Source organism: Chroicocephalus ridibundus, chromosome Z (genome assembly GCF_963924245.1).
Source record: "Chroicocephalus ridibundus chromosome Z, bChrRid1.1, whole genome shotgun sequence".
Taxonomy (NCBI): domain Eukaryota; kingdom Metazoa; phylum Chordata; class Aves; order Charadriiformes; family Laridae; genus Chroicocephalus; species Chroicocephalus ridibundus.
Window position 1 is genome coordinate 66793545 of NC_086316.1, and position 124392 is coordinate 66917936.

General features: G+C 42.6%; 1 protein-coding gene and 1 long non-coding RNA gene across 3 annotated transcripts; both read left to right on the forward strand.

Annotated features, from left to right (window-relative positions):
• The first annotated feature begins 10474 nt into the window (after nucleotides 1-10474).
• LOC134508584 (uncharacterized) lies at nucleotides 10475-47417 on the forward strand. The gene is made up of 4 exons (XR_010069092.1): nucleotides 10475-10623; nucleotides 28779-28836; nucleotides 45656-45762; nucleotides 45844-47417. It is a non-coding gene; the product is annotated as an uncharacterized LOC134508584 (long non-coding RNA).
• A 17698-nt stretch (nucleotides 47418-65115) lies between these two features.
• Nucleotides 65116-114683, forward strand: ANKRD55 (ankyrin repeat domain 55). 2 transcript variants are annotated; one of them, XM_063321005.1, is made up of 11 exons: nucleotides 65116-65506; nucleotides 71727-71849; nucleotides 73686-73816; nucleotides 75849-75958; nucleotides 79386-79446; nucleotides 83066-83194; nucleotides 95016-95200; nucleotides 97486-97653; nucleotides 99097-99761; nucleotides 104939-105040; nucleotides 113999-114683. In XM_063321005.1, exons 1-11 carry the CDS (start codon nucleotides 65467-65469, stop codon nucleotides 114265-114267), a joined length of 1983 nt encoding a protein of 660 aa, XP_063177075.1. In that variant the 5' UTR covers nucleotides 65116-65466; the 3' UTR covers nucleotides 114268-114683. The 2 variants fall into 2 exon arrangements, with proteins under 2 accessions (XP_063177075.1, XP_063177076.1); XM_063321006.1 differs by lacking the exons at nucleotides 65116-65506; nucleotides 75849-75958 and having other exon boundaries at nucleotides 71731-71849.
• Nucleotides 114684-124392: the final 9709 nt, after the last annotated feature.

Here is a 124392-nt window from a genome sequence, read left to right on the forward strand (position 1 = left end):
ATCACACTGGAGGTCTGTAGTGGGAACGGATTCGTACCCCCAGCTTTTCTCTCACCATTTTACCACCAGACCATCCTTTTATTGTTTGCTCTCAGTCTAGAAGCAATGCTTTGGGGAAGTCTTTTTTTTTTCGTTTTTTCTGTTCCCAAAAATACAGTTGCTACATGTGATTTAATGCTGAGTTTTGAAAACAGGCTTGCACTGCTGTCCTGTTAAAACACTTTCCTTGCATGCTTTGGATTCTTGTATGCTTGTGCCTGTCACCTTTTATATAAAATGTGCACAAATTTCAAACATGATGTGAAGAGTTCAGCTGCAGCCTCTGGAGAGATCTCTGCAGAGATCACGCTGACCCTGAGATAGTGCTCTGATTAGTTTGATTGCCTAGAGGCCTCCATCAACCTACAGGGAACAGGCCACAGCAGGGCTTTTTTTTCCTCTCTAAATAGCAGTTTGAACTCCATAGAACCAAAATAATTAGGTTGGAAGTAACTATTAGTAAAGAAGCATCATTTTAATTTAGAAAAGCAAAATTTTAAAGGAAAGCTCATAAAGTGGTATTTAGTGCATTTATTGGAAGAGATAGATAACCCCTCTCCCTTTTCCACATGAAAGTTATCTTCAAAAAGCCATGATATTTTCCTCACAAATGAGGAAGTATGTGTTTTCATTTGTGTAGTTATAGCACAGCTGTGGGCTGTACTCTATTTTGTGAATCGGGTCCCTTGCTTTTACAAATGTGTGATCTAGTGGCTTGAAAAGTCATTAAGAGATTCACGTTTGGCACTAAAAATTTTACGGTCTTTGATAACCAGGATGTAAAAAGTTTATCAGATTACATATGGATTGACAGCTCTTGGGATTTTATTCATGAGTCCCAATATGAATTTTTTTTCAGAAAGTCCGTGATGCCAAATCTTGTCAATTGATAAAGGTCGCAGTTTTCATTACAAAGAAAAAATAAGTTTCTCCCTTATGGCTGTGGAGGGGACAAAAGGCAGAAGACATTTCCTTACTTGGTTTTAGTGGTATCTACAATGTAAATAAAAAAATCCCATAGCTTTGAATTTTGTTTTTAAGACAATCTACTAATGTACTGAAAACCGACTCCCAGCTTTAAACTGACTGTGGTTAGCAACTCTGCAATCCATTTATGCTACAAATGCACAAAAACAATGACAAAACAGAAAAACTTGGAGAAAATGTGCAGCTTTCCCCAGTTGGTGCCCTGAGAAGCTTCTATTCTTGTCAAAGTGTCATGTGCTTGTAGGCCTGGCAGTGGTAACGTGTTTGAACCTTTTGACTTGACTTTGGGATGGCTTCCCTTTCTCAGCTAGCAAGGTACGGTCCTTGTGGGCTGAGCTCGCATCCAGCCTTCCTCCCTCCTCCTTGCCCAGTGAGTCAGGTACGTGAGGAAGCATAAATTATTTGCAGGCTTCACAGTGGGCTAAGAATGCTGAGGACCACTGCACTGAAGATGCTCATGGTCATTCATTGATCCGATCCATATGGTGTTCTGTGTCCAGCGTCAGGAAACGTGTCCTGGTTTGCTGCTGCCTCCCATTTAACACAGGCAGAAATAAGCTCCGCAGTATGCACCTTTCATTTAGCTTCTCCTTAGTCTTTCACAGAGGATCCATAAAAACCATTACCGTGTCCTTTTGGGGAACGATTATCACCTTTAACTCTGTCACTGGTGGTTGCAGGTTGCTTTTGAATGAGCCGTTCTAACTCTGCCAGGTCAAAATCCTCATGGTTCGCATTCCTTGTTCTCATTGACGGAGTTTGGAAAGGTTATGCCCAAGAGTATTGTGCCATTGCCCATACATGTGCACTGTCTACATAGCAACAATTTGCAAAAAAAATTGCACCATTTAAGTGTGTTGTGTGATTAGGGCAAGTGGGGATCTGGTCCTGCGTGCTGTTTCTGTGTTGTTGTGCTCATCGTTTCTGAGATCCATAGCACCAGAGAATATGATACCACAAGTCTGTAATTTTCAAACTTAAACAAAGTATTTCCTTAGATTGGTGACCAAACTAATTTTTATGACATGTCATTTCAGCAAGGACATTGCTTTATTTCGCAGAAGGGTTTCCCATAGATAATGGTTGTTAGTTGGCTGAGTTGGAATCTGACAGGATTAAGGAAATCTAAACTGACAGCTGGTTTTGTGCAAGGAAGCATAATGTGGCTGTTGTTACAAGAGGCAATGTGGGATGTTTGTGCACAAATGCATGACAAGAGGGCTTGCTCTTAGCTGTATATGTAAGTGCAGCTTAGCAGTTCAAGCAGCACATCAGGGCTAAATGCCTTGCAGAGAAAACTCCATGTGCCTTTTTCATCGTGCACAGCTTGTGGCTATGAGTATGATTATGTTTTTACTTTCACTATAGTTGTTAGGAACAGATGTTTGAATTCTGGTCAAAATAAAAAGGAGCCATATTGCCCTTTACCTTAAAGAGAAGCCACATCGGCTCACCACTAAAGCGAGAAGATCCATAGCTAGAAGAATAGATTGCCTTTCCAGACAACAACGCAGCTCGTAGATATTCACGACTGATACTGCAGAAGCAGTCTGTCCTGTCAGAAACGGCACCTCAGATGATCACGTCTCACTTCCCAGCTCCTGGGTTTTGTTTTCTCCAAGCAAACTGCCCAGCAACTGCTAAGCAGGGGCATTCGAAAACAAACGCAGTTTCGATGGCAGCGCGCAGCTCAGCGCTCGGGGGCACCACTGCTGCTTCTGCTGAACTCAACAGGCGCTGAGGCAGCTACCAGCGGTGAAGGTGCCCGTCTGGAAACGTAAAGCATTTCTTGAGGATTTTTTTAGCCAGGAGAGATTTTACCACACCAGTTGAGCTCACAGCAGAAAAATCTTAGAAATTGCTTTATTCCAGCTCTGTGTAAAGTCACAGGCTGCACTTTGGCATGTTTTGCATGGGTTTTACACCACTGCAACTCTGATTAATAATCCAAAGTAACATTTAATTTCCATGAGTGTCAGCGAGGACTTAGCTGAGACCAGGATTTACAAAGTGCTCAGCACAACGCTAATGATGTTTTGGTGGCACTGACATGATTGAGGCATAAATGTACTCACACGGGACAGACACTTGTCAGTATTGGCTAAAATAAAAATAGGAAAAGTGTTCGGAACAGGTGACAGCAGAGAGAGAGGATAAAGGCACGATGGTGATACATGCTGAAAGCACAAGAGCTGGTGACTGGCATAAAACATATTGCTGTGGAGCAGGGCAGAGGGCAGAGAGAGCATCAGGTGTTCCTTTGCCCATGAATGCTGCTGTGCACCTTGCCCCTATCCTGGCACGTGGAGGACGCAGCTACCTGGCCAGGTGAGCAAAGCTGAAGAAGAGCATCCAGAGCATTCCAGGCAGACTGAAGCCCAGGTGGCCTTAGGGGTGTAATTTGGACTTCTGCAGCTCCCAAGCCCCAGGCCAGGCTGCCCTGGAAACGAAGCTATTCCTGAGCATGGAGTGTCAGGTACACAACGCTGGGCTTGTGCAAGTGAAGGCCAGAGAGCTGCTGTCATGAAATCTGAGATTGCCCTTCCTGTGCAAATGAGAGAGAAGAAATTGCTGCAGTTACGTGCAGGAGAACCCCAACACACCCTCCTAAACCAAAGTCAGAGGTGCCCACAGAGATGCTGTCCCAGGAAATTTAATCTGAGGACTTCCACATTTGGCCCTGCTTCCAGGATGGGAAAACTGCGGGAATGCATCCTGCTTTGTCCTGCAGCCCCGGGGTTGGAGGTGACTCTAATTCCCCTCAGCCATGCCCTGCAACAATTCTGTGGATGGATGAGACACCTTGACTGTGACATTTTGCGTTTATGCTGCTGTTTGGGATAGAGATATAACACTGATTACTTTCATACTAGCTAACACCAATTTAGAAGTAAAGGAGATTGAAGAAAAATAAGTCCAAAAACCAAGAGGCAAATCTGTTTGATATGAATGTCTCAGTATCATGCAGGTCCCTCAGAGTCATGTTTTCTTCCTTAGCAGTTTGTGGATCCCTTATTTAGAATACAACATACTTCTTGTGTTGAGTTTGCTGGAAAACAAGTTCTGGTCTTTTCCTGTGGAAATAGCCTCCTTCCAAACTTCTGCACTTCCATGTTAAAACTACCTGTTCAGTCCCATTAACTCCAGTCTGCATCTCACCACAATTAATACAGCTGTTACACACACACAGAAAAAAACCCTAACCAGTTTATCTTGTTTTTCTTAAAATTTTGATAGTAAAATGTGCATAGATTAATAATACATGAATATGTTCTCCTTTCACCAAAGTAAGGGGCAAAACAGCAAATCTCTGACCTTAACATTTAACTATGAATGCAGAAAGTGTGCTAAAAGCTTATTTAAATCATACAACTAATGACGAAGTGTAATTGTACTTGTTATTTTCAAAACAAAATCTTACCGATATTTTCACAGCTAAGCCTTTGCAAAGCATTTTTGAGCATGGGTCACTGAAAATTGTAGAGCTGCCTTTTGCTTTCTAATGAAGTTGAGAAACCATCCAGACTTGCCACAAATGTAAACAAGCACCAGGAATTCATGTAGAATCTGGAAGGTCCCATCATCCAGTTTCATTTCCTGAATAAACAGGCTGTGTGAGAACCAGGATATAATTTTAGGGATGGCAGCCATCCTCCGCTCCATGGGCCTGACTGAACACATTTTAATGAGAAAATGCCAGTTCACTGGAACTGATTAATTCCACATGTTTTCTTGTTTCCTGCTCATCATGTTCACCTCCGGGGGTTCCCACTCAGACTTCGGCTGGGAACAGAGATGCAGCCTGGGCTCATGTGGCATCCAAAGGCCAACATTGGTCCACCACAATGGGTGTCACAGCACCTGGCTGCCCCTCGAGGACTTGCGGAGGCATTTTGCAAACTGCTTGCTTTCCTCCTGCATCCCTTGATGTGCTGTTCCAATAGGCAGATACTTCTGATTTTACAAACATCCACTAGTTTCCAGTTTCTCTGGATTCACCTTTGAATCATTAGGCTGTTTCCCTCTTTACTTGATTGCAGATCCCACTGCATTCAAATATTTTCTCTCACTGCAGTCAATTATAGACCAGGATCAAGTTCCCTCTCTGCTTTCTCTGCAACGTACAAAAGCTATATAGGACTTTCTAAGGTTATATGGCTCTATCTCAGCCTGAGTGTGAAAAACATGCATTTAAATAACTTTATTCTCGGGTACATTAAGGATTTAAAATATGAAAAATGCAGAAAAATGAAGAAACTACTTCTCTTTAAGACTCTCATTTGCAACTCATGTGAGTGTATTCTACAGATACCTAGGAAGAGGGCACAGCTATTACAGGGTGCAATCTATATAACTGGATATGTATTTATTTTATGATCTATTTTATAAGTACATGTAAATGAGTACTCAGTAAAATTGCAACAGGAAAGAAAGTTCTATAAATTATCTATTATTTGCCTAAGAATCAAACCAAAAAAAATTAGGAACAAACAAACTTCAAACACTGGAAAAGCTGCTTACATTAGACGGGCTAACCTAAACTTTAAAGCAGGAAACTGACCTAAAGTCAGAACAGATATAGCTTAGCAATAACTTGAAGTTTAAGATGTTTCAGTATTGCAAGGAGTATCTTAAAACATGAGATGATTCAGGGCAAGGGTATTCTTTCCATGTTGAAAACAGCTTCCCAGTATATTGTTGGATTTAATTTAAATGAGTATAACATTCCTTGACTCAGGAATGATTGTTCCCCTCTGTTCTGTGCACTGCATAACTAAATGAAGTGAGAGATTTTGCAGCAAACAGCTGTCCAGTGTAAGGAAGGCAGCAACGAGGGAATATTCCTGAACAGCAAGCGGGTTGTAGGAAGGAGGAAAAGTGCAATAGTGTTGGATTTTTGATGAAATTAAGTTTGAAGTAGAGGCTTGTCTACCTAAAATTAGTGAGGATTCTCAGTACTGTCAGCTAAATCTAGCATTATCAGAGGATTAACCCCCGAAGCTTTCTGATTCCCTCAGATACACAAAAGAACAGGGTGGTTTCCCCAACGTGTTGTCAGAGGAGGTGACATCCTGCTAACAACCTACTGGATGACACTGAAAAAGTCACTCCATCTTCCTCTCTCCCTTATCAAGCAAGATGTTGGAGGCTCCCCTTGGCAGAGCGTGCCACCGTTCTCATGAGTTCAGCTGAGGTCCCCAGGGACCCTTTGGCACGAAATACAGCAGTAACCCCTTCTCAGCCCCCAGGAAGGACAGAGAAGTCCCAGAACAGGCGGTAGCCGCATCCCCTGGTGCCGTGCTTTGGCGGATGAAGTAGCTTTGGCCCCCAAATCGCCTTCTCGCAGGGTCTCCGGCCGCTGCCCGCAGAGCCTCCCCGCGACGGGGCGCCGGGTGCGCGGCGAGAGGCTGCGCTGGGAGGCCCTGACCTCTTGTGGTCAAGAAAGAGTCCGTATCGCTCCTCCGGGACGGGAAGGGAAAAAAAAAAAAATATGGAGGAAAAAAGGAAAGGGTGTGTTAACCCTGGTGCAGTTCTGGCTGAATTCTGGCTGCTTGCCTAATCCCTTCCTACTTTCCCAGGGGAATGTCGTGTTGGGCACTGAAACAGATGTGTGGTGCTTCCATGGGCATCCAGCCGCTTCTGTTGTTGCTTTTCCATGGATTAACTATTTCAGATGCATGATTTGGCAGCACTCATCCTACAAGAGGCATCCCTTTTCTGTTGCAGAGAGTTTTGTCAAACTTCCAATGTTGGGCTGAAATTTTCCATGCTATGGACTTTACCTCATCCTGGACCACTTTTACATTTGTAAGTGTCTCCCTGAGGAAAACTGTTTTGAGTGTATTCAAAAATCATTGTGCTATGACTGAAATAGGAAGCACATCACTTGAATTTTTGCTGAGGTAACGCAACAATGCTTTGCATAAAGTCTTACTTTTTGGCAAAGCTATAGACATTTCAAATATACAGTTTGCACAGGCTTTGTAGCTCCTTGTGTGTCTCAGCGCCTTTTCTACTGAAGATTTTGCCCACTACCATGCACGGTCTAGCTTGAAGCTCTGCAGGCTTTTCCTTGTGGTCTTAGCCCTGACTTCCCTGGGTAAGATCAGGTCTCTAAGGCCCACCGTGGGAGCTGGGTGACAAAATTAAAGGCTGGATACAGAAATTGGCTAGATGAGGGAAGAAGGTTGAAGACAAGTGAAGAGTGACAACAGAGAAGAGTCACACTGGGAAGAAACAGTGTGAGCTCATGTCCCTTCTCCTCGAGGGCCAGAGCCAGAATCGGAACTCCCCACACTCCCACAGCTTAGGGTCAGCCCTGGGCGAGGCATTGCTGGTCAGAGGCTCTCCTCCAGAACCTGTTCTATACCAAGCAGCCAAGGATGAAAAATTGTCTCTGTAAATTTGAACTGGCCTAGCTCCAGTGAAAATGCTCTACACACCGAAAATAGATCCCAGCATCGAGGCAGGGAGTGATAACCAGTACTGCTGGCCAGTACTGCAGCACCTCATATGTCAGAGGCCAGGGCTATGAGACTTCTATTACCTACCCTGGCCATAATGCCACACTGTATGATAGTATTGCTGTATATATTTTTTTCTTCCAGTTTGTTTTCCCAGAACCCTGTGAACTTTTACACACAGAGTTACATTAGAAGAGTGGGTTAAATACCTAGAAACTGAGAAGCCCAGACAGTCTATGAAACCTTAACTCCTTCCCAAACGTCACCTCAACACAGGATAGAGCTCTCACTTACTGATCACACACAGTTTCCCCACAGGACACCTGCCCAGTTGAGGTCAGCTCTGCAATCACTCTGGAAAAACAGATTTTCCTTCTCTCCGCTGTAGAGTCAAATAGCTTTAGTGTAACACCTTCCAGATGGTCTGATTTTCAGTGCCTGGCTTGAGACTTTCAGGCCCAATTGAAATAAATGCTGAGTGTTCACAGCTGCATTGACATCACTGCTGCTTTTAGCACTGTGTAAAGCCGAACACAAGGAGAAGGCACATCCTCAGTGCCTCAAAACTGGGACTCCACAGTAGTGGTCAATATTCATTCCGACTTGTGAGTATTACACCTGCAACCTTCTTCCTCTTTCGACACTTGGAAAAGACACTTCATTTCTGCAAGTCAAGAAGGAATTGTATGTTATGGAGCTGTAAAATGACAATGTCTTTGTACTTTATTTAAGAATGGAGATCCAGCAAAGATATCGGCTTGGCTTTTAGTTCTGCTGCAATATGTTATGGATTTGAGATCAATGGAAAATAATCTGTGATAAAATTTCTGTTGAGATAAACAAAGGAACGCACAGTTTGTTCTGACCTCCTTCAGCATGAAAGAATCCATATCTAGCTGAACACCACTTTTTTTGTGGTAGATGGCGTGAATAGCCCAAAATATACATGAGATATAAGTACTAAGTTCAGATTTAAGAAAAGAGTAGTGTAATGAGAATTGCCCATACATAGAGATCAAAGTTAATATATTGGACAAAAGGATAAAGGAAATGATTCCTATCTTGTGTTCAGCCAAGCCACTAGATTCAAGTGTGCTATTGTGTCAGTAGTGCTTGGTCTGAAAGACTTCATTATTAAGAAGTTAATGCTCAACATCAGTAGATACTGGTACAACTAATCGTGCTACTTTCCAAAGTCTACATCCTACAAGCCTTCTGGAAGTTACTTGTGTTCCTAAATTATCCTTTAGGGACCTAAACAAAGCCAACAAATCAAAACCAGACCACAACCAGGCTCACAAGAAGAAATTATTTCTAGATTAAAATAAGCACCTTCCTGTACAGTAGTGGTGCACAGTGTGCATGCATCTGTACGCATTGCAGTGTGAGATGCATGCTCAGGTGGTACATGAAGAAAGACGGACACTAAAATATTTTAAAGAAGTGATTGACTGTATACCCCCAAACTAACAATCTGGCTGAATTTTCTTTATGGAAATGCCCCTAGACTTAGGTGGATATATTTTATTGTGTAAAAGACATAAACCAGCTTCCTGAGGAATTTGTGCTTGCCTTGTGTTGATCACGGAACAGAAGAGCTAATTGTTCCATAGGGCCAATACAAAAGTATATATTCAGAAACTTCTCTGCTTGCAGAAGCCCAGTTACCATGTTTGCTTATACAAATACGCACACTGTTGACCAAACACCTGCACTTATCAAAAATTTAATCAGCAATTGTTCATGCAAAGTCGTAACCCATTCCATGTTGTCATGAGTAAGTTTGACCTGTCCTTCATGAATCTCTGCCTTTCATGTTGAAAATGTAGCCAATAGTGTCCTTCAGATATGGTGCTTAAATTCTAAATAAGGAAGCAGAATTGAGCCCTTGACATTATCTGGCTCATAAGAGGGGTTGAATGTAAGGAGAAAACTTTGTAATGTCTTACTGCATATGGATAATGCTTAGAGTCAGTTGAGGGCTATGTGTGACATGATTCCCATCAATTAAATACCCCTGAGAGAAGGTTACAATTAATCATCAACTTTTGTGTTACCACCCAGTAAGATTTTTATTTTTTCATGCTGAGAGACTAAAGAGAGAAAAAACAGAGCTTGAAAAGACTGTGTCCAGACACACTTGCTTAATTTGGCTTTGAATTTGCTCGTGCTTCAAAAATTATTCTGAACATCTGGCTTCTTTGTTAATCAGAGAGAGCGTGTTTTATTCCCTTGACTTTTTGGTAAGAAAAAATGAATGTATTGTAGTCCGCCATATGATGAGAATCCACTGTAACAGTAACAGCTTGCAGGAACTGAACATGACATCATGATACTCGTGATATGCCTCTGTATGTGCGTGTGTGTGGTGCTCACAATAGCAATTATTTTCCCAAAGGATTTGAAATGACACGCAGGAACCCCACCACCATGGGCAGCCAGGACCACAGCACCTGCTTAGCACCATGACTGCCAACTCAACCCAGCCAGGGACTTAGTGGTAGAAAGAGAGATTTACCCAGGTAAGAAATAGTTCTTCTATTTCATAATGTTCAAGAGAGCTTAAAGATCAGAGGTGATCAAGACTTTGCTTCCCAAGGCATCAGTCTCTGCTCCTTTCCTATCCAAACAGTCATCCTCAGGTTTGGGTCCCTTGATTTCCTCCCCATGGTATATACAGCCATCTGTTACAGCGGAGGGACGAGTTTGAAGCCCCATGGAGACTTTAAGCCAGTTCAACTGTCTAGTAAACAGTTCACCTCCTGGCATGCAGAGGGATCAGAGGCTTCTCTGTGCTCCCTTCGTACTCTTCAGAGATGTCTCCATCACCACCTCTTGGGTCATGGCCACATTTCAGAAGAAGGAGAACAAAATGTAGCTGTCTCTTGTGACATCCAGCTGGAGCAGTGGCTCCTGGTAAGTGATGTCAGACAACAAGAGACAGAGCAAAGTCAGGACCTTTCACTTCACTTTACCAGCCCCAGTGTCAGATCGGGGAGTTGCTGCTTCTCCCTTTCAGATCAGGGTGGAGAACAGCTTCATCAGACCACACACTGTAGATCATCAGCACCATTGTGGTGAGGGAAGCAAACCGTGATACAAGGGCCCTCGGTGCATCACAATCCATCTGCAGGTAAGGGTTTGGGCATTGGCTTTTAATGAGTTTTATTAAATACATATTAAAATGCAGTAACAGGGGACATTAAATATTTTCTGTTTAACCAAAATGGTGGGAACCAAACTTCATCAAAAAACCCTCTCACTCGTTACTTTCTCATAGAATCTAAATAAATTTTAATAGCAGGTAAGGTAGCTAGTCTAAAATAGAGACTAAAGTGGTTTGTGGAACAACACTTCAGAAATATATCTATTTTGTGATCAGTAATACCTATAGGAAAAGACTTTAGATAGGGATGTTTCGATTTTATGCCATAAGCATAAGAGCAGTGAGCTGACAGACTTGCAGAACAACGCGAAACAGCCCTTGAGGAACAGAGATGCTGTGGCTGCTGCTCCCACTGCCTGGGATGGAGAGAGGGCAGGGGGGAGAGGGGAGGGAGAAAGGGCAAAGTAGGGCTGACACTATCAGAAAAAGGCTGCGAGATCACACAACAAGCTCCCTGTCGGGCTGTCGTTGCAATGCTCTCAGGTCTTCCACGCTGTTCCTGCTCGGTTTCAATTTTTTTACTATTTTTTTTTACCTTTTAAATCCTCGATTTCACCAACCTCATGGTCATTTACATGCAATTCAGGTTTCATATACATGCATAGGCACACACAAGCACATGTATGACCTGCCTCGCTTCTTCTGCATGGGTCGTTCATGGGAAATGCTCAGATGATACCACCTACCCAGCACAAGGACCAAGGAGCCTGCAAACGGCTGTGGAGAAGGAGGGAATTTCCTCCACCAGGACACCCAAGCTTCCCCAACCAAAGTGTCTCTCTCTGGACCAAAATGACTTTCCAAATGCACGCTGACTAAAAGAGCCACTGGTACAAACAGAGGCTACGTTGTCACCGTGTGCCAAATGTGCCAGCGAGGCTTGGTGCCAAGCTGGGCTGTATGAATGGCAGCCCTTCCTCTCAGCTCCCAGCACTTGCACCGGGCTCCTGTCACCCCCACCCATGGCCACTCCACGTGGGCCACTGCCTGGCCACCCGCCAAGGGCTGCAGTGGTTGCCGGCAGACTCCTGCAGCCAATGGGTTGCAGAGAGGAGATGCCCCACGCAACCAAGGGGCTGCTGCTGGTTTCCAGGAGCCCATAGAGGAGCCATTTACAATTCTCTTTTTCCCCTGCTGTAAGCATCAGCTGCACAGGTCTGACAGTTGACCTGGGTGGATCTCAGTGGACCTCAGCAACTTCCTCCAGCAATCTCTGCTAACAAAAGGCCTCTGTAAAGCCATCTAAAGCAGAGAACTGGCATTGCAGCATGCTTGTATGTTACTACCATGGATTTAGCACAATGAGAAAATTTTTTCGGCACCAAACTGTGGCAATGTCTGGGACAGCAAGACAGACATCCACTTCTACCTGTGCAAAGCTCTTCTGATATTCACAGGCAATCTCTGCCTCCTCCTTTCTTCCATGCAAAACTTGGTCATGGGAGGCAGGGAGGGGGTGCAGTCAATATAGGTATAAGTAAAAATATTTGCTAATGATCTTTATACTCCAGCACTTGCAATAGTCCTGAAAATAAAGAGTTAGCCTCACTGGATTTAGGATGTAGTAAAATTTTAAACGGGCATGCACTTTTCTGGCATAAACTGGTGTATAAGTTACCCAAAATTATATCACTTGAGCCACAGTTCTAAATTTTACTCTTCTGGATTTTTTTGTACAATAAAATTAGATGAAGTCTTGAATGCTGATAAGAATGACTGTGAGACCAGACAAGAAAGGACACCACTGGTTTTGCAGTCTTGTCAAAACTCTGGCTGAGTCGTCAGACTTTAGTCAAACAATGAGTTTTGAGTTATACACAACGGCAACTCAGAAGCTCAATCTATTTTTAAATGGTTGTATTTCAAAATTTACTCTGCTTTTAAATCAAAAGGCAACCTAACCGATTTCCAGACATTTTTGTGATTAATTTCTCAGCAACAACATCTAACTGTATTAATGCAGCTGTCAGAAGGGGCTTGCTTAATAAAATGTAGCCGTTGTCAAAGGAGAAGAAAAGAAAATTTTATTAGTTTGTTGACCAGGGCATTTATACAGATTGAGTCTGCTTCTCTGGTTTATGTCGTTGCTCAGATCTGACTCTTGTCACTGTACCATTTGTCTAGTTTAATTTCTGTAACATGAGCATCTGAAGCGATTATGGAGAGATATTAAACTGGAAGCATATATGAAAGATCTTATTAAACAGCGTTCCTGCATTATCTAAAACAGATGTAGTATTGTAAAACAAAAAAAGCATTTATTAAGCCTCAAAAGCTGTCTTCGTCCATCTGTGTAAATTGGCAGGTTGCATGAAGACCTTTTTGTTATTTATAAATAGAGTCATGCCCAAAATATAACTGCACATCCAAACAGCCCCTAATTTAGGAAGGGTTAAAATCCTGGGTCTTGATATCCATTTTGCAGCTAAAGCTGTCATTATTATCAGGGGTTTTACTGCTTGCTTCCACTGGTTCTTGTTGTTGGGTGGGTTTTTTTTTTTACAAGACAGCCTCCAGTTAACCCTGACTCTTTCTTTCATGTCATCAGCATCTTGCATGTGTTGTACCAGATAATCGTAGACATCATCATCAGCCTATGAAATACATATGCTCAAAGACCCCTAAGGCTACACCATTAGCCTTTACCTCCCCAGCACTTGGCCCTCCATTGTTTTTTGCTTATAAAATACAATATACTGGTCATTATACTTTATTGGCTTCAGCAATTGCCTTGTAAATCCAGAGCAAGAAGGCATCAAATGACCCTATGCTGTCTCCTGCTTGGGTGCCCAATACCTGCACAATACCACAAGGTCCTCCTTGTAATCACCATTTGGGAGACAAAATCCCTCTGGGTGAACCCTGCACCTAGGTCGGGTGGATTGGGTGGATGCTCTGATGGCAGGTCTTTTCCCTCTGGTAAGTCCAAAAGCAGCAGCCCTACACAGAAGAAGTCCACATAAACGCATACCAAAACCTCAACAAAGCCTACAGGGTTCTGCTCAGTGCTTGCCTGTTGGCAGTGAACAGCATGGGGGATGGATGGCTGCCCTTGGGTACCTGGTCCCCGCCTGCACCCACCGCACCGGCTCCACTCATGCTGCCGCTCCAGGACCCCACCACCCAAGGAAGCCATGCCATGTCTCAAAAGGCAGGTGTCTCAAAACAGGGACTTAAGGGCCCAGTGTAAGGCCAAAAGTAAGAGTTTTTACAGGTTTTCAGAAACTATAAAATTAAAAGGAATGTAGCCCAGTTCAGTCAAGATTTCCTATAGTTGCAGGTGAAACTTTTTTTTTCCCCACTTGCTGAGTCATTTGTAAAAACTGAGCCCTTGTTCAGTGACTGTGAGTCCTTTCCCCGTGGTAAATTCAAGGGGGCTTCTCCTTGTTTCCCTGTGTAATGCAGACACTTCAGCTCCCCGCACACTTGCAGGAGGATGACAGCACACGCATGCACCCTCCCTGCTGAGAAGCAGAGACTCATGATCCTGTGGTAATTTCTTTGTATGTCGAAGCCTGAAAGAATTTTTCTTTAAAAAGTACTTTCTTCTCATAAAATACTGTGTGAGGCAGTCACTAGCCTGATTTTAGTATATGGAGTGTGACAGGAAGTAAATCTGTCAGAAAAGAAAAAGTGCAAAAATAAAATTGTAGTGCTTCCTATTCCTGGTGCAGTAGCATGGACATCCCTGGCTCCCTTAAGCTAGATAGCATTGGAAAGAAGGTAAACAGCATCGCTCTCTTTCTAACTTGATTTCAGGGCATTACCATGATTTGGAGAGTCAGTCTCTGATAATTTCTTATTTTCTTCTTTTAATTCTAAAGCAGAGGCTCCACAGTTGTCTGTGTATTCGTCAACAGGAGCAGACAAGATGGGTGCCTGCACACAGCCCAGGGATGAGCACTGAGTGGGATGGGACGGGCTCAAATAACAAAATGCCATGCTTATCAGAAACCCCTGAATTTCATCTTTATATCCCAGCCAAAGCCACTTGAGTTTCACCACAGTCACAGAGCAGAGCGTGACATTGTGCCATTTAAATACTGTTTATCTCTCTCCTGTAGAAAAAAAGCTGCAGTGAAGTTTCCTCAACAACTGGCGTTTAACAGCTGGCAGCGGGCAGGCAGCGTGACTTACAGTGGTGGCTGGCGATGCCTCTGCTTAACACAAAACAGCACAGGCAATCCTTACCCTGAGGAGTCACTGCTGTTAATGACCCAATTCATTAAACTGGTAAAGCTGCTCATACACGTCAACAGTCCCTGCTGGTGAGAGGGGGATTGGCTTTGGCACTTTTCCTCAAGATGAATGTAACTCATGAGCTTCTTCTAACATGTGGTGCCAGCCACCCAGAAAACCTATCCAGTGTCAGTAAAAAGTGAGGTTGTTATCACTGCCATGCTTAGGAAATGTTCTGTGCTTTACAGTGACTGTATTTTCTTAAGCAATATCAGGAAATGGCTGAGAACCTCATATCTATGTGTTACTTCTTCTCCAAACCATGTCCAAATCAAACTGAACATCAGTTACAGTTACACAGACATTTTAACAGTACATTTACATTTCTCTGATTAAGCTAGTCTGATGAGAACTAGTTCAGCTCCACAAAGACAAGTCGTTAATGTTGTCTGGAAGGTTTTTCTAATTAACGCTTGGCTTACATTATTTCTTTGTGGTGTATGTGTGCATGCTAGAAGATTAGAGGCAGATGTGGTCTTTATAAAAAGACATGGAATTGCATTCTTTATATCTGATTTTTTAATGCTGCAGGGTTAAAATGAAGACTTTCTTGTACCTTGGGACACAGTACCGTAGTCCTTGCATGACTGAGGTTTTCAATGACCTCTCCATGGCCAGGTCTTCAGGCCAACGTTCAGTCCCTTCTTCCTCGGCTCTGCTGTTAGTCATACTCCCTTCTACAAAAGTGACTAGTCTCCATTACTTTTCCCTCCACTTTTTCATTTCTGCTCTCCATCTGTCATTACAACAGCCTTTGTTGGGGTGCCTGCATTGCTTTTGGACTCGTTATCTGCACTTTTCCGTGGGTAACTTGATCTACCCATATTTCCAAACCTCCTCTTACTCCCAATTCCAAAAATTGTCTTGCTGCTCCTGATCTTTTTCCTCCATCCTGTTCCATCTTTATTTTTTTCCTGACTTCCTCTAGGAGATGCTTTACTGGCATCTTGACCTGAGCATGACTAAATCATAATCCCGTACAGAGTCACCAATGGGTAGAGCTGTAAGAGGTAGCAAGGTATCTTCCTACGCTAATACAAATAAATGTTTACCTTTCATCTTCTTAACACTTCCCAGTACTTTCCCAACACCTTTAGACAGCCTCCTGTAGTATCTGACCATGGTAACACTTAAAAAGTTTTCCAACTCCACCATACCCTTTCCTGCCACAATGTAAGGTGACTTGTTTCTGTCCCTCCCCCAGCTGCCATGAGATTCAAGTGATCATCACACTTCTACCTACCACACTGGAAGGGTGTTATCATGAGTGTCCTTTCTTCCTCCCCAGTCTTCTCTTTGCTTTGAACTAAGCAATTCCAACTCTGCTCCAAGCAAGTTGTGTTTTCCAGACCTGCTATCATTTTGTTCTCTTTTCTCTGGTCTCCTGCAAATGTATTTACATCTGAAAACATGAGGCAAAAAAATCAAACTTCCTAAGAGGCTTCTCAGGACTGAGTAGAGTCATGTTACCTAACTTTACATATGGCTCTCCTGGGTTTGTTTCCCTTAGCTTCTCCCTCTTCACATTTTGCACTACTAACCGTGCTGCTACTCTAACTTACCGCTCTGGCACATGGCATTTACTGATAAATCCAAAGCTACAAGGATACATGAGGTGGCTTCTTATACCTTTTTTGAGAGAATGAGAAAATATACACTATTCTCCTTGTTCTGCAAACCTTTCCTGCGAAAAGAGTGAAGTTTTCCAAGGTTACCCAAAGGCTACAATTATGCTTGCAGCCTATAAATCTTATTTATAAACTCATTGACCATCTCAATTCTCATTACTGTAAGTGCAAAAGAAAACAAACCTCACTGGACACAATTTTCTCCTTCCCTCAGCATTATTCATAAATGAGGTTGCCTGAAGGGAAGTATTAAATCACTGTCTGTTATGGCTTCCCTCCTATACAGTTAGTACTTCCAAACTCCAGTGCTTCTCCTTGAATCTTGCCTTTCTTCTGTCATCATTTAAAAAACTGACAGTTCTAATTATTGTACTCATAGGCAAGGACTTAATTAACCTAATCAGCCTGCCATGGAGCTGACAGGTACGCTTGTCTGTCAGAGTTAGCTCAAAACATGTAATCTGCCATGAATAGGAGCTCTTTTTCAGCTGCTCTGGCAGTGGTTCAGTGCATCCATGCCTCTCCTCAGGCCACTGAGTCGTGTGACCTTGCAGTTCACAATGAAGAGTGACGATTATAAAGTGTATGTCAAAAAGCTAGTCTTCTCTGACCCAGTTTCCAGACACAACATGATGGATAAATGCCAGCAAAGCAGCAGCCTGTGTTATCAAACAGGAAGAGGGCCAAAGCGGAGGGGAGCATTGCTTCAGTACTGCCCAGAAACGATCGCAGTCAGCACGGAGCAGCACCGAGAGCTTTGTTTTTCAGGGTATGATTAGAAGGCACAAGGTGAGACCACGCAGAGATGCCATCCTAAGCACTCCTGGGTATCTGTGCCTGTACTGACTTAGCACCCTGACCACTTTCTGGCCATCCCCAAAGGAAGCATCCTCCTGCAAGCCATGGCTGCTGTGCATTGTTAGGAATGGGTCGCTACCGCATACCTGGTGGATGCCCTTGCTGCTGCACTATCACAAGGTCAGGGAGGGAGACAATGGCTGGAGAAAACTGTGACAAACAGTTTGCATCTGTGCCTCTCCCCAGCCCTCTCTGCAGTCCCTCTGCTGCATGCTAGACTGGGAAGCCCAGAGTGATTCTTATTAACTTGCTGGCCTACCCTGTCTTAAAAATAATACAGCATACTACACATCCTGGCAAACCCTTATGGATAACACGGCTGATCTAAAGTTAACCCAGCTAGCCAATTACCTATAAATCAAAATATATTTTAAAAGCATTTAAAAAATAGATTCTTAAATGCTTGATTTTTTTTCAGTTGCTTGACTTCTGTGTGTTCTTCAAGTCTTAGTTTCTAAAAGAGTTTCGAAACAGCAAAAAGAGCTATAAACTTTTGCCTCACATTTTGCATACAGTTTAGTTGTTCCCGAAAAGTCCATAAATAGCAAAACATATGGTTTGCATAATTTCTCCTTTTTCAAAAGGGATAGTTGAAATCCTAGCTCACAGATCAGCATTAATGACTTATACCAAAAGACTAACTCAGGGAACACACACAACAGCCAAGGCTGACTGACCCTGTGTGTCCTGTTTTTCTCTACTGGCTGCTGTGTTTGGTCATCCTGTGTCACCTTTGGTAGCTTCTGCCCAGGAAAGGTCTCTTTTAGCTCAGCTAGGAGGGAAACGCCTTTTGCCAATCAACTTTCTGGATTTTTCCTTTCATGATTGGCAATGTTCTGGGATAGCTAGTTTGCTTTCAGACACAACCTGCTCTCTTTTTTTGCCAGCATCAATTGCTTTGATATGTTTAAATCATACAGCACTAGCAAGTGGAAAGGCAGACTTCTCCATGTACTCTTGGTATGCAGTGAAGGCATAATGTCATAAAGTCAGAGTTAAGCATGGGTTCACTCTGTCTCTGCACCATACCTGACTGCTTCCAAAGAGCCTCCTCTTTATCCCTGAAGAGAAGGGCCAATATAAAGCCATCAAAAAGATCAAGGTCAGTAGTAGTATAACACATATGTGTTATATGTTATATAGGGGCGGTTTTGAATGTCTAGAACTCAACAGTGTGAATGACAGTGTTGAGTGTGTATGGATAAAAATCAAGGGGAAGGCCAACAAGGCAGATATCATGATGGGAGTTTGTTATAGACCCCCTAATCAGGATGTAGAAACGATGAAGTATTCTATAAGCGGCTGGCAGAGGTCTCGCGATCATCTGCCCTTGTTCTTGTGGGGGATTTCAACTTCCCGGATGTCCGCTGGGAATACTACACAGCAGAGAGGGAACAGTCCCGGAGGTTCCTGGAGTGTGTGGAAGACAACTTCCTAACACAGCTGGTGAAGGAACCTACTAGGGGAAGTGCCCTACTGGACCTACTGTTTGTTAAAAGAGAAGGTCTTGTGGGGGATGTAAAGGTTGGAGGTCGTCTTGGGCAGAGTGACCATGAAATGATAGAGTTTTCAATTCTTGGTGAAGGGAGGCAGGGAGCCAGCAAAACTGCCACCTTGGATTTCCGAAGGGCAGACTTTAGCCTGTTTAGGAGCATGGTTGAGAGTGTCCCTTGGGAGGCAGTTTTGAAGAGCAAAGGTGCCCAGGAGAGCTGGTCATACTTCAAGCAGGTGCTCTTAGAAGCACGGGTGAAGGCCATCCCCATGTCCCGAAAGACAAGCCAACGGGGAAGAAGGCCAGCCTGGCTAAATAGAGAGCTTTGGCTGGACCTCAGGAAAAAAAGGAAAGCTTACATTCTCTGGAAAAGGGGGTTGGCAACTTATGAGGATTATCAAGATATAACAAAGCTATGCAGGGGGAAGATTAGAAGGGCCAAAGCTCAATCAGAACTCAGCTTGGCCACTGCAGTTAAAGACAACAAGAAGAGATTTTTCCAGTATATCAACAGAAAAAGGAAAACTAGGGAAAATATAGGTCCACTGATGAATGAGACGGGTGCCCTAGTGGTGGAAGACGCAGAGAAGGCAGAGTTACTGAATGCCTTCTTTTCTTCGGTCTTCACTGATAAAGCCGTCCCTCACGCATCCCATACCCTGGAGGCAAGGGGGAAGGTCTGGAGAGAGGAAGCTTTTCCCTTAGTTGAGGAGGACCGGGTCAGAGACCACTTGGCCAAGCTGGACATTCATAAATCCATGGGCCCTGACGGGATGCACCCGCGAGTGCTGAGAGAGCTGGCAGATGTTATCGCTAGACCACTCTCCATTGTCTTTGCAAGGTCATGGGGAACAGGAGAGGTGCCTGAGGACTGGAGGAAGGCTGACATCACTCCAATCTTCAAAAAAGGCAAGAAGGAGGACCCAGGGAACTACAGGCCGGTTAGTCTCACCTCTGTCCCTGGGAAGGTAATGGAGCGACTCATTCTGGATGTCGTCTCCAAACACATAGAGGAACAGGAAGTTATTGGAAGTGGTCAGCATGGATTTACCAAGGGCAAATCATGCCTGACCAATCTGATAGCTTTCTATGATGTTATAACGGGTTGGCTGGATGAGGGGAGAGCCATAGATGTCATCTACCTTGACCTTAGCAAGGCTTTTGACACTGTCTCCCATAACATCCTCATTAGGAAGCTGAGGAAGTATGGGCTAGACGAGGTGACAGTGAGGTGGGTCGAGAGCTGGCTGAGTGACAGAACTCAGAGGGTTGTGATCAGCGGCACAGAGTCCAGTTGGAGGCCTGTAACGAGTGGTGTCCCTCAGGGGTCAATACTTGGACCAATTTTGTTCAATATATTCATTAATGACCTAGATGAGGGGACAGAGTGTATCCTCAGCAAGTTTGCTGATGATACCAAGCTGGGAGGGGTGGCCGACACTCCAGAGGGCCGTGCTGCCATCCAGCGTGACCTGGACAGGCTGGAGAGCTGGGCAGAGAAGAACCTAATGAGGTTCAACAAAAGCAAGTGTAAGGTCCTGCACCTGGGAAGGAAGAATGCCAAACACCAGTATATGTTAGGGGCGGACATGCTGGGAAGCAGCTCTGAGGAGAAGGACCTGGGCGTCCTGGTAGACAGCAAATTATCCATGAGCCAGCAGTGTGCCCTTGTCGCCAAGAAGGCCAATGGCATCCTGGGCTGCATAGGGAAGACTGTGGCCAGTAGGTCGAGGGAGGTCATTCTCCCCCTCTACTCTGCACTGGTGAGGCCACAACTGGAGTACTGTGTCCAGTTTTGGGCTCCCCAGTTCAAGAGGGACAGGGAACTACTGGAGCGAGTCCAGCGTAGGGCAACCAAGATGATTATGGGACTGGAGCACCTCCCTTATGAGGAAAGGCTGAAAGAGCTGGGACTCTTTAGCCTGGAGAAGAGAAGGTTGAGGGGGGACCTGATTAATGTTTACAAGTATCTAAAGGGTGGGTTTAAGGAGGACGGAGCCAGGCTCTTTTCAATGGTTCCCAGCGACAGGACAAGGGGCAATGGGCACAAGCTAGAACATAGGAAGTTCCGTTCAAATACACGGAAAAACTTCTTTACAGTGAGCGTGACAGAGCACTGGAACAGGCTGCCCAGGGAGGTTGTGGAGTCCCCTTCTCTGGAGATTTTCAAGACCCGCCTGGATGCAGCCCTGAGGGATGTGCTTTAGGCAATCCTGCTCTAGCAGGGGAGTTGGACTAGATGATCTCTAGAGGTCCCTTCCAACTCTGAAGATTCTGTGATTCCGTGATTCCGTGTTTGTAAATATATACATGGCTTTTATGTGAGTGCGAGGACTGTTTTTAACAGGCGCAACCCCATGAGTAGGGAAGATTTTCTGGGGCATTCCCCCCTCTCCCTGAGGAATGAGCCTCTCCCCCAGCATTTACCAGTCCCTGCTCCCCTCCACCTCTTCACATCTCAAATTCCTTTCACTAATGTCACCAAGACAATTGCTCTCCTCCGGTGGAATTTTTTCCTGCTTGCTTGATTGCTTAAAATTTTGGCTTCACCGTCACTCTAAGATCTTAACTGTGCAAGGGCTGGAGCAGCTACAGTGCTCTTGGCAGACCATCTAGGACTCCCTCTTTCTCCATTTCCTCCCAGCCTCCCAACATACTCACTTCCTTTGACAGTTTCCTAGCCTGGGAAATATCCCCTTGGTGAAAAATTAACCAACACAGAGAAAGGTGTTTCCCCATTAGCAGCTTCCTGCCTCCCATCAGGGAAGTCAGCTGCTAGCAGCAGTGACAAATTTGTAACAGAAAAAAATCAAAGAGAAATTAAAAATAAGTTGGAAAGACAAAGACTGGGTGAACAATACAAAGAGTTGGTGTTCGTCACTGTCTATACGTGAAGTCTGTCTGTCCTTGGGGCACTGTAAGGAGGAAAGTATTTGAAGTAAACTTGCATAGACAGTACTCATTAATGAGATTGGATCCTTATCCATCATCTCTCAGATATCCTACTGCAAGAGCCAGCCACACAGTTTAGTCCCGGAGTTCCACCTTTGCAGGTGATTAAGCGGCATCTGTTTCCAAGCACTGGGCTTCCCTCTTCCAGAGTCATACCAAAAGGAGTGACAGCAGAGTGAGCACCAGTCCTTTCACAGATGATAATGCTTGTTTCACTCATCCATGTGTGAATGTGTTTAAACCTAGACTCACTTCAGGCCACCTCAGTCCTGTTCCTTTCTAAATATTAAGGGAAACCGCTAATTTATATCTGCTTAGGTGATACCAGAGTCTGACACATTGTAAACCAAATTTCATTGCCAAAGGAAAAAAATACATCCTTAAAAGCCAGGTCTGGCTAGGTTAAGCACTTAGATTATGGTTCACAAACTGCATAGGACTCTAGCACCTACACCTGAGGGCTGGAGAGAGCAAATGTGCAGAAGAGTGGACAGGAAACAAATGTCCCAGAAGCAAATGGTCCCTTAGGAACATGAACGAAGGCAAAGCACTGATGTTTATAACAAGGAATCTGAAATCTTAATCTAGTGCTTTAGAAATGGCAAATGCACCCTGAACTGAGCTAAATCATGTGGAATCCCAGTGGTCTGAGAAGGTCTTGAAACCTTTCACGAAGGACCCCATAATGTGTAGTCGTGACATGCAAGACATCGATGTTTCAGGTCCCTAAGATTCATCCGAGCACTGACCTGTTACATAAGTCAGAATACATCAAGAAAGACATTTCTGATGATGTGGTTTGATTTTAGTATTTCAGAAAACAGACACTTTGCTTATATTTCTGAAACTATACCACTGAAGAGAGCTGATGTATACATACCTTCATATTCACAAGTGAAGGTGAAGTGCTGGCCAAAAGGAAATCAAGAGCCTGAAATAAGTAGAGATCTGGTATTTAGTATTACAGTCAAACAAAACGTGGGACCGTTACAGGCTGAGCAAGGGCTTGGCTTTGCAAGCAGAGTTGAGACAAGCTGATGCAACAAGCTGAACTGTATAGCCTAGAGCATTTTTACACTATGCACATTGAAGGGCAGCTAAAGAGACAGCAAACTCCAAAGAGTCATGCACTGCCCCATAGCCATTGGAACTTCATTGCTTCTAATGTGTAGGAAATAGGGATTAAAATTAGAAGATGAGTCTCTTGAAGCAATATGGAGTCCTAGGAGGCTCTTAAATTTATTCTGATTTTATTTAGGAACATGAGGATGGATTCTAACTTTAAATTTAAGCACACACGCTCAAATGTTGTGGCTCTTGAGCATTTCACAGTTTAACTGCTGCTGACTTGTGGTTATAGCCTCAGTAACGTATGAGCTGCATTGTAGTTACACAGATTGACACATCTGAGGAAGAACTGAGCCTTACTTGTCTTAACCCTTAGAAGCGTCTTAAAACATTGTATGTAAGATACACAATAAAATAATATTACTGCATAATGCCTAAAATGGTAGACTAGATGGATAAGGTTTCTGAAGAAAAGACTGTTCCCATGTGCCTGTCTGCACTGCATCCAGGGCACAGAAAGTGATGGGTCCAGCAGTGTGAAGACCAAAACCTGTTCTCTCTGAACAGTAGCTTTCCATCGGCCTGGTGACAGGATGCCTCCGACCGCAGATATTGCGCAGTTGCTCTTTCAGGACTATTTCTACTCAGACTTTCTCACGCAGAGTAAGTAGAGCAGGGAAACAGCTTTCAGTGGAAAGGCAAGCAAAACAACAAAACAAAACAAACCCCTCTAAGTAAGGGTAGATTAAGAGTCTGGGAATCTTTTGATCCCTTGGACTCAGCCGTCCTCCAGCAGAACAGAGAAGAGCTGACTGAGGAAAAATAATGCCAAGTAACTGGACTTCCGAAGGAGAAAAGCTAAAATGAGGCTAGGAGTCAAAGGGAAAATGTGTTTGTCTGTGAAGCTGGCCGGGTGAAATCCTAGCATTGCTACAATCAAACAGGAGCTTTGTTTTTGGCTGCGGGGGAGCCAGGCTTTAACCATGGAGTTCAGTGAGGACAAACACCTTATAAATGGCATTCATTCTGGGAGTTTGAAAATTTATCATTACAACATTCTGAAAATTCATCATTTGGATGAATTATAAAGAAGTATAAGTATAAAGAAAGTATTACAAAGAAATCAAGAAACTTTATTTTCATCTGAAGTAAACTATAACAGGCATTACTGAGAGATACATGAAGATTGTTACTGCTAAAGTTCAGATACAGCTGCCAAATTGTCTGTAAAGTGCACTTCACTTCTGACAAAACCTGCCCATGTGGGCCTTGAAAATAATGAAGTCTTGTATTTCTCAATATCATTGTAACATATAGAGTGTGTACATGTGTTATACATCCATATGCGTGGATACACATAGACCAAAACTCATTCAGTGAGGTTATTTTTGTCTAGGGACCAGAATACCTGTGGTTGAACCATTATGCTGATTTACCAGTTCTTGGATCGTAAACATTGTATTGCTAGCTTGTACCTAACTTAGCTCTCACTCAAATCAAGATAGCTGGAAAATTTCTGACAAGGATGGTTTTTTTGTTTGAAATTGCCAACTTGTACAAATGCAAAAGTTCCAACTACATGGCATGATTTTTGCAGATGTTTTTCCTGATTTCTCCTCACCTGTTCACCTGGGCCAAAGGGTGACCAAGGACCCAGCAGTTCTGGCTTCCCAGCTGATGAGCTCTTGGCAGTTCCGAGGCTCTGCTAAGTCCTCAGGTCTCAGATCAGATGCCTTCAATTTAAGACTATGGGGCCCCTGTGTCCTAAAGCTCAGAAACTATATATGCTATAAACCAGGCATAAATATGCTATAAATGAGGATCTTTCCTCTTTTCAGAGGGTACATTTTAACTCTTGGTTTTGTCAGAGATCTGAACAAGATTAATTTTTTAAGATTTATGTCTTCCACAAATTGTAAGTGCTTTTTCCACTCAGATCCGATCACTTTCTCAAGCATGGAATGTCTGTTTTTACAGCAGGAAGCTGAAAATTTTAATCATCTCAGCTGGCACTATTCCTCAACATCACCCACGGGCCAGTCGTGCATTGCAAACCACAACTGGCAACTGGGTTAGTTCAAACTCCAGACCTACTTCACAGTGTTCAGTATGGACATTTGTATCTTGGAAAAAACCCTCGAAGAATGGTCTCCTTAAGTATCTTAAGCTAACTGGGAATCAGCTTACACAAGGACATAAACATCTGAGAGATGCACATAGAAACTAGAGCTCGCAGAAAATCCCATTCTCCCCTGGGGTCCATGACTGCCAAAAGGCTAAATATTAAGTGTGAAAGAGGCACTGGGGCAAGGACAGGAAGCCGTGGGTACTCCCCTTTCCTGGAGTCCATTGAGCTCTACTTAGGCACTGCCCTAGAAGAAATATATTGTCTTCCAAGGGCAGCAGCTATCCTTTGAATCACAGGAACCTGTCAAACTCATCACTATCCATTTCTATATATACGTACATATACACACACACACACATCCTGTCCTGGGATAATAATAGCAACGAAGAAATATGATGCTCATGCAAATAATAGCAAGACTTTCATATGAAATGGGAAAAAAAGTCAATGGAAAAAAAGCCAGATTTTTAACAGATTTATTGATAAACTGACTCCACGCCTCCATTTACTAACAATGAGCCTTTTTCCTAAGCAAGCCAATATTGATCCATGGGGCAAGGGAGAAAACATAAAATATTTACTTATTCATAGAATAACAGTAAGCAAAATTTTTGCTAGGTAGCCAGACATCTGCACAGGATGCCGGGTGTGCATGGGGAGTAGTCTATTAACAGAGCTGTTGTGCATATTTTCTGTAGGTTACTCCTCATGTTTTGATCTTTTCCTGAAAGGCCAAGATTTACCGCCTGGAACAGAGGCGAGTGTTCATTCATCCAACAAAAATTAGTCTCTGGTGCAGGTTTAAGGCGACCGGCAGTGCAGACCTTAACTCGATGAACCTGGAAAGGCCCACACCTCCCACACCACTGCCTCTGAAAGGAGAAATTCCTCTGCACAAAAGGCTCAGCCCACGGGACTTTTCCAGACAAACAATCAGCCTGCAGTGCTTCACTGGGCATAAGGGTCTTGGCAAGGCGCCATTCACTATCATTAAAAGTGTTTATAAAAAAAAATGTTCATTTTTGGCCAGCTTTTTTTCCAAGGCCAGGCCTCCACCCCCACATCTTCAGTGGAATGTGTTAATAATTTGCTTTGTGGAGATGAAAGGCTCTTTGATAGGAGCAGCATAAACACATCTCACTGTGCTCAAAGGTCTTTGTCCCACAATAGAAGCATAGTTTCTGTACAGTGGCTCGAACGGAAAGAACAGACACATTTCTGAATCACTTTTCACTTTTTTTTCTGCCTTTTTTCCCCCCATTTATCTCTTCCTTTATTTCTCATAGTCTCTTGTAAATCCTTGTGTGGAATACAAACAGGCAAGTGGTTCCGGACAAGAAATCCTCACTGATACTAGCAGCAGACGGATTAAATATACCAGCCAGTCCCCACAGACTGCGGTATCAGAAACCAAAAGTCACATCGAAGCACAGGTCTGTCCCAGAGTATGTGAGTGAGCGTAACCTGGATCAGTGTGTAGTGTGGGAGGAGGGAAGAAACTGGTAGCTATCCTCTTCTGATCCTCTCTTCAACAGCAGGTTGCGGGGCCTACTTAATAAATACTGATGGGACATTATAATTTATCTGGAAAAAAAAAAGTTATAATTACCTGAAAATACAGTGTGCATTCGCCAGCACTGCCTAACTGTTGTCTCCCTGCACTACCCAGTTTGAGGCACTGCATGCATGTTCCTCTATACCAACATTATCCTTTCGAAAGCTCAACCGAATAGTGCTGAAGCATAGCATCAGCATTCAGTTCCATTTCAATCAGATCCCAAAGGGACAAAGACAGAACTGAGATGTGGCCCTTACTCCTTTCCTGGTTTAAATGTCAACACAAGTCTTAATCACCAACCTGTCTCTTGAGGTATTAGCACTTCAGGACGTCTTTTGATATGGGCTTTGTGTAGGCTTGTTTTCTCTCCTTTTTGCCTGTCCTTTTGATAAAAACGATGCCTCTTTCTGTGGTAACTGTCCCACCTTTAGCTGTGTCTTTGTTTTAGTAGTCTTCACTGTTCTCACTCTATTTACTGTTAACAGATTTCTTTTTTTCCTAATCATGACAGCCCTATCTAAAGAAAAATAATTTTACAGATGTGTCATCCAGTGCTTCTTAAGCGTCATCATTCAGCCGTTAGGATAACATGGTCAGATACGCTGAAGCAACTTCATAGCCTATACTACCTTTTTAAAGGTGATTTAGACACGAAAGGCATTTAGCCACTGCTCCATGTGGTGTTAAGCTCTTTACGTTGTAGACAGTGACTACATGTTTGGGGATGGACAGCTGCCCATCAGCTCCGTTTGCACCCTGCAGCAAAGTAGCTTCAGCCCAGACACGCACAGCCACCTCTTTCCTTCTGGGAGACAATGCTCCCCATGCTCAGGCCTCTGCCAGTACTTTTGACGTGTACGTCCTGTTTTCAAAAGGGTTTTAAATCCTTTCTGAGGTCTACTCAAAGTGTCCTACTGAAAAGAGGGATTGAGGTGTGTTAGCAAAAATGTAAGGTTTTAGGAAAAATATAAGCACTGTAATTTAAATGTAAGTTTGCCCCAGTGCAAGCAAAGCACATAGGCTCTGAGCTCACCTGAGGTGACAAGACCAGATAGTTTTAAGTCAAATCTCTGACGGTTGAGTTTGTTTTGTGGGTAGTGAGGGCATTTAGCAGCTTGGAGCTACAGCAGCTCAGCAAGTGCTAATCTGGTCACTCTGTGCTGCTAATCTCGTTCTTTTCTGCAATCATTGTTTCCAGCCCTGGTGTTTCAGCAAACATAATCGCGGCTTGTCATCTGTAACGCTTCCTCCCATGTAATACTCTGATAACATTAATGTCAAGCCTGAGTTTCGGTTGTGGCCCCAGTGCTGCCCTAGGAAGGGAGGATGGCTGACACTGCAACAGGTGTTTGGACTGACAGGAGTGAGGGTGGGTCAGGACCCCTCCTGATGGTTTCACATCTTTAAGCTGAATGGTGTGGGATGAAAGAGCATGTCTTGAAAATACTGCTGTATGATTATGGACAGCATGTGTTTTTCCTCATCATAATGCATGTGAGCTCTGAATCCATCGTTCGGTATAAAGTGGCCCTTAATACCACAGTTTGCCAAAATGTCACTGCCTTTTTTAGCTTTTCTAAATATACCTTTCCACAAGCCTCTGTGAAACAATGACCATGTATTTTGATATGGTTTCAGTGCAAAACCACCTGAAGAATGGCAGTTTCACTTGAGCTTGTTTTGAGCATTTTGGGCCCATTCAGAGCAGAAACTTAGGGAGTGCCGTGATACTGCAGAGCAAAGCAAATATTTGCACAACCCCTGGAGACCTAGGAGCACCAAGTTTAAAGCTGACCTATTGTGTGTTACTGCCTCCAGCCAGCATCTCTGTATTTGTGGTAGGCATAAGCAGGTTGGACCTGCTACGCGTCTCTCCCACCCTAGTGGCACCCTCTGGCAGAGAAGTGGAGCAGGTGGTTTTGGGGGGCCAATGGGAAGGACACCATTTTAAAGTGTAGTGGAAAATTGACCAGAGCTTCTCTGCATGCACATGACTCAAAACGTCTCTGACTCAAAGTGGTTTTTAAGGGAAAGATGTTTACCTGCAACAAGGGTATAGTGCTGAGGGGAGGTTCCTGAAAGAAAGGGTTTTCTGCTTGCCTGTTTCACTTCTGCTGCACTGTTGGAGATGTTTAAATACAATGACCGACATTGCAAAACACCCAGGTTCCTCTTACCTGATTTTCCATTCATTTGCAGACTGACTTGCAAGCCCACCTACGTCTGCTGCTACCTGTGAGGACAGGACAACATGCTGGTAAAAGAGGCTAATACTCTGCAATGAACAAGATTTGCTTTACTCTACATGTCATGTCTGGAATTGGCTCACAAACATTCCCCTTAGTAAATGCTTCTGTTTTCCCTGTCATGCTCTGAGTTAGGTGGCACTGTGGTGGACTGTACGGGCACTGCTCCCTGTGAAGAGAAAGCCCCGTTCTGACCAGCTTCCCCTCTCTGTGTAGGAAGAATCCATAAAACTGGAGCAGACAGACCCAAAAGTAGGGCTGATCTGAAACTGACTTTGTAGCAAGACCAGTCCTGACCAGTCATAGTGAAAATGTAGATGTGACAGTGTCTGCCCACATGGAAGAGATCACAGAACTGAACGGGGAGCATTTGGCATAACAGCTGGTGCAGGGGTGTCAAAGCAGGTGACAGGTATAATGGGGTGGCCCCAGCCCTGCTCCTCTCTGTGCCTGTGAGTAAAGCTGGAGAAAGAAGGAACTGAAAATATGACTGGGATGTCTGAACTATAAAGCTAGGCATTCATTATTTGCTTCCAGATGATGGGCAAAGCTGCAGTTGCACTTTTTTGTCCTGTTCTTTCTCTTGTAGAAAAACACAGGGAGCACTGCCAATCTTCTCCTGCTCATTTTCCTGTTTCCTTAAATAAAAAAATCTCTGTTTCCATGTTCCCAAGGAGTTTGAGGACATACAAGCAGAGGGCTGGAGCACAGCTAGAAGTAGGAACATGCCCTTGGGCTGAAAGATCTAGCCACAGTTTTCTTTATTTTAGAAAGAAAAACACAACAAATAAATAGTTATGACAACCTGGGAGAAAACACTCTTTGTTTGTCTTTATCTAATCTGGATGATACCATGAATAGCTAATAACAAGCCATTGCTGGAAGGTTCAACTAAAATGCAAAGTCTCTTTCCATCCATGTGAAGGGTGCCTGCTCACATGAGGACCAGTCCTTGCCGCCTTTGTTCAGGTGAGAGGTGTTTACTCATAACAGGGTTTGCAAGGACTAAAGCGTGAAGCGCACAATAATAATGATGCTTTTTTACTGTGCTTGAAGAAAGAAAATTGAGGTGCTTTATACTTTTGATGCAGGTTGAAAGCAATGCTTCTTTAAAATGATAAAATGTAAGAGAAACACGGCATTTCCAGGCAGGGAGGACAGTGGGAGCTCTCATCCCGGCCAGTCCTGGGTGCTGTCGCCAGAGCTCTGCTTGTGCTACAACACACTCCCCGTGCTCCCACAACAATAACACTCTGCTGCTAATTTTAGCATCAACTGTAATACAAAGCAATTCAAGGCATCCACAGCGTGTTTTGTGAGGACAGTATTTCTCTTTTGCTTGTGTAGTTCCCAGGCTGCAGTGCCATTCTGTTCACCAATCTTAAACAAACACCCCCCTTGAGATTTCCTAAATAGTTCAAAGTGGTGTCTAGGGAAACATTAGAAACACATATGGAAAGCCTGAATACACTTCAGATGAAACCACTTTGAATGTCCATTTTTGTGCAAGTTCTGGGCTGAAAGATAGTATAAAGCAAGAGTTTTTAAGATAAACTTGTCAGGAATGATGCTATAATAGCAAAGTTTTCTAAATATTTATTCCTGATAAGCTTTTCACAAGCCCTCCTCCTTGGCTCATCACTTCATTCAATTTTTAATACAAGAAATGTTTGAGGAGGAAGAATTAACGGTCATGAGCTTTGCAGTCCCCCTGCAGTCATGACTGGAATGTTTTTTATATGTTGTTTCCCTGCTTATTTATTATAGCGAGCACGTATAGATACATTCGGCGCAGGAGACAGTGTACAATAGGCACTGCTCCAAAAGTCAGTGTTTGACAGCAGAGGCCACGGTTACAATAGTTATTTTCCATCGTAAGTGCAGGGAGGAACTGCAGTAACTGAGACGTGCTGGTTTGCAAAACACTGACTAATACCATCTCATTAATGGATAATCACTGTTTACGGGTGCTGGAAATCATCACCTATGAATACATATAACATCCGAATCTTGCTTTGAAGAAATATATGAAGTCAACTCGTATTTTCAAAGGCAGCAGCAAAAGACACTGACATGAAAAGACCATACATGGGACAATACCTCCTGATTTCTTCTCCTTATTCTTCTCTTTGGAAAGTCTTGGGACTTTTTTTGGCCTTTATTCATCATTGCCACCATCCGTCCCTAGTTTCAGGAATCCCACAGGTCACAATCAAAACAGCTGCCACTTTCCCATCCCTTATGTGATATTTTTGCCATGTGGGATTAAACCATGTCTCATGTGAATGTAAGGTAGCACAAAGGACCTCTAAACTTCTCCCTCCTCCTTAATGCACTCCCCCAGCTGCCACGCAGCACACTGGAATCTGGAGGAACATTCTGAGGAATTTTTACCTGGTTTTGTTCTTATTCTCTTCCTAACACATTTACTGTGGGCCACTGCTGGAGAAAGGACACTTGGCTAGAAGGCAGTTTGGATTGATCCGGTTTGGTTAGTCTTACTTTTTTATGATGCTCACCACAAAGGCAACACAATGACAGTCAGACCCTGAAGGTCTGGGGAATTCTTCTGTGGCCCTTTCTGTAATTTCTATAGGTTGGGACAGATGCTAGACCCAGTAAAAGAGATTCGCATTGCTTCTCTTCAGTGTGTTCAAAGCTACCAAACCTTCTCCAGCCCTTAACCAACAAATACCTACTGAAACCCATTGGAACATCCACCAGCCCTGGTCAAGTTTAGCCCAAAAGTTGAATCACAGACCACATCTGGCCAGTGCAACCCTTTACCAGCCACCACCCAGGATATTAAACTTGCAGCAGGCCACACAAATATGAGTCCATCTGCTATATAAGTGTAGCCCTCTAGTTGCTTCAGGACACCTGGTTTACCAGGAAATCTTGTCCCGAATATGGATGTTTTGGCCGGGTGGTTAGGATGCTGAGGAGGGGGGTGATCTGAGGAGCCTGCTGCTCAGCCAGCAGGACACAGTCAGCTTGTCTTGTCGGCGCATGGGCAAGATGAAAATGTGGTCCGAGAAGATCAAGAAAGCAAAAAGCCTGCAATACCTGGGGGATGGATGTTAGGACAAGAAGCAGGTGGCCCGTCTGTCCTGCCACTGCCTCCCAAGCCTGCTCCCTGTCTCGTGTTCTGTCCCAGTCCTCGTCCCAGCTCCTAGTTGTCTTCCAGCCACATTCCAGGGCCTCCTGCTCCCTTAACCATCCCCAGTCTCCTATTAGTAATGCTTTTATTGGCCAAAGACCTAAAGCCTGGCTCTCGACCATGCTGCCACTGCCTTGCTTTGTGGCCTGCCCTTTCCTTCCTTGGCTTCATTTGTTCGGCTCCTTTGCCAGGGCAGCAGCGGAGACAGAGGGCTCCCTGCCCTGCCTGTGGCATTGGGGGACTGTGCCGGGGGATGGGGGGGACCGCTGCCAGCCAGCATCCCCGGGGCAGTGTGGGCAGACAGGGTGAGACGGGGAGAGGACGGCGTGGGCAGCAGGGCAGAGGCTGCAGCCAAGAGGCACCATGCCAAACTTCAGCAGTGGCAGGAGCAAAGGGACTTCCTCGGCATCCGGAGGGGACAGAGCAGTCTGCTGCCATCCAGAAAAACACCACTAGACTAAACGAGGCCTGGGGCAGGGGTTTCAGCCCATTTTCCCCTGGTTTTTTTCTGACATGTTCTGTTTTCTCTAATTAAAGTAGCTAGTGGTCCTACCAAGCTGACCCTATTACAGGGACTTTAACAAGGGCCATAGATATTATGGCACAAGAAGAAAGGGATACTAATGTTTTTTGAAATAACTCAGCACCTGATAATCAGAAAACAGAAAGGCGCTGCCTATGCAGTTTAGTTTTTGCTGGATGTTTTTCACAGATGAAAAGCCATTTGAACCCACTTTTCAGAGGAAATCCATCCCCTTGCCTTGACCGTTGACCACAACCACCGAGCACAGGGCCTGCTGGCATCTAGACTGAGTTTATTTTGAGTTCCTCTGGCCCAAAAACCTTTTGGATGTTGGTGAGCGCCCTGGCAGCTCCACACGTGCAGCCTCATGCCAAGCGTACTGCTTGTCCCTCCAATGAGCATGTATGTTTTGGAAGACAGTATGTAAACTGAATGCAAACGATTTAACTTACTAGTAGAAAAATGACTCGCAAGCAGCTAACTATCTGACATGAAGAAGTTATCTAGACTCCTCCAGTATAAATAGCAACAAATTCTAAGGTTAATACAGTCTTTCAATTGATGATTAAATCGCATAAATAAATATAAACCTAAATTTTATATATTCAACACTTACAGGTTACAAATCAGTCTCCAGTGCACCTGGCTCCATTTCAAAAGTGCAATGGCTAGATTAGTGACTGTATTGTTTCTCTCTCAGTTGGGTCACCAGACTAAAGTTTTCCTTTTGCCATTTTACTTCATTTATTAATAAGTCTGCAGTCATGGTTCCTGCTTTTGCTGACTTGAGCTGAGCAAAACATTTCCTGGCTGCCAAGAGAATGAAGTGCCAGTGCTCATGCCTGAGTATGTGTGTGCACAGTAAGTGTATGTGCACACACACACATACGTGCTGTATGCATATACTGTGTCTGTTGGAGGGGAAGAAGCAGGAATGCTCAGACGGACACGTAGATCTTTGTATGGAATGAGCAAGTGAAAGAAGGCTGAGCAGCAGTGGGCAGGCAGGCAGGGGGCTGGATGGGCAGTCCTGGGCTCTGCTCTGTCCTGTAAAAACACAGAAACAAGCCATGCACCAGGCTCCAAGGCCCAGGTCTCTTCTTCCTCAGTGTTCCAGTCATCAAGCTAAAGGGCTATTCCTTCTTTCACCCAGTTAATCTTTAAAGATGTCCCTCAGAGGTTAACAGGAGAGCAGTCTTCAGCCTGGGTTTTGTGGCATCCTCCTCAGAGGCGGGCAGTATGTCCTTTAGTGGCTTAGGGCAGAGGCCATTAAAATATTCCACATGTCCCGTAGCGATTCTAGCCACTGTTCAGCTGTATCTGAAGAACATGCTCTTTCATAGTTCCTCCTGCCTTTTTGTTTTAAATAAAAGCACTTTCTGCCACTGTTTTATGTAGAGCCTAGTCTTGTGGATATGCACACATGTGCTCTGAAGCTACTTCCCAGCACCAGCAGATGAACTCCTTGTTTGTGCAACCCAAAGGCATGTTAGTGGAATACAGGGATTAAGCTGTTTGGACTCCCTGAGTCTGAGATGCTTTGAGACTGCTGCGGAAAGGGAAATTGAGGATCCCTGGAAACATAGGATTTCCCACCTTGAACTTAAGGCCCCCACAGATTTAGGCAGGTACTGAGGCAAGGCTTTCGAAGCTTGCAAATATCAGGTGCATAATGTCCAGCGGTACATACAGTTTTGTGAATGTGGCCTTACCAATTGCCTGCCTCACACCCCTGTAAATTAGAAGATCCATGACATTAGGTGTAAACAGCAGGACTTGGAAAAGAATCGGCATGATAAAGGAGACTGAAAAAATCTTCACATGAAAATACGGTAAAAGAGAAAACAGAAGTTTTGAAATCAAAGCAAATCCCTTTGTCTTCTTGTTTCTGCTTTCTAAGAAGAACTGAAAGTATTGCAACAACTGGCATAAAGAAAGCTGCTACGACCGCTGTAGCAGCCAGAAATTTAGCATCAGAAATTAATGAAACTCTCCTAAAAGCCTACCATGAAGCACCCAGAGCCAGGGGCTGCAGTAAAGGCTGAAGGGTGGCTTCCTGGAGGTGGACCAGTGTCCTTACAAGTGAACCTGCTGTTTTGCAGTACTCGGATATGTTACGGATATAGCACACACAGCAGGCTTCTGTATAAATTGCACATGAAAGATTGCTTTTGAACAGGAAGTTTCCCCACTATAGGAAGCATCTGGAACTAAGTCTGTTGCAGTCTACGTAATTATGGCTTATGACACTACACACAAGAACTGAACTGAACACAAAGCTTTTTGCAAGTAGGCTAGAAGAAATCTAGAGCTCCGCAATTAGCCAAGTGGAAAAAAATACACAGCCTAAACCTCTGATAATATCTCAGTCATTTGTCAGCAATGTCTTTGGATCAAATAAATGTGGACCCAGAGTACAGAGCAGGCTGACTTTTTTTTCCCTAAAGAGGGTACAGGAAATCAGGTGAGCAGGATCAGGGGAAGTCAAGATGGGCCAGCAGGAGCTCTGTGCTGGCTTGTGTACTGGCCATCAGTACCCCTGTGTGGACGCAGGGCCAGATGCACAGACCTGCCCCGTGCCCCACTGCTGTTTCATGACTCGGAGAATTGACTAGTGTGAGGATGGCCGCAGCTGTGCATAACGCTAATGTACTCGGTTTCCTTTGCTACCCTTCCCTCTCCCAGCTGAGCCAAAGGTATGTTCTTTAACGTTTCTTCAGACGTTGAAAAAGAAAGTAAAAGAGACCACCGATTTAGTTTGTAGCATGTTATTGAATGCATGACTATGAATGCAATGCAGCTAACAGTACAAAAACCTTAAAAATCTCATAAATAGAAGAACTACATAATGAGGAAGCTTTATGTGTCACTTTTTTCAGTGTGACACTATATATTGTACTTCCCACGTAATAAAAATAAAAAGCATTAAGACTTGAAACAGAACCTTTCCAAGCTGTGGTGCTGCTATGGAATGTTTATTTAAAATCTGCATGCAGAGAAGGGTAGCCAAGGGATGTGAATATCTCTTCACACATTGTGAAGGCTCTGAGTAATCACTTGTCAAATGTTAACACTATATGGAATACTTTAAAAATCAATGAAGAAGCCAGAGCATGTTAGACCCATTTACCACAGCCTAATCAACCAAGTAATCTCAGATCATTAAACTAATTATGAGTGGCTGAAATAATTAAGGATTCCCTTCTCACGTGATATTGTTGGAATTCTCTGTTACAGAACAACTGCATGGTCATTAATAAACACTATGCATGTGCCCAGACATTTGCTGGATTTGATAAACAACCCTTGTTCTTGAGAAACTCTGATGGCCTTTGTGAGCAACAGTCAGTGGCAAATAAGTACGAACAAGCAACATATGTTCAGGGAGGTTTTCTTGGGAAGATCACTTGGGTCGGGGGGTGGGGATAAAAGAGAAAACGATAACTGGCACGTAAGAGTGCCTCTATAAAACTGTGGGGTTTGTTGCCAGACAAATGTTCTCTCTATCGAGTTTGCACAGAGAAAAAGTAACCCCTGATGACTGATTACATTAACTGGATGTCTGCATTCCACAGATCTTTCCTGAGGATTTACACCATGCCAGGTGATTTGTCATATTTATGGTTAATCTTAAAGCCAGAAAACAACTTGCCTTTTTCTGACAAACATCCAACAAACTTTATAGAGGTACCAGTTGCACCTTTCTGGGTCAATTGATCCTCATTCATCAGATGGGGACACGCATATCCTTGTGTTCACAATCAACTTGAACATTAATATGCAAACTTACTCTGGACTGAAATTAGGCATGTTAAATTCTTCATTGTAAGCACTGTATTTGCTTTTGTATTTAAAGCACAGTTCTGATATCAGCTCGTCAATTCTTGTCTGATGTGAAGATCCAGTTGATAGTTTGGGTGACTTTTTTTTCACTTACAGCACCGCATCAAGCTTTAGATCCAACCTATATGAAACTAAAAGCAGGTGCAGATGCAAGACCTTGACCAGGCCCCAGCCTCAATCTATTAAGAGGATGGATTAAGTGTCTGCTAGCATTCTTGACCTATTAATTAAGGTCTAAATTTTGGAGAAGTCACAGGACTCTCCAATCTAGCAGTTTTCCAACCCAAACTATTCTATGATTCTATGACTTTAAATCTGCCCTAACAGTACTGTGGACAGGCTAAAAAATCAGTCCAAATATCAGGGCCACTGTACATTGCTTCAAACACTGTACATGTTTTTGCTGAGGAAAATGCTACAAGCTTAAAATGACTGAGAGGAGAGTGTTTCAGCTGCAGCCAAAGCCTCCTTCTAAGTGGAGGGCCACCCAGACAGATGACAGGGCGACATCCCACGGTCCCGGAGCACGCAACATGCCAAGCAAGGCTAGTGCAGGAGCCCAAACAACGTTATATTAGCTAAGCCTAAGTCCTCTGTGGCTTCTTAACATCATTTTCACAAGGGTCAGTAACCTCTGTGGGAATGATGGAAGTTAATCTTTTCCCTTCCTTTCACCAATTATTCTCCAGATAATGGTTAAAGCAACCCCTGGGAAACAGGGAGAAGATGAATGTTTCCATCCCCAGGGACTGAGGTGAGCCTACAGCCCTTTCCTGGGTGGTGCTGCTTTAGCTGGCATGAAAATGGCAGATTTACAGGAGCAAACATAAAGTTCACTTGAGTTACGATATTCCTTTTTTATTAACTGCACATGACAGACTAAGACAGAAATATTTTAAATACAGAAAATATTGCCATAATGGTTTTCGACCGCTTTTCTCTAGGGGTGGTAATGCTTGATACAGCACAGCATGGTGGAGTGGATGTAAAGCATCACAGATATCATGATCAGAAAAAATCTGAATTCAGGAATGAAGAGGTTAAAATGTGTGCAGTGTTTCTTGAACTTACAGCCCTGCTTCAAACACTAGTGAAAGGACCACATTTTATAGTTTACTGCAAGTATTTTATTTTTTTCCTTCTGAAAAATGATGTGACAGGAAACATAAACAGGTCTTTGCAGAACTACTTTAAAATCAATCTTTATCTTTCATCATATTTTCTAGCAGCTATTTTTTATGATAAACAGTATAAGCGGAGTTGGGGACACGATACAGAAAGAGGAGCATCAACCCATGAAAGATGGATGCAAAGTGCTGTGAGGAACCCTTATGGGAAACTTTGACCTTTTTTTCTTTTGCCTTCTTCTGCACATATGTGCATTTTCCCTGAGAAAAAGGACATTCCTTTCCTATTGTAAACAAGTGACAAGTAAACCAGTCTGCAATAGTGTCTCCATTTTGAAAAAAATATGCAATGTTTGTATTTTGCATATTTGTTTGTAATGGAGTTCTTACCACTTTAAAGTAGCACCTTCATATATCCTTAACAAATTTCCACATCCACACAAATCCTACAGAAGCTAGACATCCAGCTTAGAACTATATAGGAAGTGGAAAAAATTGAGAAAAGCTGGAATAAGCAAATAAGTGTACTGTCATTGAGTTTATTGGGATTCCTTGCTTTCTGGTGTAAAATGGTATATAATTGCACACGTGTGTGTGCATACATATGTACATATACATGTATAGTATGCATAAAGAGGGAGAAATATGTATTTATTCTTGGTGCAAATCTTCCTGGCAGGCCCGTTTCTACAGAGTACGCAGATGAGCCCGTGAGGCTTAACAGATGAGCAAGACAAACCACAGTTGAAGGGTATTCAACAGAGATGTCATGGAGACTTGCCAATTACATTTCACTTATAACTGGTCAATTGCTTTTCCCGTTCTTTCTTTCCACCTGTCATCTCTATTTATCTGCCCAATCTCTTTCATCGCCTCAGCTTCAGCTTGGATGCTGGCCTATTTCAGGCAGTTTTAAAAAATTTCTCACGCATAAGGCTTTTATAGATTTTCTACATCCATCCTGCAAATTAAGAGATGCTTTAGGTTTTTGGTGTCTCACAAACAGTTTTGATTATTTTTATGTGATTTGACCCTATGAACAATTCAAAGAATTACCAATGTATCAGCTTTAGTACAGTGAAAATATTTTCAAAGCATATGCAGTTGATATGTGGGATGTCAGGATATATTTCTTGACTTAGCAGAGAACCGACACTAAAATAATTTAAAGTAATTTAAAATTAAAGTTTCAAGTTCTGTTCTATTATTCTGCTTTCAGTCAGAAAAAAAATCTACTCTGATTATAAACACATATATTTTTTCAGTCAATATGATAGCAATGTTATCCTGTCTTGTAAGCACAAATAGTTCAGTGTGTAAGAAAGCAAAGATAAAAGTACTGGCACCAAATACTTCAGCATCTGGATTTAGCAGTCAGTTGAAAGCGCCTTGAAGATGTGACCCTTAAAGTCTGACTGTCTTCACTCTGCATGCGTGTAATTTACTGGCACTGATGCTAGCCCTGCAATAGATTGAGGAATGTGTTGCTCATAGTTTTCTTAAACATTTGTTTGTTGACACATACTACTAGGTCAGAGAGGCAGCCATGGGGTGATCTGTCCCAGATTTCGCTGAAGCTGAATAGCCCTGGAGCAGAGATGCTCCCAGCCAGAGGACGGAGCTGCCTCCTGTCCGGTAGAGTTTGCAATTCTCATTACTGACCGCTCAGACCAGAAAAATTGTCTGTAGCAATGGGCAAGATGTCAGCAGAGTGGGCTGTCACAAAATAACCTGACAGTACAGAAGAGTGGAGAGACCTGCATTTTCTGAAATCACAGGAAGGGTTTTCTTGCTTTTAGTGGCTTTGCTGTGGGCACTGAATAATTTCTCTCAAAAGGGTATTTTTGCTTTCTTTCTTTCTTTACGAACATACACAGACAGGCGGATTTGTCACTTAACTATATTTTATTGAGCTTCGGTAATGGCTCCATTATAGGAAAAATTTCTGCTCGCAGGGGAAGAGGTGTGCTTTGCAGGCTGCACACTTTCTTCTTTACCCTCCGTCCTCCCTTGTGGGAGCATAAAAGCAATGCTCTTAGCCCAATCCACTTTCAATAGCACACACTCCCTCTGGCTGATGCTCTTGTGAACAAAATGGGAGAGCAACGTAGCTGCCACCCCACCACACCATGTGAAGCAGGGGGTTGTACCACACCACCAGTGCCAGTGGTGGGGGAAAAGCTACAGCCCCCATCGCCATTCACTTCTGGTCAACCTCCACCTTGAAAAGGCTTCAAGTGGCTGCGAGGATTCACATGGTTGACCATATGCTGTGAATAAATGCAGTACAACTTTAGAAATGTGCGCACACATGAGCGGAAAGCACAGGAAGAGCCTGAGAAACAAAGAAGACTGGAGGGTTGTGCAGCTGTGGGCGTCCCACCTCCTGCACGCCAAGACAGAGCGATGAACAAGAAAAATTCTTACCTGGGAAAACTTTGGTTTTACAGAGCAACGAACACAGCATGAGAAGAAAGAGGAATGCAGATTTCGACAGATATGTCCATGTGGTTTAGGAAAGACGGTTGTAAAGGTGCAGGTACAGTCCTGAATTCAGGAGAGACCCATGTTAGCAGGCTGGCCTGGCTGGACAGGACAGGAGCTGTGACTCGTGGTAGAGTCCTTCAGGAGGTTCGGATGTCAAGACACAAGTCTTCTCAAATGACACTGCCAGAAGACCCTGTTTTGGAGCAGCATGGGCAAACTTGGATGAAACAGTAATGACAATGGTTTCCTGTTTGGCAACTGGAACCAACTAATAACAACGCATTACTTCAGCTTAAAGCTCTATTTAGGAGCTAAACCTGCCAGGACAGAAGGAAAAGTAATATGATGAGGTTCTTTTCTGAGTTAAATCAATATTTATGATGCAATAAAGAGATAAATTATTACTTTTAAGGCCAGCACAATGCATGTATTCACAAAGCTCCAGGACAAAAGGAGCACAGAAGAAGGCAACATCTACAGCACTGCACTAGGAATCCATTAGGCAGCATGGTCAACACTGTGTAAGGTTTGGCTTTCTCCACCCTGCCTCCTCCTCCAACCCTATCCTGGTCACTGTTATATCCTCACCTCAGTTCCATACTGGTGATGCTACTGGTGCTTTGCAAAACGGCGGTCATGTTATTTCAGATACCTTGAACTGAAAACCGAAAAAGCACACAATGAATAATCCTATGGGCCAAAAGAACTGTGTGGGACCCAGAGGACACCAGGGCCAAATGCTGTGTAGTGCGAGCGCAGCTAGTCGGGGACCTGGTTTAGACAATTCTCTAGCTCTGCTTTATTTGCAATACTGACGTAGCCTGACAAGAGGCCGAGCCAAAGCAGAGGTGCTAGGGTCACTGACACCAACTCCAGGCAAGCGCTGGGAAAAGGTGACATGAAAGTATTCACAAATGAAGAAGGATATCAGGCACAAACTGGGAAGAGTTACAATGATGGTGATGGTGACAGTGATGATGCAGTGCGGCAGTGCCAGACAAAGAAATTATATGCCATTATCTCAAGTAATCTCTTTGCAGTTAATCTATTGTTGTTTACAAAAGGTGAAAAAGAGGTAAGTGCCTGATTGGAAAGAAAAAAAAACAATTTTTTGTTTGTCTGTTAACTATACTGTTTTCCAGTTATATCAAATATAGCACAGTCTATGCAAAAGTCACAGCCTTTTTAATTTTCTTCTCTCTCATATGCTGTGATTTTATCAGTAGAACCATGTAGATAAAGAACCTATATCAAATGGAACTGAACCTAAAAAACGGCATCTGGTTTATGTCAAAGTTGGCTGATTTTGTGTCTTTGATCTTTCAGCCAGAGCATCAAGGCATTTTTAATAACTCACACTAGGCAGAAAAAAGTCTGCCTCTGAGAAAACAGGGGGGATATCATTAATCTGTTTCTAAACAAACCGTGAGTTATAGCAGCTCTTTAATCTGAAGAGGATAGATCCTGAGCTGGAATGAAGGACCTAAGTGCCAGCCAAGTTCAGTGAAGAGTGAACAGTGTGTATATCATAATTCATCATGACATAGCTATTTTGTGATCTCCAAGAAGACGTTCATGGTGTTGGAAGTACTTGACAGAGACAGCTATTTGTGATCAGTCGGTGCATTTGCTATATGTTCTTCCCTTTTGAAAGACTGATACTTTCCTTTTAACTCAGTTATTTCATTGCCCCTTCAGGAACTTCAGGCTATTGATTAAGAGCAGATAAGCTATCTTTCAGTACTGAAATCACTATTTTAGAATACACATTGCAGCATGCATACCACCAGCCTGTATTTATGAATGCAAACATGCAAGCTGTTAATGCCTGCGTAAATCCAGAAGTTACTCTGATTGAGGAGAATATCTTGAGGCAAAGATTAAAAATAGCAGTTTTATGGACTTGGTAGGCATTTCAGGATTTGCCCAACCATTATTAGATAAACTAAGTATTCTCTTTCATGATGACTTTCATGGAATTCTTTCAAGACAGTAAATAAGCAGCAGCTTATGATAATCAAAAGAGGATACTTAGAGAAAGACATGCCATCAAAATACAATAAACATTTGGTTAAAAGATGCGGAATTACATACATGTAATTCCAATGCTTTGCTACTAAAACCATTACAATAAGATAAAAAAGATTAGAACATGACAACCCATGAAATAAAGAAATAATAATAAAAAAAAGATCAAGAAGTCTTATGCTGAAGGAGAATCAAAATGTTTGGTAACTTGGTGGTATGTTAGTACAAGGTATTAGTTGTGTCAGTCACCAAGGGCAATGATGAAATGAAATATAACATCTAGAAAAATGAGCGTCTCGACATTTTGCAAGTAGCATGCATCGTGCCTCAGTTGTAAGAACAAGCCACAGTAGGCACTTTAAAACCAAGCAGAAGCACATTTCAAGGGATGTAATCATGAGGCATTCCAATTTATAAAAACCTTGGCAAAAAAAAAAGCACCCAAAAAACTGAAGTCATCTTCACCAAGGGTATCTAATGAACTAAAGGCATGCTTTCAAATTAACCTTATTGGCCTTCAGAGCTGACAACTTCACCTTCATTTTAGCAAGTTTCTACATCTTCATGTTCTGAAAAGCTAAACCACAAATGAAATTGCTTTAGATCCAGATGGTATGCTTTGTTTTGTAAGTGTTCCAAATATATTGAAAGCCAATTAAATTATCAAGCCAGTGAGCACTGAACAAGTTATTCAATGAACTTACAGGTATGGCTACTTTCATCACCCCCAAAATCAGGGAAGGACAGAAAGCACCAATTAAAATGTACAGAACTTGGAGGGAAAACAGCAATACAAACATGCTATATGGACACGTTAAGTGGTATCAGCAAAATACAGTCCGATAAAGTAAATCTTGGATAAAGGTTTGGATAAAGTAAATTGCTAGCATAATACACAGAAGAATTAAGAAATATTTCTTCATGCTAATGACAGTACACCACAATGAGCTTGCTAGCAGACCTATCAGTAATGCAGAAGAAAGCAATCTGGTTTTGGCATGCCCTCAGCTGATAAAAAAAATTTGAGAAATTGGAAATCATTGTTAGGTGAAAAGCATAATAATGTACTTATAAACACAATATTTATTATAAATACTAAAAACATATGCCAAAAATGTAATAAAATTATGCAACTGAACAAGCATAAGAAGAAACTCCCAGATATCTACCGGCATAAGCCCAAGTTACCCCTAAGGAGATGAGTTTCACATGACAACAAATAGCCTATTGACACTGTGGAAGTTATCTTCAGATATTGAGGTCCTTGAACGTAATGAATTCATGACAAAGTGAAAAGTTGAAGTTTGTATGGAACTGTGGAAAGAAATACCTCCAGAGAGACAGGGTTCTCTTGGCTTGGGCTGTAAGCTAAATGTAATGTAACTTTTATCAAGCTGTTCTGGAAATTCACAAAGACTTTCCAGGAGCTGCTTGTATTTCACATGTGACTTCAGTGATAACAGATAACATGCCTTCAAGTGTATTAGTCTTTCCGGTAATCTTAATCTTGCTCAAATGACTTAACTTGATTGAAAGGCAAACCTGTATCACCCGTCATCATAGGGGTTTTTTTTGTGACGTGATTGAAATATGTTTAAGCAAAAGCCTGTATAAATGGGAGACCATTTTTTATTTCATTGGACCTGGGTAAAGTGGCTGTAATTTCACAGCATCTTTGAAATAATTTTTTAAAATGTGTTAATGGCATCACACGGATGTCAGTTCTTAACAATGGGAATTCCCACAGAAGTTCATGGGATCCATGTCTTAGTACAAGAGTGTGTGGAGACATCAAAATTGGGACTGGAGACCATGGGGCCCTGGAGGACCATGAGTGCTTTAGTGTTGACCGTTCAGGAGGACCTGATTTCATTTCACTTTGAAGTCATGTAAAACAAGTACATGAACTCATTCTTATTTCTCCAAGTGTAATCCTATTTCATGTATTTCTCATGTGTCCTACATGTTAAAGATGCCATTCCTACATGTTAAGGATGCCATGACCTGCTTTTCACACTTGCTTTAGGATGAGATTAGTTATGTGTTAGCACCATCTATTTTTCCCTTGACCCTAAAGGACTCTAGAGTCACTAGCTCAGAAACTGGTATCTACAGTGCAAATAAATATCCATAGCATAGTTTAGCCAGATGGATCCCATCTATGGAATTCTAAGTACAACATGCTCTAATTGCAAGCGCATATTTATCCTGAAATAGAGAGGATTACAACACAATCTCTTCCTTCTAGGACCACAGTCCAACACCAATGCCTGTCTCCAGGAGAGAAACTCTGCCTCAGGAATTTACCCTGGTCAGGAAAGATAAGAAAAAGTAGCTTGCCCAGCTGCCTTCTCCAGGAAAGCAAAACACCTTCTATTGAAGCAGTGGCTGGATTCTTTTTTGCATCGTAGTTAGTGATGGGAGGCAGCAATTTACCCTGGCAAGAATCTCAGAGACAGAGCGTAATCTAGCTGAGCTCTGCATTTGTATGTCTGCACAGTGACATACAGTATCAACGCTCATCAACAAGTAATCTTCATTAAATCCAACATGGCTGTCTTAAAATGGCATGCTACAGTAATTTTTGAGGTAAATGAAATAGAGACTTTGGAATAATAACACCTGACAATCCTTTCATGGCTTTCCTATTTTATATAAGCATACTCTGGATATTGTTTAACAGTCTAGTCTGTGCAGAATATTTTATTTGGAGCTGTAATGTATGGAGGAAATATATTTTTTCCCATAAAGGATTTGTAAAATGATCAAAAATAACAAACCCCATGGTCTAAAGAGACTTACCCTCAGCAGATCTTGAAGCATGTTACTTTAGTGTTTCTTGATACTAAAGTATTGGTCTGTCTATGTAAGATATTCTACCATTTCACACACCGTCTCATCTTATGTACTGGGAATGGTAAAACCAGACAATGACTGCTTTCTGATGGAACTGAAGTTCTCGTGCCAAATTTCTTCTGAACGCATTTCTTAATTTATTGATTAAAACTTGTTTGAGCTGTCTCGCGCAATCAGAAACTTGGATCAGCTGGCAAGGGATCAGACAACATGTGCTGAAAATTTAGCAGATGTCCTGCAAGCGTGTCACACTCTCCTGACCCTGTGCCCCCCCTCCCTTTTTTTTCTCATTGCTATTTAATAATGTGGATTTTTTTGTGAGGATTGGTACTCTTTCGCTGATGTGCACGGGAGGCAGTCACGACTGCCTGCGGACAGCCTGTTCCTTTTCAGACTGCTGTTAGGTCCAGAGGTCAAGGGCACATTTCACCCACAAACTGCTGTATGCCAAACCCGGGGTGCTTAGGGTTAGCCCAGCTTTTCATTTTGGGTAAAATGGTGTCATTGTTGCTATGCTGGTTTGCAGTATCTCAGGATCTGCCCTGCTCTGCTGCCACTGTTTGGTCAGGACGAACGATAAATGTATATCCCCTTAGAAATAAAATCAATCTGGTGACCTTCACAAGTCACTAAATCAGGTCTATCAGGAGGACCAGATTGACATCTTGCTAATTACTAGTTCCAGCCATGGATCTGTATTTGCCCTACAGGAAGTAGCAGTTGGGGAGCCTGATTTAATAGTACATTTTAATTACAACACAAGTCCAGTCCACTAAGCTAATCTTTTTTTCCTGTGACTACCTCAGAAAGCAGCTGGGCTACAACTCCAGTCTCCTTCTGTGAGCCAGTAACGCCAGGCATGTCCTCAGCAGCTATTGGAAAAGATACACTCAGCCATGTACCTACCCTTCAGGTAGGTATCAGATGTTGAAAGAGAGGTCTGTATAGATGAGGTCTTTTTATTAAAACTAATATAAACATGTTTCATAAACAGTCTTCCAGGAACAGTGGCTCACAATGGCTTCAAAGTCTGCAGTCGTGGAGGGAGGATGGTAAAACCTCCACGAAAACTCTTTCAGTTCTGGAAGAGCCACAGTGGCCAGATGATGTGCTTGTGCTGAGATGCGAGTGTTACATCTCTCCTAGACCAGCACACAGGAGAAATGACTCAGTGAACGGAGCTACCACCCCATGGCTTGCAGGGCTGTGCTGCAACTGGTGTGTGGGTGAAGCACGGAGCCAACACCACATCCCTGCATCCGCCTGGAGCCCGACAGTCCGTCTCCCTCCCTTCCTCCCCCTCCCTGCTCCACTGAGCACACTGCGAAAAGGCATGCATAAAAGCTGCGGAGGAGATAACAAGAGCTGAAGGAGTCATAGCAGGTGTTGAGCATTAGAGTACCATCTGGGGCTGTCTAATTCCAGCCAAAACAGTCTCCTCCGCAACTGCTCAGAAGGGTGGGATGGCATAGTTACTCAAGGTCAGGCAGGCAGAAAGGAAAGCAGAAGCTCTGGCTCAAGCCTGCAGATTGTTACAGGAGCCAGAAAGATTGTAGTTATGCTATTAATTACTCGGCAGCATCAATGCAAGTGCCAGCTCACATTCTTTCTCTAATTACTTTTGCTGATGTATCGTGATATCTTGAAATCACCCTTGACTCTGTGTGTGCCAGATTCCAGAAACGTGGCCCAAACCACATCACCAAACACAGGAAAACCTCCCTATCTGAGGTTAAATTAAGCTAAAATATTCCTCACCTTCCTCAGACAAAAGCTGAGGCCACCAGCACATACTGAAACTCAAGCACCTCTCAAAGCCTACAGCACAAGGCACAGCAGGTTTAATCAACCCTTTGAAAGGCTTACAAGAAACACATGCAACTCAGTCCAGGCTTCACATCTGCAATTTTGTTTGTCAAGTGTCCCCTGAGTCCGGCATCAGCAACTTACCTGTATTCTCTATCAGCTGGAACTTCTGAGGGAATTTCGGGGTTCTCCATTCTAAAATACGTCAACTGCTAAATGTTTCTCGAGCAATGATCAACTGAAAAGCACGCATTTTGTGGCTGGCTATGCTGTGACAGATTGACTAGGAAAAACACCCGTAAATCCCATTAATATATGAATGCATTTGATTCTGGAGCTACTCTTTTACTGGAAAAGTGAGAACAAAACAACAAATAATTTTTAAGGTATCTGGCATGTTCATAATGAAGATATAAATTCAGACTAAATAACTGGGAGGTGATGAGGCCCACTTTTCTGTCTGAGTTATTTTTAGCAATGTAGTTGTGTCATTTTTATTAGGTAAATAAATGTGTGTAGACAGTGAAATGCTAACTTCGCACTTGTAGCTCACTAAGTTGAAAATAAAGTATTATGACCCCAAATGAAATACCCAGATAAAGATGAGAATGGTTAGCCTGTTTCAGAAAGTAACGTGTGAGTCATGCCATTGAGTCATACAGCAGAGGATTTATCCAGAACAGATGATGGGTGCCATGACCCCCAGTGAATGCCATATCTGGCAACAGTGCTGGTCATTCATACTGTCTCCTCAGGGGTTCAGAGCTGATATTTCAGAAATAAAGTAAGATATGCATTATCCATGTGCGACGAGTGAGACTTGAAAAAACATATTGTATAACTGCCTCAAATAAATGTACAGCTCATACTGATATGAGTGGGAGAAGAGAGAGCTCCAAATTCAAATGGCCAAAACTGCATCAAAGTTTCCCAGCTTTCTATTGCATGTTGGGTACATGTTTCTGAAGAGCTGAAGCCAACAAATAGGAAGTGATGGGCAGGAACTTTTCCTTACCTGGCTGGCTGAGTGTGGGCTGAATGCTTTGCAAGACTCCACCATGCCACTGTATCCTCTCATTCCACTGTAAATATATAGCCTGGAAGTCTTCATTTCTTTGACTGGCTGAGGGTATGTTTGTTGTCCCTTGAATAGATTTTACAGAATCAATTAGTTTTAGGTAAGACAAATGTACTTCTCTTTAATTATGTTCTTCTCATACTTCAGCTTTTTTGATTATGGGTCGGTTTACACAACACCAGGCCTGTGGGCGACAGATGGGGTACACCTGGCTCAAAAGAGGGAAAAGATTTTTGCACAGGAAATTTCAGGGCTCATCAAAAGGTCTTTAAACTATATTTGAAAGGGGAAAGGGTTAAAACTAGGCTCACCCAGGGGCGGTACATCAATGTTGGTCTGCCATCCCAGTGGAGGTAGGGAAAGACACAAGGGATATTGAGTCTAGAAATCATAGAAGTGCCTGGAAATAGTCATGTAGGAATTAGGGCTTCTCCCCGCAAGGTGACGGGATCAATAGCGCAACTGACGTTCATCTACACCCATGCACACAATATGGGCAGCAAACAGGAGGAGCTGGAAGCCATTGCACATCAGGATAACTATGATATAATCACTATCATAGAAACATGGTGGGATGATATGCACAGCTGGAGTGCTGCAATGGAGGGCTATAAACTCCTCAGAAGGGATGGGCCAGGAAGGAGCGGCAGCGGAGTGGCCTTCTTTCTTAGGGAGTGTTTTGACTGTCTTGAGCTTAATGATGGTGACAACATGGTCGAGTGTTTATGGGTAAGAATCAAGGGGAAGGCCAACAAGGAGTCTGTTACAGACCTCCTAACCAGGATAAAGAGGCAGACAAAATATTCTATAAGCAACTGGGAGAAGTCTCACAATCACTACCACTTGTTCTCGTGGGGGACTTCAACTTCCCAGACATCTGCTGGAAATACAATACAGCAGAGAGGAAACAGTCTAGGAGATTCCTGCAGTGTGTGGAAGATAACTTTCAGACACAGCTGGTGAGCAAGCCAACTAGGGAGGGTGACCTGGTAGACCTGTTGCTAGCGAACACAGAAAGAATTTTGGGTGATGTGAAGGTTGGAGGCTGTCTTGGGGATAGCAATCATGAAATGATAGTTTTCAGTTCTTGGAGAAGTAAGGAGGAGGGTTAGTAGAACTGCCGTCTTGGACTTTTAGAGGGCAGACTTTGGCCTGTTTAGGACACTGGTTGTCAGAGTGTCTTGGGAGGCAGCCCTGAAGGGCAAAGGAGTCCAGGAAGGCTGGACATTCTTTGAGAAGGAAATCTTTAAGACAGAGGAGCTGGCCATCCCCATGTGCCGTAAGACAAGACGATGAGCAAGAAGACCAGCCTGGCTAAACAAAGATTTTTGGCTGGAACTCATGAAGAAAAGGAAAGTTTGTGGCCTATGGAAGAAGGGTCAGGAAGACTACAGAAGTTTTGTGAAGTTATGCAGGGAGAAAATTAGAAGGGCCAAAGCCCAACAAGAACTTAATCTGGCTACTGATGTAAAAGAACATAAAAATTCTTTCTATAAACACATTAACAGTAAAAAGAGGGCTAAGGAGAATCTCCATCCTTTATTGGATGTGGGGGGAAACAGAGTGACCAAGGATGAGGAAAGGCTGAGGTACTTAATGCCTTTTTGGCCTTGGACTTTAATAGTAAGAACAGTTATTCTTGGGGTACCAGCCCCCCAAGCTGGAAGACAGGGATGGTGAGCAGAATGAACCCCTCATAATCCAAGGGGAAATGGTTAGTGACCTGCTACAGCACTTGGGCACACACAGGTCTATGGGGCTGGATGGGATCCAGCCAAGGGTACTGAGGGAGCTGGCAGAAATGCTCACCAACCCACTTTCCATCATTCATCAGCAGTCCTGGCTAACCAGGGAGGTCCCCACTGACTGGAAGTTAGCAAATGTGATGCCCACATACAAGAAGGGACACAAGGAGGATCCAAGGAACTACAGGCCTGTCAGCCTGACCACGGTGGCAAGGAAGGTTCTGGAGCAGATCATCCTGACTGCCATCACACAGCACACACAGGACAATCACATGATCAGGCCCAGTCAGCATGGGTTTATGAAAGGCAGGTTCTGCTTGACAAACCTGATCTCCTTCCATGACACGATGATCCACTCAGTGGACAAGGGAAAGGCTGTGGATGTTGCCTACCTGGACTTCAGTAAAGCCTTTGACACCCTTTCCCACAGCATCCTCCCGGAGTAATGGGCTGCTCATGGCTCGGGTGGGCGTACACTTCTCTCAGTGAAAAACTGTCTGGGTGGCCGGGCCCAGAGAGTTGTGGTGAATGGAGTTAAATCATGTTGGCGGCCAGTCACAAGTGGTGTTGCCCAGGGCTCATTACTGGGACCAGTTCTGTTTAATATCTTTACCAACGATCCTGACAAGGGGATTGACTGCACCCTCAGTAAATGTGCAGATGACACCAACTTGGGCAGGACTGTTGATCTGCTTGAGGGTAGGAAGGCACTACAGAAGGATTTGGACAAGCTGGATCTATGGACTGAGGCCAATGGTATGAGGTTCAACATGCCCAAGTACCAGGCCTTGCACTTGGGTCTCAACAACCCCATGAATGCTACAGGCCTGGGGAAGAGCGTCTGGAGAGCTGCCCAGCAGAAAAGGACCTGGGGGTGTTGGTCAACAGGCGGCTGAATACAAGCCAGCAGTGAGCCCAGGTGGCCAAGAAGGTCAACAGCATCCTGGCTTGTGTCAGAAATAGTGTGGCCCGCAGGACTATGGAAGTGATTGTACCTCTGTACTGGTGAGGCCACACCTTAAGTACTGTGTCCAGTTTTGGGACCCTCACTACAAGAAAGACATTGAGATGCTGGAGCATGTCCAGAGAAGGGCAACAAAGTTGGTGAGGGGTCTGGAGAACAAATCTCATGGGGAGCACCTGAGGGAACTGGGGTTGCTGAGTCTGAAGAAAAGGAAGCTGAGGGGAGACCTTATCGCTCTCTACAACTACCTGAAAGGAGGTTGTAGCGAGGTGGAGGGTCGGTCTCTTCTCGTGGGTAACAGGTGATAGGACAAGAGGAAATGGCCCTCAATGCCATGGGAAGTTTAGATTGGATATTAGGAAAATGTTCTTCACTGACAGGGTTATCATGCATGGGAACTGGTTGCCCAGGGAAGCGGTGGAGTCACCATCCCTGGGGGTATTTAAAAGATGGGTAGATGTAGCGCTGAGGGACATGGTTTAGTGGTGGACTTGGCAGAGTTAGGTCAACAGTTGGACTTGATGATCTTAAAGGTCTCTTCCAATCAAAACAATTCTATGATTCTATGATTCTATGCTAGGTTTTATTTTAAAAACAGAAAAGAATCCATGTAAAGACCGTAGGTAAATTTTGTATGCAATTTCCTGCAATACATATTACCTTTGGTACTTGTAATTGCTATGTGTGTAATCTGAGGGGGAAATATTGCTGTAATATTATAAGCGCAGAAGCTACAAGGCTATTAGATATTCTCATTCTCATGTCTGTTCTATATTCAGGCAGCAGCTAACAGCACGATGACACTGGTCATGCAGTATCCATGTGGATGTGCTGTCTTGTAACTGTGGAAAGGATGAAACTCCAGCGTTACAAAATCTTTCTTCCATATATTCTGAAACCATACTATGCTTTGCAAGATCCACGTGTACATTTGTTTGGAAGCTTTGGATTCAGTATGGAGTCAGTGTCACAAAGCCAATACCCCATTATTTCTAATTTTTATGATTTTTAGTATGGTAATACATAGATCCAGCTGCAAAGGGAGCACTGCAAGACTAACTTATATACAGATACAGGCCGCTAGGCAGCCCCTGCTTCTTCAAGCATGGTCTGTCGATTCAACACAGTAACTTCTCACCTCCTCTTGCATCATGTCTTAGAGTTTTCAAAGGTTCCCCATGACTGATTACATATACTTCTTTAAACTAGATCCAAATGTCAGTGCCTAGGCTTAAAAATATTGGCCGCTCTCCACAGAAGTACGCTTTATTAGAGATTATAGACATTAGAAAATAAATGATGGAAAAGACTTATGATATCACCCTGTCTCTCCCCATGAACATAGGGTTGTTCTCTACAGTATTGTTCAGGCAGCTTTGTTCTTTCTAGTTTAAATGACTCTCAGGCTTTCATCAGACTCTTTTACAGTCTAATTTATCTTACTACCGTGACATCTATCCAGATATTCAGCCTACATTCTACTATGCTGTGTTTCATCCCACAATCTTGAATTGCTGTCCTTCCTTCTAAGTAAAGGATCAGGATCTCTTTGTGTTCTCTGTTCTTGGGAAGTCAAAAAATTCTGGACTTAAGTAGACAGAAAATGTAAGTGGGTCTGAATGCATCCAGTTGAAACTCTCTCAAACAATTATGGTACCTGGCAGAATGCAAACATCTCCAAGTCAAAACTATTCAGAGCAAGAAATGAGTTAGCTATTTTCTAATAGTTTCTTTAAAATTAGCTTTCTCATTGTAATTTTCTGTTTGTTGGTTGGTTTGTCTTGGTTTTTTTTTACTGCACTCTGTGCCCATCATCTCTTCAGATTCCATAGATACATTTGAATAGCAGTTGAATAGCAGATGAATAGACGTGATTACTCCTATACAAGTATGTCTGTTGTGCTGTGGGTTTGCGATTTTTTGTATTAGTGCCTTTGTAATCAACTGGTTTAAAAAGCACTTCCATGTTAACACTCATGTTCGCACTCTCATATACCCCACGGCATCCTACCTCTGACCTTGGTCTCACACAGTCACTTGTCCCCCAAAGCATTCTGCTTCATGCACCCACATACCCTTCAGAAAAAGTCTGGTGGACAGGCCACCTTAATTAACAAGACGTGTTATCTAACTAATCTCTTTAGACACCATAATCCTGATTACAGTGTCCAGGCAACCAACATTTAATGGGATGAGTAAAAACATGGATCCAAAGAAAATCTTCATTTTTAATTGCACGCAACTAATAAAATATTGCTTTTACTTCCAAGCACTTCCACTTTTACTTCCAAAGGCTTTTCACGAATAGCATTACCTAAAAAGGAACAGGAGACTTCACAATAGTTTTTAGGCAACTGCACCATCTGGGACACCCTCTGTAGCATTTCAAATAAGCATATTATGTATTAGACAGATATCAATTGTATATATATATATATCAGGCTGGCGACTATATATGTGTGCATAAATGGGGAGGGATGTATGTGTATATTCATACACACACATATATAGGATGGCTGTTGTGTTTATGAGATGGTTAGCACCCAGGAGCGAGAAATATTGACTGGAACACCAAATGAGTTGCATCTTTTGTGCAACTAGAAGAATCAAAGCCTGAGGAGTGCTGTATCCCATGAAATAATACTTTGACTCTCCTTGTTTTGGCATTGCAAACGTACATTTTCTACTACACGGTGTGTGGCCCAGTGACTCCTGGGGGCATATTTGCTCCACCTCCGATAACAGCTCTGTGAAATACCATCTTCCCTGCTCAAAGCCAAATGTGGCAGCAGGTTGTACAGAAATGGCCTTACTGTAAGCTAGAGTTTGCTGGTGTTTGCTAAGCAATTTTAAGTATGCTAAGCTTTCTAGCCTCTTTACAGTCTAAGAAAGAACTTTATCTTCTCTCCTCTCTTGAGTACCCTCCTACTGGCAGAAAAGCAAACGTGCTCTAAGATACTTCAGAAGCCTTTCTTGTATCATGACAGATACTAATGGCAGGTATTTTGTACTATAACCTCTGGCTGCTATTTTTCATTTGTTTTAGTAATTATTGGCCTAAATTAATCACTGCCAGAACTCCATTGATTCAGCAGCAGACCCTCCTAGATAAATCTATCCCCTAAGTTTAAGCAGCTGCGGTACCTGCTCCGGCTCAGCTCTACATTGACAATGTGGTCCTGAGAAAATGCTCATAGAAATATCTGTATCCTATTCCCTCTGCTACACAGATATGTATTTCCGGAGGGTCTTTTCATAATTTCCTTCTGTTTATCTCATTTCATGGTTCTCAGTTGTAAAAATCTGACAGAGAAAATGCATTTATTTCTACTGTAAGAAACCACCATTTTGCTGTTCTTCACTATTGCAGACATCCACCAAACTCAACAGATCTGCACTAGCTGCTGGCTTAAGCAACATCTATGTTAAAAAAGCCAGATTCAGAACCTCAGAAGAATGTAGGTACGTCAGCACTGCTGATAGAGATCTATAAAATAAGGAATACTGAAGAGAACAACAGTCACTGTTTCTGAAAGTACAAGATTACTGTGCACAAGAAATTTAGCCATGCAATTTAGGATGATGTAGAAGCCAGTAGCATATGCAAGTCCAATAACACAGATTTTTGAGCAACAGCTCTACTGACTGCGGTTCTCTGTGATGATCTGGACACAAATTCCAGCACAGGCTGTCTTTAAAGCACTGATTGCTGGAAACTAGAAGGGCATACCAGAGAAAGGTTTCTCTGTATCTGCTCAGTTCCTACACTTGTAAGCACCTGCTCCTCACTGTTGCTGGAGAAGACAGTACAGCAGATGCCTACTGGTCTCATAAATACTGTAGATCCTGTAGTATCTTTGAAGTTAAAGGCCCCCAGTGCCTTTGCCATCATGTAGTATGGATCAGACATCATGAAGACCCTGCTCTGACAAGGCGTCCCTCCGGGCAGATACACAATCTCTCGGTGGTTTTATTAATTGACCCAAGGATGCATGTCTATGTTCTTGGTCTTTATTTCAGAAAATTGTTCCTTGCTGTAGAGTTTTGATGGAGCGGTTTCACACGGCCCCACCTGGGGTGAGTTATAAATTGTCCATGGATTAGGCAGGGATTGCTACAGCCATGGGGTGGATTGGAGAGGCCGCACAGCTGCTCCCCTTGCATGTGACTTGAAGCATGTGCCACAAAGGAGGAGCAGGAACAGTCCTGTGCTCCCTCCCCACCATCCGCCAGCAAATCTCCTCCTGGATTAAGCAAGTTCAGTAAAAGGTTGTCTGTCATCTGGCTTTATTTCATACAGATCTCTTTTTTTCTTTTTTTTTTTCTGCATCTGGGCCCACTGTGATTTGGTGAACTTCTATAATCTGTCTGTGGAATAGCAGAATAATGAAGACCAGCAAAAATTTCTCATTCATCCATAGAGACTCATGACATTTTCATGATTTGCAGACATGACAATTTCATATTCATGCAGCTGTCAAGACAGTTGTGGATTATAACCAACCTTACAAGTTACAGCAAACCAATTCTGAAATTAAAAAAAATATATATTTGCAAAGGACTTTCTTTACTATTAAGCCAACTCGGATTTTAACACAAATAAATCAAGCATGCCTTTTCACATACTTAAAAATACCTTGGCCTATTTCGTAAGACTCACTTTTTCTAAAAATGAAGGTACTTGTTATATTTACTTCTGTGCAGCACTATCCACTCCTGATAATGTTATAACGAATAGCTTAGGACCTGCAGACTGACAAAGTGACTCCAGGTAAGAAAGAAAAAGCTATGCAACATGTGGAAGTGCTGTAATTTCAAAATAATTCAAGAACAGAAACATGCTCAAAGAACTTTAAAACACTTCTGCCTTTAGCCAGTCACACAGCAAATCACAAAACCATTTTTAAAGTTTCATATGTTTTTTCCAAGGTTGTTCAAGTTGCTTTGTGAAGTGTCCGTGAGAGATGAAGGGATGTGTCTGTACGTTTTTTATCTTTAGTGCCTAAGGTAGTGAGAAAATAGCCATCAGTGCCTTTGTGCACTTCCCTCCAGCCGTTGCTGTTCTGCTGCTGGGTGCCCCAGAGCTGCCCAAGGCTGGCTGGGTGAGACCAGGCTGGACACAGAGGGTGCAAGGGCAGCACGTGGTCCAGAGCCCATGGGCAGGCTCTGGGCTCGCCCTCGTCCCCATATCCCAGCCACCAGCCAGCGGCGAGCACCACAGGTGATCAGAGGAGTGAGCGGGCATCCGAAACAAGAGGGATACCATCTGATAGTCAGGAAAAACAGAATTAATGGGGGCATGGGCAACACTCGCCTTCCTCTATATACTCCCCTGCTGTCCTGAACATGCTGTAGGCAGCTCAGCTAGGTAAAGAGTTTGTGCAGGCATACAAACACGGGGGATTCAACAGTCCCTTCATGCAAAAATCACTCTTCAGCACAGTCCCAGGCTGCTGCTCAGGATGGGGGCGACCCCAGAGGCGCAGGACCTTGCTGGGAGCTCGCTGGGAGGTCACTGGGAGCTTGCTGGGAGCCTGGGCCAGCTGCGGGGCCGTGCTCACCACAGGGCAGCTTCACAGCCACATGGCATGGACTGTCTCTGATACCAGCCGGCTGCTGGTGAGCCTGCAGCCACCAGCTTGCCAGGCCAGGCTGGGACTGAAAACATGGCATTGCCATCACTGACAGTTTCTGCCATTAAAGCTGTCTTCTCAGCCCGCTGAGACAAAGCAAAGACTTTTCCATACCAGCTACATCTCTGAAGAAGCTGTGCATGTTCACCTTTTGATTAGCTAATACCTGTTTTCAGTCTTTTACAGGATTTTTTTTTTTTTTTTTTACTTTAAGTCTGACTAACCAGGCTTAACATTGGTTAAGGCTGAAAAACATTTCCCTCTCTCTGTAAAAAACTTTGCCAGGAAATTCTGTGTTTGTTTCACATGGAGGCACACCTAACGCGAGCTCCACAGGGCGGGGAGGAAGCCATGGGGTTTCCTCTGTTGCCTATTATGCCGTGGAAAACCCAACACCATACACAGTGCTGTGCTGCACCCTGGGCCAGGCAGCACCCCCGTTCAGCTGCAGTTTCTTGAGGAACCCTCAGCACCTCCTCTCATCTGCTCTCGTGTTCCTATTCCTGCACATATAGTGATAGAACCATTTAGGTTGGAAGGGACCTTAAAGACCATCTAGTTCCAACCCCCCAGCCATAGGCAGGGACACCTCCCACTAGACCAGGCTGCTCAAAGCCCCATCCAGCCTGGCCTTGAACACTTCCAGGGATGGGGCATCCACAGTTTCCCTGGGAACCCCCTTCCAGTGTCTCATCACCCTCACAGTAAAAAATATCTTCCTAATATCTAATGTAAATCTCCCCTCTTTCAGTTTGAAGCCATTACCCTTCATCCTGTCACTACACTCCCTGATAAAGAGTCCCTCCCCATCTTTCCTATAAGCCCTCTTCAGGTACTGGAAGGCTGCAAGAAGGTCTCCCTGGAGCCTTCTCTTCTTCAGGCTAAACAACCCCAACTCTCTCAGCCTGCCCTCATAGCAGAGGTGCTCCAGCCCCCTGATCATCTTTGTGGCCCTCCTCTGGACTCACTCTAGCAGGTCCATGTCCTTCTTGTGTCGCGCACTCCAGAGTCAGATGCAGTACTCCAGGTGGATTTTCACAAGAGCGGAGTAGAGGGGGAGAATCACCTCCCTTGACCACCTGCCACACTTCTTTTGATGACAGACACTCCAAACTCAAAAATGTGTGACTATATTAGTACAATGCTGGGCTTGCGCTAACAAACCAGGCTTGTCTTTGTTTCAGAGCACAAATCGAGCAAGTTCATGCCTGTCTATCATGTGCAGAATAAACACACACAGAGTTTTCAAGTAGTCCCAAAGAGCTTCCAGTTTCTCTTGCCAGCTAAAATATCCACATAGTTTAAGGCCACACTTTGACCCACTTGGATGGTTTTGTAATCTCGGGAAAGGTCCTCTGAAGTTCAAAAATTACTTCATATAAAAGCCACTTGTCGTCAGCAAAATATGTTCTCTACATTTCTGTTGCACACTGATTCTAGATATCACAGTAAGAAATGAGCAAACTTTACAACAGTCCTCCTGCAAACATCCACTGAAGCATTTTAAACCACATCAGTTCTGTGTACAAATCTTCTGTTTTCTATGAATAACTGATGAATATTATTACAATATTATTATTTCCAGTAAACTGGAACAGCAGGGCCTATGAGAGCAGACTGCAGCAGAACACAGCAGTCTCCCAATTTGGTATTTAAACAGTAAGGCCCTACTTGCTACCACAGCCAGGGTATTCAGTGACCCAGCACTAGCCTGCCACAGCCATTTGGAAGCCCTTCGCTAGTTACAGGACTACTAGCCGGGTGTGTGACCCTGCTCTGGCAGGGGGGTTGGACTAGATGATCTCCAGAGGTCCCTTCCAACCCTATGACTCTATGACTCTATGACACTGTGCTCCCATGGTGTCACGCAGGGCTGAAACCCAACCTGAGGCTGTTCTGTGGTCCCAAGATTTTCCAGTCTGCCTAGACAAGGCATAAAAAGGTTAGAAAAAGTCACTGAGGTGAATTGTGTTGTAGAGGTCCCTTGGAAGTCCAGAACAGGGTTGCACAGGAACGCGTCCAGGCAGGTTTTGAATGTCTCCAGAGACGGAGACTCCACCACCTCTCTGCGCAGCCTGTTCCAGTGCTCTGCCACCCTCAGGGTAAAGTTCCTCCTCATGTTTAGGTGGAGCTTCCTATGCTCAAGTTTGTGCCCGTTACCTCTTGTCCTGTCCCCTGTCCCTCACAGTGCTTGCTTGGCCCTTCCTGTAGCACTATAATTTCACAATAATGGCAGTAGTTATTGTACAGGTGGAACGGGGGTCCATAAATAGGTCTTCTAAGTCTGGAAACTATCCTGGCTACATCAAAGCAATAATAGATGCTGCTTCAGTCTGGGATTGTGCTGGGTTGCAGATTTGATGCACCTTCAGCAGCTGTAAGTCTTCAGAAGGATAACATTTAGCTCAGTGTGCTTGGCTTTCTTCTGAACCTACCTCTGGTGCTGTGGCCTACTCAGATGCTTAACTTCAAATTCTGACAGAGAGTGCACCACGCATATTGAGATACCAGCTAAACGTTCACTTTTTTGTTTGAGTTTCATTGGCACACAGTTAAATTGGCACTTTTATGTAAGTATACTAATACCAAACCACAGACCTGTGTGCTCCATTACTACTAATGCACTAGCAAACCTGAAGTAAAGCTCATAATCTGGGACGAGATATCAACAGGAGTCCCAGGTATGCATGGAATGCAGGATGAAACTCTTTGTGCCACAATTTGTGGTTTGCATGTTACAGACACCTTTTTTTTTATTCTCATATCTGGGGCTTCGACATACCTTGGCCATGACATGTAAAATATTGCTAATCAAGGACTTTGATGGACACATACCTTCAATTACCCCAAACATAAAAAAGACAGAAGTCACCAGCTCCTTCACTCCATATTACACACCTCACTGTAATCACACCAAAGAGAGTCAGAGGAGCAGCTTTTGATGCAATATCACACAGCCGCGTTATATACCTGCTTACATGTGGACTACCCCGGTCATTGCTAAAGCTGCACAAGTAACAATCTGGCATATGTCATTGCATTGTACTTAACTTTTGCTTGCACATGGTGGAGTTAATGCACAGTAGGAAAATGATCAGCAGCTGAAAAGGTAAACTGTTCCAGGTTGTGGTTGTAAATAGAAAAATTCCATAAGACAATAACAAGACATGAAGGGAGGAAGCAAAAAGTTATCCTCCGGACACTGTGTAAACTGTGATGCCCACCTTTGTAATGACACCTGCCATTGCAACGTGGCCCCATCAAAAAGCTTTTGTTCATGTTACTGTTTTTTCCAGCAATCACTTTACTTCTCTTATGTATAAATCTGATTTGTCACTGACTGTAGCCGTGCCTTGACAACTTCCTCCCTGTGCCAGCCAGCTTCCCTGAAGCGTGCTACCTCCCCAGCCAGGTGGTGAGATGGCAGGGTAAGGGCTGCAAGCAATTTCTGTGTTTTCACAGGCCAGACAGAAGGGGCCAGCATCCCAAAGATGTGCACTTACCCTGGCACAGAAATACCCACTATTATATGAAACTCAAATCATTAGAAAGAACACAACATAAAGATATGGGTGTGGGATTTAATCTTGTTATTTTCCTCCGATTTAGAGGCAGAGAAAGAGATTCACAGAAACAGGACTAGAAAGAAGGTGTGTGCTTCCATGGCTTGCCACAGAAAAAATATGAAGCATGGTTGGCTGGTATCAGTATATTGTAAACACTAATTAAAACAGGGGAGATCTGTGTGATACAATAATCTTATGATGCAATAAATAGATTCCTGTTGTTTCTGCAACCAAAGTTAATTGGACATGAGGCTTTATATTTGCCTTATATACAATATAATATATATATATAAAAAATATAAAATTACTCAGAAGTAGAGGATGAAGTTTCTTTTTGAAGCAGTTCCTCTAAGAATTGACTTCTCACTCAAATTTCCTGTTTTCTGTTTAGTTGTGCCTGTTCGGATCTGTTACACTGCCAGTGTCACCCACATGTCCCATTGCAGGGTCTGGACACAACCACTGCTATGGCAGTAGCGCTCCCGAAGCAGCTGACACTCTCACTAGCCCGGTTTTGTGTGTCACTTAGCAAAAGTGGTACAGCAAACACACGAAAGCAGAATGGTGTAAACAGCCTTGCAAAGACACTCACATAACCATTGGGTATTATGACTCCAAATCCAGTACAAAGATGAGTTGACCTAGCTGTCCCAGCAAGTCAGTGGCAGAGCGAGACTGGGATTCCCAACATCTACATCCCCATCCGCTGGGGAAGAGGCACTTGCCTTCTCCTGATTCAGTGTCCCAAGGGGTGAATTTCACCCTTTGCTTTTTAGCTATTCAGAAATACACCAGTCAGTCTCTTTTGTCTTCTTCATCCACTCGTCTTGATACTGTTTTCAGCCCACCTGTCATTTGCTATCTACTTCTAAATGACTAACTTTTCTTGTTTAAGATAGAGCATTTTGTAGTCAAAGAGATAAAAACATGTTAAGCTTTTCCTGTATTTTACCAATGCAAATTTACTATCACAAAGGTTTACAGCAAGGCTCTCAAAGCTTACCATTCATAGATGATTAGTCATACTCTCTGCTGTTATTTGATATCTGAAATGGGACTTCACTAATTTGCAGGCATTCTTAATGCACTGCATAATGTCAGAGATTACCGGTTTCCCACAAATGAACTTTTCTTCCTCCGCTTAAAAGGATTTAACAGAAAAACAATGCAAGTATCTCTACTTAGAAGCTACTTCTGCCGGTTCAAAGAGTCAAGTGCTGATCCCACCCCACCATCTACTGGAACTCTGCAGAATCACAGGAGTGCCTTAGAGACTCTTCACTCTGCGGGCCACGATCCGAAAAAGGCTGGAGACTAGGGATGTGCTCAGAGGAAAGATCACTACACACTTGTCCTGCAGTTTGCCAGAGAGCTGCTGGTGAGTGCTGTGGTTACCAGGCTAGGTAAATTTTTGATCTGACCTGGAACAGGCACTTTTTTTTTTTCCTTATGTTATCCTGTAGAACGAACAATAACAGAATTTAAAAAAAAAAAAAAAGACAGGGTTTGCACATGAATTTCCCTTTACCAGTGTAATACAATGAATGTGACATGCTCTGGCTCCGGCTCCCTGGTGCCACAGACAGGGGTATGTACCCAGGACAGACACACCTGCACCATAACAATCCCAACTCAGCAGGTCTCCGCACCCACGCCATCTGCTCCTCCACATCCACATCTGGCTTGCTCACTCTGCCAGGTTCTTCAAAACAGCCTTACACCATGCTGGAGGTACTGAATGCAGTTTTACATCTAAAAATATCATGAGGAAATCTTTGGAGGGTAACAAGAAAAAGCTACAGCAAGGTACGGGTGATAAACTTGGTGGAAGGCTCCACACTCCTTCTGAAGTGCGCACAACAATCAGTCTGAGAAAATTTTTAAATTTGGTTTAGTTAATTACAAACAGATCATCATTTGGGAAAACAATACCCCTAAATCTGGTTACTGTTTAACAGCCCTACTCTAATTACAAAGTGGACTCTCAGGTGTGATTTTCTTCTTACTACCTTTGTCTCATAGGATGCTAGTGATATCCCAACAGATCGTACCAGGGAGATCCCATTGAAGTGAAGTTCAAAAAGTCTACTGACTGAGCAGAGAATGTATTTGGCATTACAAAACAGGGAGCAGAGCAGAACACATCCTCCCTCTGTCTTTCATTTCATGTGGGAACCTCTAAGATGTAGCTGTGACTTTATTCTTTCTCTAGTCACTGTTTACCTGTTGACATTTTAACAGAGATTTTGCTCATTTGGGTGGACCCCAGAGAGCATAGCTGGATCCTTCTGCCTGGCTGGAGATCTGGCTTCTCCACACACGTCTGAGCTTGGTGCTGACACTCCCAACGCTGAGGATGGAGCTCCAAATCCAATATATAGCATGGTGCCTGAAATACTTTATAATCAAATTATTATTACTGGGTTTCATTGCAAACGGAAAGTGAAGGTTGATGGTATCGCTTCATCCATTTTGACTTCCATTCACTAGATTACATGCTTACTGATCCCTACTGAGGGTGTAAACATTCAGGCTTGCGATACACCCATGAAGAAAGGAGGGAAACTCTTCGCCCCCGGAGCCGCTGTGTCTGCCGTGCTGGCCGCTGGCAGCGCTCCTGACATGGGGGCACTGCCGCTCCAGGCACTTTGCAAAGGATCATCCTTCCCCCAAAGCACTGACTCTGTCGGGGTGAAAATGGACGCAGAACCCTTGCCCACTTGCCAGTGCCCTCTGCAGGGGCAGCAGAAGAGCAGATACGTGAGCTGAGTCCGTGCTCCAGGTGGCAATGTGGCACGGCACGGGTGCTGCCAGCTGTAAGCACCCATGGTCTCTCAGTCTCCAGTCTCCGGCCCTGCTCTGCACCCCAGCAAATAACATTTACATAGCATTTGAATGCATGTTTCGACCGTTCTCTGTGGTCTCACTGCAGCTTTTGCATTCACCTAATGAACAACAGTTAGAAGGAGAAGGAGAGTTAACTACCCTACATATAGCCAAACGCTGACACACAGGCAAATGCAGGCAAACAAACACACAAAAAAAGCTCTGTGTTTCTGCTACCGTACCAGGATTTTCTTCCACACAAAACAAAACAAACACAAAACCCAAGTACTACTGACAGCATAAAAAGTCAGGAACACTTTGCTTAAATTAGAGAATAATGTAAATTATCTATATTAAAGCAATTGTCTTTATCTGCTGACCACGCTCTACCTCTTTTGTGGCTTTGCTGTCCTTAGACAGAGTTGCTTTCATAGCCACTGGGTACAGGAGGTACCGAGAATTTTGGAGACATTTCCTTCAAGTCTTCTAAAGAAGCAGTAAAAAGATACTTACAGAGAACTCAGCGACTGAAGCCCAACTCCTAAATGTCAGCTTTTCTGGCAGCCTCTGAGCTGTGATATGTCTACCATAGCTGAGACACAGAACTGTGTTCATCTGGTACTCGTGTCTACATGGGAAGAGGTGTTTTGCTAAAGCATTGGCCTTGCTTCTGGTGGATTTAGAGGGCAGGAGCTGCCCGCTCTGAAGAACCCTATGTCCCTGTAGGCTGTGGACACCTATCTCAGAGGAGGTGCCTGCCTTTCCCATAACTGAAGGCAGGCGGAGCCCCTGGCAAATGTACACAATGCCATAGGGAATACTGTGCCCCACATGGCACAAGGAATCAGCTGCCAGGTGTTTCTCCCCCTCATTCCCTGTCTGCATACCCGCAATGCACCTCATTCCCAGGCCAACGCACTGCAAGGGTGAGACTGGACCAGTAATCTCCAAAACCCATTGCCTCCATCTGAGGAGCAGAATGGAAGGACAGAGACCCAGTAATGGTAAATGGGCAGGTAAAACTGTGAGTATTTAACTGGTCCGGTCCGATCAGGTAGAGGACAGCGGTGCGCCCAGCTAACTGTGTCACCTTCACTGCAGCGGTGCCCAGAGTCAGAGATCCTGTGTACAGAGGGGACAAAGGGCCTCTTGTCATACGCGGGGAGCAAAAGCCACTTTGGGGGGGGAGGGGGTCTTTTTAAGATCACCAGGGGTGATAATTTGCAGTTCAAAATGCCTGACCACAGACACGTCTCCAGCCCCTCTGTCAAGTCAGCAGCCATGGCAGCATTTTGAGCAGAGGCGTGGTGTTAGACTGGACAAACTGGACTGTCACCTGCCGGTGCCATCTCCTGAGCCACCCTCCTGGCAAGGAGATGCCAGTAAGGAGCCGGCCATTTGCATAACCAATTCTCTGCTCCCAGCTTGCATAGACAGCACTTGCCACACGGTGGATCCCTCCTCAATGTAAAAAAGGCCTGAGATGAGCCAAAACACAAACCAGTCAGCAACAGAGAAAAGAAACAGAGACGATTTCTGTCTCCACGGTCCCACCACACACTTCTCAACAGTTAAGGATCCTTGAGCAGATCACACTGCCACATTGTGGAGAATTTCAGCTCTGTTTTTTTGTTTCAAGCTGTTGAGGCTGTATTGCTTCCTGGATCACACTATCTTTTTCCAAACACATAGGTTGGATTTAGGTTCAGAAGCAGATGCTTGGGATGTGAATCAGCTCCAGATACGATTCCTACAGTGTGCACATGTACGCTATGTCTCCAGAATCCGTTCAAGTCACAGGAATTGGACAAAACACCAGAACAGAATAAATACAGTGGATAAAGTCTAGGGGCTTCTTAGGCTGACCAAACTTAGGCATAGCTTTAGTGCAGGTCCTGTCTGCACTTCTGGGTCAAAAACGTCTTGCCTTTCCTAATTTTCATATATTAGTTTGCCTTATTCAGCAGCAGTGATGTATCTCTTACAGTGCAACAGTGCTAAGTAAACTTGTTATATCCCTCCCATCCACCAGCCCCTACGCACGGCTGGTGATCTTCTGCTCCAGGTAAATTCCAAGTCAGCCCATTTATTCTTATTTCTTCCATGGAAACAACCCAGCGAAAAGCAAAGCTCACCAGGGTCCCCTCCCCTTTATGGTACAGCGTCTGAGTTCCAAACTTACGGAGGCAGGGGCCCAGTCAAAAAAACAGCATGAAGACATGGGTCTGCTGTTGGTTTGGCAGACACTGAGTTTGGAGCATCCACTATGAACTATTATACCTGTTGCACTATGCAGTTGGAGCTATCACTATCCACTTCAGCTATGGTAGTGTGCTCTCAGTTATTATCCCTTCATTAAACACGGTGCTTTAACTAACTGTAATTGGGTAGCAATAAACTAAGGTAGAAAGGGGTTGCTAACTTGTGTTTCTCCACGCAGGAGTTACATCAGGAAACAGGTGATCTCTGAAAACACCTTTTCACAAGCCATCCTCAGAGATGGTGGTAGAGGCAGCCGTCCCGCGGGGATGCCGGTGGGTGCAGCACATGCCACTGGGCCGCCACGGTGAGGATGTCCACACCCGACCTGCGCTGGCGGCTCCGCACATGCTCCGTCTGCCAGCCGGGTCCCACTCGCCCTCCGAGGCTTGTTTGTCCACGGGCAGCGCTCAGCTGCTGAGGCTGGGTGAGCTGCAGCATCTCTCGGAGCTGCTCACAGGCAGTTGCACTCGCTGGAAGCTGAGACGTTTGTCAGGAGCTCGATCAAGCTTCCAGGGATGTCATTTTAAGAGGGTCCATAACAAACAGAATATACTGTTCCCATCAGGCTAGTGATAATGTCCTTGCCTTGACAACAATCTGCAGCCGTAAAGCGAGTTTAATTCTCTGACAAGAAGATTGGCGACAGCTATTGTTTACTGTAATATATGGGCTTCTTCCCTGAAAACCCTGGAGGTGGCATTTGTGTGGTCTGTTTGTAAATAATGAGATAGACCACAATGGATTTCAGTTCCTCATCAGTGTTTGATCAACACAAAGGTAAGTCACCTGCTACTAATTTCAAAATCCTCTGGTCCTCCCATGTCTCCCATGCAAATGTGCTGAGATTACTTGACAGAATGCATAACAATAATTTTTGGAAAAGATCAGATCTCATAGAGATTTATTTTGGTTACACATGAAGGAATTTCTTCCATCAGCTTTAGACGTGGTTATTTCAGCCTATTGCTACAGTGATTTTTAAAAATAAGATGTTTTTAGCAGAATAGCCACAGCATCTGATTGCTCTTATGCTTGGATTGAGAGATGTATGTATATGTTTATTGCTTATATTATATATTGGTCCTCTTAGGGATATTTTTATATACAAAAACAATTGCAATATTAGCAAACAAAGCAGTGTAAAATGGAGTAAAAATTCAAGAAAAGCTGATTTTCATAAGTCTACTCATTTGTATACATAAAAAGGACTAGATGCTGACAACTGATCGCCTTTACTTCAGCAAATCTTAGCTGTAAATGTAAGTATTGTCATAATTGTGAATTTGAGATATCTTTTAAAGCTACAACGTGATCTACATGGTAAGGTTGCTATGGAAATACTAATGTCTCTCTGTTGTCTGTTTTTAAGTTGAATGGCTGAATTTCATGTCTTTACTTGCCAATATAAGCTTTTATGCCTTACTGCTTAATCCACTATAAGGAATGTAGTGGCATTCCTTTTATGTTCCCAAAGTAGGAAGCTGTCATTGTTTGATTACCTGTGTTGCGACAAATTTCTCTTTAAGTCAGCTTGCCAAATAATTTGTGTGCAGTGGCCACAGTTTCCAGTGCATACCTGCAAAGTGTCCACGCTGACATGGCCATGCTGGTCCCACCATGAAGGTGCTGACTGCAGAAAAAAGATGAAGGGCAGGAGGAAGACAGACGTGGTGCCTTTTGGGCATCTGGGTCCCACAGGTTGTACTTTTGTGCTTGCCTACACTTCTTTGGTGAACCCGAAGTAAATACAGTCCATGTAAAGGAGTGGACCTAGGGCTGCCTTTCAGCCACAGTAGTGCTCAAAGCTCGACGGAAGTCTTGAGACTCCCGGTCTGCACCAGCCCAGTCGGGACCCCACTCTGAGTAGATCGGGAAGAGTGGGAAGCCATCAAGCAAAACTGAGTGACAAGAGATAAAAAATACTACCAGCAAGGATAAAAGAGGAAGGGACTTGCCATGGAAGAAGGGTGCTCCTAGGTCATGTCCAAATGACATAAGGAGTGTTTTCCCCAACAGAGCGGAGGTGTGGGGCTGACTGAGCTTCTGCAGCTCCCAATAGCGGTTCTCAGGCTCTGCTTCTGCAGGCACTACAGGTATGCTTTGTGCCACACGCCAACCCAGCAGTGCTCAGGCTGGAGAGGGAGAGGGGAAACCATGCTCACTCAGTGCCGTGGGGATGGCTGCCTGGGGGCCGAAGGAAGTGGTGCTAGGAATGAGGCTGGAATATGACCAGGGCTGGGGAAGGAGAAGTCAAGTCTCCAGACAGATAAGGGGGCAGACAGCAATGCAGGAGACCACTGACTCAAACCACCTTATCTGGATAGAAGAGAGAGAGTTGGGAAGCAACATCTGTCCCTGAAGCCTGTACCTCCCCTTGCTCCTAATCTGCAGCCCCTCCTCTTGCCAGGCCACTCTCCACACACTGACCCGTCCTGATTCCGGCCCAGCATCATCTCCAGCCCCATGTCACACCCCACTCCCAGCACCTCCCCAGCAAGAGGATGCCCTCCAGATAAACCCCTCATCTCCCCTCCACCACCACTGCAGGGATGCTGGCTCATCAGGTGATTTGTGACTTACTGTTTGCCTTGCCCGCCGGCTGCGTGGGAGGCAGATGGGAAGCTGGAGCAGTCAACACACAGAAATGGGACTCTGAACCCATTGGTTATCAGGCAAAGAAAGCTCTATTCAAAATTTACAGTGCATGGTGGATTTTATCTGAATAGCATGTTAATGTCTTGGTATATCACTGATTTAAGCAGGGTTTTTTTTTTTTTCCAAGGAGAAGGGGAATATCTTTCATTGAAGCAATTTATATCGATGGAAGAATACAGACTAGCTTTCAAACATACCAGATGAATATCTGTTGGTCCAACAAAATAATCCAACCCTCCCTACAAACCCTTTACCCATCCCACACATCAGAAAACTATCCCAGCTACAGCTCAAAAAAACAGCATTCCAGGCTTAAAAATCTTACTGCCTCTTTGCAACACTTCCTATGGTACTGCTCATTATTATCTTATAATACTTATCAACAGTAACAGCAGTAGCCATGTGGGACTTAAAGACACCTAGCAAGATCTGAAAACCCTCCCCTCCTAATATTGCTTGGTGCCATTTAAATGTGTGCTGTACCTGGCTTCAAACATTTACCATTTAAACAGAGAAGCTAGACAGAACCTGGACTGGTACGTTCACAGACAGGCACACGCAGCGATTACTACTTTGTTCAGCAATCAATGAACCCATAATAACAGAGAGCGAGTTACAATTTCCAAAAACTGCCCTCATCTACCTCCTGCTGACCCTTGACACTGACATGCTGAAATCAAATAAACTGCCCAGAATTGTGTCCTGCTGACAAACTGTGGGAAATCACGTAAGGCATTTGGCTACTGGTGGAGACAAGAGGGTTTATAGGAAAGAGGGGAGTAAATTGTATACATAAATATTTCTTCTTCACAATGAACATAAATTATCCTATTATCCAGCCTTCAGTTTTTGAAACTTAGTGTTTCAGCAAGGTCTAAATCATTCATTGCCAAGACCACGTAACTAAGCTGCAGCAAATTTATTTAGACCTTAAAAATCCGGTGCAGGAGAAAGCACGCATTTATGTACATCTAGCATGCACTTTGTAAAACAACACATCAGCTGACGCCACAAATCACGTGAGACATGCATTCTTTATAGGAGAGTCAGAGGAGAATTCATCTCACAAACAGTGTAATTTCATTGTTCTGAATCCTGTGATCATTCTGCATGTTTCTTTATATACCAACTTTTCCAACCAGAGGACACTTACTTTTTCTTAAAGAAATGACATGCTTTTAAAACACTGCAGCCTATTTCAGGCAGATTGACTCTTACCTTTGATTCTTTCTGAGGATTTTAGCTACAAAAGAAGATGTCACAACCTTGTATGTCATTCGGTCTTTGCTCAGTAAGATTCTTCCAGGCCTTTCGATGCCACCATTGTGCCAGCCTGCAATTTGTCCCTACCCTTGCTCCATACACAGGCATTTAGTTGGACCTTCTGCCTTCCTGAAGCTGACTGACAGCTTTCTTTTGCCAGTAGCACAGCAATTTTCCAAAATAAAATGTGAAATGTATCTGAAATGGCACCAGTACTCACTGGCATTTACAGACCTGCTAGATAATAAATAAAGCAACACCAACGCATTCAAAGATGGAGGGTCAGGATTTGGCTGTTCACAGTCCCTTTATTCCCCATGGTGGTGGTGCCCCAGCCGCAGCCGAGCTCCCCAGCAGGGGAAGCTCACAGACAGGGACACAAGCACTCAGTACCTCACTGTCACCTTCTGCAAAATGTGCACTCTCCGAACCATTCCTCTTTTGCCCAGGAAGGTGTCTGCAAAAAGTGCTGGCCGACAAGCTTTGCACCCATGCCCCATCATTCCTTGACAGGGTAAGCTGGAGGAAGATGAAGTGTCACCTGGAGCCAAGTGCATCCAACATAGATGACATCCAAGCCCTCCCGGCATTTCCTGCTCCATGTCATGTGAGGCATCAGAAGACCATGTATCCATCTCCCTCCTCTCCCCCCACCCAAAGCCACACAGGTCATGTTAAAGACACCCCACTTGAAATTGTGTCACCCTACAGAAGCTGAATTAGTACCATTCTGCTTTATGTCAGATGCACAATATGGGCGCTTATCAGTTCTCCCTGGACCAGTCTACCTCGCCAGCAGGGTGACAGCCTGGTCCACCTGCCTCTCCTTGCGCTGACAGCTAGGACTCATGGGTAGGGAAGTGTGAATCCTGGATGTGGCTTCATGCCACCATCCCTTAACAATAGTGGAGCCCACGTTCTGCAAGAGCAGGCATTGGGAAAACTTCTTCGTTCATTCATCCATTCATTCAGAGTTTTGCTTCCTCTCCTCATACAGGAGGGTAATTGCTGTGGGAAAAGCAGATTCATGGCTGGCACCTCCTGTGTGCCTCCAGGACTGGCAAGAGGAGCAACACAAGCGATGAAGCTCTGCCTTGCCGCCTTGCCTTCAACCACCCCATGCTACCCCCCTCTTTGAGTAAAGGAACTGGCCCAGACCTGAGCTTGTTATTAACACGTCCTTGCTGAGTTTACCTACTGTGAGAGCGGTCTGCAGATCTGTCATGATAAGGAAATCTGATTAATGGGTCCCGTGGTAAAGCCACTTCTTTTCTCATTGCTAGTCACTGATAATGACTCTCCAGAGGCAACGATTCCTAGTCTCTCCTGATCTCCCAAGCATGGAGGTCAAAGATTCTGAGCCAAATGAACAGTTCCCTCAGCATTAGACTCCCCAGTAGAATAAAAATCAACTTAACATTTTTAGTTTACAATTTTATCCACTAATTTAAAAGACCAGCTGGAAGAAAGGAAAGAAATTAAATTCTCTTCCCTCTCCATCACTCCTTCCAGTGATGGAGAGGGAAGATATGCACTGGTGAATGCAGATTTAACATCAGCTTTCTAGTTTTCCCAAGCCCACAACCAGAGCTCCAGCTTTGACAGACTAACCTTTCCCAGGGTAAGAGCTGATTGCGTTTCCATGGCAGCCAAGTTTTGAAGTTGAGAGTGATGATTGCATCCCAGGGAGAGAAGGTCACATGTGGGGAATTACACTGGGCTGTAAACCCCAGCATGGAGCTCACGTGGGTTCGGCTGCGACAACACCTGAACACAAGGAGAATAGTGTGGCTATTACTTTTAAATTATCTTTAAAGATCTTTTATGACTCAAAAGTACATATGACAATGTTTAAAATGTAGTTTCTATGAATGTGTTAATAATAATGTATTATTTGATTATGAAAAAGACTTTTTACTAACTTTTCAAATTCTCTTTAAAGCACGTCCCTTTTTTCTGCACAGCTTACATAGTTATGCTATCTCCAGAAGACACGACAGTGAGGCTAAGTCACCAGTCACCTAATCTGTCTTTCCTTTGATCAACTCTCTAGTGTGATTTAGGCGTCAGTTTTACTTTCTCCTGCTAACAAGGTAGCGCAGTGGCTGGACAAAAGTTCTGCTCTGTAGCTCTGACCCTCAGCCACAGTGAACAGCAGACCTCACTGCGGCTGTACTTCTTTTTGAGTTAATAGAGATAAGAATCTGTTTTCAAAATTGAACATGAGACCGTGGCTGACCAAAAATACATATATAGAGGATTTTACCATTACATCAGATTTGACCCTGCACCAAAAGATTGACTCTTTTGACTCCTTGAGTTGACAGGTTAATAGTTCACTTGAGGCCAAAGCATGTTTAGGCACGTGGAGCATGGGATAAATACTCTGGAAGGAAGCTACAAGCAAAGAAGCAAAGAGACAACCATTGCATTAATTTCTCTAGAAACAAAAATTCAGGGAGTGTTCAGGAACAGGTCCTGCAAGGCATGTGCTCTAAATAATACCTCATACTGTAACTGCCAAACGAAATAAACCTCTCCTGGGCTCCAGGCAATAGTCTGCCTTTCCTTTTTGCAGGAATTATTAACAAAAAACATTGTTGCCAGAAGTTCACTCTTCTGAAAAGAGAATTGGCCTGGACACCACAGGGAAGGGAAGTGAAAAGCCTCAGTCTTCTGACTGGTGCACGGGTAACACTGAAACTGCAAACACCTGTGTCCTGATTTCATCCTATCTCATAAAAGTATAGCTGGCAATTTTATGAGCTACTTCAGTTATTACTTCGTTGTTTCTCAAGTCATGTTACATTAACGTTAGCATGATTCCTTGTAGGAGTTGGAAACTTTCCACAAGTTTTCTTACGTCTTCTCGGTCTCTATGTCTGATAGTTTTCGAAAGAAATTATGAAGAAAACCAAGTTTCAGATGACTAACAAAAACCACAGTGCTTCTTAGATACACTTTATTCCACCTCAAGTTATGTAGTCATAAAAACTCAGTGAAATAAGTGTCATTATTTTCACTGTTAATCATTTGTACTTGCTCTCTGCTTACTCACGGACACACTCCTCCCCTGCAGGTGATGCAGCAGAAGAGATTGACTTGACTGTGGTTTACCAAGCAGCAGCTAACGGCGATGTGAACACACTAACTGCAGTGATTCGAGAAGATCCTTCCATCCTGGAGTGCTGTGACAGCGAGGGTAAATGAAGGCTGAGTTTGTTCTTAGGGGATTAGTCACTTTAGCTTGCAATTAAATTTTTATCCTGATTTCTGTGTTCAGCAAATTACATTTAGTAGCAGAATATGGGACATTTGAGTTATTCTTTGGAACATCCCCTGGAAATGCTCGTGTTTGGATACTTCCTTCCCCCTGTAACTGTAAGATTTTTTTATATGGATACAAATAAGTTGTTTTGCTATAATCAGACCTTATCTTGAATCTATTTTATCTTCTTTAGGGAGATGCTCAGAAATTGTTGTCATTTCAGGGAAGGAAAAAGAATTTTTTTTTTTATCATAGTGAAATGCTATACATTCTGCACATGTCTAGAGTAGGGGGTTCCAGTCTTTTGTGCTTTAAAAGTATGTGTACAGACACAGTTTGAAAGATTTTGTCACGTAATTGTTTGCCAAAGGGTTGGTTGTACAATGTGCAATGATTTAAATAGTCTGTTTCATTTGTGAGGCTTCTGCTCCTTCTCATTCTATGCGGAGGTTACTATTTAATGTTATTACACAGGGATTGTAATCCAGTCCATTGGCTGGGTTTTGTATGCATCTGTTCCCCACCTAGAGCCACAGATCTCTGGAAGCTTCTCTCAAGGAAGACTTCGTTTATTCAAAACTATTTTTTCATTGCAGCTTCTTTTAAAGGATCCTTATGAACACTGTCTATCCTAGTCCTTACCAGCTTTTACCAAGTTACCAATTTTTCCCACACTTAAAACCAGACATCCTAACTGTTATCTTTATAACATCTGTTGGTCAGTAGAGAAAATGCCTGATCGAGCTAAAATGCTGTTAGTCCAGATCTTTAGTGGGAGGGGGACGACCTATGAAGGGCAGTGGGTGGAGACAGCATGGTCAGCAAAAGGAAGTATTTCGGCTCCAGAATAAGATTGTTTACTAGGTTGTACACGCAAATGTAACTAAAGACCAGACTTGCAAGACAAAACATATGGCTCATATCCTGCACATATGGCAGAGTCTGCATAACCTCAGGTCATGTATCTCAGCAGTTGCATTGAATCCAGTAAGAATAATTATTCTTCAGTTATGTCTGAAGTTTCTAGTGGTCTTGCCGCTTCTAATATACATGTTTATTCCTGGCTTAGTCATTTTAAATTGCTTTGTCATATTCCACAGAAAAATCTCTTGCTGTTATTCAGCAGTTAACAGAATGGAAGGAAGAGGAAGCAATTAAAAGATATAATATTTCATGATGAAGTTTGAATGTAGATTTCATTTTTTTTCCAGCACAGAAAATGTTTGCGGAATATAAAATAAATTCTCATGACAACAGAAAAGAAAATACTCTAGAGCAAATCCAGTCTTTAAAATAAGGTGTTGGCTACATAAAGCATCAAATCACACACATACACCTTTGCATGGGACAGGGCTTGATTTCACAAATCTTTGGAAGACACAGAGACAGAATGGAGCTGGGCTTTGAGAAAATTAGTCAAGCACCATCTGGCTGCTAGTCACTCTGAAGAATATCAGTGTCCAAAATGGTGTACAAAGCCAGCAGTTTGTATTGGGAGCTCATCAACAGAAAAATACTTTTCCCTCCAGAAGCAGAGTTAATGAGGCAAGGCGTTTGCTAATGAAGTCAGGCTCTTTTTAAAATCAGTGGTCAGTAACTGGCATAACAGTTACTTCCTGCCTGCAAAAAGCTGAGTACAACTGTTGGACCATTGTCAGAGAAAGGATGTGTTAAGTTACCCGTGCTAACATTAGCAAATAAGAAAATATCTCTATCTTATGGCTTTGACAAAATAAAAATTGTAAAAGATTGTTTGGCTTTCTTCCCCAGGTTGCACACCTTTGATGCATGCTGTGTCAGGACGCCAGGTTGATACAGTGAAGCTTCTGTTGAAGATGGGAGCCAATATTAATACTCAAGATGCTTGTGGACGTACCAGCTTATCTCTGGCAACTTATCTGGTACAAAGACTTGGGGGAGAAGGATGGAAAGATAGATGGAGTGAAGGGACTAAATGTGCAGACCAAATAAGATTTCTGTTTATACTACAGAAAGAAAAAAAGTACAAAACTTTTGTTTCTAGACAACAGTAAAATTGTAAAATTTACTATAATGCAAAGCTGGAAGCAATGATAATTAGAAAAGGACCAGCACTCCTGTTAGAGTGTCCTTTCTCTTTTGGATTGCTAAATCAGTACAAGGTACGGGGATCTCACTAGATCCAGGGTCCTCCATGTGGAAAGCCACTTGTTTCTGTGCACTGGAAAGTCCCCTCTTTTTCTTAATATGCAGATTAAATTCTCCCCTCCTACCATCAACATCAGATTTTTATGCTCCAGAGAGGACACTCTACCTCAAGTTCTGGTGGCCAGCAGGCATGTTTTCCTGTACACCACATGAGCCAGGGCATTGCTTTTTTTTATTATAGTGGTGGACCTTGGATGGCCAGGTTACCATAAGTTCAAGTTGCTTCAGGTGTCGGTGCAGATACTCAGATCACAGGCAACTCAATCCTCCATTCAACATGCGTGCAAGTGATAGTAGGGGCAGACATCCCATGGAGAAATTTGGGAAGAGAGATGCTGTGCTCTGTTTGAAGCACACAAGGATGGTCCTCTTCTCCTTAGTCTTCTAATCCTCACTGGAGGGAATTCAGGATTCAGAGAGAGGATGGGAACCAAGCTAGTTGGGCAGACGGGTTTATTGTGGGCTTCCATTCTTAGTTGGACAGAAAGGAGGAAGGAATGTTCACCCTTGCTGCATAGTATGAGTTATGGCTGGATGACCGCCAGTTCATTGAAACAGATACCGTGGCAGCCTAATTAAATCGCATCCCTTGCATCTACTTTCTTCCGGGACAAAAACAATGCTTCTGCTCAGCTATGCAATATTCAGCCAGAAAATAAGTGTAGAAAATGGCAAAACAGGCAGTCTCATTCAATGCAAGGAGCATGCCCCACTTACTTGAGAATAAACATTTCCTCTGCCAGATAATTTTCGAAAATCCCGTAATTAGTGTCATGCTCCTTTTTTCCTTCCTCTTTTCCCAGAGGGGAAAAAATATTATTTGGAAAAAAAGAAGTGACTGGAAAAGATTTAAACCACCCAGGCTTCGAAGTTTCCGTTTCTCTTTCTGGAATGGATATAATTGGAGGTCTAGAGAGCATTTGGCTGTGATGCCTGTCCAGAGAACTGAATCCAGCAGAGCTCCACAGTCACAATCACATGCAGAATTTGATGATCTTATGCCTCCACCAGGAGCTGCAACAGGGATGTTTTGATTCCATCGTTGCCGCCCTTTTCCCTACAAATGCTGGTAATGCCCATCCGATGTAGCTCATACAGGAGGGAACAGTCTTTATCGGTTGCTTGCAGAGGTTTGCATGACACTTAAACACTTGCTTGATTTCCCTGGGACTTAAGTATATGCTGAAAGATTTATGTGCTCATAACCCAATTGTTTGCTTGCTTTTTTCTTGAGGTGATCAATAGAAGGTTTTAGTCCAAGAACCGATTCATCATTTCTGGTTTGGTGCTGTTACTGATCCAAACTTCTGCAACAATGTTTATAAGACCACACTCTAAGGCTTTTTACTATTGATTTGCCTTGCCTGCTAAAATGTCATAAAGGAAATGAGATTAAGTGCTCATGTTCTTGGTTTAACCTAGCATAATTAAATCCACATGCAGGAATATGCGTAGCATTTGCTAGTGATACAGGAATTAGCAGGTCTTTAATTACTGTTTAGTCAGTCAGTATTTGCCACAGCTGCAGAAAAACCAAAATGCAGTGTAAAGAAAACACCTTATCACAGAAAGGAATGACCGAGCGAGTCTGAGAACGCTGAGAGAGCATATTCGGGGGAAACAAAAGACCAGTTCCCCTGCCGGCAGAAACAGCTACACTCACACACGCGTGCCAGAATCACCAGGCAAAGATCTGGCCTGATGCACTTCACTTTGCTCTTTGACATGCTCTGATTTTTTTTTCAGGGCTGGCTGGAAGGCTGTGTCAGCCTGCTCAGAAACGGTGCGAAGCAGAACATACCCGACAAAAACGGGAGGCTGCCACTACACGCTGCCACCGCAGAGCCTGATGTGAGGTATGCCCCAGGCTCCAACAGCGTTTGCTGGGTGATTCTCAACAGGTGGTCCCCCACACAAGCTACCCAGCCCCTTCCAAGTCAGGAATGTTAGCTGTGACAGATGCACCTGTGACTTTCTCCTCCTTTTAGTGGTTATCATGAAGGAGGCAGACAGGAGGAAAAGCATTGTACAACACTTGTGTGACAGAGATATATGCCCAAGTGAGGTGAGGAGCCTGGCTTAAGATCACAACAGCAGGAGGGAAAAAAAAAAAAAAACAGAGGTTGAAACCCTGGGTTTCCCCTGACCAATTACCTTTCTGCCACCTCCCCACAAGAAATATTACAAGAAGTTCCGTCTCTGGACTTCTCCTTCAAGTAGCATGGCAAATGTGAGAAAAGTCTTCCACACGACAAGCTCTCTGAGAGCCCCTACTGTAAAGGGGAAGCTGAGGTTTGGTGGACTGGCTCATTTTTAACTACTTTTACTGAAGGTGGAGTAAAAACTACAGAGTGTCTTCACAAGAAGTCTTAGGAAAGAACCTCTTTGTCTCATTCCAGCCTGTGATAATAGGAAGGTTTAACAAATTTTGATTTGTGCATTTGAATACATTCACTCAAAAAACTCTAATAAGTAAATCAGGTCTGGAGGGACAGGAACACGTTAAAGTCAGGTATAACATTCAGTACATGTAAAATGTTCATGTGACTTAATCACTGGGTCTATGGCTCTGCTGCCGTTGCCGTATCAGACCAGCCCAGACCACTGTGCATTTCTGCTGATCTTGCTTTCCAGCCTTTTTTAACAGCTTTATTCATTTTCCACGTTATCATTGCTTTTCATGCATCACTTGGAGAGAATAGTTTGAGGTTTGTGCAAAAGTACGGATCACTATCATTAAACAAAGCCTCCAAAGAAAGAAGACAATGTTTGTACAACACTGCACATGCTGCTACTTGAAAGGGAACACTAATCTACTTTACTGGCAGCACACAGGGTTCCCCAAACATTTTTCACATTCTCTATGGATACGGGCAGACCTTTGCTCTGCACAGGATTTTACCAGTTGCTCAATTCCTTTTCCTCTGTCTTCTTACTGGGTTTGCCCCAAGCACAGATGGGGGAGGCTTTTCCATCACGGTCATTGTCACTGTCTTGAATCCCATGTCATTGCCAAAAGTGTATACTCAGTGGTCATCTCCGAAATACTTTTTCAGCCAAGTTTGAAAGCTGTCAGCCTGCTGCTACAACCCCATGTGCTCGAGGCAGCACATGGACTCATGGAAAGACAGAGACAGTGATCATCCAGTTTATGTATTGATTTGATAATTGATTTATGTGCTTCAGTGCCTTCCGAAGAGCCTAAGAGGAAAGGTGGAAAGAGAATCCATGAACTTCCTGATCTATGCCGTTAAGAGTAGATATCAGAGAAATCTCAGCTGCATGGCTGAATATGTGCTTATTTGACGTATGTTGTTGCCATCTGACATTTGACCTGACTTATGTTGCCATAATTGCCTAAGGATGTAAGTGAGCCAAAGTTTGTTGATAGAGGTGTTGCACTCAAAGAATGAGATTTCCTTCACATACACTGGTTTCATTGATTCTGTCTGGGGTTAAACTGTGTATCAGATTGCAAAACCATGCATCAGACTGTAAAACTCTGATAAATGGGTTTTACAAATATATTATGGTTATCTCACTTTCTTTCTGCTCACTAATCCATTTTTACCCAGATCTGTTTTCAGATACTGAATTTCTGAGGTTCTGAGTCATTATGCCAAATGACCACAAAATATCTCTTCCTCTTTACAAACTTTTACCAAACTAATCAAAGCAATACTAAAATGTCATTCTCTACAGAGTTCCTGTAGTATGCCTTCATTATGCCATTGGTTGTATGATTCAGAAAAGGAGACGTAAAAACCCTTTTCTACAAGTATTCCTATCCATATACCAATGGATTTGAAGTCCTTGCAACTCACTGGGGTCTGCACAGTCTTCACCCTTAAGGGATGATCTAGTTAGAAAAAAAAAAATTTGGACTTCCGGCACCTGAAGATGGCATTATGAATGGATAAGCTTTTCACCTGCAGAATTGCCCAAATCATCCCTAAGCAACTGTAAATGTCTTTCTTTTGAATAATTTACATTATTTAGTTGTATATTACTGGGGGTGGGGGACAAAAAAAAACAAAAAAAAAGCCCAAAATTTGTCATGCAACATTCTCAACTTGATCTGATCCTTGATCCACACAGCTGAGCACAGTTTGAACTGGAAAGCATGCTGGAACTTGTTGAAGATTGTCCTCATGAAAAGCAGCGAAAGATTTTCATTCATTCTCCTATGCATGCGAATAAATGCAAGCTTGTATACATTTATCTGCACAATATCTGTACATTTATCAGAGTTCCTTCCTCGACGCTTCATCATCTTGCAAAATAGCATGTCTTTTAAATGTTCATGTTTTGAAGGTTTCTAGCAAATTCACACCTTCAGATGAGCCACATATTTGCATCACAATCTTATCTAGGGATGCACTAAAGGTATATTTTTCCTTTTGCTAGAATCGCAGGAACCATCCACGTTAGGATCCATGCTACTGGGCTTTGTTACAGCCTGTGACAGGATGGTCCTTTTCATTTCCATGGTTCACCCGGGTACACGATCCAAACACTTAGTATCCTACTATAAAACACAACCATCTTTGCCAAACCTATAGTGATTTCAGAACATCTTCATAGGATAACAAAAGGAAAAGAAAAGCAAAATCCATGCAGTGTTAAAAATATTATTGCACTTGAATAATATTTCACGTAACTTATTTTATTGTAACTGTTCCCTCCACCAGAGGGGAGTGTTTGTAGTCTGATATTCTATAAAATGTGAACGAATGCACTGCTATATTTTATACCGAAACAATGGCCCTATCCCAGCCGACACACTGTAAGGCCTTGTAAAACGCTATTGGTTTGTGTGTGTGTAAATATGTAGTATGCATGCATACACACATGCATACGAACACATACACAAAAACACATTACTCCGAGAGTTGAGGAAAGTGAAAAATCCTTTTAGAAACTGGTGATTAGCATTTCTGTTTCTTTAAAACTTTATGAAATCGGGTGACAAAGAATTGCTAAGCTACCAAAAGCTGCACACATGTATAATATTAGACACTCTGTTTCTAGCCTGGCAATCAGCACAAGAATTCTTCCTAGTGCATCTGCTTTTAATTCCCAGCACTAAACTTCTTTTTTCACAGGAAGCCAGAAAGTCCTATTTGCTTCTCTAGTATGACAAAGCTCAGACCTAAGATTCTGACCTGTGCCCATCACCCATTCTGATTTTTCTTGAAATTGCATGTTTTATTTCTCAAAATATGTCAATTTTTCAGATTTAGTCAGGAATACAGAACACTGATTATGTCTTTGCTTCCGCAGGCTTCTGAACGTGCTTCTGCAGCAGTCAAATCTGAGTGAAATTAATCATCAGGACAATGAGGTGAGTGAGTTTGTGCTAGAAGTCACAGACCCAGGCTCTGGGGGCATACGAGTCATGCTGTTCAGAAAGGTCCACTGTACTATCAATTTTGTGATGAGACTACGCACTAGTCAAAAATTTCTATAGAACTTGTGCTGAACTTTGAAAGCATTATCTTATTTTTCCTACTATATGTGATGCACCTTTAGGCTACTAAACTGTCTCCATATACTGCCAACTATGAGGTAGGTACCTTGAATCAAATATTAATTTCTTTTCATTAATTGCTTGGCCCCTGCCAAGACATTAAGTGCTTTTGATTCCTCTGAAGTTAGACATTGGACTAAATCTTCACCTTTACCAATCGTCCTATCGTTAAAGTACTCTGCTCAGGAAAAACATGGTAAAGCTGGTATTACACAAAACAGCTACAAAATTTTATGCTATCCTCTGGTCCTCAAAGAATTGTGCCTTGCACATAGATATATATATACAAATGTGTATATATATATATATATATAGTGTACACAGGAGACTGTTAACTTCCCAAATGTGGTATTCTCCAAATAGAGAAGCCAAGACACAAAAGAGAGCCTGGATGCCTTTTCACATGTTTCTCTTCTACTCTAAAAATTGCTGAAGGACACTTCTCCATGGTGCCAGAACTGCCACAGGGTTCTTAATTTTCTCTTTTGCCATGAACTTTCCTTATCTGCTGGATGGTTTGCAGACCCTGCTCACAACAACCTAAACCAGACTTATGCTTTGTCTTGGTGTAGAATTATGTTGCTAACGAATTGCATAGAACCATGGATCATAATTTCAAGCTATAATGTTTTGCTGTAATGTACCACTATATGCAATTTGGAACTTTTAGTCCAGCTCACTGTCATTTGGCATTCAGAAGATATTTGGTCAAGTGTCAGTACTAAGCCCTGAATATTCATGTTTTCTGAAGAATGTGTATCCTCACAAATCACTGCAGCTAATAGAGCTGTTCTCTTGGCATAAGTAAAATGCTTCAGTTTTCCCATCTTACACTTGAGAAAAACACCCTGATGAATGCAAAAATGCCAAAACAGTAAGAAATACACCTGGAGGTTTCGTAGTTTCCACAACTGTGGCTTTCTGTGGGTTTACTTAAGAAGCCTGTGAGACAACAATGTGAAGAAACATTCCCTGAAAAAGCCTCGAATCCAGGCAAAACAAGTGTCACACTATATTTCCCGCTGCCATTTGTTGGTTTTTTCTCCTTTTTTGTCCCCTATTGCTCCTCATTTTTTTATAAATGTGCAATTGTTTGGCTCTCCCACCTTTAATATTATATTCTGCTGGATCTTCAGCTTTGAGAGTTCTGATACCGCTGTCATGCTTCCTCTCACAAGCAGTGGTCTACCCACAGATGCCGCTCAAGGGTGGCATCACCACACACAAATCAGAGAGGTGGGGGCTAGACGACCCCTGCCCGCTGCTGCAGGCCCACATGTGTGAGCTGCCGCTACCACCAGCTCAACGCTCTTTGCTCAGCTGGGTGCTCCGAAAGGACACGTGGAATGTAGAGATTATTAGAAAAGAAATAGAGAGCAAAACAGGAAGCAGCATTACGCTCTTTCTGAATCCTTGGTACACCCGCATCTTGAATGTTGGCTGCAAGAGTAATCTGAAAAAGGACATACAAGAAAAGGAACAGAAAAGGACTACAAAGATGGTAGTGGTTATAGGGCGGCTTCCTTTCATGGGCAGGCTAATGACTAGAACTAACTAACTATAATAGGACTTTCAGCTCGGCAACTATGTTGGAGGGATGAGATAATACAAGTCCATGGCATCATAAATTGCATGGACAAGATGAAAAGAGAATTACTATCAACTGGTTTTTACATTTACAATGATGAGGACACCTACAGAAATTATCAGGCAGCAGTTTTAAAGAAAATTAAAATAGTTACTTTTTCAGAAAATGCATCATTACCCTGTGGAGGTCTGGATGTCATAGGAATTCTTTAGCCTGATTAACAAATGTTAGGTGACTGTATATCATCAAGCCTTGTTTCTTATATTTTCTCCCTAAGCATCTGCTGCTGATCTCTCTGAGCTGTGTCCACGCACCAGAGGGTTATTTGATCCCTACCCACAGTTCTCACACTCTTATGTTACAGCTAACTCTGCAGGTTACCACAGTAAAAAACGAGAAAAAGTTGATTTTTCAAGGACTTTTTGTCTATATCAACAGACTGAGAGTGGATGACAGAAAGCCATCGTGGTACACTGTAGCTTTCCCTTTTTCAGGGATTTTTTTCTGCTTTCCAGGACTAGGGGCGAGGACTCAGTTCCCAGCTGAAAATCATTTCACTGAAGCCTCACTTCACAGCACTCGCAGACACTGAGTATCCATCAGCAGTACTAAGTCCCTTGTGTCAAAACGTTGGTCTGCTGACGTCAATGGCAGAGCTCCCATTTATTTCAGTTAGGGCAGGATTTTACCCTGATTTTTGGTTTTACAAAACCAAAACCACCATGATTAAGCTTTTCAAACCCTAACTAAAAACAAAACTGCTCTTGTTCAACTGCTCTATTTTGTCATCACCTGTACTTAAGCCATCTGGGGACTTGAAAAGCCTTATAAGATACCTGATGAGTGAGAGAAATTAATGTTAGGGCATTGAAGCTTTTAGTTAGAAAATCACTGCTAACAACTTCCGCTATTAATGCACTGATAAGCTGTCTGCATCAGCGTTTTATACCTTGTACTTTACCCGACTTGTTGCTGATGGGCTTTATGGGGTTCTATTTCAAGCTTTAATTTATTTTCCCCTCTACATGTTTTGCTTTTTATCATTTTGGAAACTAGGCAAGACCCTTGAAACACATTTGCCATGATAAGAGACAGTAAATGACACCTGCCCAAAGTAAAATGTTGCTACACCTGAACAACACTTGTCATTTTTAAGAAACACATTGAATGAGTAAAATATTATGGATGTAGAGTAAAATATAGATGTGTAGAACAAAGCTGATGAACGTGAAAATACAGGCCATGAATCCTCTGATCTGCCAAGACTGACTGAACACAGCTAAGATGGAATAAAAATGCAGGTCAATAGTTTACCATTTGCTTTGTTTTCTCCCTAAAGAGTAAATATGAGATGTTTATATTGTGACTTTTTTGTTGACATCACTGGGCCAGTTCCTTAGCTTGCCGATTAGTGCCAGCGAGAATACTAGCTTATAATATTTATTTTGGATGAAAGATACAACCTAAAATAAACATTACACTGTGTCATGTCAAAGCACCAGTCTAAAACAGACTTTTCTCACAGCATCCAAATTGAGCAGTGAGGAACCATCCCCCAGCTGTTGTGGTCCTGACGACGCATTATTTATAACAGGCTACAGTCGTGTACAAAAGAAGCATTCACATTTATATGCATTTTCTGTGATAACTCCAAAAAGCTAATTGCTTGGCTCCCCCTTATGACTCCACTAATTCAGAAACTGTTCCTAATTATTCCAAATCAAGAGGGAGAGGGAAGAGTCTGTGGGTCCCGACTGGTTTCAGGACTGTCTAGCTTATCTACAGAGACTTGAAGGGTGCTCCTGTGAGTGACGATCGTTTGCTCTCCGGGTTTGTGGCTTTCAGGGAATGACTTCGCTCCACTGGGCTGCTTTCCACAACAGGCCCCAGCACACCCAGACTCTGCTGCACAAGGGAGCAGACCTGACCCTGGTGGACAAAGACTTCAAAACAGCTCTGCACTGGGCAGTACAGGTGAGCCACCGCCGCCATTCCACCAGGCAGCTGCTTGAGCCGAGCTGGGTATTGCAGAGTACTCAATACTCCAAAAGCAATGATTTTCCTGTGAAATGAGGAAAACGGATGGTAGGAATGCCCACGAACGGCCCCAGCATTTTGCCAGTGGGCAGGGATCAAGGATCCAATGTCTTCTTTGGAAAGCAAAGCATGGTCCATACAGGCTCAGCACTGTTGCCCTAAACAAAAGTTATCACTTATCTCACTGGGACCATGTGTATGCTTCATGTTGAACTCATGCTTTATCTTTTTCACTAAATCAGGGTTGCAGAAATCAGCAGCTTAAATAGTCTTGACAAAGTCCTTTGGGAATAAAATAACGTAAACACAAGGTAAAACATTTAAACAGCTATAGTTGTGGAATAATTAGCTGAACCGTTGAGGCCCTGCTTCTCTGGAGATTAAGGAAGACAAGAAAAACACATTTCCTGTTGAGATGTATGTTCCTCTCTCCTATACAAGAAAGACATCAAATTGCTAAAAATTACTCAGGCCATCATTAGAGAAGAAAAACACACAGGTTTAATGTGGCATTAAACTCTGTATTATGCATTTGGTAGAAAGTGGTCTAAAATCCAGCGCAATTGACGAAGTTATGCCTAAACTTTACTGCAGAAAACTTCCCAGATGAAATTATATAAATATGTTTTTACTTGCTCACTTGCCATAGCGAGTTCCGGTATCAATGTTCAAAACACCTGCAAGACAGATAAACAGAAATAGAACTTGCACGAAAATCCAGTAACATTTTCCTACAATGACTAAGTATTTGCATCCTCGCCTTTTGGTCTAAGTTCACTTCTCTTGAAAAATGTGTCAACAAAGAACTTTAAAAGCTCTGAGCTGCCACATACTATATTTGCAAATGAGTAAGGACACCTAGAACAAATAATGTTTCCTTCAACCACAGCCTCCCACAGGTGGTTCACGTACAGTAGGCTCAACTTTTGTTTTTCTGAAGTAGAGGTATATTTTGGTCTTTGCAACTGGTATTATCTCAACATTAGTTTTGTTCTTCTTTAATCCTAACCAGTCTGAAACTGGGCTACATTCCTTGCTATTTTGCCTTAGGAGACTAAAGGTATCTGCTCTAAAAGCAGGACGTTGAGCATTTTTCCTAGGCTTACTCCAACGCCGGCTGCTTCCAGTGGGAAATCTCTGAAACTCATGCAAGTTCCTGTAGGCTGGGCAGTGGTCTGGGTCATAGCTCTGGGAACAAGCTGTGTCTCAAACAGAAAAACAAAGGGGAGCCCCCTTCATATCAGGACCCTCAGAGTTCCCCTCATACCTTAATCTTTCCCTGTTTCTGTGTTTCATAAATTTTATTATTTAATTCCACCATTAACTCCCACCTCCACCTTCCTCTCACAAATGTGCAGAACAACTCTTGAGAAAGGGGGGAATTAAAACTGCAGGAACCCCACTTGCTCTCAGGTGGAGGCAAATCACGAATTCCTCTTCTTTCTCCCTTCAAGCTGCTCCCAGAAATCACAGGGAACATGTACAGGAAAACATCCCTTTTTTTCCTCTTGAGAGATTCCTGCTATGAAGCCTTATAAATTGCTTCTTCCATCCACATACTTCTCCATATTCTAGGTCCAGAAGGGGTAGCTGAAATACCAGAGCATGGAATAGATCTGTTAATATTTCTCTTACTCAAGCTTGGCCAAGAAAAAATACTTCAGCCAGTGCTCTCTGCTGCCCTATTAAGCACAGGAGAAATAGATACTGTGGACAGGCATGACTTTCTCTGCTATGACAGAGAGCAGAACAACAGCTCTGCTGGGTGGGATTATCATCATGTCTAATAGCCTCCTCTGTGGCTGCTGGAAAGGGGATTATTTTTCCTTTAAGAATTGTATTAATATCTTCAGAGCACAAGAGACTCACAGAGCTCAGGCAGTACCAGCTGCAAGGGTTGTTTTTGACTGAATAGGGCCCAGTGTTTAATTTAATTTTTAAAAAATACAGCAAAGGAACTGCACAGAAACTTGTTTCAGAAGTTGCAGGAAAGAGGCAGCTTGTGCACACTGGGCTGAAACACAGCGTGGGACCACATAAAAAGCATTGCTCGCCATTTGAAACCAAATTCTCAGGCATGTTTTATATGAAATAATTGTTCCACGCTGGCTGTTTTAAAGACCACATGTTTGGCGCTTGGTCCCCCATCAGACAAGCGGTGGCTGCGGAGTGCCAGCTGTGTAACCCGACAGACCTTGCCCCCACCAAGGGCTGCTCGATTGAAAATCTCAAACCTCCTGCCGCTCAAGTTCACGCCTTCACTGCAAATGTGTTACATCGGTGTCAAAAACACAGATCATTCTGCTCTGAAGTAAGAATATCTCATGTCACGTTTTTTAAACATGCAACATTTTTAAGAGCTGGTGCAGACCGGGCCATGTGAGAAGCATCTCAGGAGGTATTTTTCTCCTTTCATTGCAGACAGCAATAATTGCTGGGGTGAAAAGAAAACACACCTTTGTAACAAAAACAAACTGGTAACTGAGACTTGAACAAAGTGTAAAGCCATTTTAACAGTTCTAGATAATGGTGTCATTTGAAACCTAGTAAAATATAGTATATACTATACAATATACACTATCACACTACATAATACTGTATCATAATAGCATTCCTAGTACCTTGGAAATAGTCTGGGAAGATCTGGAGTCTTTCTACATTGCCTTGCCAGTTGTCATGATTTTTACCAGAAGTTTCCTTGCCTCTTTCTCAAAACTTTGGCTCCCAAAGTCACGATTATGTAAAAATATCAGCTTTCATTTAAAGAATAAACAAACAATCAATCAAAGATTCTTTTTCTGAAGTGAAGAAATGCAAACCTCTAGGGATAAAAAGAAGGCAACTAATAAGAAGCCATTAAAAATAAAACTCTGCCATGTGGAGCTGCGCTTATGATTTTTTTATAGGTTGATTAGGAGTGCAAAGTTTTAAAAAATTACGAGCCCGCATATTTGCTCCACAGCAACAACGCAATTATTTCATTCCCCCGTTTCCTGAGAGCATAGCTTAGACACATTGTAAAAGCAAAGCATAGGCAATTACTCCTTCGTGTTTGGCCGAGCAAGCGCAGCCTCCTCTCTGTAATTACTTGGAAGGGGAGAGCACACTTAGACTTCAGGATCTCTAGGAACGAATCTCCCCGCTGCTGCAGGGCACCTTGGAGACGCAGCTGGCCACCCAGCCAGGGGTGGAAGAGGATGGGGCCAGGGAGGGCAGCTCAGGGACAGGTTCTCTCCCACGGGATCACTGTGCTTCTCCTCTCCGCCCAGCATCCCGGGATTTTCCTGAGGGCTGCCTACGGTGGAAGGATTCACAGGGATTTCTGAAGACTTCTTAAAACTTAGTGCATGTTTCTCCATGGCAGACGTGTTTCTTGTTGGATTAGGCCAGAAAAGGTGCATTTGCTAGGCATAATTCACAATCTGGGTGGTTTCAGACAGATTTCTTTCACTGCAAAATTGTACTACTTTTCTTTTTGTTTCACGCAGTTTTCTAGAGATAGCAAGAAAGGGAGAGTAGTGATTTTTTTTTTATGTCACTAAGCTTTAAAGGCAATTTTGACTGTTAGCAAACAAATGAAGAACAGATCCAATTTGCATTTTTTAAGCATACCCTTAAGAAATCCCTTTCTTGTGTAAATATTGTCATTCCAGCAAAGGTACAGCTGTTGCTCACGAAGGTGTTGCATAGCAGCAGGGCTCTACAGAGTGAGCTGTCAAGTTGCAAAACGAGGAGGAAGAGAGTTTGCAAATAGTTCTGAGTAAGGAATAAACTTGCTCCAATGTCATTGGAACCTTTGTCCAAAAAGTGCCCTAAACATTTGTGACAATATCTGCAATAGCAAATTAAATGTGCTTGAGTCTTGGCTCTGTCACCGAGGCCAGCTATCACAGGAGAGCCTGTGTCCCCACTGCTAAACTCTCTTGTTGTCTAAAACAGGATGGTCATACGCAGACCACTGATGGTCTGTGGCCCATGTTAGCTCCTGAACTATGACCAGGAACTGTTGGGGAAAGTGTTTCTGACCCAAGCCAAAAACATGTCAGGGAGGATTTAAAAAATTTTACAGTACAGACAACAGAGTTCTGGTGCTCAGGGATGTTCCCTAGTGCTGCTTAGTTTTTTATACAGCTGTAACCTGTTTCTCCACGTTTGTTTCTGTCAGCTCATAAGCCAAAGCTGCTTTTCTGACTTGTACATGGTATAGCAGTATTGATACACAAACCCATCAGTACAACCAGATCACAAGAAAAACTACCTTTACCTGAAATAATTGACTGATATACAGCAAGTCGTTCAAGTATGAACATGTCGTTGACAATGTAATTAATCACGCCAATCAAATTTCCAAGGAAATGAACTCCCACTGAACTTCACAGGAATTTGTCTCAGGCAAAAGCTGTAGGTAAGTACAGGGTAATTGCCAGACCTCTTCCCAGCACAGAGTCTATGTGTAACTCCACAAGCGGATGCCAGAACGTAATGTACATGCACCACACTTTTTGCATATCTATAAATGTTCTGATCTCCTATGCCTGACAAAAAGACACTGGAAGACAAATGTTTCCATTTCTCTGATAGTGGTCAGGACTAAATCCTTATTCTACTATGGAATAAAAGATGACCTCTTTTTCAAAGCATGTATAGAGCTCATCCAGAGAAATCATTCCTCACAACAATGTACGAGCAGGGGAAAGTTGCCAAGTAATTTTAGTCATAGCCATAGTCATTTACACAGTAAATCATACACACTTATTATAGAAGGCTCCAAATGAAAATAAATTCTCAGAGAGACTTGGCCAATATTTCATGCAGTTCTTCTGTTTGAGCAAAGAGAGGGTAGGAGAAGCAGCGACTTATGACAGCCACAGAGGTATGCCTCCATGACTGCCTTTGTCATTTGGTAGCCTTTTCCAACACCCGCTAAGGCTGCTGAGAGGATAAATATTTTAAAAATACCGTGTCCCCTAGTTGTATCAGAGGCAGCAGTGCTCTGAGGACCACAGTACAAAGTATCCTGTACAACAACACGTTCTCTTTCCAAGAGTACCACAAAGTCAAGCCAAGCTGGGTCGCCCTGTGTCTGCAAGAGACACTGTCTCAGTGGGTGTCTGAGGCTGAAGCACTGGGGTTAGGAGGAGACAAATGAGCTTCCCCCTGAACTGGCTGAGTCTCACCAATGTAACTACAGCGGCGTCAGTTGAGCTGCTGTTAATTTACATTGGTTTGCCATCAGAAACACACCCTGTGAAGTGCCTGGTCTGCATCCAGGCAACTTCTGGCAAAGTTTCCCTGGCAGGAGGAAAGCTGAAGATGGTATTACAGATTGTTCCTTTCCTCAGCACAGGGTCCAGTTGCCTCTGTCCCCTGAGGGTAGAGAAACCACGGGGTGCTCTGAATTTTTGCACTGGTTCTACACTGCCAACGCAGCCATCTGGCGGCCAGGGCACGGCAGCAGCACAGGTAGTGAACATGCTTCCATTCCTCAGCTTTTCCTAGCCTGGGGTACAGAGGAGGGACACTGAAAGTCCTTAACAATGGAAGAAAGCTCCCACGTGTGCAAAACTCTTCAGCAACCCAAGTGGCCAGCCTTATGGACGTTTCTCACTGCAATATGTTTGCTGCAGGTTAGAAGGACAGGCATTACGTCTCTGCTCTTGAGTTTGGCATTCTCCATGTTTAAAACGGCAGACACTGCATCTACAACAAGATGGGGATGTGTTGTTCTGATACAGCCTTAATATCTGATTCTAACCAAAGACGTCCTCACTGTGAATGCAACACCGTATTTGTCTTGTTCTGATTTTAGGATGAAACTCTGAACTAATGTTACAGTAAAGGTAATGACATAATACATTGCCATGGTACTCTGTACATGAACATGAACGTGAGGAAAACTGCATTTCAGTGAAATGAAAATCCCACAAGGGAAAAAATTGTACTGGAGGAACAGTTCGGTTTTGCCAGTATAACTGAGCACACGGCTTCTGCCGTCAAAGCCTTGGGTCACAGATCAAGACTTTTCAAGCCCCAACCAACAAAGCCATGTGGGAAGAGTCTGTGAAATGGCTTTTGCTTTCAGTAAATACAGAATTTCATAACCAAAAAAAGAGAAAAATGTGACTTTAAAAGGACAGATGTATTTACCAATGTAATAACTTCAACTGGAGTTATAAAGGAAAAAAGTCCACAGACAAGTTACTTGTTCAAATTTCGCTATGGGTTGCTCAACAAATACTTTAAATAGCTCATGTTTCTTTATTTCAGTAAAGGAGAAAAAGACCTTTACTTTTTGTTTGTTTGTTTGCTTGTTTGTTACATGGCCCCGTTGGTGTTACAGTCAATTTCATATTAAAATATGCTATCTGCATCCGTTTGCGAAGGATAAGAGGAAAGATAAAAGGGTTAGGAGACCAGCCAGCATTTTGTAAAATAAAACTCAAAACAGCACCCAATGATGCACAAAGATGGTTTCCAGGAGGAAGCCAGAAGTACTGATGCAAATTTTATTTAAAATATAGTCATTTATGGTGCTTCTTTATATCAGTAAGTAACCTCCCAGAGTAGTGCAATGGGAATAGTATTTGCTTGTTGCTGCAGAAGGAGTGAAATAACGATTAAAATGTCAAACCATTCAGTGTCAGAGCAGAAGGACATCAAAGAGAAAGTCAAAGCTTTGGATTCACAGGTGTGAAATTGAAAGAGGAGGGAATGTAGAAAAAAAGGAAACACAGACAGCCCTGAAGTGCAATGCTGATTATAAGAAGCAACATCAAGAGCTGGTAGTAGGGAATTTCCATCCAGCAAAGCTGGCTACACATACAGGAAGACTTTAAAGTATATGCTAATGCAAAGAGACAGAAAATATAGGAGAACTAATACAACCTAACCACATAATCTCCAGAGGCATTCACTTGGAAGAAAAATACTTTGTCAGGGTTTCCTGAAAACAGTTAAAGGTCGATAGCTTGTCCCTCTCCCCCTCCCACCTCTACATTACTGGTAGCCACAAGCCAGCTTAGCAGACTGCCTCCACATGATTCTTCTCTTTGGCATCAAAATATCTAGTTGACTAGCATTTTCTGACAAGGGAAAAAAATTAACCCTCTATACAGTGCAGTGCACAAGGAAAACTTTGTACCATGTACGACTGAACATCTGGCAGAATAACATGCGATCTTACGGTAGAGCATTAGGTAAGCAACAATAAACTTCCCAAGTAAAATTATTGTTCTAGATATCAGTTGGACATACAAAGGGCTGAAATGTAAGATCAATGGCTGTAGTAACAATGAAGATAAACTGAGTAGACACAGGTGAAAAAAGTGTCAAAACCAGAAAGTGTCCCAAACTTGCAGAATTCTCCTCATGGTGCTTGATTCGGTGGATACTTCCTGAAGGATTATTTTCTTATTTTGAAAGCACTGAGAGGTGCAACTATCAGAAGTCAGGCTTTTCATTAACCAACCTAAAGAAAATGGAGTTGTAATCAAGTGAAAGTGAGAGCTAATGACTCTGTTAGTGAATTTGTTGTTTGCCACTGTCTGGAGATGACACAAATCTCGGCAAAAATGTTGTATAAATGACAGTGAGAGTTTGTCTTGTAAGGGCTCCTGGATCAAGGCTTTAGGACATTTATTCTTCATGAAGTAATTTTAATTTAGATGAGTGATCTAAGAAATAAAAGTTCACTGAGGAGGATGAATAATGGGTGGAAGCAGATAAAGGTGTGAGATGGGACAAAAATGTAAAGAAAACTGGGTGGGGGGGAGCCCTGCAGAATTATATAGAAACACAGAGCAAAAATAACTAATAATCTCTGAAAGTGCTTCTGAAAAGAATTTGAATACAAAAAGAGAAGACGAAATGTAGGGATACATGCAGTAAGGTTACAAAAACATGTAATTTTCCTATGGTAAATTTACCACTGAACATCCTGGTCTAACAATAGTACTGTGGTTCATGGTAAATTTACCACAGGAAGACTACATTTTTGGTGACCTCAGCTCAAAGCTATCAATCTAAGCAGTGTAAGCGTTTTGAGAGAATTTTGTGTGCAACTTACAAAAGCCAAGATGAATGTAAAGATAAGAAGGCATTCCTAAGAAGAGAGAGCTGGAAAACCACAAAGCAGTTGGCCAGAGACCTCTTTCAGCAGAAGGTACAAAATATTAGGAAATATACTTTGATTATGTAGAAAACGTAATTAACAATTTGATTGAATTGTTAAAACAGGACAAAAATTTCATAGCTATCTTCAAAGCAATTATTGCTTCCTCAGATAAGAAGCTATTAGATATAGTATGTTTGAATGTCAATAAATCAGTTTAGTACCAGATAGTAAAACACAGAAATACTGGAAGAGTGCCAACAAGATAAAGTTTATCACATGGCACAGAAAGCTGGTTAAGTAGGCAGTGAATAGAATGATCATAAAAAGTCCAATTCTTTATCCCTTTCTGATTTGAGCAGTACATGCAATTTTAATCACAGTGAATGACATTAACAGCACAATTTGTATAAGCACAACCTGCTATAATGGACCCAGAATTCAGCCCAAAGACAGGATGTCCCAGTGGGGAAGAATAAGGAGTAATGCAATCAAAATCAACCCAGGGACTTCTATATCATATATTCTCTATCAGCTGCATTCAGGACAGTTCAAATAATATTTGGAGGTGAACATCTCACAGACGGTCCAGCCAGGGATTTATCAAAAGAGTGTTTTTGGTTGTTCCACAATGAGGTGATGAAATACAGAATGTGTATAGAGCCCACAGGTAGAACAAAATTAGAGGGACACCAAGCACTTCATGGGGGAGGACGATATTTTGATAAATTGTAGGAATGAACTGAAATTAATACAGTACCACTGTGTACAGAACTCCAAAAAATTAAGGCTGTCTGCACAAAATGAAGAGTAGTAGACTACTAGAGTAGTGGATTACAAAGTGAGTAGGATTTTAAATTATGGTGTTGATACAAAACAAACAAACATCATTCTGGGACATATTAACAGAAGTGTGATACATGTGGGCTACAGGAAGCAGCAGTGTCATTTTCGATGTCAGGAGAAAAGCCTCAGCTGCATAATTATGTAGATTGTCATCCCATGGTTGAAGAAAGCTGTAGACAAACTGGAAAGAGGTCAAAAGTAAGCACCAAGTATGATACATGGGTTGAAAAACTTGACCCATGAAGAGAGGTTGAAATGTTTTGTTTAGTCTAGAAAACGGAAGATTGGTGGGAGACAGAACAGTCTGTAAATGTATAAAATGCCAGTAAGAACAGTGGGACATTTCTTTTGCAAATGCTAAGAGTTGTGTAAGAATGCTGAGGGACTGAAACTGTAGGTGCAGGATGTGAAATTTGGACTTAGCAAGACAATATAAAATTAAAGGAAAGTGGTGTCACTAGAACATGAATACAGAAATAGTAAGATACTGCATGTTAATTTGTTTTTGAATCAAAACTGACATGGAGAAGGATGTTAATAGATAGATGTTAATGTTTATTGTGGTAGTGCTAGACGTATATAATAGACTTCCAGGTTCAGTTAGCCCTGAATGTGACTAGAGATTTCTCTGGTGCTAGTAACCAAAAAAATGTAACAGAATTATGCTGGTATGGAGGACGTTGACATTTGGCATAGGGACTGAAGAATAGAAACAACAATTATTCATAGGACCTCGGTATTCCTGAATATGAAGATCAACACTTTTTTTTTTCATTAGATATTCAGACAACTATAAATTAATAACAATTTTAACATGGTTGATGAGGATGTTACAAAATTCCTGGTCATAGAAAATAAGCTTGGATGGCATGACCATAGAGTGCGCCCTAAATTCAACAGGTGAGTAAACAAAGCACATATAAAACAAAATTCCTGATTTCAGAGGGACACATTTTGGTAAATTAAGGGAATTCTCAGTTGGACTGAGAAGCTCTGCGAACATCAGGTTCCAGAGACCTGGAATGTATCATGTCAATGGTGCAAAATGTAGCAGGAATCTTTATCGCAAGAGCAGAGAAGAAAAATGTGTAGAAGAGGCTTGAGATACAATGGATGACTATCCATAGCAGGGGGGGTGGAACTAGATGGTCTTCTAGGTCCCTTACAACTCTAACAATTTTATGATTCTATGATCTTTAAAGGGTATATTTAGAATATGTAGACATCTTAAAAAAGAAAAAGCAAAACTACGGAGAAGCAAAAGAAGTTTTATCTTAAAATCAAGAAGCGAAGAGTAAATGTTGAATAGAGGTTGGAAGGAAATTACTTTCAGGGATAAGGCTTGAAATCAATCTTGCTTAATATTTTCATGATAACTTGGCACAAAATACGAGAACTTTCTGATGAAATCTGCCAATAAAAAACTGGAAGACATTAACAGAGAAGAAAGGGGATATCATATGGGGGAAGCTGGATTTCCTTTAAGTCTACAGTGACATTAATGGGACAAAAATTATTTAAGCCATGCACTTGGGTACTAATAACAGAACCTCCTCCGAGAAACTAGAAACTCTGTGTTTGGAAACGACTATGGAAGAGAAGTACCGAGTTCTAAAGGGTTATTCCAAAATTACTAGGAGCTTCTAATGGGACACAGCTGTGAACAAGGCAAATGCTGTTCTGTGACATACCAAAAGAGGTATTTCTAACACAAATAGGAAAGAGCTAGTGTCACTGTGCAAAGAACTGGTAAAAATGTCAGTGTATGACGTGGTACAATTTTAATCACCCCTCTCCAAGGATACATAACTGAAACACAAAAGGAGAAGGGTTAGTGGGTTGATGAGAGAAATAGAAAGTGTATTTTACAAGGAAAACTGAAAAGACTTTGATTGATTACAGCAGCAAGAGAACAGCACAGAAGGGATACGATGATTGTCTATAAATACATCTGAAGAACAAATGCCAGTTAAAGAAGTATTTAATCTAAATAATAATGCTGTCACAGAAACAAAGGGACATAAATCAGCAATGAGTATGAATAGAAATCAGAGATACTAATCATTAAAGCAAACAAGTTCTTGAACTGCCTTCCTTTGGGAGCAGTGGGGACAAAAAAACCTAATTGGTTTAAATGGACACAGTAAGTTTATGAAAAGGAATATGTAACAAGAAAGACCTTTCCAGCCTTGTGTTTCTATGTTGTTATATAAAAAAATCATTAATTCTTTTTCTCTGTTCCTACCAAGTTAGGATATAAGAAGTTCGGTTTCATTTGCAGGTTAGAGAAGGATGTCAACTTTCTATTAAGACACTAACGCACTGAAGCAAACTAGCTAAGAAACTTTTCGAGAACCACTTAAGCAAATATTTTGACATGGCTTTTCTAGGTGTACTTGGACAGGCTTACAGAAGTGGGTTGGCCTTTTGAGGTCCTTTCCAACCTTAAATTTCTATGAGAAAATATAGGCTCGTATCTTTCTGGGCTCTGGCTTAGCAAAACAGCAAAGACCCCAAGTTATTTCTGAGAAAGCTGTTGAGTAATTTATGCTCTGTAACTTTTGGAGATATTTGCAGGGGTACATTATTTATTATTTTTCCAGTGTTCAAAGTGTTCTAGGAAATTCATAAAGCAAACCCAATTCCCAGCAGGAGATGGGAAGCTTTTGGCTTTCGTACCTGTGGAGTCTGGTATACACAAAACAAAATACCATTATTGTATTTAGCCTTCTCTAGCAGAGAAAATGCAGTTTGGTGTGAGCTCCATTGTAAAATGCTTTTCTTCTCTGAACTTCCTCTCAGAGTGGCAACAGGATTCTGTGTTCCATCATTCTGGACCACTACCAGGGACCATCAATAATAAACTACGATGACGAGAATGGCAAAACATGTATGCACATTGCTGCTGCTGCAGGCTACAGTGATATTATCAGTGAGCTGGCTAAAGTCCCGGAGTGCAACCTGCAAGCCCTTGATGTGGATGACAGGTAACCATGGAAACTCTGAAACTGAAATTGCTGCTTCCTTTCTATTAACCTGAGACGAGCTCTGTTTATTCTATAATCGTGTTTCCTGTTTCACAGGCCATGGCCTAGTTAATGAACTGCACTTACAGAGAACCGTGCTTGCTCAGAAACAATGCAAAGCAGTCCAGCTCACATGTATAATACCTAGTATAATAACTGACTCGTAGGAAAGTTGTTTAACTTTGTGTTTCTGGTAGGAAATGATAAGATTATGTGTGAAAGGACTTTGTCACCACTTGACTTAACTTCTTTCTATCACAAGTGAACATTCTTGTCAAAACAATAGAACAGGATCCTACAACTTGAAGCTGGGATCCTGCTGCTTTGTATTTAAGAAATGGCAATGCTTCCTTGTTGCATTTAAGGTGCTAACACAGTATTCCTATGGGACTAGGGGACCTTCACCTTCCATTCTGACAAGGTATTTGGTTCCTTCCAGGATGAAATCCCCATATAATAAAGTGCAGAAGAGTCATCCTCTTCCCTCTTTTTTCACACCACACCTACCTCCCTTGGAACTTTGCTCACAAATTTATTTAATGCAAACAGAACCAACTGGCTGTTTGCATTGATTATTCTGTTCAGTGGAGCAAAAGCCGAGGTTTTCTTGGCTTAGTCCTTCAGGTACTTAAAATAATAGCATTCTTCATGGAAAAGTGCAATAAAATGGAACAGAAATAAAACCAACAGGGTTCTGGAGAAGTTTCTAAACATCAGTAAAATGTAGTTGAGAAGGCTGTGTTTCTATGGAGAGAAGGGCGAAGGGAGGAGTTTAACCACACTTAAGAGCTCTGTAAGGCACAACCTCCTATTACACGTTCTCAGATATTTCCATAGAAGGTATTAGACTTGAAGAGGGGAAAAGATAAGCTGTTCACTCACTATAAATACACAGTAGATTTCCATTCTATTGTGTTTCTGAATCTGCCATCTGAAATCACTGGCACTGGAAAGATAGAGGCAGAGAAAAATAAATTTTATTTTTTATTCTTGCAGTTTTCTTACGGTGTTTTCTGTGCTTTCGGATTTTTCACAAGAACAAAATATTACAATTTGAAAACTGGACAAAAGTTTCCAAAGGCAAGACACAAATCTCAGGAAGCAGAAAATCAGTTTGATTCTCCTACACAGATTCAAGACAATTACATCAGCTCTAGTCTGGGCCCATCAAAAAACAGAAACAGGCAAAGGGGCAATAACAGTCTGGTAGATGTGTCCAGTCCTTCTCATTTATCTGAGGGAAGCTCCTTCTCCTACCTTCATGGAGAGCCCTGAGGCAACCATTGCTAATTGTGTTTGATGCAAAGACGAGAAGAGCTTGTCCCTGTTTTTCCTTTTTCTCCCTTTTTCTCCCTTCTCCTTTTTTCTCTCTTGTCCCTTTTTCTCCCCCTCTAAACCACTTTGGTGAGACCTCACCTGGAGTACTGCATCCAGCTCTGGTGGCCCCGACACAAGAAGGACTCGGACCTGTTGGAGCAACTCCAGTGGAGGCCACAAAGATGATCAGAGGGTTGAGAGAGTTGGGGTTGTTCAGCCTGGAGAAGACAAGGCTCCAGGGAGACCTTATAGCAGCCTTCCAGTGCCTAACAGGGGCCTAACAGGGAAAGAGGGGAGGGACTCTTTATGAGAGAGTGTAGTAGTGATAGGACAAGGGGTAACGGTTTTAAACTGAAAGGGGGTGGGTTTATATTAGATATTAGGAATAAATTCTTTCTTCTGAGGGTGGTGAGAACAGTTCCAAAACCTGGAACAGGTTGCCCAGGGAAGTTGTGGATGCCCCATCTCTGGAAGTATTCAGGGCCAGGTTGGATGAGGCTTGGAGCAACCTTATCTAGTGGAAGGAACTAGATGATCTTTAAGGTCCCTTGCAGCCCAAACCATTCTATGATTCTATGCAGTGGACACTACAAAGATTTTTTTCAAAATCTGCTCTGAAAACTTCAGGCACTTCTCCCGCTCTGCAGTTCCAGCAGTGGAAGAGATGCTATTATATAGCAGGTATTGGCATTCCACAGCCCCATATCTGCTTTATCTACAGCTAAATAGGTGCACATAGATAGATGCCAGTCTATGGTCCAATTACCACCACCGGCTACCACATCAGTGTAGGTTAAGTTGCTGGAGAATTCCTTAAAATGGACGAGTGAATCTGGACGAGTAGCATAGAAACACACCTCATTATGTCACTAATAGTTTTGATAGTAAATTCATTCATCTATTCTAACGATACTCCCGCTTTTCTGTAGGACGCCCTTGCACTGGGCTGCAGCAGCAGGGAAAGCCGACTGTGTGCAGACACTGCTGGATCTGGGGATAGACAGCAGCCCTCGAGACATCAATGAAAACACCCCTCTGACATACGCAATGTACTGTGGGCACACAGCATGCATCAAGCTGCTGTCTCAGGAGAGCAGGTAAAGCAAAAGTGCACATCTTACTCACGTTGCCACTGACCAGAAAACAAATTCATTGCTTTTTTTATGCTACTGTGGGGTTTGAGCCCAGGGTGATGTCTCCTTGATTCATATGCAATATTCAGTTCAAGTTTTCCACCAAAATAGCAACATTAGGATTAGTCATCTACTGAAGACTCATCACTGCGGTTACAGTGCTAGTCTGCCGATCAGCAGATGGTTCTGAACCAAGAAGATGTGAGTATAGCTCTTGCTCGGTCACCTTCATGCAGAAAATTTATCTTACAGAATAATTTCAGCCCTCGGATGTATGGCTTCCACTTTTTTTAAATCTCTGAGTACTATCTGTGTGTTCATGTAATCAGACAGAGGGACAGACGGAACACAAAAGCAGCTTTTCCACATAGATAATAAAATAAATTTAAAGTTTTCATCCACAGGATAAAGGTTTGGCCATGTTTTCTTAGCATTCTTTAGTTCTCTACCTTGATTGTCTCTTCTTATTCTGAGTTTAGATTTTTTCTGTTAAAAAGTATTTTTTTTTACCATTGCTTATGATCTTCCTCTCTCTTTGTATTTCTCATGTTTCAGCAGATGTCATTTAATTCATTTCATTTCTTCAACTTTGGTAAATGAGCATGCACTTACAAAGACATTTGTCATCACATTTCTTTGCACTTTCCCCTCCTTTCCAGTCAGCAGTTAGCAGTATTTCCTGTGTTGCAAATTGTAAGACAGGGTAACAGTACCTCTCCTCCTCCTCCTCCTCTTTCTCCTCTTCCTCCACTTCAGTAGCTCTGAAGTGTTGATTAGTCAAAATCTCATCTAAAAACTACTACAGCAACACCACTGTAGGTAATTATCTTGATAGATCTTCTGAAACTGTGCCAGGCCTCCTTAGTACAGGCAAGACAAGGGAAAGGGAAGGGGAAAGGGAAGGGGAAACGGGAGGGCAAGGGCATGGGCAAGGGCAAGGGAAAGGGAAGGAGGAAGGGAAAGGGAAAAGGAAAGGGAAAGGGAGGGAAGGAATGATGAACTAGTGCCTTTGTTACACTCTTAGCAATGACTGTGCTATTGGAAATACCGTTTTCCAAATATGACATAATACAAAGACCACTTGGTTTTTAAGATCCCAGCATGTTCTTCTTGTTATTATTGGATCTTGCCTCACCATTCAGAATAATGATTCTGCAGCTGGTAGATGCTGAAGCCAGAAAGTTTCTTTGTTTTTTTGCCTACATTAAGATGAGTGTAAGGCAATGAACCCCACAAGAAAGAGGGAAATAACATGGTATTATTTTCAGTCCTAATTTTCTGTCTCCTTGAACCACCCCTCCAAATGTATCATCGGAATCATATATACCCCATTTCATGGGCTAACACAGACAGGATTTCTTTCATCATTTGGCAATAATGACATCACATTGTGATTTGCACTTCCAGTAGACCTGAGCCAGTTCATGAGTTTCCATCCCAGAACAACAGACTCCTAAAGAAAGAAGGACGATTCAGCATGCTGAATCACATCTTCTCTTGCAAAAAGAAGAAAGATGAGCAGAAAACCAGTCAGAAGGAGAGAAGCAGAGACCGATATCCTCGAGAAGAGACCTCAGAAGTAGACGACATCATCACCACTTTCGATTGCATTATGGACACAAACTGCAAAGACATTCCAGATGAGTGTATGACCACTGCTGACTTGAAAAGAAGGAGCACAGACAGAAAGTACCTCATGCCAGAAAAGAAGCAACCAGAGTGTCAGGGACTTCTGCCCATCAGAACCCAGAGCCTTCCCCCAATCACTACAGGCAATTCCTTCCTAACTGCTTCCCAGAGCACAACGTCAAGCTTCTCCTCCAGCACCAGCACCTACTATCTTACACACAAGTCTCAAAAGAGTAGGAGTGAACACAACTTGCTGGACCACAGAAGCAACTGCCAGAGTTTGTTGGATGCTCCCTGGAACACAGACTCTAACCATCTACTCTCCTACAAAGTCTGTACTAGGACTCCTTCAGACAAACTGATAAATGGCTTAAACTCTGATAGATCTCACCATGTGCTTTTGTGCCCTCCCCGCCTTCCCTCACTTCCCAGTTCTCCATCAGGTAATTTCTTTCTTCTCTATCTCCCAAACCCTACAGTCTCCACTGATGCGGCAAGCTGAGTCAGAAAAAAACAGTAAGTCTGACCCATGATATTTCTATTTCTTTAATAACTTTTTCAGTTTCTTCTCCCTGTATGTAGTAGCAGTTGCAGAAAGCATGTGGACAGGACATCAGCTGACAGCTGAAACAAGGTGCTTAGATGTGCTTTTGGTCTGATGTGCTGTTCTTATGGCCTCTCCAAAGCTGAATTCAGGTTGCTAAATTTACAGAGACAGAGTAAATGCTTTTATGTTGTGGTTTGGAAAGTGTAATGCAACAGTAATTAAGCAGAGCATCAGAATTCTGAAGTAAACTCAAAACGAGGGTTTGGCAGGATTTGGGATCTAGTACTTTGTTTGACTTATATCCATGTTTAAATGAATCTGGCCGGCCGGCCTGTGTGCTGGAGTTTACTTCAACATATCAGTGTCTCCAACTTCATCTCCCTTGGGATTACTCCCACGCCAAAATTAAACACAACTAGCATGCCTTCTGACCACTGTAATATCCAACTAAAAGTGAGGCAAGAAAAAACAATCCCCAAACTTACCAGTACACCATTACAAGGAATAAATGTTACACAATAGGTTAATTTGCCCTCACCCCAGCAGATATGTGCCGTTATCCTCCAGTCAAATGAGCAGTGAACAGAAGCCCTGCCTGAGAAGACCCCTCAGTTAGGTCAGGTCACTATCTGAGCTTACATGATAGTGCAAACTGTACTGACTCCTAAGCAAAGGGTTCTATAAAAGAGAAAATCTTTGTTCACATCTCTAATAACGAGACTAGAGACAGAAACTTCAGAATGACAGGTCATTCTACATTGTGCAAATAAAGTCTGGAAATAGTTTTTCAGGGGAAAAAGGAACTATTCAAAAAGTTCCACTTCCTGAACATCAGGACACGTTCCTGAAAGCTTGACAGACCTGTTCTATAGGTGTCACTACTTTTTTACTGTGCACTCTTCAGCTATTCACTCAACCATACAAACCCCAAACTCCACGTGGCTAGCAAGGATTGCTCCAGCATGCTCTTTCTACACTGAACTCTGAAAGGTTCAGCTCCCATGTGGAAGACAAGAAAACCTGCAGGGCTTCTTTACAACCTAAATATAATAGGGTACAGTGAGACTGAGATATTTGAGATCATTCATATTGACAGTAGAAGGATGAATGAACTCAAACTGGATAAATGAAACCTGAGGACAACCATGGGGAAACATTTCTTGGTGGAATTATCTAGACTATGAATACATTTGATGTGGAAGTAACTACCATGTTATTTAAAATGTGATTATAGATTTTTCTTAAGACTGTAGTATACTGTATGGTTAAATCCTTGTTTGCTCTGGACAGAAGGACAGGTGGTTTTCTATGAACATCCTATGACAAAAAGCTGCAACCAGCTGAATCAGGATGAACCCCGTGCACCCACTCATCACGATCTGCACAGGGACTCGATATAGGACCAGCAGTCTAAATGCATGAATGAGGGCAAAATCACATCAATTATGGGAAATATTCTAATTGTTACAATGTGAGCTGTCTTTGCATGTCCAAAGGAAGAGTAAGGCATTTTAAGACAGCTTATTATCTTCCTTGGAGAAAAAAAAAAGCCCGAGTCTGCTTTAAGCCCAGTTTGCTGTGACCAGCTCCCTTTAATAAAACTTTCCAACAATAAACAGAGTCCTGTAGATGACAAAAAGGACTTCCACTGAGGCATGTGAATTAAAAGTTGTAAGGAGGCAGAGAGCGTCTAACAGGAATACATTGCACAACCCAGATACTGTCTAACATTTTTTCATGATAAAAAATATCTGCTTATCCCTCTTCAGGCCTATGTGTGTGGTTTAAATCTGTCTGCCCCTGTAATTAAAGCCACCTGACTTGCTTTGAACTAGAACTGCATTTACTGTACGAGCTCCAGGGCTTCCAGGTCTCCAGTGTGCTGCGCCGGCAGGACGTGGAGGGATGAGAAGCAAAGTAAGGCTGGCCCCAGCCCCGACGGCAGCACCGTGCAGGCAGCTCTCTTGGAGGAAAGATATTTCCTCATTGTTTTTTTTTTCTGCAGAAGGCTAAGGGGAAAAAACCCAACCAGCTGGTCTTTGAAGGACACTGAACTGTTAATACTCCATTTCTCAAGTCATGACTCGGAGGGGCTACATGTAATTTCCTAACCACTGAGTATCCAGGGCAGGACTATGAGTATCAAGAATCTAGGGGAACTCAATCTGAAAATTATTTTCTCAGCTGACACACAGTGTTGATTGCCTTGCATGGCCATGCCTTTATTAAAGTCAGAGCTAATTTTTGTGCTTACTGCTACTAAGGCAGCTGGCACATAGATGGGGATTTTGGGAGGTTTTTTGTTCTGTTTTCTGTGCTCCTGGAAATGAAAGATGAGTCAATTTACTAGCTGAGCCTTAGCGCTTACATAAAGGGGAGAGGCTGCTGTGAGTAGCCATGAGACTTTCCTTACTATCACGCACTGATTTCTCTCAGAATAACTACTTTGTCTTGCCCTCCGCTGGGGAAAGCAAAGATAGACTGTACCAAAAACTATTGTCAAGATTGCAGGAGTGCTTGCCAGCCACAGTGCTGAGCTCGCGTCCACAATATGAAGCATTTTGTATTTATGAGCTTTGCAATCATCCCATTTTGCAAAACGTACTGCCATCTACTTTCCAAGGGAAAAATGGTGTAAGCAGAGAAACTCCAAGTCACATAGGTAAAAGGAAGCCTGTGTCAAACGTAAGGCAGCTCTTAGCACCCTCTTACCAGATTTAGCCTCCTTCTATCACACACTCATCTTTTAGATTACCAACTTTCCAGGTCTAAGGTGACAGTTTATTACAGATTTTATTACAGCAGCCCAGTACCTTTTATTTGCTTAAACAGATAATGTAAAAAATAGGCCACTATTAAGCTTATGTTGGCATAAGCAATGTGTTATAGTCCAACAGGAAGGAAGCACTTCTTGGCCAGGAAAGAGTAGAGCAAAGCTGATCAGTGTGGCTGTTTGTTTCTCAAACTGAAGGACTGATTTACAGGCGGACATTCGTCATAACATTTACAACTTTTCCACAAAACACACGACAACATGGTTCTCCTACCTAAATGCAAAAGAAAATCAAAGAACAACCTGTAAAAAAAGTCAGTAAATAAAATGATATGCACAAGCGTCCTGCGTTTTATACTAATGAAATTGCCTCCTTTCCATTGCATTCAAAAATGCCATTGTAAATATACTCTCGGGGATGACAAAGATGATGTCTTAAAGAAAGAAAAACCTTTCTCTCCGATGTTATATGAAGCAGATAGAAAAGAAGAGCAGAAGAATACTTCCCCTGGATGCCAGAACTTTTAGACAACAAGGATTCTTTTCCAAGCATTCATATCCGCCTTGCAAACATGATTGTGCTTTGTACTGTTGTTTTGCTGCCAGATACCCCCACTTAGGAAATAAACATATCTCTTGATAGAAAAAACAGCCTCCCATCATCAAAGCCATAATGGTACATACATAATAACCCATTAGTTCTCAGCATAAGCATCGCTGAAACCAATATAACTTGAATTGCACTAATGGGAGCAGCAGGCTTGATTCTCTGCTATTTTGGAATAGATATATTTATTTCTTTGTGCACAGTGGATGTGATGTCTATAGAATAAACTTACCAATTTAACACCCACTTTTTGATCACCCTGTAGAAGTGTTAAAGACTAAATAAAGCATAAATCATGGGAAAAGGAAACCAAAGTCTGTTTCCATTAGATACATCTCATCCATAAGAGATTGTTCATGCTTTAGCCCAATACATGTCAGCTTTACCCATGGGACCCAGTAGATTGAGACAAGCTCTATCGACTGCCATTGCCTTTGGACCAGAATCTTGCTCCGTGCTGAGCTGAAGGCTGCACTATAACATGGGGGTTTGTCTGACAAAACACTTTAGCTCCTTTCACACAGAATCCATTTAGTCAGTAACATAGTTACAGAAGTCGTGACAACTACTTCAGTGCACCTCTAGGAATCTGTTCTACACTATTTTCCTGTAGCTTTATCTTGCACAGCTCAGCAATACACAGGTATTTTCAAGTACCAACTATAAAGCCACAAAGGCTTTTTATATCGTTCCATTTCTTCCTATTGCTTAAGATGTCCTACTACACCCAGCTCGTGTCTCCCCTCGTCTCTGCGTGCCAACAGAGCTTATGCTTGCTCTGCAATGAGCTAAGTTGCAACGCCATGCTGAATGAGCAGCTGTTTGCAAGACAACTCAAGACTCCTTACAAAGCTCATCTCAGGTCTGGTGATAACAAAAAAGAAAAATTTGAGGGACTCAAACGGCACAGAATAAGATCAATTCAGGAAAAGGATCTGGGAAAAATGCTGATCTGGTGCTTGAGTTTCTACTTTTTCAATAGTATTTGATGTGTCATTTATGTAGTGAAATGCATTACACCATCTAACACATTGTCTTTTTTAATAGTACAAGACCAAAGTTAACTTTAATCTTAGCCAGTGAAATGTCACAGTTGGCTAATTACACTTTCATTTTCCAGTATCTATTCTTCTTGGTAAAAATTAAATTGCCATAAACGTAGTTTATTAAGAACCAGTTTCTATCAGTTTTGCTATGTTTTCATCTGCAGCAAAACCCTCTCAAAGCTCATCTTTACTGCTGATATACTCCCAATAGTCTCATTTTCCACTGAGCAGTTGAACTCCATTTGTGTTCTAGTACATAGAAAGGCTGAGACCCTGTTAGAAAAGTTTGCGAACTAAAACTTCGATGAAGAAATCAAATCAACCTAGTTGAATATTTCTAGATATTTTGTGTCCAAATATTCTTACATGGACCTAGTTACTTGACCGTGCCTGTTTTAAGACCAATTACTATATTATATGAGAGGATATATGATAAGGGTACACATGAAGGTTATATTAAATCAGTCACTCTTTTTCATAAATGTAAAGAGAACAAAGCAACAGCTTTTTTCAGTTCGTGGTTTCTTGTTATTATATATTTCTGAGAATTACTAAGTAAGTTTTCTTTTTTTCTAGAAGCCAGACATCTACAGTGCACTGTATTATTTACAATTATTTTCATATGGTAACATATTTTTCTTTCACAGGTAAAAATTTTCAACAGATGCCCATAGATGAACCCAAAATAAAAAACCTTACTCCTGTACGGAACAGCCTAGCTCCCATACCCAACCACTGTGCTCACAAAAGTAAGTACAGGCAAGTCTCAGTTACAATATCATTATGTGTGCCCCCATCACTGGCATCTGAGTGCCTGAGAGAGGTTTCATGTTCCTTTTTCACAGCATCGTAGAATGGCTGAGGTTGGAAGGCACCACTGGAGATTGTCTAGTCCAACCCGCCTGCCCATGGAGAGGTCACCACCAGCAGGTTGCTCAGGATCACATCCACTTAGGTTTTAAATACTTCTAAGGACGGGGACTACACTACTTCTCTGGGCAACTGTTCTAGTGTTTGACCACCCCCAGAGTAAAAAAGTCTCGTGTAACCTATTTGTGCCCATTGACTCTTTCCCCATCATGGGACACCACAGAGAAGAGTCTGGCTCCCTGTTCATTACTCCCCTCAGTCAGGCATTTATACATATTGACAAGATCCCCTGAGTCTTCTCTTCTCAAAGCTGAACTGTCCTGGCTCTTTCAGCCTCCCCTTTGAGGCTGGACACTCCAATCCCTTAATCATCTCCATCGTCCTTTGTTGGACTTGCCCCAGTATGTCCTTGTCTCTCTTATGCTGGGCCCACAGAATGGGACACAGCACTCCAGATGTGTCTCACCAGTGCTGAGTAGAGAGGAGGGATCACCTCCCACGATCTGCTGGCAACACTCCTCCTAATGCAGCCCCAGATACTGTTGGCTGTCTTTGCCGCACGGGCACACTGCTGGCTCATGTTCAGCATGTTGTCTATCAGGGCCCTCAGGTTCCTCTCTGACAAGCTCCATTCCAGCTGTTTGATCTTCAGCATGTATTGGTGCAGGGAGTTATTCCTCCCCAGGTGCAGGACTTTACATTTCCCACCTTCAGCTGGACTTTGTGGTGCTGATCACAACCCTGTTCTCCAAAGAGTTTCATAGATTTGGCCCAGTCGAAGCGATATATGTCAACATAGAGGAGCGTTTGGTTCTACATTTATTTTCCAGAGCAGAGGTGACTGGAATTCTCACAGACACAGGATTTTTCACTCTCAGTTTCACTCTTGATTGCATATGCCTGTATGACTCAGGTAGCTTTTCACAGGGGGCAGGACATGATGACTTACAGGAATGCAAAGAGATGGATGACAACAGCCTAATGACTGCATGGCAGAGAAAGGTTGGATATGTGAGATGAAAGCCAGGATAAGGAATGACTCTTCTGCAAACAGCATGAAAAATATGATATTTTATCATGACACTGATTTTTGTGTCCTTTTGCTAGCAAAAATTAGAGGGAAGAGGACTGGAACAAGATCATCAGTTTTCCAGAAACTTTGTCATTTTCTGAATGCGACATAGGTGAAAAGATGTCCCTCTGTCTTAAGCACAGCAGATAGACTAGCTTTTACTTGAGGGCAGGAATAATTCATTTCTCTCATTCTAACAGCAACTGGTTAGGGTTACCTTCTGTAACACAGGAGCTAAAATAAAGGGATTGGGAGAGCAGCAGACTTTTTTTCCTCTGCACTTGCAGACAGCTCTTCATTCCCAAGGCAGTAAGAAGCGAGGTCCCGAAAAGCAGGGAAAGCCTCACCCTGCTCCCACAGCCCCGGCAGAGTCTCAGGACTTAGTGAGTGTCCCAGGATGGACCCAGCCAGCGTCTGGGGCGCTCTTCACATGCAAACATAGCCCTACTCCCAGCAGCATCCTGCTCGCACAGCCTTGTGCTCCGCTAAGCGCAAATCCTCCAATGTATTTTGGATGAGGATTTGCAGTTTACTGTTTGTCATCCTGCAGATCAGCCAGGTCCTAAAGCATTCACAATTCAGAGCTAAATTTAAGAGTCATTTTCTCTCATGATCTGAGTTTCAGAAGCAATTCTGCAGCTATAACAATATTACTAAAAACGAAACAGCAGAGGTAGCTTTATAGGGAACATCAGATTGGGTAGGGGAAATACAGAATTCTGCACCGCTGCTGCACAGTAAATAATAGAGGAAGAAGAAAAGCAGAGACATGTGGAATACTGAGGTGGTATTCTCTGTCTGCTCAGAGGAAAGAAAAGAATCTAACTGCTTTCAAAACCCCAGCTCCAAGTCTTCTATTTTTAAGCTTTCTACTAACGTTCTCTGGGTCTTCTAGTTAAAACATAGTTGTAAACAAAATCCTAAAAAAAAAAATATTTCATAATCACTGGTGTTCTTGCAGTAATTCATACAAACAGCCAGGATTTTAGTTCTAGTCTCATGCCAAAACCTGTGTTTTATGAATAAGATACAATTATCACAGTTAATAATCATGGTTCAATTAACGAACACAGCACATTTATCCAGGTGCCATTACTGCTTGAACATCAGTTCAGGCCAATAACAGAAAAACAAAGTTATTTGCAAAATAGGTTAAATTTCTTCTTTGTTAATACAAATGACACATTTCATCCTGGAGCTTTCCGAATAACTGTTTCAGAGCCAAGATTTCACTCATCCTCCATCCAGCCCTAAAAATATTACTGTTCTGGACACAGCCTTTATCCAGGCAAATGCCTCCAGCAATGAAGTTTGAAGATAAACATTTGTGTTTCTCTAGTATTTTCGTTACACAAGATGTGTGCTAAAAACATGCAACAAAGCCAGTGGGGGAAAAAAAGCAACCAGGGAGCTAAACAAAAAAAATAAGCATAAATTAGAAAGAGAACTGAAACTACTCAGAGATTAACAGAAAGAAGAAACATCTCCCAAAAAAAGGAAGGGCAATGAAAAAAAGGAAGAGATGCTTTAATCTCTAAGCAAAACCATTTAAAAATACAAGTTAGAAAGAGGATAATAGGAATGAAACAATAGCCTAGGAAGAGTACTGGAGTGACTTTAACCCATAGTTCATGAACTCACACCCTCCAGGTGTTCCTAGGGCCAAAGAGGTCCCTCACATGGCTTCTTGAGTAGCCTCAGGACAGCCTGGCATCTCTTACTCTGCATGCTGCTGCTCCATCCCCAGCACACCCTTTCTATCTCATCATGCAACGCTCCCAAGGACCCCTGGAAAACAGGCTTACAACCATCACATGCTGCTCACACAATGCCAGAATAACTTTCCAAAAAAATATGGGACTTCTAGAGAATGCTGCTCTCACTTCTTCATGTGGCTTAGAAGGTCTGAAGCCAAAGTGACGTTACCACTTGCTGAACAACAAAAAAAGAAAAAAAAAAGAAAGATATATTTCTGCAGATCCTTTAACAATATTTTCTGGGGATCAGTAGTTGTTTTTGCTGTTATTCATCATGAGCTGAAGTTTCTTCTTTCCCAAGTTAACAGCAAAGGATTCCACAAAGCACCCTCCTCTGCAGAGGGCCACCATGGTCCGCTGCTTGCAAAAGGAACAGAGTCTAAGAGTACCTCCTTCTGCTGGAGTACATACCCCTTGGGTAATGCCTCCCGGGCAGCTTTATTCTTGCCTCTGCAGTTGACAATAGCAGCCACTCGAGAGTCACTGCTGAGTGGAAAAGGCTCCATGAATGAGTCACTCTTATTGTACCACTAGGTGCTGGGTAACTGTCTCTGCCCTCTGAACATGAATAATTACTGCTGCTTTCACTGTACATAGCTTCTGGCAACCAGCCTTAAGGGTTCTGTCTTTCACAGACCCCAGTGCTGTGTCCAGGCTCACGTGTCTCAACACATACCCTAATACCAGCCATTTTATCTATTATTTCAAAGCCATCCATATACTCATCCTGAAATCCTTATTGAATATCCTGAATTGAGTACAGTATGTAGGACTAGATGGAAAGCATCAACGTTTGGATGCTGCTTTTTAGTTCTTTGAATGAGCATGGGTTTGTGATGGCTAGCCGGTCATGAGGGTGAAGTTAAATTACACTTCTTTTGCATTACTTAAACCCATCATTAAGGACTTACCTAGTACGTAAAGTGTTCCAGAGATATTTTACACAGGTGCAAACTTTGAATGCATGAACGTATATATGCCTGTGCTCCAAAGAGGGAAACAAGTAAGCCTCTCAATATGCATTTGGTTTACACACCAAAATTTCAATGAACTCAAAGCATTCTATCATGTTGCAGAAAACAAACGGGCTCATTTATTGTATTTAGCCCTTCTGCCTTATTCACACAAATTCAATACCAACTAAAGCAAAGTATTAATGGTCTGGGGTATTTTTTTCATGGAAAGGAAAACTAAGAGATTTCTTGAACCTCTGAACACAAATGAACCTTGAATATGACCCATGAATTACACTGCATTGCCAAAGGCCAGACAGCTCTAGTAAACACTGTCTGGTCAGGCCACCACAACTTGAACTGTACTGAAGTTAGCATTAAAATAAGAAAAAAATCTACCAATTTTTTAAACCCTCTCTATAAATGTTCTGCTTTGCCCCAGATAGAAACCTGGTGAATCTTAGACAATTACTGCTCCAGATAAATAAATAATGAATGATGAAATAAGTATATGGCATATGGTACAGGGTAATATGGCAAGAATAACTTCAGCCTCTTTTGCACAATGTATATAGTAAAAAATATGTAGATGCAAAGCTTTTTCAGTGCCCACCACAGACATTAGAGAGGCAACATTTGCTTTCAACAGGGCAAATTTCTGACTTGTTAATTATATACTACGTAAATCTACAGACACAGAAGGGCTTGCATGACAAGACTGGTGTGTTTCTGCCTGCTGAAGCACGGAATCTGCAGGGTTCCTGCTCGAACTTCTTCATTATATTTCTGACTCGGGCACAGTCTGTGTCCCCAGTTACCTGCAGGACTGTTACTGCCATAGCCAGTTATTCTCCATCTTACATTTGGACTTTTGGTGGTTCGGGATTTCGTTGTTTGTTTGTTTTCCCTAAGTGTAGTGGTTTGCATTTGCCTTTGCTGACTTTCATTAGCTGAATTTCTTACCGCTTCTCCAATTTATCAGGTCATTTTGCATTGTAAATCTGTTCTCCGGTAAATCACACCTTGAGTGCCTTTTTTTCATTAGGTGTGTGTCCACATTATAGTAATGGATCTACCTTATTTTTTACAAAAATTTGTGACAAAGTTAATAATCCATCCTTATTAAAACCACATAATTTCTCACTTCTCCTGCATCTACTCCTCCAGTGATCCAGTTTGTTGGTTTTTTTTATGTTTCTTCATGAGCAGTGAGAAGGCAGACTTCATAGGTTCAAAGATTCACTTCTGAGAAACACCAACTGTGGTCAGGATTTTAGGTTAGGTCAGGATTTAGGATTTTTTGGGTTAGGTTAACTGACTTTAAATTCCTTAAGTCCCTTTTTCTTATCTTTTTATTCTACAGCTGTCAAGAAACTCCATCCACTATTCTACCTATGAGTTTAGCTTGGTTTGGGGATTTTTTCAAAGAGCAAAATTGACTTGTAAGGTCCAGTTTATCACAGGTGCATTGACTGCAGTAGTTACTCAGTTCATACCAGTTCATTATGTCATCTGTTATTTCTAATAAGAATTAGTTCATTTATCAGTTTATCCTCTATTAAAACAGTCCAAATCTAGATTAACTGCAGATGTTCCTCTGGAATTGCACAAGATTTTCATTGTGTTAAGAGAGAATGCTCTTCTCCATTCCTCATTTCTGTAGAATTTCCCTGAACCTGCACCAGGAAAATTCCTGTCAGAGATTATGAAAAGGGAACAATCAAAGGGGCTGCCAGGCATAATGCAAACATGGACACCCAGGTTTTCATTGAACCTGACGAGGAAATGGAACGACAAGGACAGGCTGAGATGGTCACCTGTCTCGCAGAATGCTTTATAGCAGAATTCTTCCCACATGTAAAGAACAAGACACAAGCATAATACCAATCTGAGGACAAGTGTTTTGGCTCAGAGAATGGTTTTTAACACCTGATCACCAGGAAGCATTTCTGATTAGTTTCAAAGGAGGAAGCCAGCAAAATAGACAGAGAATCTGAATAACCTTCTGGAGGCTGCCATGACTAGTAAGATGAAACTCAAGGTAAAACATCTCAGAGGAAAACATTAATAGTCTCTCATATATTCATCACAATAGATGCAGATGGAAAGAAGTGACAGATGGAATGAGAAATGCAATGAAGTAAAAATTAGTGTGAAAAATTGCAAGGAAGATTCTGTAGCCAAAACAGAGATGGTGCTAACTCCAGTGTGGAGCTCTTCAAATGGTTAAACTATTTGTATACAAAAAGCTTGTGAAAAAAATGGAGAATTAAATGAAAATAAGCTAATGCAATTCACAATAAATTCCAAGGCAGAGAAAAATAGGTCTACAATTAAGGTTTTGAATTGTCCTTTTAAAAAATTAGGAAATTAGTTAGTCAGTTGCCTGAATCCTGGTCACTGAGTGACCATGAACCAGATTAGGCAAGCTAAAGCCCAGATAGAATTAAATCTGGCTAGGGGCATCAAGGATAACAAGAGACACTTCTATAAGTACATCAGGGGTAAAGGTAAGACTAGGGAAGACATGGGCCCTCTCAGGAAGGAGACAGGAGACCTGGTTACCCAGGATATGGAGAAGGCTGAGGTACTGAATGACTTTTTTGCCTCGGTCTTCACCAGCAAGGGCTTCAACCACACCACCCAAGTTGCAGAATGCAAAGCCAGGGGCTATGAGAATGAAGAACTGCCCAATGCAGGAGAAGATCAGGTTCAGGACCATCTGAGGAACCTGAAGGTGCATAAGTCCATGGGACTGGATGAAATCCACCCACGGTTCCTGAGGGAGCTGGCAGATGAAGTCGCCAAGCCACTTTCCATTATATTTGAAAAGTTGTGGCAGTCTGGTGAAGTTCCCGCTGATTGGAAAAGAGGAAAAATAACACCCATTTTCAAAAAGGGAAAAAAGGATGACCCAGGGAACTACCAGAGACTAACCAGAGACCAGTCAGTCTCACCTCTGTGCCTGGCAAGATCATAGAGCAGATCCTCCTGGAAACTCTGCTAAGGCACATGGAAAATAAGGAGGTGATTTATGACAACCAACATGGCTTCACCAAAAGCAAATCACACCTGACAAATTTGGTGGCCTTCTATGATGTTGCCTCAGCATTGGTAGATAAGGGGAGAGCAACCGACATCAACTACCTGGACTTATGCAAAGTGTTTGACACTGTCCTGCATGACATCCTGGTCTCTAAATTGGAAAAGCATGGATTTGATGGATGGACCACTCAATGGATAAGGAACTGGCTAGATGACCACACTCAAAGGGTTGCAGTCAATGGCTCAATGTCCACATGGAAACTGGTGATGAGTGGCGTTCCTCAGGGGTCAGTACTGGGACCAGTGCTGTTTAACATCTTTGTCGGTGACATGGACAGTGGGATTGAGTGCACCCTCAGCAAGTTTGCTGACGACACCAGTGTGGCACAGTCAACACACAGGAGGGAAGGGATGCCATCCAGAGGGACCTTGACAGGCTTGAGAGGTGGGCCCATGCAAACCTCATGAAGTTCAACCAGGCCAAGTGCAAGGTCCTGCACCTGGGTCATGGCAATCCCAAGCACAAATACAGGGTGGGCAAAGAATGGCTACAGAGCAGCCCTGAGGAGAAGCAGTTGAGAGTGTTGGTTGATGAGAAGCTCAACAGGAGCCAGCAATGTGTGCTCACAGCTCAAAAAGCCAACTGGATCCTGGGCTGCATCAAAAGAGGCGTGACCAGCAGGTTGAGGGAGGTGATTCTGCCCCACTACTCCGTTCTGGTGAGACCCCACTGTCAGTACTGCGTCCAGCTTTGGAGTCCTCAGCACAAGAAGGACATGGACCTGTTGGAACAGGTCCAGAGGAGGGCCACAAAAATGATCAGAGGGCTGGAGCACCTCTCCTGCAGAGACAGGCTGAGAGAGTTGGGGTTGTTCAGCCTGGAGAAGAGAAGGCTCTGGGGAGACCTTCTATCAGCCTTCCAGTACCTGAAGGCTGCCTACAGGAAGGACGGGGAGGGACTCTTTTATCAGGGAGTGTTATGAAAGGACACGGCATAACAGCCTCAAACTGAAAGAGGGTAGATTTAGATTGGATATCAGGAAGCAATTCTTTACTGTGAGGGTGGTGAGGCACTGGAACAGGTTGCCTGGAGGAGTTGTGGATGCCCCACCCCTGGAAATGTTCAAGGCCAGGTTGGATGGGGCTTTGAGCAGCCTGGTCTAGTGGGAGGTGTCCCTGCCCATGGCAGGAGGGTTGGAACTAGATGATCTTTTAGGTCCCTTCCAACCCAAACCATTCTGTGATTCTGTGAATGAAGGAGCTTGATGATTTCAATTTAGAGAAGATATAGAACTATATCAACTTAAAGCACAAAAAATGTTACCCTGCTGAGTGTGAGGTGGAGATTAAGGATGATCTAAATCCACAGTTTCTTACAAGACTGCTAATACACACAAGACATACAGCAGCTGTGGCTCTTTTGTTTCAGTGTGGGTCTTAGGGTGCTACAGGATAATGGGCTACTTTTGTGGCCTGTGACTTGCAGAGCTTGTGTGGACCTACCTTCATGACTGACCGTCTCTAGAGTAACCCAGACACAGTATCGCAGGTTCTTCCATTTCATCTTCCGAAGATTTTGATCAGAATTTACCCTAGGAAATAGAGCATCCTCCCACAAAGGTTTTGTTAAATATAATATATTCCCATAGAACATTTATGTTTCAGTCAGCCTGTGGTTTTGATGAAAAAATATCTTGTGGAAATCTCCCCAAACAGACCAAGTCTCCTTCAGTCAAACTACGGATTTCCTGCTTATCAAAAGTGAACCTTTAAACTTACCAAGTCTTATTGATCATCAAACGTAATGTAAATTGCTTAACACTGGAGTTTTCTTCAGTTGAAGCTTAGCCCTGACAGGCTTTAGTGATTTTTTACTGATATTTTTCAAATGCAGGTTTGCGTACACACAACACAAAACAAACAGTTCAAAGAAAGTAGCAAACTCGTTTGCAAAAATGTCATGCTTTTCACTTTCTGTGTACTCTTTCTCTCTTTTTCTTTTTCCTCTAGTTCAGCTACCATCTCAGGGTGCCAAGAAGTTTAAGTCCCTGCCTTTAAATTCCCTAAGGACTGATGCAGTTATTCTCCCACCAGCCCCAACCTCCAGATCCCAGAAAAGGGGACATTCTCAGAGTCATTTGCTCTATTCTCTCTTGCCTGGACTATCAGGAGAGCCTCTGAAACCAAGCTGTGTCCTACCTGCTATCCCATGCCAGAAGAAATCTAACCCTGCAGAAGAGCTTGAGAGATCTCTCACCAAACCAGACGCTGAAAATTAACTCATTACACTGGCCTCAATCAGCTGAAATATATCTAAGAGCTTGTTACAAGATAAATGTAAAGTAAAATCTCATTAATTTGCACTAATGATGCTCTTGTTAACTGGAGTGTAAATAAACAAAAACCAAGAGAGAGTAGCACATCACAAAAGCGGCACTGTGTATTTATATAGGCATTTTCATTACAGTTTTCATTTATGATGAAATTATTAAATCAATATTTAATGTGTTGTAAGACTATTTTGTGAATGGAATCCTCATAATGTGCAATCTTGTTGCAGCAATGTGCTGTTAAGCCTTTCACAGAAAACAGGAACAAAGAGTAAGATCTTCTGCATGATTTAAAAGTCAGAATTAGGGAAATACAAATTGACAGGGATTCCCTGCAGTCTGTAAATGCAAAGGTGCTGATTCTGAGGCTGTGTGCCATCAAAAATATCTTTTTAAGATTAAAATGATAAGCTTAAAATAAAAGTCAATTTTAGCAAATGAGGAATTTTGACTCTTTGTTTTTCAAGTATTTCCCACATTGTAAGTTTGTGGGTTTTGTGAATTCAAAAAGCTAAAGAAGTACAATGAAACACTAATCCCTGTGGGACAGACAGGACTACAGCACACATTGTTCAAAACTGTTCATTGCACTGACAGATTTATGTCTCTTCCATTTAATTCTTCATATTCCTCAGTGACAAAAATGCAATTGTGCATTGTTATGTTCATAGAACAAGGATTGCATGGTCCTGAGTTATTATGCATTATTTCATCACTTCGATCACCAAACCGAAGAAGGAAATCTAACTAGACTGCTGTTCAGTCAAAAGCCTTGGTGAGTGCTAGAGGCCTTTGACTAAACATTTCAGAAGACTGTCCTTTCCTAAAGGACGACAAAGACATCTGCCTGTGCTTGCTTCAGGATTCTTATCTAAATCTTGCCGCTATTACTCGGGAGACTTCCCCACTTCTGATTACAGAGGGGCTGTGGGCATTACTGTGGGCAGGGGGAGGGGGGCATCGTCCCCTTTTGTCACCCCGTCTATACCACCATTGCTAGTAAACCTGTCCTACATTAGATCTACCTCAGCAGCTCATTCAGCCAGGACACGGCATTTCTGTTTATCTCTAGATAAATGTTTTATTAGCTGACAAACATTTCTTTTGCTGTGTCACAGTAAAAGACAAACCTGACATGAAAGAGAAGATAATCATGTCCCAGTAGCTGCAGTTTCCAATTTCCTTGCAGTAATGACTGTAAATAGAAGGATGGCTGGTGGCTGTCACAGACAGTCCCAGAAAGAAAAAGAGCAGAGCACAACAACAGCTGCTCTGACGCAACACAAGGAAGAGGGAACTTTCGCACACAAATAAAAGGATATTTTATTTTTATACATCTAATCCAAATGTCTGGGTATAAAGCTCAAATTCAACAACTGATGTAAACCTCTTGCTTCTTGCTGAAGTCCACGAGAGTAAAAAGCTCATGTGCCTGGGCCTGACAGGCAACCTATCCCCCAGGGCTAGATGGAAAAACTACTGCGTGACAGAGGCATGCTCTGTTAAAGGAAAGATCAATGCTGGCATGCTCTGTCTTTGCACCTGACCAGTGCTGCCCAGTCCAGCCCCACTGAAAAGTCCAGAGTCCCTCCTGCAGCGTAACAGACTGGCATCTGCTCCACGGGTCACCGCCTGAGCTGGTCTGCTCGCCAGAGCCCCTAAGCTTCTCTGCCCTGGAACTCCACCAGTTGCAACCCCCAAATTCTCTGACTTCCAGCCCTTTTGTACCTCTACCTGTGGCCTCACACAAGAGGCAAGTGGTTCATAAGGCAGTTCTTAGAAATGTTCAAGCTTCAATGCAGACCAGTATAGAGCAGACGGTTTTGGTGCAGACTGCACAGAGGAGAAGGAAAAACCAATTCATACAGCTCTGGCTGGCAGCGAATAGCCTCTGTGTTAACCTTAAGTGTCTGCATAGACATCAGCGTAGACATCACAAGAATGAGGTTGGTCTTCCCAGAGTGAGAAGCCAAAGTAACCACTCTGGCAGAGATTAATTATCTTTAGTTTAACACACTGCTTGGGAATTGGTACGGTGTGTGGAAGGAAGAGAAGACCAAATGGCACAGCAAGGAAATCCCAGAGGTCAAATATTTGTGACCCACCGCCACTCCAGACCTTGTGATTGGGTAAGAAAACTGAGATTTTTGCTATCAAAAAGAGGCAGGTCATGTCCTGCAACTCCATTTTTTCCTTAGTAGAAGGAGATCCTGGTTGCTGTTACTGACTGAGAGAGGGGGTGAATCTCTCATCTCTTGTGTTACCCAGCTGGTCCAGGGACCAGGAGGGTCCTGGCCTGCCTGATGGCAATCACATAAAAGCTGTGGTGGTGCCCATTTGTTTGCCAGCTGCAGTTCCATGCTGGAGACAAAGGTACAGGAGTAGTCTGTGTTGCTTCCCATAGAGGCTTGAACAAATTTCAAATGTTTCCAGTATTACAGCAAGAGAGAAAGGGAGAGACGTCCCCCACGCCTTAGGCTAGGCACTTCCATTCCCAGAAAGGAAGCAATCAGCTTTCTGGGTTTCCTCTTCAGCAGTGCTTTGTTAATGCAGCGTGGGTGGAAAAAGCTGAATAATGAACAATTTTAGATCAAAGATAACACTGTCTTTCAAATGAAAATCCTTCAAAAATGCAGAATTTCACATGCAGTCACTAGAAGCTAGAAACAAACATTACCACTGCCTCCTCAATACAGTCATTTTGTGTGACAGGAGACATCTGCTACCTGATTTTTTCCTATCATTTCCCCCTTTTTTCCTCAACTTTTTCTGGGAAGGAATGTGTTTTTTTCCAGTGGGTCTCCAACCCAGGAAATAGACTTTTTCAGGAAGGGAATGCAAATCAAATTGCCTGTTGAAAAGTAAGCTTAGAATATAGCACTTACCTGAACATAGGCAGTCTTAAATGCATGGTAATCTGAACTAAGATCCAGGTCACTTTTCTAATGTATTTCTTCTGTAGACTGTCAATAAAGAAGTAGTTCACAATTCGTCAAATAAAGAACTTTTAAAAATTAATGCTCATAGACAGCACTAATAATTATTCTCAGAAATGTTCCCACCAGGAACTATTCTTATCTTCTGGGTTTGATAAGCCAAATTCTACAATACATAAACAAGTCAAATTAAGTTGAAGTCTTTCACCTTCAGAGGAGAGCAGACTGTTGACTGCAGTGTACTGCATGAAAGATAACAAATGAACCAATACCTACTTAAGCTACACTGACCTCTTGCTCAGACCTTTCCTGGAAGATAATGGCAGGAGAGACAATAAAAGGCTAACACAGTTGATTAGCAATTGCCAAGAAATGGCTGGTCAGTAGGTCATGACAGAGATTATTCTTTTTTCCTCTGTCTGGTGATTAAATATGTCTGGCACATTCTTCTGTGGCACTAGTTGAGTGTTAACTCGCAGAGTGTTGCAGTACTCAGGGGCCTGGGGAGTTTGGCTTGGCACAGAGAGCTAAGAAAATATATATACATACAGGATACATTTTCAGACCAAAACACAATATACTTCCCCACTGGAACACATTCTACATTCCATATATCATTCTTACGAACAGAATTTGAAAATGCTTTTTAAAATGGTGCAGCCTTTATTCCAGTGGACCATTTACTTATACATTGATATCGAGTGGAGAGGTCCACTCTTCCAGTAAGCTGCGCAGGAGGTTAGCATTACTCCACTATTTAAAACAGAAAAACATTCATACGTAAAACAAAGGATCATCTGGTATTATGGAGATCTTTCAAAGGCTACTCTATTGATGAGCAGAGCATCTGATGAGCAGGCTAATTTTCTTGTTTAAATACCTAAAGAGGAAGCAATGTCATCTAAAATTCCATTATAATAAAGCATTTTAAACATTGCCAAAGGTGGAGATCTCTGTCCCTTCACCCCAAATACAGTGCATTCTGCTACCATCACCAATGAGGAGCCTGCACAATCCATATGCTTTTCCACTGCAAAACACGAGAAGCATCCTAGTTACCACTTCAGGCCATAAAAGCATAGCAACTTTTCAAACAATTCTAACGGGGCTATGAGAGCTCACCTGATCATACTGTCATCGTGAGCCATCAGAACTGTTACTCTGCATCTGCATTACAATAACGATTTAGAAGAAGACCAAAATATTGAAAGTGTACGTTATTTACCTTTGTATTTTAAAAGTGGAATTTTTCTCTCATTATTTTCACAGGGTTTTCCTATGTTCCTTAGTTTCAGAGAAAAGATTTTCCTGTGCTGTCCCTATTGGGAAAAATTGGTGGAAAAGCTCAGCATGATGACAGAGACAGTTTAGACCAGAGGTTGTCAGGTGTCCAGCATCAAAGCCACCTTTAACCAAGGGCAGTGAGTAGTACTTGATGTGAAGCAGTTGACACAGAGCCAAGAAATAAACTCCAGGCCCATCAGGATCCTGAAGTCCAAGTCTTCCCTCCCTGCCAGCCAACACTGTCAAGGGCCTGCCTTCTGCAGAGACCTACATGGTACAGCCTCCTGCAGTAACTTTCCATTCCCCATCTCGATGTTTGCGGTGCTCTAAGGTACTTGGCATCACAGTGTGACCTTCTGCTGCTCTGCAAACACCAGGAAGAATGTGCAGAGTCAAAGGGGTGTTCACACCTATCCAAGAGGAGTACTTGACTCTATGCACGTGTACCTTCCTCCACCTTTGTGCATGTTGCCATGCTCAGCGTGTGAGATCCCACCTTTTCGAAGAAGAATGTGGTGGAGTTCTTTGTATCACACAGCAGCAGACTGAAACTCTCTGAACACATCAATGCACTAAGAAAAGGCTCAGTCCAGCCCTCCCAATATGTCCCTGTAGCCATTCAGCACCACTACAAAAAACGCCATAGTCATAGCCTTCCCTATCAAGATTACATCAGGAAGATTAGTTTGGTAAGAGGGCAACTGAGAGGAAAGAGCAGGAGAAGCAGATCCCCTGCTTACACTCAGTGCCACAAACTTCAGCTGTAATTTCAGCTTGTCAACTGAACTAAAAGTAGCTTTGCACACACAGTGAAAACTGTGAAGGGAGAACTTCCCACAGCGCATGAATAGCTGGCTGCACTCAAATGATTGAAAATAAATGGGACTGTATCTTTCATACACTGAAGTTGAGGGTAAATATCATCCGAGAAAGGAAAAAATATGAGGTCTAACCAGAAAGGCTATACTAAATACACAATCGTAAAGACTGCATTTTCAGTTTCTAAATTTGCCAGTCCTGTCCTGTTTCTGAAGTGACTATTTGTAGTAGACTCTTCGAAATAAGGCAGAGATTTATTACTAAGAACAGCTAAACCAAACTGTTAAATGATGACTTAACCCGGAGGGAGGCTCCGCCTCCCATTCTGTCCAGCTCCTAGCACCAGACAGATGTTCTTTTTTCTGATATGGAGGACTGGAACTTCTTAAAGGTTCGTTCACCCTCCAGCCGTTGATCCAAAGAGACATTCTGTGTAGGGAATTTAGCAGAAAGGGGTTGGATGCTTCTGAAAATTCTAATACTTGAAACTCTAAAAATATTTCTGTGCCGTGGCCTCTCCAGTTAGAGTGTCTAGTGTTTTTCCACAGTTCACTATGTTGTGATCTTACAGAGATTTTCCTCCCATTGTTGATTTGGGCATTTTTTTCAGTATGTCCTAGAAACTACAGACTGAAGCCACTTGAAGTTCACCATTGTCCCCGTGGTCTTTCTCTCTCACCTAAATATATTTAAAAGGTTGATTTTCCTGTAAATAAATTTGCCATCTTATTTTCATTGTGGGTTCCAAGACATATCTTGGAAAGCTGCTTCTAATTTGCCATTGCTTAGGTTTATTCATGAGACACAAAATTATGCCCACTAAAAGGCTCATGGTAATAAATATGCAGGAAATTTCACCTCAGAGATGTTATGGCTTGTCAGTGGCATGAGAAGCAATTTGTGCCCTTGCTGTCCTTCTCGTTCTTTCTGTTCTGTTGGGATTTTTTTATGCCCAATGAATTTACATCAGGATTTTATTGTTTTTACTCTTGCATACACGCCTACTGTACGCTTAATCAAATGCTGCATTTATAGGCATTTTAAAAGCACAGCTCAAGTCTCCCCCCTACACTGTTCCTGATGCAGAGTTCATACTAGTTAGTTTCAGAAATGCAAAAATCAATGTGTCAGGACTTTCAGCTATATTACTCCTTTCCTTGGAGTAGTCATTGAGAATTCAGATATCACATTCTTAACCTCAGTAACTGTGAGGTCCTAAGTCTCTAGGTTCACAACAGCAAGAAATACTTTTCCAAACTCTTTCCACAAAGAAAACTTCATTTGACATCAATACTGTCAGATCTATCAAGGTTTTCAAGGTTATTTTTGTAAACACAAGATCAGCACATGTCAGACAAGTGCCAAAAATAGACTGTAAAGTTGTGGCAGGAACCAGGGTAAGGTCTTTATCTAAATGGCAAAAAGCAAGTACCAGTTTTCGCACGCTTCTGGTGCTCTCTGGTAAGGTGGTAAACAGGAAGATAGTCTACTTTCACAGAGGTTTTATTCTCCTCTCAGCTTTTATGTGAGGATAGCACCTGGTTACTAAATCCACAGAGATCTTGTAGCAAACTGGAGGACATTTTTATATGTTCTGATGAAATTTAGAACTTGGAAAAAAGTAATCATTCCATCACTGAAACCTTCCCAGTAGGCTAGTAAATAATATTATCCCAATGACACATATAAAGAAGCAAGGGCAAAAAGATTAGACACTAAATTTCCAAAAGTGGCTCCTGTGAACTGGGATTGGAGGGCTATCTTCAGTGCTCAGGTGTTAACCCTCAAAAATGTGGCTTCTGTTTTCCCTCCTTACGGGAACTTGCTTGCGAGTGTTCAGTATTTATGACAGTCAGGTGGAGAAACGCAGGAAGTGAACTAAGGGCTGAAAAGTAAAGATTATAAATGGTTCTTCTCAGGGCACAGTGCAGAGAGTCAGAGTCTGAGAGCAGGTCCTGGACACTGGTCTGTGCTTATTCTTGGCCAAAAGCCACCTTGGCTAGCTTAGCTGCAAAGCTCCTGCTGGGGAGTGTGTAGTCGTCACAGTGCTATCACTAACAGCCGGAAAAGCAACATTACCCATGGCTATGGACATTCACATAGGACACTGGGGATCTTGGCCAGGAACTGCAGCCCAGAGCAGTAGTAAAGGACTCACAAAGACCCTTTATCTTCAAGAAAATTAAGTGACAACCTTCTTCATGTCAGTTATTTTGTGTAATTACTGTCTGGGCTACGAAAGGCATAAAGCTGCATTGGATAAATTATCTGCCAGCTAAGATTAGCTCTTCCTTTGTCTCCGTGATCCTCCTTGTCCTCTTGTCTCCTTAATCTCCTCAGAGGATGGAAGAGAACAGGCAGAGGTTTTGGAGTCACAGTTACCACTCTGCCATCCCAAACAACAGAAAGATTAGACAAGCTACTATGTAAAGAGCAAGTTCCAGCTGCTCTCCTGACACGCTTTTTGAATTCTAACTGAAGTCATCACACAATACTTACAGCAGGTTTTCTGCATGAGTCACTGAAAAATTACTGTTACCACACAGGAGAGATGCAGCCGTACTCACAGAGAACAGTTTCGCTTCACATCCTCTGGCTGATCCAAATCAAAATGCTGCTGCCCTCAAGTACTGCCCATGGAGGGACCCCAAATATGTTACGTGAGGTCAGCACAACCTTTCTTGGGCAGCATCGCTAACAGTGCTTATAACTGTCTTCTGTGAGCTGAACCAAAATTATCAACTCAAACTATGGAGACCACTGGAAAGCTATAGCATGAGTTCAGTTCTTATGGACACATTCTGTTTAAGCCAGCAAGGTACTCTGAAAAGTTGCTTGTATTACTGTGCCACCCAGATACATGCAGCCATGGAAATGAAATACACATTACCATAAACCCTTTATTTATGTTGTCCATAGTCAGGGTTTACTAACCCAAACGTTGGACTAAGTTCAATAGTTGGGGCAGTCCAAACTAACAGGTACGAATTGTTTCAAGTGATAATTTAAATTATCCTAATATAAAACATGAATAAAGCCTGTAGACTTTACTCTCTGCACCAAACTTCACTTGTTTGCGGTTTTCTTTGAATATGCCATTAAATAAGTAGAAGCTTTACTTATCTCCTGGCCCATCTTCTCAACTCTGTCAGAACATCAAGCTAATTCTCACATTCATGTGCATTTCTGCAAGCTTACAATCTGCAAGAGTGTGACAAATTTTGCATTCCACACAAGTCTGGGGTTTTTTTTCTGTTGGTTGCTATGCATAACCACATTGTACTATTTAACTATGAAAGAGTATTGCATTGACAGTCAAGTTGATTTTTCTATTCCAAACATTCTTCAAGAAAAATTTTAGTTCCTCAGCTGCCTGAAGCTGAGAGATGTCAGAGATCTGTGTCAAAATGTTCTCTAAACAGAGACCCTTACAGAAATGCCACCACAGGTGTGAACTACTTGCTTTCGAGCACATCTACCAACAATCTCAATCCTAGAGTTAGTCTGAGAAACCAACTCTCAAGCTATTTTTAAATATATTTTCTTAGCAGAAATCATATCTCAGCTCAAGAGAGAATTTTTAGAGAGAAAAACATCCTAGTGACATTTTTCATTTGGCAGCCATCTAGATTTCTTCAAGAGTCTGAATTCTGCTGGGTAGTATTCCTTTCTTCTGTTTACAGGAGATCCCTGAAAGCAGCCAGCACTGCACTGACCCTCCAGCTGTTGAAATGCTATTCACATGGCAGGATGAGCAGTGTTAGCTCCTCCATGCCATCAACACACAGTAACGTGATGCATTATTGCAAATGATAACACACCGCATTATATGAACCCTCAAACAGCCAGGTCACAACATCAAATAGCTGTAATTAGTTCAAGTACATCCGGGTATGGTGTACCACCTCAGTGTAATGACATGTATTTGTTCAGGCATTATTTTTTTGGACTAAAACTGTCAGCCTGTCATTTTTAAACTGATTACCCAATCTTCCTGGGCAGGTCTCCCAGAGTGTGTAGTCTTGTCTGTACAGCAAGTAAGAAAACATAAGAATACTTGGTGATGTGGGGTGGTTGGGTGTTTTTTTGTTTTGTTTTTAATCGTAAAGGAGTGTCAGCTGAATGTTGAAATTCTAGGAAAACAAAACCAGCTATCTCAGTACCAGTTCATTTCTGCTGTGTATGTTTTCTTTATAAAAATAGTGTGTTACCTTCACAATGAATTAGGAAGATACATTATTTTTAAATCAGAACTTCGTTCCTGAGACTTACACTTGCCACCCCAACCCTCTGCAAAGAGGAAACGGTAGTGCCTAGTTCGGCACAACAGAGCAGCACAGCAACAAAATGGAAGGAAAGATGATGATGTGTTGAGCTCCGAGTCCCATGTGTCCATGCAGAGACACTCTGGAAAGCTGTTGCCAAGGGGGAAGGAAGGAATTGAGGAACAACCACAAGATGCCATGTTTCCAAGGTGAAGATCACAATGGGATTCGAGCTAAACCAAGAGCTTCAAGGAGGCATTCACAGTAGTTGTGAAAGCAACTCTTGCCACTGGGTCCTGAGTGACTAGCAAATAAATCAAAGTAAGATAGTCGCAAGAGGTAGCAGCATGGTCTCTGACTTGACCTGACTATTTTTCAAGAATATCTGCAGGGTTATGCTTCCTACATACAAAGAAACAAACACCAGAATACAGTTCCAGTTTCCACATTCAAAAATGGGAACCCACTTTCCAGGCAGAGCCAGAGGACCTTATCCCTTCTCTTCCCGGAGTCATCCTAACAGTGACTCTCCCTTTTCTTCTGGATTCCTGGCCACCCCCTGCTGTGAATATACACTGATTTTCACACCACACGTTCATACTGACCAGCACCAACACAGCTGGCTCAGGCACCACCTCAGGAATGTGTTCTATACACATGCAAACTGTACCACTGTGCCATACAGTGCCAAGACTGTGCTAACGGTTCTGACTTTCTGGGAATACTTATCCAATTTAAATTAAGATCTTACTGGCAAGTATTCTTAATAG

What these genes read in the sequence shown, in the direction of transcription:
- ANKRD55 (XM_063321005.1), top strand. Translation starts at nt 65,467, where the DNA reads ATGGATTTCAGTTCCTCATCAGTGTTTGATCAACACAAAG. An exon ending in GGAGTGCTGTGACAGCGAGG is followed by an intron (nt 71,850 to 73,685) that starts GTAAATGAAGGC and finishes TTTCTTCCCCAG; the next exon opens with GTTGCACACCTTTGATGCAT. An exon ending in ACTTCCCAGTTCTCCATCAG is followed by an intron (nt 99,762 to 104,938) that starts GTAATTTCTTTC and finishes TTTCTTTCACAG; the next exon opens with GTAAAAATTTTCAACAGATG.